Below are 144179 nucleotides of genomic sequence, written 5' to 3'. Positions count from 1 at the left end.
TACAGGCCACTTGAAAGAGTAAAACAGGGGTAATATTAATATTGAGTAAGTAAATTGCTAGAAAATGGAGGACCATTGTTGACCCAGACCCCTTACCTAGAATAGGAAATAAATGTAATTTATTCTTTCAAGATTGATGCAGGACATACCTGCATAAAAATTTTACCTGATAGCTGGGAAGCCCAAGAGGTGTCATAAATCCTGTAAAGATGTTATCTGATTCCTGAAATCTGCAGAGATGGGAATGTTAATCCCTCCCCACTATAACACCTCCAAAAATCTGTGACACATGATGGCTAAAAGAATTCCAGCCTTATTTTCCCTATCCTTCTTCTACCACCTATAAATACTTTCCCCACCTCCAAGACCTCCAAAATAGCAAGTTGAATGTAGTGTTAGTACATAGTATGGGAGGGGATTTTGGGAACACAAAAGAACATCTTTGTGCATTCCAGTAATAACAGTATCTGGTTACCTTCATTAGAATCTGAATATTAATCAGAGCTTATTTTGCCAAGTCTCAATAAAATCAATGAGGATGCAGAATGCTTGTTTTAGTGTAATATGCAGCTGTTGAACTGAAACAAAGTTCATTCCCCAACGCCAATCTTGTTTTTAACTACAAACAAGTATTTGCTTAACTGAAGTGGAAGGGCACTCACAATTTATTGACCTGTAAATGTCCTAAACTTCATCAAGGAATTTAGAGAATTTTTCTGTTTCTCCAAATGCCAGATCTGGATCATGAGAATATCATTAAATATGTGCTCAGTCATTTTAACTGCATTGATTCCTTATCTTTAGATGGTTAATTCATTACTCTGCAGTGGATTTTGCTCCTAGTCACTGAAAAATATCTGTATTGAGGATTGGCCATACAAATGTGTGATACTGTACATGATTTGTAAGCAAACCGTTACCAGGCAACATCAATTAATATTACAAGTAAGTTAAAACTCAATTTGTAATAAAGATTGTATTTCATATTTAAAAAAAAAAATCAAAAACCAATTAGGTGGAGTTGTTTGGATTTTGCAGTTTCTATTTCAGAAACAGGAATTTGAAATTCTTTTAGTCTCTGTACAATGTAATGTTTGCCAAAAATTGCTTTGCTAGTTGGGTTACTAAACTTTACAGAGGTCTATTACAGAAGAGTTTAATCAGCACTTCTGAGTATTTTGGCAGTACCAGCCCAGCTCATAGAATAAGACATTTTCTTAATGTATTGTTGAATACATTAGATATTATAGATTATAAATAAATTATATAGATAAATTATAGATAAATATATAGATAAATTATAGATAAATTATATAGATAAATTATAAAATACATACTTCTAAGATTTGCCCTCATTTATGCCTAAGAACTATTGACTACCACCAGGCTACTCTAATAGGTGACAAAAGAACAGCAATGGTGTTGGTGGAATGAGGATGGTGGGGCTGGACCTGCCTCCTACAGAGGTTCTCTGAGTGAACACGAGGGGCCTGGAATTTTTAGTCTACACCTACCATAATTATCTAAACTGGAATCTTTTCTCATACAGTTCATGAAACATTCAGGGCAAAGGAAAAATTTAAGCAGTAGAAGTGAACGATACAAATGTGCTGGCTGCAGAGTGAGTAAACCTGAACTCTGATGTATCTGTAATTGATCTAAGTCATGAACACTGGAGAATGAAAAACTACTCATAAAGAGAGTAACAGATATTTTTCTTTGTTTTCTCTTTTATGCACACCTCAAAGGGCAAATCTTCTAAAGGAAGTTGTTTTGTGAGCATTGCAACTCATGATTCTCTGTTTCTAAGGGTTTATATTGAATAGGTGCTTTTTTTCCTGGTCTCTTTCTTTTCTATTTTTTTCCTCTTTTCCTCTACTCCCTATATTTTTCCACTGTACCTTGACCTTCTCAGGTGTCCCAATCCTCAGATGGATAGAAAAGTACTTTGTGACTTCTTTCAGGCTGCTACTGAGCTAATTTATTGAAATGAATATGGCTGTTTGATTGACCAGCTGATGAATGAGAACTCAAACAATTGCTTGTTCTGCAGGGATAAAATATTTTTCCTACCCAGATGCCGATTTTCTCAGACTTCATGTGTCTGATGAAACCAGATTTACACAGTTGGATTTAGGTGATTTATTGAAAAGTTTTTTCACCAGGAAGGTAGGCAGCAAGCCTGTGAATAAGCTTTGTTTCTTAGGATATCCAGGTGCAATTTGAAAGAAGGATATTTATTCTGGGATAAATTTTAGACAACTTCTGCTTCCCGGAAAATCAAGGAAGATACAATAACACAGTAAGACTTACTTGAGCAATCTGTTTTTGTAACACTAAGTCTGATTACTGGATGCATTCCCAAGCTATGTAGTAATCTGAAAATTATATTTCCTGAACCAATTTATCCTCATCCTTTCAGGCTTTTTTCCCCCTGCCCCATAACCTCTATAGCATCTGGTTTCCTAAAATCTGTCTATCCATCCAGAGTTTAATTTTCTCCTGTACCCTTCCAAATTCTATATGTTGTTCTCATATTGATGGAATAGCACCATCCTTACCTGTCAGTCAAAACCATAGTACTACAACTTTCAATACTAATCTTGTTTATTTTTATTATTTCTTCAATAATATCTGCATTCTCAAATCCATCTTTTGGCTTCCAGTTCATAGCAATTTCAATTCAGATATTTTCCTTATTTTCTTTATTTTTAAGTCATTCACAGTTATGATACTCCCTGCTTATCTGACTTCTGCACCACTGTTTTCTATGTCTTTGTCCATCTCTATCATAGCTCTGTTCATGATGTTTCCTAAAGAGATGTAAATCTTAAAGATTTATGTTTTCTAAGTCAGTTTTTCAGGTGAATTTCTATTATGAGACCTGTAAGAAATTCAGAATTAACAGTAGCTAGAGAAAATGTTATTATTATTTAGAAGGAAAAAAGAAATAGTGCGCATAGTAATGAATACAAGCACATGTGTTTGTGCTTGTATATGTATATATGTGTATATATATATATATGTGTATATGTATATATATATATGTGTGTGTGTATATATATGTGTGTGTGTATATATATATACATATATATATGTGTGTATATATATGTATATATATATGTATAGATATAAAGTATTGGAGCCTGCTATCTATTTAGGACAAGGACAGCCTCCTGGTTGCAACAGCAATCCATTAAACCATAAAATTGATGCTCTTCTAATATTTTATACTTTCTAGATGATCTCCATTTTTTAACCTTGATTAAAGCTCATCTTCACTCATCATGCTTTAGCATTGTTTTCTCCATCTGTATATCTGATCATAACTACAGACATGGAAGAGCTGACAAAAAACCTTAAAATCTACATGTCCCATATATCTTGTCACTTTGCCAGACTTGTATCTTTTTCTTTCATCAAGGTCTGAAATGATAGGAGGGTCTGTGCTTTCCTTGGAGCATCATCATTCCACAGTTGTTCCCTGCTGTTTATGGAAAAGGTGGTGTTTTCCCTGGCCCTTTCATGTTCTCTTTTCTATGCTTGATCATACCAGAAAAAGCATGGCAGATTTTTTATCAGCTTTGGATTTATAGCAAAAATATTGGTGTTGTGTTTTTTCACTTCACAGGAATGGAAACTTTCAGCATTGACCTAATTTTATCTCATTAAGGATCGAGGGAGTTTTGTTTAGCATTACCTTTAGCAGGAACAGTGATGACAATCCTGATTCATTTTATTAATCCATGCTTTGAAAATCTGAATGCTTAGGAATTTTTGAAGTTATTACTTGTCTTGGTTTCTTAACATAAAATGCAAAACGTCAATGAGATGGAAATCAATTTACTCTTTATCTTTTTGAAATAAAAAAGCAAAATGCTCAGAAAAAGTAAAACTATTCATTCAGAGCCTTAAAAAATGCTTTGACTTCAATTTGAAAAATCAACTGTGTTTTTTATCAGATTGCAGAAGACACATGATCTTCTTTGTGTTCATCATGGAAAGTACTCCCAGGTACTTTGAAATGTGAGTGCCTGTTGCCTTTGGGCTGCGTGTGTCTCTATGTGGAGTTTGTTTTCTTTTTGGTTCAGGGGTTTTGCAGTCAGCAAGCCAGGAAAAGCCCCAAAATTTAATGGTTTAACTAGTGTGTGATAGAAACTAAAGATCAAGGAATTATAAAATAAAATGTTATTCAGGAGATTAGAAAATGCAAAGTTTTCATTTATTTCCCTATTTTCCAGGTGGAAAGGCAATGTAGACCTTCTGCTTATTGTTTATTTTGGACATGTATGCTTAAAACAGTGTGTACTATCTGCATGATGTACCAGGAGAATGAGGATGCTCAGCATTGTCCCATTTTCTTTTTAGCCTAGTCAGTATTTCATTCACACACACTTTTAATATTCTTGTTGCCTAAATCATATATTAATGTTCTTGGTCTCCATAGCTGAAAGGCATAATTCCAGTAATGAGGGGAAATAAGCAGAATGCTTGATGAAGTAGCTAAGCTACCAAACAACAAACAGAATGTTTCATCAACTCTGTTTTAACAACCTCTATGGGAAGCTGCCACAGCTTTGTCATTTCCTCACTGAGAAGTGCATCGCTTTTTATTGCAATGTGGTATGGTATCAAAAAGGTCAAATCAGCTCTAATGTTGTGAAAGCATAAAATGCAACAGCAACAAAAACAAGCTATGATGAAATTAGAGAAAAAAAATCACAAACCCCCAATGTTTTCAGAATTATTTTGTACAGTGATCCTGTTGTTTTTTTTTTTCCTTCTGTGAGACCTCCAGCACACTTCCTAAATCCCATGAGAACAGCCAGAATCAGCAGTTATGCCAAGGTAAGTGGTACAGTCTCCTGGCTAAATTAGCTATTTTGTTCCTTATCCTTCCAGGATTTCATATTAAAAAGGAAGTTTGATATTTCTAAGACAGAACTCTTTTAAATACTTCCTTTTTGGTCCATTTTCTTCTTAAATTCTGGGAGATTTGCAGAATAGAATTGTACAATTGAGAGGAAGAGGAGAAATCAGAGATGATGGAGTAAGCTTCTAAGTTACTGAGAGATGAGTTTCAAAGGTTGTGTGCTTTCATTATTTGTAATATATCTTTTCTAGCTGTAGAAATACAGTTGTATAATACTTAAAATAATTACTTTAAAATTAATTTCTTCAGTCATTTTTACCATCATTGCATGATAATTGCTATTTTAAAAAATCTAATAAAAGATTCTTAGGATTTTTTTTTTTGTTGAGCTGATACATTGAAGAGTACTTTAAGTACCATCTATTAAAACTTTTATTTTCCATTTTCCCTTATGGCTAGTGGATTATGATAGCCTTTCGAAGCAGTTTTAACTGCCTCTACAGAAGCATTCATATATATGGGAACATCTGTTAAGAGTTTTTGCTCAGAAGTATAAAACAATGTGGTGCAGATGTTGGAATGGATAACCTAAACATTCCTATTTACTGCGAATTTTATCAGCTCCCATAGTTTTAGGAGCTCTCTTCACCTTGTCAGGAGCACAGTAATTCTGAACCAATGAACTAAAAAACCAGCCCTAGAGAAAGTGGAGGGTAGATAAAAATAGCTACAGATTTTTTTAAGCTCACCACTGATATGTGAAGAGAGACAGGATCCCTTTGGAAACTGTCTTGATTCTGTTAATTGCTTGTTCATTATTACATGAGCAAGCTTACACATTATTTCCTGGATTCAGATAAAGCACAGCTGGAAATCTGCCTGATGCTATCGGCTCTTTTCAAGTGATGGGGCAACACCTGAATGATTAGAAAGAAAAGAAAGAGATTTTCAGTAAATATATTTTGTTCATTTGTGCAAACTGACGTGAAATACTGTTCCAGACATTTCTTGTGTATTTAATCAAATATATCTACTGCTGTCTTCTTTCTGAGTACATTAAATGTACAAAGAAGAAAACCTACACTCATGGAGGCTACAGTCAAATATTGCATTCAGTTTGGAAGTAGTGACTGGTCTCAGTGTTTTGTGAGTGACATGAGAGAGACCAAATCAGTTCAGACCATTCCTGACAGTCTTCTGTCTGACAAAGGCCAGCAGTGGATCTCCAGAATATGGCAAAAGTGTAATGGCATTCCCTGGAATGCTCTCCCAAAATCCCATGGCCTCTGGTCAGAGGCTTTCCTAGAGAGTAGTAGCAGTTTGCATTTTATCACCTTCAAAGGATTTTACTTTCCCTTTAGCTGTACACCAGTTTTTATGCACTGCAGCTCTTCCTGGGGTGAGAGCAAGGTCATTACTTGCTCTACATGTTCTGCTCATGGCTGTGTGCATTTGTGCCTTGTACCCCTCACCCTGACATGTCTTTTTCAGGATGAAGGGTTCTAGTCTGTTTTGTCACCTCTTGTACAAAAACATTTCTTACCTTGATAATCACGGCCATCCTCCTGTTGAACTTCTCGTTTTCAGTGTGCCCTTTTTGATGTGAGAACTTAGAGCATTTAACAGGAAGGTACAGCAGCATAGTTTTCTACATAGTCGTAATGAAATCTGACTTAGTTTCTCTTTCTTTCCTAATTAGTCACAAAGTTTGTGTTTTTTTTTTAAATTTCCATTGATAATTTTATTGATGTACTTGACTGGGAAGAGCTTTTAAATATATTTGTAGAGTCTTGGGGTTTTTTTTCCATACACAAATAACTTTTAATTAATCTATGATGAATTTTCTAAGTTTCTCTGTTCATTGAAAGTAGTCATTGTTTTTGCTACTGTGAATATGTCAGGATCATCAACACGCTACAGCCTTGATTGTTCATCCAGGCTTCTGTATCAATTTATGAATATAACTCATAACTCCCCACTAGACACTCCTGGCTCTGTAAAATCTAGTCACTTATCCTTAATCTTTTTTTTCCAACTGTGTGAGGAAATTTGCCATCATCCTATGCCTAGAAGTGTTCAGTTTTGAACATGTGAGACGCATTTTGGCATTCCAATGGGATGAGATGCAATTCTGATTTATCACTATACTTGATCATTTCTTCAAAAGACCCTATAATTGGGAAGGGACTATTTCTCTTTAGAAGAGCTGTATTGAGCCTCACAATGTGTTTTGTTCTAAACGTCACTAATTCAATTCTTTATTATGAGCAAAAGATCAGCTGTTTAACCCTTGATTTCCTTTTGAATTCTATGCCATCTGTTACTGAAAAGTCATTTTGTCAATTTAATAAATTCTTCTACCAGTATTTAGCTTGGCATGGATCACTGTTATTTACCTTGCAAAGGAAGGTTTTTCAGAATAGTTACCTAAGTGGATCCACAGATTAAAAAAAATAGCTTTAGTATTATCTACTTTGCATACTCCTGTTAGGCTTAAATGTTCTACTTTTTCTGTGGTCTTCTTGCAGGCATCTTTCTTCTTATGTGTTTGAAAATTTAAAAATATTTTAATCAGTATTATCTGGTTTTAATTCTCTGAAAGTTGTTTTTCAAGCTCATGTTTAGCCTGCTAAAACCTGCTAAAGATTAAGAAACTTTCTATTTTCTTCATTTGCACGCATCTTCACTATTTGAAAGCAGACTTATGGATTTTTACTGCCTTCTCCTACTTTGATATTTAACTAGACTTTTTCAACTTCATAATTTTATTTTAGAATCAGTGTACTTATTATTTATCCTCTAATAGGGTTTTAAACAATTTTGAGCTTACTGCTCAAAAGTTTTGCCTGTCCTTCACAGATTTTAACAACTTCCTTATTCTTTGTTATTCGGCTTTTCACATTTTGTAGTACCAATCAAAACTTTGCAAGTCTGTTTGATCCTATGTATGACCTACCTAGGCATGTTTTTGTCTTCTTGACTTATGCAGGGCAGCTCCTTAATCACAGCTCTTGAGCCACACCTTGTTACATGTCAGGACCTGGTTAGAAGTTTCTTCCTTTACTTCCTGGCTAGGGCCTCCATAAAGCAATCATTTAACATGCCTACAATTTGACTTTTAACTTAGATTTAAATGAAATATTCGTCAAATTCAAAGTACAGGTGGTCTTTCATATCTACTGCAGATACCACTCTTGCTGCCTCTCTGATTTTGTCAAATAACCTGAATATTAAACATTTTTCTCCACCATGCTGACTGGGCAACAGTATACTTTAAATTACATGTTATCTTCCTGGATGTGCAGAGGTGAGTAACTGAAATGTACAATTCAGTGAATAACATGTGTGTATTTTCCAGTATCTCCAGTGTGTTGAGACTTTACAGACTATTTGAATCTGTATGACATAAGCATATGTTGTTTGTCTGCAGTTGACTGTCTAAAAGATAAATTTCAAGGACATGTTGATTACTGGGTTTAATACTTCCTTTGAGCTTTGAAAAGACTTCTTGCATACAAATAATTAACTTTAATGGAAAAGAAATGATGTTGTCTCTGCAAATGCTAAGTGTTGGATTTGTGAATCTAGTTTTCATGTTCAGGCTTGACTTTTGATGAGTTTCTAAATTAAACCTCACAATGACTCCATTTTAAATGATTCCTTAATAAAGGATGTTATCTTGACAATGAGTTAGCTAAAAAATGAAATTAAAATTTAAAAATCACTTCTTTTAAAACTGGGATCAGCCTAAGCAGTCAATAGGGTTGAACACACTAGTTTATTCTGCTTCTGTACCTGCCAGTTCTGACATTGCATGAGGCCAGGACAAAGTTTTCCATAAGAAGCAAGTTACATAATGACACAATATTTTTTATGCTGTTAATTTTGTTTAGTACTGTATTTTTTGCTGTCATTCACTTGTTGCTCTTGACCATGAGCTTTATTAAAAAGCCATCATCTAGATAATTTACAGGCCTGGCATGTTCTGATGGCATGGAGAACACTGATTATAGGTCGTACATTCAATTGGTCCCTCTGAATGAGACTTGTGTAAAAGTCTAGTTCATACTGTTAACAGGCTAAGAGTGTTTAGTTTTGCCATTTCTACACACTGCTTGTAGGTCAGTGGCACGTGGCACCCTCCAGAGTGTTTAAAAGTGGCTAAAAAGTCAAAAGGATCTTACTGGAAACATGGTACAATATCTTCAGTTTCAGCACGGCATTTGTTTAATTTTGAGCTCAGCTGTCCCTGCTGGCTAAAGCTCAGTTCTTTGGGTGGGACTGGGATAATTATCTTTTGTGCCAATGACAAGGCAGTTCATTCAAAATTATGCTTGGAGCTGAAAACAACATTTCCAGGAAAGCAACAAATTAGGCTTTTAAACATGATTCTAATCCTTCCCTAAACAATTACTGAGAACTGACCTTTAACTTTTCTCTCAAACAAGTTTGGGTTTACAGTACATGGGTGGGTTTTCTCAAATGAGATTTGAATATCCCTCTCTTTAGAAAAAAGTAAATGTGCTACAGAAACTTTTGCAGAATAGCTGATTCAGTTTATTTTACTGGGAATAAAAAAAGCCTCATTTTGCAATACAAATAAGCATTGTTAAAAGCAATTCGACTTGATCTGCTCTTTGTGAAAAAGGCAAAATGGTAGTTTTGAAGCTGAAGATGTTTGTTTACACCAAAGCTATGATAAAAATAGCTCCAGGGTAAAAATTCATTCTTCATCATACCAGTACTGCTCTGTCCATTTTTTGAATGGGCAGTGAAAGACAGCAAGAGCTAGAGGATAGATTATTTTTATTAACATAATTTATCAAGCCATTATCCAGCATTGAGCTCTCAAATGCTTGTTCCTTTCTTATTTTAAACTCTAGCCAAGATGAATAAACATTTCACTACTTCAGAAACTGTTGCTCTAGAGTCAAAGTTTGGTTGTTTGTCTCTTAACTGCTAGGAAAAAGGAAAGGACTCATGGGCTCTTACAGGATATTTTACTCTAAGCCTCCTCCAACATGTTGCCCTGCTGTGGCAATATTTCCTAGTCATTACTCTCCCACCTGGCAGCAGTACTTCCTAATTTATGGTGGGCAACCTGCTCTTCTTGTCAGGTCATGTCTGACATTTTAACATGTGGTGGCTCAGGGGAAGCAGGTTTTCTGTGAGCCGTGGGATGAAAAATGCTAAGCTGTGGTTATCTGTAGAAACACCTTCCACACTGGGAAATTGGTCTACATGATGTGTAGACTTTGCCACTGCCTGCTACCACCCTCTAAACTCTGGTAGGACAAGCAGAAAATATCCACCGGACAAGCCTCTGTCAGTCTTACAAAAGGTGACCTGTGCACTGCCCACAGAGTGAAATAGCTAGTGCAGGATGGAAGCTGGCCATGGATTTGGGCACATGGGACAAGTCTGAGTGAAGAGAAACAGTTGGATGTTGGGACAAGTAAAAATATTTTTATAACAGTCTTCACATGGCTGTTAGCTCTAATCTAGTTTCACTAGATTTAAACCAGTCAGTTAGGTATGTGAAGTTCTGTAGCTTACTGCCATTCCTGAGCTATCCACTTTCTCCTCAGGTTAATAATTTTATATAGCTGACTTAATTTTGTAAAAAAATAATTACTATGTGCACCTCCAAAATTAGCTTTGAACAGTCATCAAGGTATTGCAAGTGGTTATACTTCCTACATTAGAATTGCAGAAACTGGTACATAATTAGCCCTTTGCATAGTGTTTCAGCAAGGAAGGAAATGATAGTAAGTAACAATGTACAAGCAGGTTTGGTGATGATTGTCTTTGGCAAAAAAGCTGAAGGACAAAAAAAAGAAAAAAAGAAAAGAGTCTGTGAGACAAGAGGCATGCCTGCACAGCGGAATAAGCTCCTTTCCCGAGTGTCTGACTGCAAGGATGTGAGGAAGCTTTGGTTCTGAATCTCTGCAGGCACAGTTGATACTGACTGAAATATTGATCCTTCTAACTCAAGTTCAGGATTCCCTGAATGTGGATACGTGTCCTCTGAAGCAGAACAGCTTTGAGCAGAGGAGCTTTTGTCAGTATCTACTTGTTCTCTCTGATCCAAGAGCAAGAGGTTCAGAAACAGGCTGCAATTAGAGTTGCTTAAGTGGTATATGAAAACTGTAAAATAATAAAATTAAACAAATCAAAGTTGTCCGAATAAAATAGCATGTTTGGGCACAGTGGTTTGGCTGTGTACTGCAGATACTCCCTGAAGATGTAATTCAGCTTTCATTTGTTGCATATTCAATGTATGTCTCATTTTGTTCTTGTAATGATTAGTTTTGTGCTAAAAACTAGCAATCATGCTAAACTGAACACAATTAGTTTTCTTTTCCTGCAGTATTGAAATCTTTCACAAAATAGAAAGAAATCAGTTCCAGAGTTATGCTAGGTGTTGAACAAAGGAGCTGTACACTCAAAACCTGAGAGAATGCTACTCGTTTCTTTATAGCAGAAGAATTAATTGATTTATCTGAAAAAGGGGTATGTTTGCATCCTCATCAAAGATAAAAAAGCCCAAAACAACCAAACAACCAACCCAAGAAGGTATGAAAGTCTTTTCTTTGTTGGGAAAGTACTTGTGCCTTAAAAGAAAAAAAAAAAAAGACAAGAGACAAGGCAGCAACTTTCTTCATGCATTAGATAAGTAATATTACTACAAATTGAATAAAAAGATGGAAACACTGGCCTCCCATATGGTGGGATCCAACTCAGAGGATTTTCAAAATGATGTGGAAAGTAAATAGAGGGAACAAAGACTTTCTTTGCAAGTTAAAGACAAAATTTAACATAAACAGGGAATGTATATCCTAAGGCATTTATTTCCAAGCAGCTGTGAAGGAGAGCTACCTAGCTGATCCTGTTGTTCACTGTCTCCATGGAGTAAAAAGGGTGAGGAGACAGCTGACTCAGGTGTCATAACTCCTCAGATGGGAGGGTGCTGTGTCCTCTGGGAAGGTGAAAGGAAAAGGAGGCGCTGTGGGCTTGGACACTTGGGGTCCAGCCTTTGGTTGTAGGAGCTGGCACCAGGCTGCTGGACTCTAAGACATATCCAACTGCCTGACATGGATGTAACACCTGGACTCAGGACCAGAATGAGCAGAGTCCTGGATGAAAGAGACCAAACTTCATGCACATGGTGAGTAAAGCAGCCTCAGTATTTTCACTGCAATATAGGAATCTTGTTGGGTCCATGTTATTGTGAATGGCTTCCATCATACATCTGGTGAATGGAATTCAGCCATCTACTTTCAGGTCAAAATACTTATCTTGTCCTCTGAGACTTGTTCAGTGTTGTTGGAGTCACGTTGGAAAGCTGGACATCTACTGTGAAACTTGAAAAATCTGTTTATTTTATTAATGTAAGGCACTTCAGGGTGATTAGGTGACAATGTAGATGATTGCTTGCTTGTGTTTATGTAAATAAAGCTGGCATTGGGTTTTGATCTACTTTGACTCCCAGATTTCTATGGAGCATTAGAATACTTGGATAGGAAAGTGAAGTTCCAGACTAGTGACATTTGTTGATACCTGTAAAGTGCTACAAATTCTTGCATGTTAACGTCTAAATAAAAAATTTAAATGACACAAGTAGGTATAATAAAAGTACAATTGAAGTGCACTTCTCACCAAAAGCCAGAGCAGACCTGAGCATATCTAGAAAGCAGGATGCTCTGTAGCAGAGTCAAAAGACATTCCTTCTGCCTCTCTCTTGCTTTTTTGGTTTTTTTTGACATCCATCTGTACCCATTTGTAATGTGCTTTCTCAGTCACTTAGATTTAGCATCTGAAGGCTGAGCTGCCCATCATTTCACTTCCCCTTAGTCTTGCTATGTGTTATAAATATTGAAATGTCTTGTTAATATTAATAAAGTAGTTGCTTGTTTAGACTGTTAAGACTACAGATTAGGTGGCAGTGGGATGCTCAGGAGGAAGAATACATTAAAGATGTCTGTTTAAGGGAAAAACAAAGGTAGGATAATAAATTTTCATCTGCATGAAGCCATCATTACCTCTTCATCAGAAAGCATGGGCTTCTCTCATTTGTCACACTTTTTAACAAGGGTGGAAGAGGGACGGAGTAGAAGGAACAATTGCAACTTCTATCAGCACTTCCCATTACAATAATCACAGATAATGCTGCATTTGGCTCCTGCTGTGCGCTCTGTAATTCTGCCATGGAAGGAAATTATCCTGTTGAAACATGCAATTCTTATGTTGCAGGGATCTCTCACAGTTTTGCCTTGTTGTGTGCTGCAAAGTAATATTTTCCAAATATTATGGTGTCATAGTATTTTAAAGATACCTTTTTTGGAGGAATTAAAGTTGGAACACAGTAGTCTTTATCACTTCTGCTTAATTTTTTCAAACCATCAGAATTTTGAACTTTTCCCACCGGCAAAAAAGATGTTTTGAACTATAAAGACATTCATCACCAGAGAGAAATTCCATTCCTAATAATTTTCACAAATAAAGTGCAATCATTAATTGACTTTATCAGTTTTGTGATATGTCAGTAGTAATGGAACATTTCCTAGCCTTTGATGATGGTTTGATACAGGACATTTTTAAATGTCAATGTTATTAGAGTATTTGTCTATATATTTATACCTTATAGAGATGATATAAATTTTTAAAAGTTTATCTGAAAGGGACACATCCAAATATTTGTGGAATCCATTGACAAGAAATAAAAAAATCAAGTTGAGAAACTTTTAAAATTAAAAATTATTCTTAATTTTAAAATTAAGAATAATGCTAATTTTATCATTTATCAATAAAAATTGTTGGAAATATACTTTATTAAAAAGAGTGTTTTTCAGTCTGTTACAGAAGAGTCCATGCAATTAGATGTACACAGAAGTCTGTAAGGTGCTGATAGAATTATTGTGTTGCACCTGATGATCTCATATTGGCATTGCTGCTAGTGGAAACAAAAGAGAAAAGGATGCTAAAATACTCCCTGAGATTGCCTTGTGGTTCATAAAACCTGCATATTTAACAACTGCAGGTTCCTGAACTCCATGATTTTTTTCTTCAGTCATTTTCTAAAAGGTTCATGACAGAGAAGGTGCTAAAAACTAGCTGTAATTAGCCACAAATTGGAGGCAAACATATAGAATTGTTTAATAGCAAATTCACAGTGCGCTTTAAGAAACTCCTCTGCAAAGTGTCACAGCTTATGTGAGATATTTGTGCTATTTAAAAAAACTTGTTCAGGTACGTTGTAAAACAAACCAAAGGTGTACTCAAAAATGTTTCCATCCATAAAACTGTGCACAAAGACTCTATAAAAGGAGAGCGCTGTGACCTTTTTGTTTGTATATAGCCTACAGACCCTAATAATCATATAAATTGAATATGTGAAAAGTGCTGTCCCACTCAAACAGGACTAGGTTTTATGTGTTGTGACTCTTATTCAAATGTTTGTCACTGTTGTTTAATTTTGAGTCAATACTAACATATACATAGATAACATAGGTGTGAGCTTGAAACATTTTGTGTTTCAAGGTGAACATCAGTGGTCTCTGGAAAGATGTGGCAGGAGATCATCTTTAATGTTATTAATGTTATACAGGTTCTTTTTTTGATTTTCACTGACTGAAAAGTCATTTCAGGTGAAACATATAATTACCTGAGTTTGAGGAGGACATTTTAAATAATAGTTTTAAATTAATACACAATGTACTGCTCAATTGCATAGACTCTTATAATTCATCAAGATTGCAAATGAAATGCTGGTTTCAAATGAGAAGTTTGGTTAGATGTACTTGTGTGAAAAATTAATGAATTTCCTACCTCTTAGACATTTAAAGATTTTCTATCACAACTCAACTGAATCCATGTTATCTGTCCATGATCATCTACACTTTAAAAGTGAGTGAAGATGCTTTTCCTGTTTTCATCAAGTTTTCTTCATTTCTGTGCAAAATACAAGGTTTTCCTGATGCCAAGGAAGAAAACAATGTAAAATCCTAAGAATGATCTCACCTCTATTTTTTTTCTCATACACACACACACACACACACACACACACAAAAGCCTTGAATGATTTCCAGTTCAGAGAAGTAGTTTAAAAATATGAATGCTAAATAAAATTAAATCCAAACACTGAATTCAAAGCTGAAGAGCTATCAGAATATTTTTAAGACTTTATAAAATTGTGACTATCTTTATAATTTCTTTGACCTTCACAATGAACATTGTTTGCAAAGCTTTTAGCTGGGTACTCCTAGTATATCAGAGCATAAAGTGCTACAGATCTGTCATATGGCATCAGGAAACAGGCATAAGCCTGGAAAAATCTGAAAAGCACTATGGCATGCTGATCTCGGGTGCTTGACTGTTCTAATGTGGATAACTCTCTCTGAAAACAAATAAACATGCAGAGAAGCCAGATTAATGACCAAAAGATAATTAGCTTCAGAGATATTTGTAAATAGTTTAATTGGAGGACATTGCATTTAACATTCTATAAAAAGTAATAGGTAACTATCAAACTATCATCAAGGAAATGACATGCTTGTTTGGTATATTGTCTGTGACATGATTATTCTAATGACTGATTTATTTATATCTCTGTCCTCTTACTCAGTAATGCTAACAACTGCCAAAACTTTTTTTTTTCATTTTGAAGAGATTTATTGCACGAGAAAAATTGCTGGAATAAGCTCTTTTGAAAAATAATTTGAGTGATTCACAGATCCAGCTTGAATTTGCCTAGAGGTTGAGGCATTTATCTAAGATCTATCCGGCCCTAAATTCAAGGCATTATTGTGAGGAATATTTGATGCATTTTCTGCATTAAAAAAAACCAAATACAAAACAACAAAACAATCCTGTCCTAATTTTATACTGAGAGATTGCATAACAACCAGCAGCTGGGTCTGTCACAGGAGTCAGTGCAAGGGCCACATTTTCAATGTTTGGTGTGATTCTCAGCAGTGACTCCAACCTCAGTATCCCATGAAGCTCTCATAAGCACAAGGTCCCTAGCTGCGTTTTGTTTTGTGAAGGTTCTGCCAAAAAAAGAAAGAAGCTTCAAATAAATTTTGATTAAATCAATAACAAGAAGAAAAAAGAATAAACAGCTTTAACAAACAATAACAGAAAACAAACAACAAAAAAAAAAAACCCCAGCATTTTTCAGGGGAAAAAAAAATTAATCCAGTTATTAAAAAAATTTCAGCTAATTAGTTTCAACAGATACGCTCTCTAGACACTCTTTAAAAATAGTTGCCTTTTTCAATAATGAAAGACTTCTTAAGATAAGGATTTCTGACTGAGCACAACTGCAATGTTTATTGCTTGTTTGATCGTTATTTTCTTCTTTTGCTTTGTTTTTCTTGGTTGGAGCTGGTTTTGCTTTTACTAAAGTTTGGTTTGTTTGAAACCATGGAACCTGACTGTAAGAAGGGGCTCCAGCAGTCTTCTTGTGTATGAAAAGTTCTGCCAGGTATGAAGATTCATTTTCAGCTGTCAGGCTCCTTCAACTACCACACACCATATTTTGCAGGTTTTGTAGTGGGTGTAGCACAGGCTCTGGCCCGTGTGATGTCTCTTTTAGCCTGTACTTTACAGCTGGTGCCATGATAAATCCCAGTTTCTGTTGGATGTCATGGTTGCTGCTCTTGTCATTGTCTCTGCTGCACAAGTGGTGATAGCCCCCTTTTCCAGTTCTCATCAATAATCCAAGGTTTCCTTGGGAGCTGTGCTTTGTGATGGTCCAACATGAACTAAGCTGGTGCTCCTGCATGGGCAGGTTTAAGTCTCTTTGTTCTGAATATTTGATGACAGTTGTCAGAGAAGGTACCTCTGAAATGATGGTGAACTCAGCTGCATATAGTGAGAGCCCTATGAGGATGAGGATTTCCTAAACTTGGAAATGTGGTTTTAATCTCAATTAACTGTTTACCTAAATATGTTCCTAATGTTAAACCATAAAGTATTACTAATGTATTAAGTAGGGCAAGATGTTAGCATGACCTGGGATTATTGCACACATCAGAAATTATGATTTACCTTTTTGCAGAGTATTTTGCATTTCTTTTGCTTCCTTTTTATCAGAACACTTTGGAGTCACAGTATGTTCTTTTTAGCCATTATTGGAATTCCTTTGTGACTTAAGTAACTGTATGATCTCCATGTTACAGATGGTTCTGTGAGGAACCACGGAGGAGGATGTAATTGGAATGTGTAGAGACATTAGGCACCTCTAAAAATGAGAAATAAAATCTAAATTTTTACATCATTTTTGTAACTTGGAACGGCCAAATTGTTTTTCCTTTATGTTCATTAATGAGTGTCCATTAATTAGAAATTTACTGTATCAAACCTAGGCACACCTGTCCAACGCATTTAAAACTGGAGAACTTGCATAAATGTTTGCTTTGATTTTGCAGCCCTAGTAGGAGTTGATAAGCTTTACAGCTTTTCTGCAAGTCACTATTCTAATACTCTGGGAATGGAAAAACAGTCAAAATGACAGGAATCTTGTTCCTACTCAGTGACTCTGGAATATTTATTGTGTTAGAGAAGCATATCATCCTCAAAGTCTCTAATGGCCTTGTCTGTGTGGAGTCAACACAAGTTATACCAATTCTTCAGCCCCTCTCCTTGACCTTCTCATTATCTTTACTTCTGTCTGGTCTGCAGGAGGATTGCACTAATTAGGGATATCAATGTTACAGGTCACCCAGACATTTGTGTTTTTGGTAGCAGGTTGGCTCAAGATCTCAGAGATGTAAGGATGTTTTAGACAAGATTAACACTATTGCTAATCTTACACCCTAAATACAAAACATTTAAATTCTTGAAAGATTTCATGATTTTTTTTCTTAATCTCATTATAAAGCAGTAGTTCATTCTTCTGTTAGATTCTTAAGTTTAATGAGAATAAAGAAATAGCTGCTGTCACTAAACAGAGTTTTTTCAAAGCTCAAAATTATAAAGAAAGCCATAAAAAATAGTAAGAGTGGCATATCATGAGTAAAAATCTGAATATAAAAACACCTCTGAAAGCTGTAGAGATTAAAAGTTTTTATTATTAAATATTATTAAATATTATTAATAATTTATTACCTTTAATTATTTTTATTATTATTTTACCTTTTTTTTTTTTTTGTCAATCATATCACTACATTTTAGTTTTGTCACCTTGCTGAAATGAAATTTATTCATTTTTGTTGTATCTTGACCTGTCTAAACACTTTCTGCCAGCTGGTAACAACTGAAGAGGCTTTTCTCAGCCATTCATTCTGCCAGTTTGCCAGGTTCAGAAACTGGCAGCAGGTAGGCAAGAGTTTGTGAGAGCTTATCATCAGTCTGCTTCTCCTTTGTTCATCTCACCATAATGGCATCTTCAGACCAAAAATCTCAAGTCTTATCATGCTCTGCTTTTTATTACCCGTGTTACTTGGTTTTGTTTAAGAAGAAGAGATGACTTGGGGAGTTCCAACCTCTCATAAAAGATTAAATATTGAGAGGGTTTTGCTTCTGGTCATAATGGTTTGGTTGAGGTTTTTAAAAGTCTCCGATTGACCTGCTGTAAATGCAATGTGCTAACTGTAGCTGCCTTTTCTTAAAATTGCTTTAACTGTGGGATGAATTATAGATGCTGTGTATTCCCTGACAGGATATTTGTTTGTGTTTCCTGTGTGGAGAAGCGTGGGCTTGTCAAACCTTTTCCCCAGTATCTCTTACACTGGGGTGGCAAGGGCAGACTGGCTCACTCGGAGCTGGCTGTCAGCTCTGAGCTACAGTGACAGCTCTGGCAAAAGTCCTTCCCTGTTACAGCAGCTGCCAATGTCATCTGTCATCCTCCAACATGCTGTCAGCACAGCTACTTAATATTTAGGTGGAATATTGGTCTCTACCTACAAACTTCGGGCTTGAGCTATATATAAATATATTTATAAATAGACTTTGCTTATTCATACTTGTCTTGGTTTGTTTTCCTACTGGTCCTCAAGGAAGCAAATCAATAGTGTGTGACACTTGGATGCAGAAATACAACAGCTCAGGTTTCTCTTCTTGCTTCCTCTTTCTTTATATTGTATAATACGTGGAGAGAAGCTGATAGCAGATATCTGTCATCTAATCCCAAATCTTTCTTTCATTGATTTCCAAATATAAGGTAGAACAGCTCTGGTAGATTTGGCAGTTCTGGGTTAATGGACTTGATGACCCTAGACAACTTTTTCCAACAAAAATGATTCAATGATTCTGTTATTTTATCTCAACTTACTGAACAAGTTAAGTATTACATTTGGGCTTTTCATGAGTTGTAGTAAAAAGAAGATTTTTTTATAAGTCTTGCTACTTTTTGTCACAGATTCATAGGATAAACTGAGTTTGAAATGTCCCCTTGAGGTCACCAAAGTCCAACTCCTGGCCCTGAACAGGACACCCCAAGAGTCACACCCTATTCCTGAGACCTTTGTCCAAATGCTTCTTGAGCTCTGTCAGGTTTGGGACTGTGGCCATTGTTCTGGGGAACTGTTCCAGTGCCCAACCACCTTCTGGGGGAAGAACCTTTTCCTGATTTCCAACCTAAACCTCCCCTGACACAGCTTCATGCCATTCCCTTGGGTCCTGTCACTGGTCACAGAGTGAAGAGATCAGCGTCTGCCCCTCCTCTTCCTCTCAAGAAGATGTTGAAGATCACAATGAGGTTCCCCCTCAGTCTCCTCTTCTCCAGACTGAAAAGACCAAGGGACCTCAGCCCCTCCTTTTAAGGCTTTTCCTCTGGTCCCTTCACCATCCTCATTTTTTCAATTTGGAATGAGTTGCTGAGGGAAAACTTAAAGGAGTTTTTCCATTTCTTCAAACTTTTTGAACTTGGATCCACTTCTGGAACAGCTAATAATAATAATTTTCTGTGAGATGGATTTCCTATTTGGTAATACAAATGGGAGCATGGCATTCTCACAGTAAGGCATATCCTCATAAGAAAATCTGAGCTAAGAAGATATTTCAAAAAGCTAAGACAAGCCAGAATTTTTCTATTTAAGGTTGAAATCTGTGCTCCCCAGGCATAACACAGTTCACACTTAGAATACATCACCACAGGGACTAGAAATTGATTTCTTGATTTTTTTTTTTCCCTAGCAGCTTTTCCAAGTTTGTAATATGTGACCTAACAAGCAGTTTTACAGAAGCACGATAAATTTCTTATTAAATAATCTAATCCCCAGCCAGCTATGAGTCAAGGAATATTTGAGTATTTTCTATGCCATCTCAAAATTTATTTTCCCTTTTAATGTACATTTTGTGTGCTTTAGGAGAGAGAGTCTAATGCTTAGCCCAACAATTGGGTGTCAGTTATTGAGGATTTCATTCTTTGTATCCATAGGATGGTCATCTATGTTTACTATACATCACAAAATTTAAACAGAGGTGCTGAGCTCTGCTTGGACCACAGAATCCTAGAAACATTTGTGTTGGAAAACTTCTTGTAAGTTAATAGAGTCCAACAGTTAACCCTGCACCGATAAGCCCACCACTAATCCATGTCCCAGAGCCACGTCTGGACACCTTTTAAATACCTCCAGGTTTGGTCCTTCCACCAGATCCCTGGCAGCCTGTTCCATCACTTGGTAACACTTTTAGTGAAGAAATTTTTATATTAACCTTCCCTGGCACAATCTGAGGCCCTTTCTTCTTGTCCTGTTGCTTGTAACCTGAGAGAGACGAGACTGACCCTCAACTCATCACAACATTTTTTCATGTAAGGTCCTCTCTGAGCTTCCTTTTCCCCAGGCTAAACACTCCCCGTTTCCACAGCCAGTCCTCATGAGTCTTGTGCTCTGGACCCTTCACCAGCTCTGTTTCCCTTTTCAGGACACAGTCCCTGTTCTTTCATGTCTATAAATTTTTTGCCAGATGGTCGATTTATATAATTGAGAGTATCTGTAACTTGACATGTGATTTTGTAGCTGGGGACTGTAACTTTTAACAGGTCTCTTTTCATCACAAGGGCACATCAGCACTTCTTCAGGTCCCCATGCATTGTGCAGAAGGTCAGTGGATGTCTTTGTGCACACCAAGAGCAGCTCTGCAGAGGCACTGCTCAGAAAGTGTCTGAAAGGAGCAGGTAGCAAACCTGGTTGGGTTGATTTTTCTGAAGAAAGTATTAGATATGACAAGTTTGGTGATAATATTAATTAGTTGTACTATGAGGTTTAATACATTAGTGGGTCTTATTCTTTAATGTAAGTGTAAATCTTGATTTTGGCTGGGAAATTTATATTTGCTCAAGTGATAGGGGGATTATATTGTGCAGCTACAAATCAAATAGCTAAGCAGAAAGTTGCAGACACAAACCCTTATAAAATTAATCTCGTAAAATCAGTAACAGTAAGAAAATACAGTCCTTTCTCTGCTTGGAAGACTAAAGATATCATGAACAGTTTGAACTCCAAATCTATGGCATTGCTTGGAAATAAAACATAATATAATCAGAATACTTTTTCTCTCAGATGGTTACTCTTGTGGGAGAGCACCGCCTGCTACTTTTTTTTAGGTAGATGGGGTTAGAAATGATTGTGAAATATAATCTGTGAAAAGGCTTATTAAAATGTGTTAAAAAGCTGTGTGACAAAAACTTCCTCCTCTCACTGAGGATGTAAGCTTTGGGACATCTTTCAGCTCATAAACATGCTTTCTTAGAAACCACAATCAATATGAAACCCAACATGCAGCATTTTCTTCCTAGCCAAAAATGTTTATTTGAAATAAAAATTTATCCTGAGATGCTTTTTCTTGTAATTCACAAAAGTATGATAGCCTTGCAAGTGATGTTCTGGTTAGTTTTATTGTCAGTCCAGCAGCACAGGAAGGATCAGTTACTGAATAAAAAGTGTGTTTGCAATTTTTCCTGGGAAACACCTCACCTTCCTCTCTGGAACCATATTTTTTCCAGTAGCTCTGAACTCAGTCTGTCACAGAAGATTCATCCTTCTGAAGATAATTTGATTAAATTGTCTTTGGCTCTATGGCCTGGGTGCCATTCCAAGGCCTTTCTTGGCATATCTGACTCCCATGGCACCTCAGCACTGTTCCCTGCAGCACCCATGGTGTGGCACCTGCTGAGTGACTGGCACCTCTGCCTTTCTCAGTCATTACATGTGAATATAAGAGTGCAAACACCCCAGTTTCTAGATGACTGATCTCTACTGCACCTGGTTGCTGTGTTAGTTTTAACCCTCTTTTTAAACCCACAGCCATCAACTGCTGAAATGTAGTCAATGGCACTTAACTTTTATTTCTTTCCTGTAGTTTTTGGTTTATTTTGCAGAGCAATGACCAAGCTTATCTTTAAAATAATGCCATGAAGCATTGTCCATTCTGTCTCAATTTTAAGCAAGGTTTTATGTGGTTTGCCTAATTAAAAGGGCTGTTGGTAGTGCAGATGGTCACAGCCCCACTGATAGGGAGGGTGCTGTCATGATTTGCTCTGAGGATTAAACTCATGTATTTGTATTATATGCAAAGGAGTAGCCTACAATTAATGCTTTGATATTTTATTTCTAGCTTTTTAAATTGACTGCCATTCGACAATATTAATAATAAATTGAGTTCTGAAGTTGAGGTCATGATTCAAAGTTCATTGAAATGAATTCACTGAGTTTTTAATTTATTTGGAAAAGCATTAAAATAAGTTTTAAGTTACTATGGCTTAAATACCTATTTTAAGTATTTTCCCAGGTGGGTGTTGAGCTGAGAGTTTGGTCTTCTGCCTTTTGCAAATAAAAAATAATCATGTTCATATATGTTAAAAATAAAGTTGATATTTTTGTGGTCTAATAATTTAAGTTAGTGTCTCAGGTAAAGACTCTTAAAATGTGATTTATTTTAATAGCATAACTTAACATGATTTGATCTCTGTAGGAGGAAGGCAGTTCATTACTGAGGTCTCTATTTCTCAGCTGGCTCCACCAGTTTGCAGCACAGCACTGTTTATTTTTTTTTACTAGGTCATTGGTTTCCACAGTAGGTCATACTTTCTGCTAAACAGCTTGGCCTCCTATGGAGACAGAATCTGTGACCTTCTAAGGCTTCCTTGCTTGGGAGGTGTCATTTCTGCTTTAAAGAATAACTGTTTAATCAGAAGAAAATTTTCACTGGTGAATTGTTAGGATGTAGAGATTATTTCAAGGAAATTTCGAACCTCAGCACTTCTCAGGAAAGTACAGCAAAATGTTGTTGAAAAAGGCGTTTTCCTGTAGAATGCTGACAAATAAAACAGATCCTTTCTGTAACTTCAATGCCATTTTTAAGTGCTTGAGGTTAATTGAAGTTTTGCATTTTTGTGGAACAGAAATGGAGCGAAAGAGATTTCTTTTTCCTTCTTCAAGCTTCATCATCTGTTCAAATATGTTTTCAGTATAAGCTTTCAAGTTTTACTCAATTTTTTTTTAATGAACAGGAGAACTGTTAAAACCCTTTTTCTTTCTCACCTCTACAGTGTTTGTTGGGCTTTGTTTTGTTATGTTTGGGCTTTGTGTGTGTGTGCAAACGTTTTGTTTGTTTTAATAGAAAATAGCTTTTAATTAATCAAAACAACGGGGAAAAGAGAATAAAATGAGATCCCTGATTAATTTCCTAAATTTTTTCTGCAGCGCTATTTGTCTTTTCATTTCTACTTTCATATAATCCTTTCTAAAATACTCTTTAATTAGAAAGGGTGAAATTTCATTTCTTTGCTAACATTGCATGCAGAAGTGATATGTATGCTACTGCAGATTTATCAAGAGGATACTCTTGTATTTACAAGAAATTATATATGGCAATGTAATCAATCCTCTATTTTCATGTGTTAGGTTTATCAGCCAATGCAAATAATTTGGAAGAGTTTTTAAACTTATCTCCTGGAAACTGACTGTATGAAATTGTGAAGTTAATCTTCTCTTCTAATCTCCTTTATGTCCTGGTTGCTTTTTATTTGCTGCTTTATATTACAAGCACATCTTTCTCAGATATTAGATGACTTCACAGCTAAGTGCTTGAAGAAGCAAGTACTTCTTACAAACCTTCTTAGAGAACCTTCTGCATCAGGACTCAAGAAGATGACAAACTCTACAAAACCAAATCCAATTCCCAAGGACAAATTCACCACCCACAAAATACTTTCTGTGTTTTCCTGGTTTATACTGTCATATGGCATTTGTCCACATAGAAGAAATTCAAAAGCAGTAAAATTAGATACTTTATTCTGGATTGTATACATGTTTCTCAAGGTGGAACACCGTAGAGAATCAGAGCAGTTTTATGCATCTACAGTGTTGGGGTTTTTTCCTTCAAAGAACAAAGAGTGTGTCAATAAGGCTTCTAGAAAATTTATTTTAGCACTTTTTACTACTATTTTTTCCAGAAAAAGTTCAGAGTGTGATCAGAAAATTTATTGATGTAGGGCTCAAGAGTACACTCCCTCTTTCATAGGTAGACCCATCTAGGTCCCTGGAACATGTGTTCAACTGCACACCTTCTCTGGGAATTTATTCTGGCAGCAATATATTTAGAGAAATGCTTTTTCCAGGTGGGGATTTCACTTAAGCAGAGCCTCTTCCACTCAGCATAGTACACTGAAATACTCCATCCTTTTGTGTCATTTTTCATAGCTGGGACTCTAGTGAAAGATTTAGCCCATGTTGCATTCCCACATTTCTTGAGGAGGGTTCAAACCCACCTTTCCTTCAGGAAAACATTAAGGGGTTTAAGAGTGAGATTAATTTTTTGCTTATGACAAACCTTTCCTTCCTTGTCCTTATCCTTTTCCTTCATCTGAAGGTTTCCATTCCCTTGTGTTCTGTCAGTAAGCATCTTTGGATGAATGTTTTCTGTTTCATTGCACCTTTTCTTTGCATGTTTATGCATGAGCAAATTGTTTTTCAGCCATATAAATTCTATAGTTAAAATTTGATCCATTTGAAAACTACCACAGGTTTTGGTTCTTTTTGTGGATTCTCTCTCCCTTTTGCAGCTTTTTTAAAGAAGCAATGTGCATTTTTGTAGCATGTAAGCACAGTACTAAATGGGTCCATTGCAAAATCATATTGAGAATTTTACCCATTTCTGCTGGAAAACCAAATATGGCTTCTTGAGATATATTAAAAAACAATTTTTCTAGGTTTTATACTAGGTGTTATTGCATTTTATAAAAATGGAAAACTGAGAATACAGTAATAATCTTAATAAAGATATGAGAAAATATTTTAAAGATGTTTGTAGAGAATTAACTGACATTTAGGAAATTACATAGAAAAAATCGTCTTATTAAATATTTAAAAGTTATTTGAAGAAGCACCCAATATAAAGCAATTACAAACAAAGGTGATTTAATTTCTGGAAATTGCTGCTCAGCCACTTAGGGAAAAGAGTGAACATTCTGCTAGACTGCCTGCTTAGCAAGTGCAGTATCTTCAGTAGCTGTTTAAGTTATTTAGGTTCAGTGAAGCACTGTACAGGAATCCAGTAATATCCATACTTAGATGCATGCTTTTATGGAAGTGATAGCCATGGGATGAGCATTATAAATATTTACAACCATAAATAGTTATTAGTGCTGCCATATGCTTGGGTTTCCCCACACATGCTCTCCTTTTATCTTCCCTGAAAGTTTCTCTCTAAGCAGAAGAAGCACACCTTGGCCACCTGCTTGTCAGTCTGGATGGAAAAATGGTGTTGAATGAGCTGCTGGGAATCCTAGGATCAGAAACAAAAGCAGTGAGTCTAGAATCAGGATTCCTACATGTCCACATCCACAAAGGGCCTGCACAGCATGTTGGAGGTACCTCTTGCACGTCCTTAGAAGCATCTTGTTTACTGTGCATGTCCAGGGGGCTTTGTCTGTTCATGAATAGTCATAGCAGATGATTTTGTCATTTCTCTGCAGAAAATACTTGGTAGAAATTTGAGTGTCTTCTTAGGTCTTAATGTCCACTCTACCTATCAAGTTATAACTCAGAAAAGTTCTTCGGTAAGCCAAATCTCAGCTCATATACCTTTAATTAAATGAGATTTCTTATTGTCTTTAAATAATCTGGTTAAAGACTGATTAAAATCTGTTAATAATCTGGTTAAAAACTGGTTAATTCTGTGCTCTCTATCCAAAAATCGTGTCTTGTCCTGAAATTGTATCTGTAAAAGCTGCAATTTCTTGGCTAGTACAGATATTGTTTACATAGAAAGACCGCAGATATAAAGTGCAATGTCTTTCTGCTAGCATGAAATCTCGTAGCATGGTATGGTATTATATGAAAAAGGTATGTTGGGATTTTAAACTTTTTTAATGTCTTTAGGGATTATATGATAATGGAAATTGCATCCATGAGTGTTAACAGTTTTTTATTCACAAAGGCTTGAGTATGTCTTCTCTGAATCTTTCATCAAGATTTGGCAGGCTGAGAGATGAATGATAAATTCTGTCCTGTCATCACTATTTCAAGGCTTAAAGACCATCTTGCTAACCCAACTAAGATAAGTAATTTTATTACAATTTTCAAGAAAATGATGTTTGACTAGAACAATATTTGAAAATCTTTAGGAATTATCAAAAATCAAATCGTTTAAAAAAAGTCATAAAGTGTATCAAATGGTGCAAGATACTGGCTCCCTGTCTCGAGTCATAATTAGGGAGGGATTGTATGTGCATTATAGTAAGCATTGTTTACTTGCTAAAATAGATTATTTAGAAAAATATTTTTAAATATGGTTAAAATGAACATTTTTGAAAATTATTACATGTCACATTATGATGATTAATAAGAGCAAAGGATATTGAATGTTCTCATTAAGAATCACAGAAGACACAATGAACAAAACCATTCATAATTAGTTTCATTAGCTGGATGCATTTTTGTACATTTCTACTGTGTGCTTTTGAATAATTTGAAAATACGTCAGATGTTATTAGAAATCTTGGTGTTTTGCCTCAAAATAACTTTCCCCAAATTGCAAGGAATACCTATTTTTTGAGGTGCTTTATCTCCAGTATTAGTGAGAATATTAACGAGGAAATGTTTATCTGTCTTTTTTTTCTCTCTTGTGTTTATATTTCATGTTAATTTCATGTTTTCTCTCTTGTGTTAATATTTCATGTTAATCTTTGTGGTGTAGTCTAGTTGTTGGAGCACAAGAGACACTCTTTACTGAATTTTAACCCTTTTTTGCTCAGTCCGAACTGTATGTCCTTAAGCAAGGCACTTAACTCAGTTTTACGGACAAGAAAGGTTTTTGCCTGTCTACCCAACAAGGGATGTAAAGAGTATTAATTTGTTAAAAGCATGAAAATTCCAGCAAAAGTAAAGCATTTGTATTAATGCATTAAACTCCAGTTTGAGTACAGGATCCCAAAGAAAACAAAGTTTTGAAAACTCAAGATGCTGTGCAGCATTGCAGACATGATCACAAAAAACTCTTGTGGTTGATCTTAAGAGGTTTAAGAATTCAACACTTGGATTTTGTTGCCACCTTTGGACTTTGTTGCTTTTACTGGTCACTTAGTCCACTTCAGTCCACGAAAGAATTGGTGGTTTTAAGCTTCTTTGGAAAGCCTTTTAAGCTATTTTACTGTATCCCCCGACGATGAATGTTCATATATTCACTCCCTCATTCGTTCCTTTATTCAATTATTTACCTTCAGCCAAAGAGTTGGAGTAGGCAGAAGACAACTTCTTGAGGTATTTCAATGATAGTGTAGCAGTCAGTCTGACTGCTTTCTGCAGTAATTTGTTTTGTTTAAAAGAGTTCATCCAAGGTTTGACAAGGGAATGTTAAAGGTGCCACCTCACAATGGTGTCAGCAGTGGTGCCCCTTCTTGCCACAGCTATTTGAGATTATGGGCTCTGGCCATCTGAAGGGAATTGCTCCTGTCTCAAAGAACAGCTTTTTCTTTCTCTTCCCACTCTACTGTGGGTGACTAGCAGAGAAAGAGTTTTTAATTATTAACTCTTATTTTATTTAGTATGCAGCTTTTGTTGTGGCAAGCCTTAATGCTTTTGTTTATATGAACTCAGGTTTGTGGCTCAGGTTTTCTTTACCACCCTTCCCAAGTGTGCCATACTAATAGTTTCCTCAGGTTTTTCTTGTGCCTAGGAAATTATCTGTGATTTTACTCTGCCCTCCCAGACAAAGCTTTTATTCCCTTGCCAGTTCCAGTCAGCACACCGGAGTCAGGCACACACACATCTGTTTTAAACCACTCTCAGGTTGGACTGGCACAGCTCTGTCGACCAGAGCTGTCAAGAGGGGTGACCCAAAATAACCTACGGGGCTGTGAAGGGTTGAGGCTGAGAACAGCAGTTCAGAATCATGTAAATAAAGTTTATTGAGTGTGGGAACTTCCTCTGTGGGCAGGCATCCTCCTCTGTGATACTGATGGAAAGCCAAGATAAAGGCATTTATGCATTTTCCTCGAAAACAAACAAACAAGAGGGGTTTTATTGCATCAAGATTAGTAGTAATATAGACAGACTTGAAAACCAGATTGAGCTACTAGATAAATTTTTGTCAAGGAAAAAGAGAAGCCACCAAGACCCCCAAAATAATGTATACCTAATTCTTTTGCTTTACCCTTAATGTATCTATAAAATAGTCATGTACTTGAGTTGCAGTGATTAATTACCTCTGGTCTATCGAAACCCAAAGAAAGAGCAAATCTTCATTCTTGGTTAGGGTTGATTAGACTCAAGTGACCTTGCTTTGAGCTGTGATTTTTTTACTACACGAAATTCAAGATATTGAAGAACTTAGAATTCCTGTGGGAGAGTGAAAGAAAGCAGACACAATTTTTAATATTTTTATTAGCAAAAAATTTTGCTCATGCACAAAAAAAGATCTCAGTATCATTTTGACAGTCCCAAAAGATTTTTAGTGGGAAACTAATATGGCTTTAAACACTCAAGAAGAGGTGGCTTTGATGTACCACTTGAGTATCTTCCCTTAACCTTCTAAGATCACTAGTGCAAAGTGAACATTTTTCACTTATGTACATGCAAGCCACTGTTCCTGTGGATTTGCAGCCTGAAAAATGTGTCTTTGGCCAGCCTGTGGTCTCTTTTTGTGACTGATCTCAAGGTCTATGCAGATAAACAGACAAGAAGGTGGTGCCTATGCAATGTTTAAAAGCACATGTATAACATAGAGCCTTAATATAATTTTTCATACTGAATCAATTCCTATACTGAGTGAATTTGGAAAGAACCAAGAACAATATTTATTTAATTTGAGTGAAGTGAGTTTAGGCTGACTATTAGTTAAATTTCCAGAGGGATTTTGCAACAATGTTTTTATTTGGGCATGGTTCAGAAAAAAACTCACACCATAATAAGCTAAGAAATATTAGACATCCTCTCCATGGCTGAATGCAACAAAGTGTAATTAAATAATCAAAGTTCTGAAAAAAATTGATCAAAAGTGTAAAACCTGAGGTTGTAACTCAGAGATGGTTTTCTTTTACTGTTCCCTTTAAAAATTTGGGAAACCTGTTTTAAATGAACTTTTCTGCTATTCCTTCTATGCACTTGCAGAGTATTTCCTCCTTCCATTGAATTGGAGCAGTTTCAATAGGAGTGATATCACCCCTCTGGGCCTGATACTGTTCCTCATTTTCTGTGTTTATGTGACTGCCCAATCTATACCAAAGAGACTGATGGAGTCCTGCTGGTCATAAGTGCTGCTAGCTAAGGGAGGAATGATATCCAACCCCTTTCAGCAAAGAGGTGATTAATCCCTCTCTAAGTGTGGTTCATATTTCTCTCTTGCTAGGGATTTTTTTGAGTGGGGCTTGCTGTCCACAGCTTTTTTGTGTTTCACCCTTGCATTCTCTTTATGTCAGGAAAGACTAAGCACCTGCATTTTTTCCCTGATGGGGATGTAGTAGAGTTTTATATTTCTCAAAAAGAATGGCTTTGGGTAACCATAAGGTGCATGAAAACCTTTGTCTCAGTGTGTATATGTGCTAAAATCAGGCTGAGAGCTGCAGACAAAGGTGGAGTGGTAAAAGTGAGTCTCACTCTCTGCCCATTGCTGGTAGGGAAACCAAACTTGTCCCAGGTTTGGTTTTCAGCACTCCCAGCTTGAAAACCAGGTGAGACTGGACTAGAATTTCCCAAGTACAGGATGTAGCTTTCCATTAGATGTGTTGCCTTTAGAATATCTTCTCCAAATTCGGTCAGTGAAAGGAGTTTTACTTTTTTATTTTTTAGAATAAACTGTAGTGAGTTTGTCCTAATGATACTTAGGATGTAGAGGTGCTCTGTATCCAGGGCAGGAATTGTGTTATTAGTTAAGTGAATATATTCATTTGTGAACTCTAGAACTCCAGATTCTTGCAACACAGTGCAGGTTAAATCTTGTTGGTCTGAAGTATTTTCTTACTCTATTTTAATATTCAGTTTTAATCTATTACTGTTCCAAATTTATTATAATTAATGCTGTTTTTTTCATTAAGCAGACATGATGCTATTTTCTGAAGATAACAATCTGTTAGTAATGCATTATTTAAATGTGAATAACAATAAAATAATAGAGTTTTATTGTACCTTTATTATTTATTTGCATATTAATTGTTATTTTTGCTTTCAATTGCTTGTGATTTAAAAAATACTCTGGGAAGTGAATGTAATTTCAGAATAGTTATCATAATGTAGTGAACATTTGCTACTGATTAAATAATTTTGACGATTGAAAGGAAGAAAACAATTAATTTTTATTATTTAATAACTGGTGAACAACTATTGTTTAATAAAATATTTGCAAATTTAAATGTTTAAAATGCCTCTAGTAAAATATGTCATTTTTTTTAAACTTAATATTGTTACAAAGTGTCATTCTTCCTATGTCTACAACTATGTTAGCATAAGATAAGGTAATCACTGCTTTCAGGTTCTCTCAAAATATTTAGAAGTAAATTACCTCTTTTTTTTTTTTTAATGAAAAAGGTTAGTAGATGCCTAAACAAATATAGAAACACACCTCAGTAAAATATTCCAATTTTACATCTGTTTTATAGCATTACCTGCTTTCCCATTTCTAAGAATTTGCTAGGCTAAAAAAGCTGTTTCTTTCTATTATTGCACAGATGTTTTTCAAGTGGCTTCTTAGCATGAATGCTTCCATATATATATGTGTATGTGTGTGTATATATATATATATATATATACAAAATGTACACACACCTTTCATTTGCTAATTTTATTTTGTGTATGTAAGCAGCAGACTGCATTGTTGGTGCCATTGATGAAAAGACAGTGAGCTCCTCAAGAAACGAAGCAGGTTCTCAAGTGAGGCTTTTCCATTTGTTCTTTCTGATCCTTTGTTTTCCCACTCAAGGGATGATTGTTACCAGTGTAAGTTATGGACTGGATCTGACCCTCTCTGGTGTCTTCCATTTTCTGTAGCACAAGCAGAGTGAACAATGCCAGGGTAAAAAACAGCTCAACTCTTGAGCATGCATTTTGGCTAACAGGTTTTTGAGAACAACAGAAAGGAGTAAATCTAAACTCGAATCACATTAGACACATAGTTAAAAACTGTGGAAAAATGCTTTCCCTTCACTGTCAGATTGCCCTGCTCTCCCCATGGTGTCTGTGAATTACCTCTCTTTGTCCAGTCCCTCACCTCACAAGGTTTTTCACTGGTGTCATGCCTGCCAGATAATGGGCTCAGGTGAAGTGTTTGTATTTCTGTGAGATCCAACTGGAAATCTAAAATACTGTGTCTCTCTTCTCCCACTATATTAAGAAAATGGCTGTATGGAGAGAACACCTACAAATTTGCTTCATACACATAAATGCATATTTTTCCATATGTCAAGGTGACTAATAGCTCATCTGGTACACTGGGAGTCACTGGAGAAGAGGCTGAGCTTTGCAGTATAAATCTACAGCATGTAGCTCATATCCAGCTTGCTTGGACTGCAGCAAAATAAATGCACAACTGTCTGCACCAGTCCATGGAGAAAGAAGTGTAAGTTTTTGGAGATGTACAATGGAACTTGCTTGCCAGATTATTCTTTAAGTAAGTGCCTGCACCATTACAAACTTCATCTTACTGAATATAAACTTTAGATTGATTCATGTGTTTCTTTGTATTATTCCTTTTTTCTGTACGCAAACAAGGGAAGTTTAAGGTTTGAGATGCTATGCCTTCATCAGAAATCAATATAAATATGAAGTTCAAATGTTTATTTTAATGCACCTTACACCTATATTTAAAAATAAAATTAGGTGGAGCCATATCTTGCCTACCTTGGTGTTTGTACACTAGACAGGACTGTATTAGACTGATAAAGTGCTGCAGAGCATATTATAATAGTGATATTTATATTTCCCTTGCATCCATATCTAAAAAGGAAATAAATCAATGAACTATTTTAAGCACTTTTTCATGTTTTCTCTAGTGTCTAAGCTCTATGATGAAAATTATTTTCTCAATCACTGCTACTACAGCTTCATGTATTTCAGTAGCACTTGCTCTTCACCTTTGATAAAACTGCAGAATATATCTCAAGTACAAAATAATTTCAGTATAAGGTAGAACATTTTTAACCTGTAAATTCAGTAGTAATTTCATGGTAGATGTGAAATTTTTTTTTATCTGTCAGCCCCTTGTCACCCCCTCCACTCAATATCTTCTGTTTTTAACTCTTTAAAGGCCAGATTTTTCTCTTCTCTCAGGCTTTTAAAAAGGAATACCATTAATGAGCTATTAAAACTATGAGCATTAACAGTAATAAGATTTTGAAGGTGCATTCATAGCGACCAGAGTTGGAAGACAAATTCAAAAATGCCTTCTGAAGTTAGAAAATGTGACACAAATAATTCCCTAGTGGACACATGTAATATATTTGAAAGAATTTAATCACTTTAAATCAAACATATACATAGTAAAGAATATGGCACATTTTTGCACAAATATGTACTGCCATGCAGAATTTCATAGTGAATACATTGTCCATAATACTGTATGGCTGTGCTGTCTTGTTAGATTCATTACAACTTGTAAAGCTGAATATGACCTAATATGACCTAATAGTCCCTAGATTCTATTATGGTAGGGTTACCAGGCAACTGCTGGGGAATCTGTTACTTTATAAGTAATAAAATAACAATTTCTGAAGATCCTGATTACTTTTAGGTGTTTCCAGATTTGTTTTAGATTTCCAGATCTATTTTGCTCATAAAAAAAGTATTGCATATATATGTGCATTTGTTGGGTCTAAATTTGCAACGTCTGTGAATTTCCACCCATGAGTTAGGCCCTTCACTTCAAGAATCTGTTCAAAAGTATTGGATGAAGAAGGGGACAATATTGGTAAGCTTGATCCATGTCTTTTTGTATGCCCTCATCTGCAAATCAGCTAAGTTATGTGATTTCCCTTCGTTTCTTAGAATTTTGATTTAGTTCCTAAATCTTACATAGTAAGAGTCTTCGTATCATGTCTGGATGATAACATTGTTCCTTTATTGAAGGCAGTTAAACAATCTTTTTTCCACTTTTTCTCTTGAACCACTTTTAAGTACTCAATACCTTGTTTTATGAAAAAAAAAAAAAATCCTTTCTTGAGCTTCAAATGAGTAAAGAATCAGTTACCTGTAGTTGCCCAACTGTAACTCCACTAGTTAAAAATGTTGGCCATGTTTTTTTTCATATTTAGAAATAATTATTTGAAGTATTTATCCATATCTATTGTTGGTGAAGCTGAGATCAGATTCTGTGCTCTTTTTGCATCATCACTGTTAAGTCTCTAACTCTTAAAGGTAAATATTATTGGAGTTGGAATTCTGGCCTCTCCTTCCAACTTTTCAAACTGCATCCATGTCATCCTAGTCAAAGCTGCTGGGTTATTGGTAGACAAATATTCCAGCTACCTACTTTTTTCCCAGTAGCCTCTTACATATATTCCAGAGCTTATTCTGCTCTGGAGAGAGGCAAGAAGGGAGGGATGACAGAGCCATTCTGTTTTCCAGCAGACAGCAGAAATAGACAAATCAGGCCAAGATTATAATTTTAGCAGCTCTTCATCATGAGGTATGTATGTTTCTCCTTTAACTGCTTAAACCTTGCTGGCACTGTCAGCTAGGTTCTTGCTCTTAATTCTCTGATAACTGAAGGATGAGAAGAGCTGGAAAGATAGAAGGTCTCAACAGTAAGTCAAGAAAAAGAAAAGGTGAGAAACTTGTTCTGTTTTTCAGAAAATACTGACTGCCCAGGCTCCAAAATATGTGACATTTGTTTTAACATCACTGATTGATATTGACTAAAAAGATTTCATGAGGCATACCCAGTCAATTCCTCTGATTTCCTGGAAGAGGGCATGCAATACATTTTGTACAATCTGGTTCAGCAGATTGGCTTATATCAGTGCAAAAGCTGTGCTCAGATCAGCAATTGTTCATTATCAATGTGCTGAGATGACAGCAAAGATTAGAGTTTGGTGAGTTTATTGTCTAGGAAATAAGTTACCTGAGTATCAGAAAGGCATGTGAGTACACTGGCTCTGTATTTTTTTCTCACAGGAAGCAGAGTCCAGCTTTCTCTGAAGTGACTACAGGAATTATTTTATTGTCTTCCTATAGGACCAATGATGAGGATCCTGAAAGGTCATTAGTAGTGAAATCTGTTTTCTCAGCATTATAGGAAGTTATAGAGATTTCAGATGATTGGTTCAGTGCCAAGACATGCCTCTCAGTTTTGTTGTTGACATTGGGACTTAGTAGAGAAGCAAATATTTATTCTTTGAAGAATCCATTCCTTCTCTTGCATTCAAATATCACTTTGAGTAGCTAAAGAAAAAAACTGTCATTTACTCTAGCTGACTGGAAGTTTGATTTCCCTTTCCTGTTCTTCCCCCATAACATTTCTTCCCGTCATAAGCTTAATTCAGCAAAAAAAAAAAAAAAAAAAAAAAATTAAAAAAAAAGCCAAATTAAAACCAAAAACCAAAATCCAGCAAAAACCAAAATGAAACACCTTTCTGAAGAGCTATACCCAAAGATAGCAGAGCTGTTCTACGAACTCCTAACTGCCCCCTCAGCTCCCACTGGTGTCGTGTCTGCACATTCTGTACGTTTCTTCTCTGTAAATATCTCTGCTCAGAGAGGAAACCAAAGAAACTCTTAACTATGTTTATCCTCTCTGTTGAGTCCTGTTGGTAAGAACTGAGGTGCTCAGTGGGTTCTGGTGTCAGGTGAAGCTCACACTAATAGGGAAGAGAAAAGATGTAGGTAACCAGGCAAGCTCAAAGACTCAGAAGTCTGTGAAATTCTCCAGGACTGCTCACAGGGTAAACAAAAGCAGAATTCAGGTAAGCACGAGGTAGCAGAACTGTTCTCAGGCGTTATCCCACCTTTACACCTGCAAAAATTTTTTGATGTGGTTTCAGTTCTGAAACTGAAGTTCTCCTTGCTGTTGCTTCAATGCTTTTATAATTATTTTAGACACATGTCACAATTCAGTTATAATTATAGCTTCCTTTGATTCTCTTGCACTAATGTAAAGAGAATCATAGAATTGTCTGAGCTGGAAGGGACCCAGAAGGATCATCAAGTCCAACTCTTAAATAAATGGTCCATACAAGGATCAAACCCAAAACCCTGGCATTATTAGTACCATGCTCCAACCAACTGAGCTCATCTCACGGTCATGTTATAAAAATACAGAGAGAGAATAGACCATTAGAAATACCTGCTGTTTCTATGTAAAAATAGTGTTTCCTTTTACAGGAGCTGTCTAGTTAATGCCTTCCATTAAAAGGCGTGTCAAAATTTGCTTGATAGGCCTGTTCCTTTATAAATTATTATTATTTTTGTTTATTATTATTATTATTATTATTATTATTATTATTATTATTATTATTATTATTATTATTATTATTATTATTATTATTATTATTACTGCTGCAGAATCTTTCAAAAGCAAAATCTCTTCTTCATGTGGACTGGCATGGTGGTGTGGCAGAGCTCCTTAGCAGTGTCTCATGCAGCTGGGAGCTTGTTTCCTCAGCTGTCAGTCACAGGCTGAGCTGCAGTGTGTTATTACTTGATGGCTGGGGTAACAAGTTAGAAAATGCTGCCTTTGCTGCTTCACAGGCCTGGCTCGTGTATTTGCACTGTCAGACTGCCACAGCCACTGCCTCTGCTTGTTTTACCTCTCTGTTTACCTTCTTCCCTGCAGGACCTGTAAATTTGATATGAAACTAGGAAGAAACAGAGCCCAAACTCTGCTGGAGAGAAATCCTGTCGAGTTGCTTTATTTTAGCCTAAATCCTTGTGGGGATGGGAGACGAAGGAGGAAGTTGCTGAAACAGTTCATGCTGTTCCATTTTCACATAGATTCCTGGCAGTCTGTTCTGCAGGCCTGGAGGTTCAAAGGGGTAACAGAAAAATCTGGAGAAATGCCAAGAAGACAGAGCAAGGGAAATCCTCACCACAGTATATCAATGAAAATAAAAATATTTCTATAATTTCCAGAGAATCCAGTTTCTATGTAGTACTGAGAGGCTTCTTATGCGATCAAAGACCCTTTTCCATTCATGAAGATGCAACAGTACAGGTGGGCTCTATTCTTTAATTTATTTCATTTAAATAAAATATATTTGGAAGTAAAATAGTCATCTAATGATAATAGATATGCAGATATCTATTCAGAATAGAGAATTCAGTTTTAATTAGTATATTGCTCAAGGTCTCCTGGGCGTAAGAGTGAAAAGGATGTAAACTTCAGGTTAATGAGAATCCAAGGGCTCACCAAAATACTGTTATTTATTTCCCATGAACTGAGAAGAGTTTCTAAAGAAAAATAATTCCTTTCACCCAACTCTATCCATTCTCAAACTTGAGTAAAATTAATTTACAACATGCACTGTTCCTGTTTTTATCATACGAACACCACAGTATGGTGGTGACATCACAAAAGAAGGACTTGGTATTACAACTAAACTTTATTTTTTAATATCTGAGAGTTAGGTTCAGACTGATTCCCTATATGATCTTCCATCTCTCTGCTGTGCCATAAGGCCATTATATTCCTGCAAATGTGGCTACATGGGCAGCAGAAAAAAAGATGCTTAAGATGCTCATCCCCTACATAAGGAATATAGAGCTCTGAGATGTTTTACTCCATATTAAATGTTATTTCCAATAAACAGGAACAAAACTCCCAATTTTAATAATGTTTGCATATTCAGTGAGAATCTCTACGTAATGAAGCCAAAGAGTAGATCTCCATGGATTTAGTGTGCTTTAATTAGGCATTTCCTGAGCATCTCATAATGTTTCAGTACTGTGAGCCCAAGGAGGTTAGAGTGTGAAAAGAGGCAACAAACTTGACAATGATTTTACTGGTTGGGGATACCCTTGTAGAAGTCAGACCAACTCAACGTTCTGAAGCAACTTGGAAATTCAATCCCTGCTTTAAAAGGATCATTTTGTTTTGCACACATGCATGGTACTGTGCTGAATGAAAAATGGATGCATACTTTGCATGCTTTTTATGCACTTTGACCTGTTACTTTCATCTTTTTTTTTCCTTTTTAAAAAAATTATTTTAAGGTGGTTGTTGTTGGGTGTGGGGTTTCTTTTTGGTTGTTTTTTTTTTTTGTTTTGGGTTTTTTTCTTGTTTGTGTTTGGATTTTTTAGTTTTCTTTGTTCTATCTCTTTAATTACAACAAATCTTGATGTACAGGCAGTAGGCAGGAGATTATTGCATCCTGTACAGTACCACTTGAAATGAATTAGACCTCAACTCTCAATTAACTCTGCTTAAATTGGCCAATTCATGTTCTCTGTAAAGGAACCAAAACGTTTTGTGTATGTTTCATGTAGGTCATTGTTTTCTTCTGCTTTGGCTGCAGAATCAGCTAATGCAAGCTCTCTCTGATCTCAAACTTCATTCAGTCTTAGCATAATTTAGCAATTTGTTGTCTAAGAGACTGTAACTAGAATACTTCTCTTCCTACAAAGAGTTTTAAAGTACTTCACTGATCATTTTCTGTTCCTCATGCTAATCTCTGAGTTCCACTGAATTACTGCTGTTTGTACAGGGAAAAAAAAAAAAAGAAAAGGAAAATGATGTTCCCACTGCACTATATACAAACAGAAATTGAAAAAGGAAACAATGGGTAGAAAAACTAGCATCAACACAAGTAAAGGCTGACTAGTAGAGGGTGTAGTGAAAAAAAGAAATTAAAAAAGAAAACATCATACATAATCTCATTCCTTTAGAACTCTCTATTTTCAATTAACTTCCTGTAACAAGTTCCCTTTGCTCCTGAAGCACAAACTGATATCATGACATGTACTCCATTTCAGGATAAAGAAAAAGCAGAGGAAGAGCTATGAAATGCAAGATTAAATTGTGGCTGTTACCTGCATAAATTAACATGCATCATAATATGTAATTAATATGTATCCCCAAAGCAGAGAATGTTTGCAGCAACCTGTGGTCTGGTTTGTAATTGCTGTTCAAGAAACAGATGAGATTGTACTAAGGGTCTGGTGGCTGATTCATGGAGATTTCTCACATACTCAGTTATCACCCGGCCACCAACAAAGAGAGAAACATCTTTCTATCTGTCTTTAAAAATAGAAATTTGTCCCAATTCTGTTTCAATACACCTTTTCTCCATTAAGAAATCAGAATTAGTATCTTGAAAGACTTTTGTCTTTTGATCAACTGTAATCAAAACAGAATATGTAACAAGAATTTTCTTGGTGTTGCAGTTGTCAGCTTCTCCCTTCACGTTTTTACCCAAGTTATTTCTCTGGAAATAATGCAGGAGCTGATAGGAAACTTTGCAATTAACCAGATTTTTAATACACATCTCATGTGTGTTATAGTCAAAAAGATATTCCTGATTTTCTTTCATGAAAACCTTTTTATAGATATTTTTTAGGACTTTAAACCATTCTTTATTGTTTTGTTATTCCCAAAGAAAGAACTTATTTTCTCTAACTTCTGTAGAGAGGAACTTTGAGTCAGCCTATTTTACTTAAAATCTATTTCTAATTCCAATTCCGAAGCAGTATAAATTATACTTTAGTATTCTTCATCTTCTGCCCACAAATTTTACAGCTCTTTCTCCATGTATTTAATTTCAATAATACAAGATTTCCTTACAAGCTACTGGGAAGGGTTGTTTCATTATTCTAGCTTCTTCTTTGTAAAGTAGAACCTTTTCATTTGACGAAGGAAAATAATTGTCCATCTGACTTAAAGAAAATTCCTTGCCTGTGAACAGGTCAGTGATTCATATTCCACAGGAGCCAGGGTGGAACCTATTAATGAACACGATGTCTCACTTCTGAGCCTGCTTGATGATGCTCTTCAGAAAGAGATGCCTCATGAAAAGAGAGATACTGTTCTTAACAGGATCTGGGAAGCTCACTGTGACATTATTAAAATGCTCTATTTTTACATGAGGGTCAAGTTGGAACAGCTCCAGTGGTAAGGCTGTGGCAGTCATCCTACAATGAGCACAGTTGGGTAGGAAATGTCTCCTTGACTTCAATCCCATTAATAACCTCCCACATGAGGGAGGTTTGCCAAAGTGTCTGTAATAGATTCCTTTCAGTGTTATTTTCTGTTGCTCCTGTCATTAGCTTGTGAGACTTCAGATCACAAGGTCTTTTGAACACATCTCAGGTAACTGGCACGTAATTCCTTTTTACTTTGTATCTTGTTTGCTCTACTAATAGCAGTGTCTTTAAAAACATAGCCATTTGTTCCTGCTCAAAAGAAATATTAGCCTGCTTGAAGTACTTGGTTCAAGAATTGTCATCTCTTGCAGATTCATGGGTTTTTGGCATCAAATGCTAAGTCTTTAAAACCTTCAATTATCACTGTTAAATGTTCATAACATTTAGCTTGGTGGTTCAGCAAAAGTGCAAATATGGATGTCACAGAAGTTGTTAATAATTAATGCCTTTTAATACAAAAATGTTAGAAATTGGCTTGAATTTATTAAAGTCCGCCCCAACTTTAAAACTCCTTTTATGCAGCAATCTGATCCAATATGACCAAGAACACTCAGGATTTTAACAGACCTAATTTCAAGATAAAAAGCCCCAGTTAATAATAATGTTCACCCTTTAAATTGCCAAATAAGAAATACTGCTAGGATGTTAAAATTTTTTAACACTTACTGATGTCACGCTCACATGCTTTTAGGACTTCAGTTATTACAACTCATTTTTATTTAACCTCTTCAGTAAGATTCTGCTGTCTCAGGAGATGGCAAAATGCTTGTATTAGGATATTAATCCATGGATTATCTCTCTTCATCACTCTTCCTTTGTATTTCATTCCCTTCAATTAATCATTGTACCTATTATCAAGTGTTTATTTTATGTATTTGTAGGTACCCTTTTATATCCAGACTGATTACATAATCTCTATTTCTGGAATAATTTTATTTATGTTTGTGTGCCTTTAACCACATCATTTTGAATGCCCAGCTTTGAATCACTTTACATCTTCTCATAACACCCAAGGCTCCTCTGCTCCTTTGAATCTCTTCTATAGTCTCTGCTCTCTCACCTTTCAGGTTGTCTTTTCCTTCTCCCCAGAAGTGACCATGTCCTCCTTTTCTGCCTCTTTCCGGTCTGTTCTGATCCCTCCATCCACTCCAGTGTTCATATCCTCCCATCAATTCAAATATCATTCCTCTCTTGCGCTCACCTCCTTCCATGTGCCATCCTTCTTCCAGTCTGGTCACCTCACACACCTTGGGTCCTCCTCTCCAAGCCAAAGCTTCTTGGTCTGTGTAATTCCTAGGCCCTTTCTCCTGCTTGTTGCTGATTTCTCCCTCCCTTTTTAAGTTCTTATGGATGCTGCTGCCACCCATACTCCAGTACTGATGTCTTGCTTCCTTTGCTGGCCACATCTACTTTCACACCCACAAAGCTTAAGCTCTATAACAGGCTTCAAAATAAAAAGTCTCAGTCTCCTGCCCAAATCCTCACAGAGGAGTAGGACACATTTCCTAAATGGATTATAGATTACCATCTCTATTGCTTTTTGACCCTTCAAAGTGAAGGTGAGAGGCAAGGGAAGAAGAGAGATTCCCTGTCATAAAATGACTTTTTAAATGACTTCTGCACTTATTGAGTTACTACTTAAAAGAATAATTCACATGAAAACCAAACAAGAGCTTTGCCTCACATACACTCCATTGTTTAGAATTGTAAGTCTGATAAGAATACCTAATAGACAGTCAGAGTTCCTGATGTAAATACCATTCTAAGAATACAGAAAGAAGAAGGATTATAACAATGTGAGACTGACAACTATTTGTGGAGGTTGTGCCACACGGGAAACCTGCTGCCTGTACCTTCAGCAGCATTTGCTCACCATCTCCTTGCTGATCTCCCCTCCATTTCTGGAGTGCAGGCAGACTTTTTCCCTCTAGAGGTACCAACAGAGCATGCTGATGATTTCTGTAAGTATTGTAGGACTGATTAGCAACTGCAGATCATTCATACCCTTTCCCATTATATGTAAGATATGTAAAAAGGAATATCTTTCCTTTATACTGTTGTCTATTGAAACTTGTTGACTGACTGCAGCTTTTTTTTTCCCCCCAAGCTTTTAGAAATATAACTTTTTTCCTGATATTCCTGCTCACCCTGTGCAAAATGACAGTTTACTAACTAATTTATTTGTCAACTAAGTTCTTCTATCATTTTGTGCCTTTTTTTTTTTTTTTCATTTTTTAAATTTACTGGAACCTGGGGCTGCTGCTGGGTGTCATCTTTGGTGTAGGTACATTTCTCCCACTGTACCCATTCTCCATTCTTAATTCATCTCAAATGTCCGGTTTGTTCACACCATCACCAGGTTCACAACATCCTAAAGTGACAATATCTGGAAATTGGTGATTTTTGCGCCATGAAGAAGGAAGAAGAAAATGTCCAACTTTGGAAAGACCTTTCTATTTATCCTCTTGTAACCTTTCTCAGACAGGCTTTTGAATTGCCTAAATTCAACTAAATTCTCTAAATTCAACTGAATAGTGTCAACCAAAAGCATTTTCTTCTGTTTCAACAGCAGAACAGTTAGCAGCATAGTACTTTTCATCTAGTATTTGTATAAAGGGAGTTTCCAAAAACTTCATTTCTTTTTGAAATAACAGATTAACAGGATTATTTCATAGCCTGAAATTCTTTTCGTATAACAGCACTTCCTGCTATGTTCATGTGTGTCATGGTATTTAAAAAAAAAATCTATCTAGACTTAAATACTTACTACCAAATATCCCTGAAGACAGCGTGACAATTATGTAAATATTTGTATTTTGGCATTTCTTTAAGGACTTATTTAATGCATTTCTCTTAATTTGTTTGCCCAAGTCATCTCAGAGTAAAATAAGAGGGAATATGGTTTCTGGACTTGGTTTTGATGATTTTCTTTGTTGTGGTCTCACTTGCTTTTCAAAGAAAGGTGACTCTTCTAAATTGTAGGTGTTTGTGATTTGAGTGACCAGAGCCAAAGCCAACAAAATCCTTCTGGATTCATCAGAACAGCTTTTCAGCAGAAATATTTCTCATAAATCCCATTCTTGTAAATATGTAGAGAAGTTATTTCTTCCTATTCTCTCTGTCCTCAATTCTGTTATTAATTTTGCTCAAGAGTAGATAGTTACCTCCATAGACAAGCATGCAAGTAAGAGAGGTTTATGGCCTTGAAATCTGCTTCAAAACTATGATTATAGGAGTTTTAAAATCAATTATCATTTATATTTGGAGGATGACATTACTAGCTAAAAGCTGTTAGATTTTAGTCGGTAATCATCATCCCCATAATGTTTTCCTTTATTTCTTGGGGAACACCAGTTGTATCAGCAAGTTACTGGTTTAGACACTGCTTTTACCATCCTACAACTTTTGTAGGGGCTCATCAGTGGTGGGATTTGACCTTTTTGTATCCAATGACTGATGGACATAATGCAGGAATAGGTTACAAGGGACTTCAAAAATGAAAACAAGGGCTTATGTTTGTAAGGTAAAAGGAATGGAAATCAGTGAGTAGATGACAAAGACAAAGCAAAGGACTTACAGAGACGATCCCTTGAGCAGTGTTTTCTGGAGAAATATTGTTTATGTGAGATTGCCTTTGTCAAGACCAAAGGCAAAGGATTGCAGATATTGATACATGGTGAAATTTTAGACAAGAACTTTCTGTGAAGGCAAGACAGGAAAGTAGGTTCTAAAGTGTCCAACAGTACATGAGAATCTAGGGCAGTCACACATGGCTGAGTGACAGACAGGGTATTGTCCACAGAAAAGTGGAAAGGCTAGTAGAAGAGTTTTGAGTTACTGTGGGATTGTGGTCTGAGACTTGGAAGACCTGAGATGTAAAGCAGAGTAATAATAACAGTAATAATAATATGCAGCACCAAATGTTGGTGTATCTGGATAGCAATTGTTTGGTTTGCAGCTCTGCCACAGGCCCCCTCTGGGCTCTTTGATAAGGCATTGAACCTTTCTGTGTCTTTGTTTCCCCATCTGCCAATGAGTGATAAAAATCTACTTCACAGGTGTATTGTGTGGCTTGGTTAATGAATGTTGTGAAGGATTTTTTTTGAGTCATCAGATGGCACAACTAAAGGAATGCTAAAGCTATTAGTTAGCAATCACCACTGGAACCACCTTCAGAAAAGGCCCTGGTTTCTGAAGCTCCATGTACTTAATGTAAATTACTTTGTGATATATATATCAAAATTGTTGCATAACACAAAAAAAAAAAAAAAAAACTGGAACCAGAAAAAAAAAAAGATTGAACTAAAAAAAAAAAACTCCAAAAAAGATAGTCTGATTTTCAGTTCATTATTCACACTGTGTTGACAGCAAATCTAGAGTAAAGAGAATGCTTAAAAAAAAATACCTAGAAGAATTAGACATGCAAAATCTGTGTCATTTATTAACAGAAAAACCTCCTGACAAAACAAACTCTGAAATCCACGTATATAGAACCTAATGTCATGTTTGAGCTGAAGGAGAATGCTGACTGCAGCAGGAATTAGGCACAACTAATAACATGGAATTTAAAATGAATATTCGCGGTATGCAAAAATACATTAGACTGCATTTCTAAAAAAATGAATGAGAATGGAGGGAAAACCACCACAAAGCTGATGTCACATGGGTCCTTCTCACATTCTGGGTTGACTGAATTATTATGAATTTTAAGTATTTTAGGTGTTGATAGAATGTCCATCCCCATCAATAATTTTGAAGTGTTTATTGCAAAGTGCACAGATACAGAGAAATGCATTTTAACCCTGAGTTTCTGTATTTTTTCATGCTTTTTTTCCTTACCATCCTTGATCTATTTCCTCTAGCATCTTTTCTCCCAATTCTAAATCCTTATTTCCAGTAATTTATAGTGCAATATAATTATGAAAAGAATTTTTAAGATTGATGTTATGTATTATTGGTTGTGGCTGTTTAACAAATCAGCCTGTTCTATTTGGATTTATTGTTGTGTACCCAGTTTGTTGAGGAGTAAATTTTTTCCATCATGTTCCCTGCTTGTAGCCTGTATTTCATGTATGCTCCCATATGACTTACTCCAGACTTTAAAAAGTACAAAGCAAGTTTTTTGTTAGCTCATTACTGAGATAGATCATGTTCCATTCCTTTGACAACAAAATATTTGGAGAAGACAGAACTGGAATAGGGTGAAACTGAAGGCTGTGATACCAGAGCAAGAGCAGAAGGTGGCAGAACCAGGGTTTCTTAAGTAGCATGACCAGGAGCATCTCAAACAGCAGCCTAAGGGGAATGATTCACTTCCAGAGAGTGGGTTACAAGGAGAGGCCTGTAATTTGACAGATTCATTTGACACCCATTAATTAAACACTTTTTAAAATGGAAAGCAGATTCCTTTCTTTCTATTGCCATCCATGCAATTTAATCCTTCCCTAAATTCAAGTACAGTTGTCACATAGTTCTTTTTTCCTCCCCTCTTATTGAATCAGACATTCAATGTTTTCCCTAACTTTTCTTTACAGGTTCTGCCAGTGTCCAAAAAACTAAAAACATTGTTCCAGAAAATTAGTGTAAAATTTTAAAATAATTGTCTTTGTTTAACAGATTTCCTATATTCGCCAGAAAATCAAGCCTAACTTTGTGTTGTGGGAGACACACTGGAATCTCTGTGTACCATTTGCCAGCCCTCAGATGAGCAACTGGAAATAAAAGCATGGCTCTACATCAGCATGCTGGCACCTTGTTTTAGCTAATGAAACAACAGCAAAACTCAAGGTAAACTATGTCTGCCAAAGCTACCTGAAGTTCATAAGAGTAATTAAGTTATAAACCCAGAAGAATAATTAAAATATGTAAAACATCTATTGATCTTGAGCATCTGGTGACTCATCAGTAACCACAGACACTAAACCAGTCTGCTTTAACATGCTGTTAATTTGCAGTCTTTGATTAAATAGACTTTTTTGGTATGTATCCATGAAACTACAAGGATCATCCCTGCCATTCATTATATTCCTTTTAATAAATGACCTTGGTTTCGTATGCCAGCAGGGAGGTTTGCAACACTGAATGTTCCTGTCAATTGAAAATTGATCTTTTCCACAGGATGTTCCAAAAGATTAAGCAGGTAACTTTAGGCATGAGACCCAGGTCACCTCCATCCTGTAAGTGGCATGTGTAGTTTTATTTTTGGTTTGGTATTTTTTTTTTTTTTTTTAAGGTCTGCAACTTCAGCCAAGAGCGGTGTCTTTGAGATGACAGGATTTTACCTCTTCTGCGCAGAGAGGTTTTAAAACAAAAATGTAACTCATCAAGTAGATAGATACTTGAAAAAATAGATAGTCTCAGTAGAATATGACTCAGTGGAATAGTCTCAGATGGATAATGACTACACTTGCATCAAGTGGAAAAGAGAAATACCTTTCTCTATAGAGATGTTTCATAGTATATTGATCTTTGTGAGATTATTTTTTTCTCTGCCTCAAAACCTACTGCCAAACAACCAACCTTTTTGTTTCACATAACATCTATAGTTTGTGTTTTGATGGACTAGAACCATAGGGCCAGGTCATGCTCTGTTAAATGCCTTCAATGGCAGCAGAGTAGAACTTGAAATAATGTCAGCCAAAACATCTTGCTGTCAAATTACCATTTCCAAGTATGAATAAACTCTGCAGTAAAAAACCCCACCGAATCCTACAAGGCATTCTGGGGAAGGAAAACAACAACAACAAAAACAACCAAAAAAACCAAACAAAAAAGCCCCCTCTCACCAAACAAAAACCAACAAAAAAAGCCCAAATAAACAAATCAACCAGCCAACCAAAAAAAAAAAAGGTAACAGAAAATCTTATATGCAGTGTGGTTATCTGGAAATTGTTGTAGTTGCAGATTGCATTACAATTTGCATGTGGATGCAGATTCATAGAAAGGTACCTGAACTCAGGATACCTCAAAACCATTTTAGGCCATTTTAAGATATTTTGCTCATGAAACACCACAGTACTTCTAAATGTCTCTCTTTAGTGAGCAATCCAGAGGAGATCTCTCTTTTCAGCTGAGTTGCTTTGCAAGCAGAGCACATTCACTTGGTGCAGACTGAAATTCTGGGTCCTGCCAATGGTTGCACTTAGCCCTGGAGGGGAAAACCACTGGGCTTTGCAAATTCCAAAGTCAGCACTGTGTCAGGAGAGTCTGAAGGGCAGCACCTGCCCAGGCACAGGCAGAAGGCACCATCAGTCGCATCCACAATCCTCCTTGCAAATGTCCATGCAAATCCGACTGCTGCATCCCACTCTGTGTGTGTAATGTGTGTGTAATCTATCATTTAACACTCTAAAAAAAATCCTGGCAATGACTGTGCCCATTATATTGGATTTGCTTCTGAGAGGTGTAGCTTGAAATGCAGGATCTAGTCCTGGAACTGCTGCAAGGTAGCAGGTAAAGAAGTGATGGAAGCCACTGCTTCAGTCTTCTCTGGACTCATTCCATTTTACTAGTTTAATATTGCTGTATATCAAATGAGTTGCTCATTACATCAGGTGAAGTGCTGCAGTTTGTTTCCTCCTATGGAGGGACTAATTTTTTTAAACCTTTGCAATACCACATGGTGTACTCCTTGACCATTTTTAATTCAAAGCAGCTGTATTAATTCCTTCACAGCAGTTCTCAGCTCTGCAATTACAGCATTAACATTGAGCTTTTCAGACTTGATAACAGATTCTAATTTTATCCCATTTGGTTTATTGTGAGGATTTTTTTTGTGCCTGGAGGTGACTTTTCCTTAATCATTTCTTCTGTACAAAATTGCTAGTAGGAGCTTAAAAGGCTTTCTTTGCTGCAAAGACCAACTGCTGGTTTCTTCTCCACCAGGACAATGTACCAGCAGTTCTCTGGATAAATTGTCTAGAAGGCAATCATTTTGGAAGCTCTTGCCAAGCTAGAGAGTTTATCAGCTTTTGATCTCTTTTCTTAAATAATATCACTGTAAAGTTGCCCCAGTGTATTGGCATTAGATCTCTACTGGGTTTTCTTCCTGAGAGGAAAAGCTACAGAAAGCTCCTTTTTTCATTTACCAAAATAAAAATTCTTCAAAACTCAGGTCTCAGATATTCACATGAACCTCCCACTGCAGATACTAGGATTGGGGTGTACAAGTGAAGGAACAAATGGGTCCAGCTGCCAAGTGGGAGTGAACAGGAAAGGAAGGAATATTAAGGAGGAAAAAAAAAACAAAAACAAAAAAAAACAAACAAAAAAACACACACAAAACAAACAAACAAAAGTAAACAGAAACCCAAAAAAGCAAACATAATTTGCCTTCATCAGAAATATTTAAAATTCTTTTGAGACTTACATTTTATGTTTGCACTTATGTTGGCAATGACATTTCAAACAGCGCCATAATGAGATATTCAAAAACAATGGAGTGGTTTAGCTCAGGTTAAGGCTCCTGATGTCCCCAGGCAGCCACCTAAACAATGATAAAACAATGATAAAAGATGGGAATTTTATTATTTTTTTTTTAATAGAACATTTTCTTAGTGTTTTTGTTCCACTTGTGCTTACTCTGAATGTAGAGTTTCTGGGGGCTACCACAGAGTCTTCAGGTATCTCTGTGAACTTGTAGGATTTATGAACTTTGTAGGATGTTACCCATCCATTGCACTAGATGATACCTTAGGGACACTATGCCAAGGGAATGAAGTCTAGTCTGTAGCTGCATATATATTCCTTATATTATATATAACTGCAGATAGATTTCCAGCCATTTTATTTTCAATAGTAATGAATTGGCAAATAGCTTTATGGCTGGATAATCAAGGAATATGCATATTCTTTAGTTGTGTTGAATTTTAGGCATGCTAATAAACATACCAGGTAAAAGAAGCCATAAGTCCTTGTGAATTTATTGAAAACAGGTTCAGTATTTCTATCTTAGCCATGCAACTGAATATATTATAGTGTATGTGACATATATAAGCTGGTATTTTATCAGTTTTGACATCACTAGAGTTGGTGATTGCTAGATCTTTAACTAAGTATAGTTTGGGTCATGACTGTATTTTTTATGTATAATTCAGGTTTGTCTCATTGAAAGACAGTCAGTGAAATTGACACCATGTCCAGAAACTGTCTTCAAAATATGGGGGAATAGATCACTGTTTGGTTCAGACTTGATCACTCAGTCAAAGCAAATTTCTTTTTCATCTAAGAAAGTCTGATATTTTGGATGAGACTTCTTCATTTCAGTTAGTTGGTATTGTAAAAGTACTTTAGATTGTTATTCAACGTTACGCGCTCTTTGGGAGTTGGAAATAAACTACAGAAGTTATTGCAGTTTGTTCTCTATATTTCCTGTGGATTCTTAAATGCTCTGAGTTTCTTCCTGGTTCTCCCTAGTTGAACTGTAGCTACCAATATTGCAATATTCCTTACCTGTTGGATTGAGTCCCAGCATAACTATAATAACTCCACTGGCTTTTGTGCTTTCTCTGTACAAATCTGTTCAGAGGAGAAATTTCTTAGAGAAAAGCTTTTAATGCCTTTTTTGATTTTTTTGACAAGGGACTATGTCTCATTGCAAATGATGTAATTTCTGCTTTTCATGATATATCTTTCTGACCATAATTTTTTGAATAGTTTTATCGAGTCCTAATAATTCTTTTCGATGAGGTTTATAATGTCTAAGGTCCCTCAAATGGGTACTCAGTCCTCATCCTCCCCTCCTCTCTCCCTGTTGGGCTTTGGTAACCTTAACTTTCTTCAGAAATTAAAGAATATTTTTTCCCCACATCTAACTGCCAGTATTCCAATTCTATACCTATTCTCCCAGCTCATGTTTAGGTGAAATTGTTCTATCCATGCTATAACCTAGAAAACTGCATTTAATGTTATCATTCACTTAACAATCTCATGCATGTTTTTTAAAAGAAATTTTAGCTTTCTTTCAACCATATGTTTAGAGTCACCTTCTTGTCATGCTTCCCAACAATATTGTTGCAATGCAATACCTTTCAGAACTGCAGACCAAACTCTTTATTTTTTCTTATATCTGTCAATGTGTGAAAGCAAATGCCAAAGCCTGTAGTACCCCCAAATAACTCTGTCCTCCACCTAAATCCTCAAGGCATTCTCATTTATCATTGCACATCTTAGAACAATTCTGACAGATTTTAATTAATGTGAAAACACTTTTTTTTCTGAGTGAATATTGAATTAATTTCTCACAAAAATATTTTTGTGGGGCACCATATCAAATGTTCAGCAACATCCAGAAAAATTAAATTTACCGTCTTCTCTTTGCCACTCACTATTTTACTGTCTCTCTTCACATTATCCTCCTCTTCCAAGTTTGCCTCTAATATGGCATATCTTCTGCATGATAGATAATGAGCCTGTTTCTTTACTGGGACACCTCAATTTTGAGAACAGGTGGTCAAGCATCTATTCCACTGACACAAGGAAAAAGCCGTCTTGACTAGAAAATAAGTCTGTGGTATGTAAAATACAGTACCTGCCACCTCAAATTGAATGGAAAATGTTCTGTGTCACTTTAGCTGTGGCTCTAAACCCAAATTGTATCATGAGCATTGCTGTTTTGTTTAGACTTTTCCCTTTATATTGGCAGCTGCTAAATAAAAGTTGCTTCAGTTTCCTTTTTTCTGCTGATTGAGTGGCTAGCTCTAAGTCCAGTTTCTGAGCAGCATCTGGCACTTTTTATGCAGCCATAAAATATTTAAAAATAAGGTGAACCACTTTTGGCAAGCCTGTTACTTGAAACCCGAAGGGAATTCCAGAATCTATAGCAAGCTTTATTATCTCTCTGCCAATGCAGCACATCTAGAAATGTGAGACTGTCTCCTGTGCTAATTCTAAGGAGGCAGAGAGAAGCAGATGACCCTTGTCACAGCATCCTGCCCTGACTTTGGCCTGAGAATCTGAAAAATTCTGGGGATCTCCTGATTCAGCAAAGTTCTGAGCAATTACAGCTGAGATGTAGAGGGACAGCTTGTAGTGCTGTCATGCTTTTTGTGATGGATCAAAGTATGACTGATTGTATACGGGCTGAAAACTAAACTTCAGGAGGAGGTTGGCCACCCTGAAAGCTGAAACGCATCAGCTCGGTGATTTCTTGGCAGGCTGCTACTCAAAAGGTGGAAATAGGAATGAATTTAATTTTCACAGCATTAATTTTAATGCTATTAAAAAGGTCCATGCTCTTTGATTGTTTACTGTTAGAAAGACAGGTAAGGCCTACACCAGTGATGGAGGTAACACAAATAATACACGAGGAAGCAGAGAAATAGAAAGCATGAGGTGCTTGTTGCAGTGGCACCAGGTGCTTAGAGTGATGAGAGACCGGGGAGAGAAGACTCTCCTCTCAGGCAAAAACTACCCAGGAAATGTGTCTCTAAAATGCTTTATGCAGCATTAGCAGGGTGTTGCCTGCTGGGAAAAGTTCTTAGATGTAAAAGCACAGCAAGGAGGAGGTTTGATTTAATAAAATGTTTATTTCTGTTTGTGAAGAGTACAGGCCTGATGCTCAGCTGGAGTACATTGGCACAGCTCCACTGAACTACAGCTGCCAGCTTCAGGAAGTTATCTATGCTTTCAATACTTTTGCGCTTTTATAAGACATCTATGTACTTTTTTTTTTTTCCCTGCTATTCCAGCTTTTTGGAATAGCAGAAAATGGTCCTTGCAATTTTGTTTGTCTCGGAAGAAGTCGCCGTGTGCCTTTTATCTGTGATGGGAAAGTGAGGCTAGCCCTCACAAAGATGGCAATTCTTAAAGCTTAAATATAGTTATCTGTCCCCTCTGTGATTCTTTCAGAGTCCCTGAACTGAGATAACTGTGGCACTGGCAGAGAAAGGAGGTTTCAGCAATCCATATATGTTAGTGCCTGTGACACTCTCGAGGGGATGAGAGGATTTCAGATTAGTCAGATACATAGCTAGCCCGAAGCTGAAAGGAAAGGGTCCAGGGACAAGTAGTCTGATGTCTATCACCTTCTCTATTGTATCCTCCATGTTAAAGCTTTTGAAAGCTTTGGGCATAGGTATTGCCCTTGGAAACTGCTATCTACCACTGTGCTATAGACTTTATCTGCTGGCTGATAGGAATATGGTAAATTAGGTTTTAAGCTTTGCATGTAAAATGTAATTTAAGCTCCTCAAGACTCAGTTTTGAAGTCCACAGAGACGAGGGGGGAAAAAATCATTTTAAGTCAGTAAATTGAAGATTCATCTTTATTTTCCTAATATGCTCTCAGGTACACTGTAAGTGCTGGTTAGGGGCTTAGGGCATGTATTCATTTCTCTCCAGTGTGTTTTCTAATGTCCCTCTTTACAGGAAAAAAAAAAATGCAGCAGTGAAGTCGTTATGCCACTTCACTGTAGACAAGGCAAGTAATTCTGAAGCTTATTAATCCCTCGAGTGACCTAATGGCATATTCCATGTCCTGTAAAAATGGGCATTTTGAAAAAGTGTTGGTTTGCCCACAAGAAGTGCTACTTCACTACCATGCTGGCATGAAAAAGTTCAAGACCAGGGTAACTGTAAAAAATGCATCCTCATGGGGATAGCACTCAGCAATTCATTTAGCACAGCTTTTAATTCGGAGTTAAAAATAATGGAAAACAAATCTTTTGCAGGTCTGCCATTCCTTTGTGTACGGCTGCACACGTATCAGAGGGATCCAAAAAGAGAAGACAACACAGGCTGCTATCTAAGAGACTATCATATCTCCTATTGAGGTGAGAAAATGAGACACAGGGTGAGTAATGAATGAGCACCCAAGTGCATTTGTGTGTGCTATTTATATGGATGCTTTGGGGTTTTTGTGTTTATGTTTAGACGAAAAGAAAGAAAGGAGAGAAAAGAAGGAAAGGCACAAGGAAATGTCAAGTTATGCTGTTATAGCTGTAGTTTTAGAAATGTTTTTCATGCAGATACCTGATTTTACATTCTTAAGACCATATATGAGCAAAGAAAAATGCCTCTTTTGTACACTGCTAGAATCAGAAGTCAAAAAATGATAGGACCAGAATCTACCCCAACTCAACAACTGCTTTTTCTGTCACCCTTCCTGGTACCTCCATCTGTGTCTTTCCCCATGACTGGTGCTCAGACACAAGTGCCTTCCTGCCCTCTCCTGCCTCCAGGTGACCCAGATACTTTAAAAAGAAATGACTTTAAAAGAAAAAAATCAAATCTACTTCCATTCCTAATAAATGTTTCAAATCATTAAATGTCAGCTTTGGTCCCGTCTTAGTGCAATCTATAGCAGCCTGCATTCTACTTGAACTGATCATCTGCCCAGAAACAATTTTAGAACTGACTTCCAGTCCAGATTGAAGACACAAGTCCTGATCCAGTGGCCTTTGAGGAGACTATTTTCTGCACTGAAATAACGTAGCAAAATTAAAAAGCTTTTGCCTCTCTCTACCGAAGACAAAGAATATGTCTTTGCAATATGCCTGTGTCTGCATATAAAACATACTTCCACATGCTTTATGAAATAGTTCTAAATGTTTATAAATATTCTAAATATATGTCTGTAAAGTATCATGTATACTTATCTTTCTTTTGAGTTATAAATGCTGAAAGTAAAAAACTCATGGCTAACGTGATTTTAAACACTTCTGAGATTAAGTTCTTCATTTGATTGTGTATGTTCAATATTTGAAAAAACTTTTTGCTCTCTTGCAGGACAGACTGCTGTTGTCATACAGCAGTGAAATTGGCCCTTTTTGTAAGTGATTTTGAAATGGGTGAAGGTAGATTACATCTGGTTTACAGGTATTAAATCTTGCCCTGCTCAAAATCCTTAACAACTTGTTAAGAAACTATTCTTGTTGAACAGTGTATCAAGGAATATACATGTTGGAAAGGATCTTCAGTTTACTGAGGGAATTTCATGGACTATAGACTCTTGATATGCTATTGTAGGATTCTCTAACAGGGTTATCTGATAAAACTGTGTCAGTAAATATTGTAGTTCGCACATTTTTATGTTTGAGATTAAAAAAAGTGAAGTCTTATATGTTTTCTGCAAGTGTTTCAGACAATTCTTTAATATTTCTTTCTGAGAGCCATCTGGGAGATGTATGCAGCTTATTCAAGTCTTTGAAATTATTCACAGAAGTAATTTGTTATTTCTTTTGCAGAGGGATACAAGAAATCTCCCCCTTTCTCATTTTGATTGCTTCTTTTCCTTTATTATTATTCCCTTGTTGCACACTTTTTTGAACCGCTACAAAATATAAAACTATTTTTATCACAAAAGAATATGCATAATGATATAAAACATATTTCAATTTATTTAGCCTTTTCTGGATAAAGTCCAATTACAATCTTTAAAGTATACCCCAGCTGATATTATTTTTCCATAGAAGTTTCAAGATACGTCCTTTGATAAAGACTAATTTAAATAATGTATCTTGGCTTTTTGCTGATTTAAATGTTCTGTAAAATAGATGCAGCATTGTCAGTGACTGCTGTGTAGTTACCATACGTATTTAGGCTCAAGCTGTCTTTTCCATTTTTAATCATCTTATCTATGCACTGAGCATTTACATTTTCATGGAACTGAACTCTCTACAGAATATCATATATATTTGTTTTTCATTCATGCTGTGTTTTTAATGACTTCAAATACTTACAGTAAACACAAAGCTTGAACCTCGTAAAGTACTTAGCCAGGTGATTAATTTTCAGCACTCAAAGCTGAGATATTTTGGTGGAACAGTTTGCAGGAGCATTTTTTCCAGGCCCAGGCAAAACTGAATACTGTGAAACCCTGAGGCAAATGTAGGTGCCTTCTAAAGCTTGTAATATTTAAAAGATCCCCAGAGTGAGAGAGACAGAGGTTGTTTTTTCTTTTAGTGAAATAGATTTTACCAGATGATGTGTCCTAGGAGAGATAGGGTTTAGCATGACTCAGGCAGACACCTATGACTAAGTATCAGGAGCATAATCTTCACTTACCAAAACACATCCAAATTATTCTGTGTTTAGGCTGACCCTAAATACAGAATTTCCATCAAGTTCATACTGTGTGGGCTAATTTATTTGCCCTCCTCCAAAGATGAATATTTCTCTCCTGTTCATAAATTTCTTTTTTCTTGTTCATTTGTATGAAAAGACTGTAGGTTCCCAACTGTTCTTTTGTCAAGCTGGAGTGCTTGATTTACTGTACACATTTCTTGCTACATATTAAGAGTGCTCTGAGCAAGTTCTATTCGCTGTCACTGCAATAACTAAGCCTGCCAATGTTAAATTTGGGATGTAACAGGTGTAAAATCAATCAGTTTCCTTACAGAAATGTAGCAAAATCTTCCTGATTCATTTCTCATACAAAATAAGGCCTGGTAGGTCAGACCTATTCTCTTTCAAATTCATGGCTGTACATTGGAAAAATTATTGACATCATAACCTGCAGTATTTGCAGCTGTCCCTCAGATCCTCTTCTGACCTGAGACTGAGGCACATTTGCAGTAAACTGAAGGAGACCCCTAGGTAGAGAGTGGGTTTCAATTATTTAATAATATGAGTTTATTAAATTATGTCTGTCTATTGTTTTCATATTGCCTTGTGTTTTTTTCTGCCACCCTCATAAAATTCCTTTCTTCCTTGCTTGCCAGATGCATGGCTTAGTCTCTAAACCACAGTAAAGATGACTCATAGCAGTCACTTTGCTTTTCTCTGTCCTCCTGTTTCCTGCCCAAATAACAGGAAGCACTTTGGATCAAATTTAATTTCTCAGGTTTTCTCATCAAATTTTTCAAGCTATTGTTCTTTATTACTTATTAGTGAAGTCCTTCATTTATGATTTGGGGCTTATTTAAAGTGTAAAACTATTTTTCTAATTTCATTGAATCTGCAGAAATTCATATACATGCATAAAAAGACTTATTACTGGAACCAGCTTTTCAGAACAGTCCTTAATTAAAAATATAGAGGTTCTTAATCATACCTGTGCTTGAAATAGCAGGGTTTGACATAAAACTGTTTTCTTGATCCAGAATAAATTCCAGCAGCAGTAGTAGTGTGTCTGGAATTGCAAATGTAAACTGGATATGAATATGCAGCATCTGTGGTGTTTTTTGCTTCTATAGCTAAGGCTTCAAGCTATTTTTTTAGGGTTGCTGGTGGTTTCCAGGGGTTTCATGCGCTAGTTTATTTGGTTGATTTTTTTTTTTTCTTAAGGAATGTAAAAGCAATATGAGAAGTTCTATGACATGGATGAGAATGTCTTTATTTCTATGAATAAATAGAATTGATTTAACATTCCAGACACACATATTTTAAAAATGTTAGGAGAAAAGGTTAAGGCAAAAAGAGAGGAAGGACAAGCTGGTCTATTAATCTTTGTTTTCTTGCTTAGCCTGATAGATTGTTTCTGTGTTTCAGTCTGTTAATTGCAGCTAATCATGGAAAAGAAAGTCTATTAAAAAGGCAAAAAAATCTACAGTGCTTTGCTTTGTGGTGGGCTACTGACTTGTACTTGAAAACAGCTAAGGTGACAGCTGCCATTTCATTCTGTAGCTCTTTGCCATTTCCTACAGTTGGCTGAAAACGTTCTAGATGTTTTTCCTTTGCTCATATATAATTTGAAGTTGACCTCAATTGGTTTGTGGAGTTTCCTGCTAGGAAAAGAATCTTCTTTAACTATGTTCTAAGGGTATCTTTTTGCAAACTTACAAAACTTCTCCACCCCTCCTCCTCCTGTAGCTTTTCCTGTTTGGAAGTGTTTAGCTTCTGCTGCTTTGGGTTGTCTTAAGTTCCTGTGGAGCATGTTCATAAAAGATGCATCCACTGCTCTTTCAGTGCTGTTTCCCCTTCTGTCCCTTTCCTCCCCCCACCCCAATAATGCTTTTAAACTCAGCTGTTAAAATGATCCAAAGCTTGGTCTCTGAGGTCAAAAACCAGAAAGCTTCTCTGAGTTTGTGAGCCTGGGTCAATTATAGAGCTAAATAATTTTGTTAATATAAATATCCAATGAGTTGAGAATATTTGAATGCTCAGGATTCACTCTGCTAGGAAGCAGAAATAATCCCAAGTGACAGGCTGGGATTAGTCACGGCAATTACAAACAGTGCTGGGGATTAGCAAAGGTGAAGCATTTTAAAGCATTCAATTAGCTCCTGGATATATATTGATGCCTTGCATAACATTATTCTTAAAGACAAACATATCTTTTTCCCTGAAAGCAACAAAAAGATCACAGACCAATGCAAAACCAAAACAAGCTTCTGGTTATCCAGTTCTAAAAATCAGGCAGTTTAGTAATTCACAGTTTTGTGTACACCACCAGTACAAAACAGGCTCATTTGCTGTCTGTGCTATTTAACATTTTCATGAAATGTGAATGGTGATGTTTATGAAAATCACAGAAATATTCATCCAAAGAGAGGTAAATTCACTTAGAGTCTTTCAAAAGCTAAAATACTTTCAGGTCACAGTGGTGCTAATAATAGCTTTACTGTAAATTGTTCTGAATAATTCATAAGCAGGGGGATGACATTCTGACATTTATGTAATCTAGCCTAAAATATTAGGAGCCAACAGGAAGCCTGATAATATGCATGACATAATGTGTTAGTAACAGGACAGGCTTTCAGACCCTTCCCAGGGACACAGGGCTCCTCTCCAGACATTCTGCTCTCAGGTGCTTGAACTCTGCATGCAGATGTGAGGTAATTATCACTGAGCACAGAGCAAGGCGCTGATGTTCACCCACTGAGGTTATGAAAAGGAACTGGAAACTCCTGTGACTGAAAGGAGGTTTTTGAAGTCAAGATTGTATAAGCACAGCTATGAGGTGATCCAAGTCTGGGAAAGAAGCTCAGAGTTTCCATTTAACAACCTCAAAGGCTGCTTAAAATTCTAACCATGACCTTCAGGTGATGCAATATAAATGTGAGAGCTTGTACCCATGATGGCCTGGGGAGAAATGTCCCCACAATTTGCAATATGTGAGAAATATGAGATCTTTTTTCCTCTACAGTCCAGAAGCTCCAAAAAAAGGTACATATGAATTGTGTATTTTGTTTGATGAATTCACTCATTTTGGTGTTTCTGTAATTATGGAAGATGATGAGTTTTATGGGATGTTTACAGAGTACTTTTGGTTTTGCTAGTAAATGATAAACTTCCCATATCCTAAAAATGTGTCTTTTGAATAAAGCTACACAGAGAACATGTTGGATACTACTGCCAAAAATAATGGTCTATATTTCCCCCTCATTTTGCTACTTTGGAGTTGTGTGGGATGTTTTTCCTACTACCTTTGTCTTTATCACAGTGATCTTTACTGGCAGGTCACATAGTGTATCCTTGTTCAGCATATCTTAAGTGGTGTATGATTTAATTTCTTTTATGTTCCTTCCTCCATCATTAATTAAACTAAAACTAGCACCTCAGGTTCACAACATCTTTCCTGTTTTAATATCCAACTTTTCTTCTGCTGTGTCCCTAATCAGAACAACTGAATGCCCCAAGGAAAAATAAACAATCACAGCCTTTATAGGACTGATTTTTATTTGAAAATTGTCAGAGCAAAAAATATTGCCTGTGCTGTTATAATAAGCCATGCACAAGGAGGCAGATCTTGGCTCCAGGGAAGACCAAGCCATTTAATAGAAAGATTGGCTAGCCCAAGGAAGCCATTTTTTAAGCAGATTGAGGTCGCTGTGATCTGCAGGGATGTGTGTGTTAGGACTATTAAGTTATTGCTGTACCCATGACGCTTTCCTCCTGATTGTTTTGTTTTAATTTCAGCAAAAGCCACAGAAAGTCCCCCAGCAGTTTCTGTTGCTGACCTGCTGGGTTTATGGCCCCAGGTAGCCAAACACTTCAAGCTATTCATTTTATAGTATATCACTGACAGCTTGGAAGCGAGGACAAAACTTAAAACTTGTGAAGCTTGAGAGATGAAAAGAGAGTGGCGAAGATGAAATGTGAGTTGGAATTATTATTTTTTCTCTCCTCCACTAAGAGTAACTGAGTAGTTGCAACCCAGCCAAATCTATTCAATGAAAATAATTTGTCTCTACAGCAGACAGCTGCTGTCTTCATGCTCCTATGGTGGGACCATTTGTGTTACACATGTCCACTCCTGACATTCTTGGACTCCGCCGAATTTGCCGTGCGTATCACTGGCTACACTATTCTCCTTTCTTCCATGCTACTTGACCTAGCCTATATTTCATTCCCTGCCTTTTAAATCAGCAGGAACTTTAAGAGCTCTAAACAAAACCGTGGATGTGGCCACCTGGTATTGAAGCAAACAATGGATAATGAAGCTCATTCCCTCGGGCAACAGCCTGGAATCACGTTCATTATTTCTGCTTCCTAGTTGAGAGGTACAGCGTTACCATGATGAGTCCTAAATTATTTCATTAAGATTTCTTCATTCTCTGTTCAATCTTTAAAAAATTAATTACCAATTCCTCATTCCGTCAATTAGTGAAAACCTACATAAATTATAAGAAAGAGCTACTTGAGTCATGACTATTTTTTCAAAGAGTTCTATTACTATATTAAACTACTCTACAAAAATTGCAATGTTTAAGTCAGTAATATGAATTTTTCCCATGAAGTATGTAAAATAAAATTATTAAAAAGGACTTGTGTAAAAACAACTAAGGGCCTATCTACTTAATTTACTCGAGTGCTAGGCAATTATATTGGTTATAACACAGTGTTATGTGAATCACAGAAAACAATGAATTTTCTGTACCAACACAGGACTGTCACTTAAAACTATTTTGGTTAGGTGTTTTTTGTTTGTTTGTTTTGTTTGTTTGTTGTTTTGGTTTTTTTGTTGATTGGTTGGTTGGTTGGTTTGTTTTGTTGGGTTTGTTTTGTTTTTTTTCCCCCTTTACTTTCATGTTAAAATGGAGTTCACATTTGAATAAAATTAGAAAGAGAGGGATATAGAAAGAGAGGGATTGTGTCATTTCTGAGCAAGGAAATCTTAGTGTATGTGACCATATGGAACATTGACTAATAAAATAGGGAGTATGCTTCCTTATTTTGGTATGGGCTTCCCTTTCCTCCCCCAGAGCTTGTCCAAACTGCATGGGTTTTGTTGTTGTAGCAAAAGAAAAATGGGATAGTCTCTAGTACAGTGTTGAATACCAGATATTGGGGGTTTGAATCAATGTTATCTCAGCCATGTAAATTCCCCATGGATTAGATTTAACACAGTATTGATAATGGTAAAAAAAATGTAGTTAAGAAAAGGCAATGCTTAACTGTGGTCATCAACAAGCCACTAAGGAATTTCAGCTTGCCAGTTTTCTTGTTTGTTGTAGCCATTTCCAGTCTATTAACATTTATCATTTGCTTAAAACTTGTCCTTGCATGGTGAGGGCTAAAAGGTTCAGCTAAAAATTCTGATACAAAAATTGCAGAAAAAAGAATATTAGATGATGTACTAACAAACCTAGTATGCAGTCTTTGGCTTTCCCATCCCCATAGGATTGTTTTTTATAAAATTCCTAATTTTGGTGCATTAAAGTCAAAGAAAATTAAACAGGAGTTCTATGTGTTGCATCTCTGAGGGTTATTCTACATCTTAGAGACAACTCAGATAACCTAAATCTACCTCACCAGTAGTTCAGCTTTGTCCTATTAGAAATTTTAGGGGTTTTGTTCTTGTTAATTGTTTTTTAAATGTAGCTGAAGGATCACAACAACCCCAATTCTTATTGTGGCTGTCTCAGCTTCATTTCTCTGACTTTTTCTTTAGGGCACAAATATTCCTGCAGTTTGTGTTTGATGAAGAGCCACCTTGGTGTTTGTAGGCCTGCAGTACCTTTACCCAAAATGTCTTTCCTGTAGTACATAAAATATTATACCAGTGATCTGGCTTTAAGAGAATTGTGCATAGTTTGTGCATAATCTTTGTGATTTAAGTTCCTTGGCACTCCAGCATTTCTATTATTTTGGAATTTTTTATAAAATAAAATCTGTGTTTTCAGAAGAAGCAAAATTCTGTTTAAGTGATGGAGTTTCTCTGGCTGAATGAATGTTTTTTGAGGGGTGGGGGAAAGTAGGCCAAGTTAAATTTCTGTCTGCTGGTATACAAAGTTGTCTGCTTTTCCTATAAAGCAGGCAAGTAGCTAATTTCCACTTATTACTGCCATAAGAGATTTTTAAGTCCCTGTTGCCTGATTCCTTTTAAGCCTTTTTAGTGGTTTGGAATGGATCTATAATTGCTGACAGCTTTCAGGACTCCCCCTGAATTAGCAGAACCATGTTTGTTTCTGTTGGATATGGATCTGCACTGCATGTAAAAATAGAACTGCACATGTACATCTCCAGCCTGCCTGCAGGCTTTGCTCATGACTGTGGCATCTTCTCAGTGGTATTTATGTAAAACCTCAAGGGGTTTTACAAATGAGGGCAAATTAAATAAAAAATAAGTTAAACAATCTTATTTAATCAGAATTTTATCAGGGAGCCCTGAGTCTAGACCTGAGAGGAGTAGAATGGAATGGAACTATGAAAACATTGGCCTTTTTTTGATCTTCATTTCTTTCTTTTAGATGAATGAAAAATCACAGGGTAGTGAAAGACTGCTCTTGTAGGAATGGTGTGTTCTCACGCTGCAGAAAAGGAGTGGATTTCATTCAGACTGTATGAGATTTAATACTTATCCTTTTTTTCATAGCAACAGAAAGTGTCCATTAAAGGACAACAATTCCATCATTTATTTCTGTCTGCTTGGGAAAATTTTAAAAAAGTTTAATGGGGATTAGGTGGAGAGTTTATGTGTTGTAAGGTATGGTTTTAATTGTATGCATGTAAATAATATGGGGCATCATAGGTATGTGCCATCAAAGTATGTGGTGTCCAAGTATGCAAAAATACCAAATTCTCAACAATTTACCTGGAATCTGGTTATCTGTGGTGAGATATCTATCTATCATCTGTTTGTCTGTCTATCTATCTATCATCTCCATGAAAACAGCATTGTTGCAGTCATGTAAACTTGGACTGCATGAATCTGAGAAATAAAGACCACTGTAACCACATGGTGTTCTATAATCATAAAGATTTCTGTATCAAAAAGTCTGTGACATTGGAGTATGACTATATCTTAAGTTCCCTTTTCCATGAGAGCAAAAGGTCTTAATAAGCCTAAACTTTATTTTCTCTGTCATTCTAATTCAACTGAACTACATAAAAAGGTGCATAGGAAGAGAATGAATTTATGGGGCTGAACAGTCAGTCTAGGAATGAGAGTTATTGAAAAATTGTACTCATCTTTCAAAACCTTTTACTGGTAAAAGGTGCTCAAAAAGAAAGCACACTGCTGTATGAAATGCTTATCTTACTGAATTTATGTTATCAAACTGTATGTTTGATAAACAAAAAAAAAAAAAAAAACACAAGCAAACAGACCCCAGCAAAAAAAAAAACAATGGAACTACAAAAAAAACCAAATCAAACCAAAAAACCCACCAAAAAACAACAAAATGAAACCACGAGCAAATAGACAGCAGCAACAACAACACCAAAAAATAAAAAGGAAGTTCCAAGGCATACTTAAAAAAACCCGTAACTTTTACGTAATTGCGTCTTAAGGATTTTCCACTTCTAGTATTAATTTTTAAAAAGGTATATTAAAAGCATCTAAAACAGTCATTTACTTATAAATTTTAAATGGTAATTCATTGTCTGCACTGCTGTGTCTTTTTGTGTTAAGAGAAGTAAAAATATTATATAACTGCTTAATTATTTTTTTTACTGTGACATATCTTACAGGAACATTAGTGTATCATACACTAAGAAAAATTCTCTTTCTTACATTCATGCATCTTTATTCTATATTAGAGCTTCTTTTTTCTTCTGGTAAAAATAGAGTCTATTTTTCAAGGTAGGGGGAGAGGATATTAGTCCAGAGTTATATCTCTGAATCTGCTATGAGGTAAAAAACAGAGATGTATCACTTGGTTTCAAAATAAGGGTTGTGTTTTGTAGGGGGTCTTTTGGGTCAAAACTGAGGCTTGAAATTTCATGCCAGATGTAGTTATGTGTTCAGACATAGGCTCTTTGTGTCCCACATCCAGCATTTGTTTCCTTCCTCTGGCTAACCCTCTGCCATGTGTCTCTTCATTTGTAGTCCCAGACTTGCCTTTTCCAATGGATATTCTGGGTGCTCACAGAGGAATGGAGACTGCTCTGGGCTCCTGCTGACAGAAGGAAGAAGGGGAGGGCTAATAAGCTTGTGATCATGACCAAAATCGCTATACTTTTTCATGCTCTGTGTAATGTTTGAGGGTTCTGAATTGTTTTGGGATGCTGTGAGCATACTGGACAGAGGTTAAAGGGTGAATCAGGTGAAAAGAGCTTTGCAAGGGTTCCTCAAAGCACTTTAACTGGCTTAGAAAAGAGATCCCACTAAACATCATGCCAGGAGGAACTGTTACCATTTGTTTAGTGCTTCTCTGTTTTGTGGTATTTTTGGAAAAAAAAATTCTGATGTCATTGTCCCGTGGAGGTTTTAAAGGATAAAGTTAACTATGGTTCCAGTACAAGCATATCTGGGATCATGTCAGAAATTTAAATGGATCATTGAGCTTATTTATATTTGCTTTCTTAATAAGCAAAAATAAAAATAGTACAGAAGGGGTTACTTGTAAGAGTCAACAGCGATGCAGGAAAAAAGGTGTCTGTGAGGGAGGTGGGACCATGCTAATCAGGTCAGAAATACACAAATCAGGCAACAAAATCAAAGCTGGGAAGCATTCAAGACTTGGTAAATCCGATAGATGTTATGTCCTGGGCTTTAAAGTAATCTTTGAACTATATTCACTATTTCTGTTATTGTGATCACAGCAAGAGTTTTCTTCTTATCAGGTGAACTGATATGTTGCATAAACAGTTTGCCCAAACCTGTGCAGGTAGTCAGTAGAAGTATGAGCCTTTCTCTGAGACAGTGTTTAGTTTGGATGTTGTATTATGACAAAATCCCTGCATTTTTTGGATGGAACTTGATTTGCATTTTGGTAATCACTCTTCTGCTATGTTTTCTCTAAGCTAATTTAAAAATGAGTCAAGGTTCTGTGTTTCAGTAAACTTTTAATGAATACAATGTGGTAATACTTTGCTGAGGGACTAATCAGGGAAAGCAGGAAAACAAAATAGAAACATCTCTCTAGTGCAATCTAAAAATTTAAATAAAACTAAGCAGACCACATAACTCTTGAAGCAATCTATATATTATACCGATAATGAATATTTTTAAAGTCCAAGTGTTTAAACTAAACAAACTGTAAAACACATTAAAAATGCACAATAGTTCCCACTTTCTTAAATGTGTGTGTTCCAAGCCTCAAACTAGAGGTTAAAAGTGAAGCAGTTGTGCTTCCCAGAGCTACTGTTGAACGTTAGAAGGAAAAAAAACTGGGGGAGGAATCCATTATGTTGGCAGAAAACACAAATTCTTGATGAATGCTGATGAATAAATTAACAAAAATGAGTGAAAGTCATGAGAATTGCTTTAGGGGATGCTGGGAAGTAAACCAGCTTCTCAGTGTTACCTGTCTGGGACACTGTGAGCTTTTTATTTTTTATGGAGTCTGCTGTGGTTGTGAAGCTGGGAATTGAGATACTGCCCTTGGGGTTGGTGTTGGGGAGGTGATGAAGGAGTTTTCTCTGATGATTTCAAGATGTCTCTGTGGCAGAGCTTGTTCTCAGTTCCATATCCTTGCTGCTATGAGTGCGCTTCAGTTCTCCAGGCAGAGGCAAGAGGATGTCCTAGAGATAATAAATTTCTAAATTGGGATAAAAAACCAGGAAGTTTAATGGGAATCACAATTAAACAAAAAAAAAAAAAAAAAAAAACAAAAAAAAAAACTCACTGAGAACAAGCCTCATTTAAAAAAGAAGGAATAAATTAAAAAAAAATCAGAATACCATCACACTTTCATTTTAGTATCTCCAGGACAGTCTTGTTTAGGTAATTCCCTTCTTGTTGAATCCAACTATTTCACTGTGCAGTAGGACCCTGCAATTTTACTGCAGAATAGAGCAGAATATTTGAAAAGGTCCAGAAACCTGGCTAAAACCAAACTGCTAATTCCTTGTTGCAGTTTGGAATAAAGCTAGTACAAAATAAAAAGAAAAAAAAAATTGTTACAACAAATAAAGGTAGATTAGCTGGTGCAGCTTCTAAATGCAGGCAAAATTTCATGTGTTTTTAGCTGTTTCTGTGCTTTTTGAGGATGAGGATGACCCATGGAGATTCTTCAAAGCAAACCACATAATTCTAAAATTGCTCTTTAAAGAAAACAATTATTCATTAGTTCAATCATTTTATGAATAACTAATCAGTCTTGCATTTTTTAATAACTGAGCATTTTTCATCTACTGGAAAATCACACTAGAATGTATCAGATAAGTGAGTGTCTCTTTTAACTCTTCATTGACAGAATAAAAATATTTGCAGAATATTGCAAATATTGCAAAATATTTGCAGAATACAGCATTGTAGTTGGCTATGAAGCAATTAGAACCCAATAGTTTTTCTTGAAATGGTGTTTTTTTTTTTTAGGAAGGGCAAGAAGATCAGTTTGTCTTTGCAGTAGAAATAATGAAGTCTTTTCTCTGAAATATTTTTCTGAAGTGATGTTTCAGGAACTTTGCTGGAAAGCTGCTGCTAGTAGATAATATTGAAGAAATATTTTCCCAACTAGGTTGTACAAATTAATGTGTCCTTTGTTTTCCAAGAAAAGCCATGTACTCCATTTTTTAAAAAAATACTTTCCTTATGAGTATCTTAATGAGGCTCTTTAGACATTTCATTTTTTTAACAGAAATTTAAGTTTCCTTTTGTTTTTGTTCTGTAAGCTTTCATACTGTAACTCTCCCACTGGGATGGAGCTTCCCTAAAAATATTTTTGAGGATGGGTGTATTTGATACATGCCTACAACAAAACAAGATGTCAGAAACTTGTTCTGGGGTAAAAAGAAATGGAGGCAAAGTTTGGAGCATCTTTAAATTGTCAAAATATAATTCCCATGGAGTTATCTATCCATAAGCTTTCTTTTTATTTTTTTTTTTTTCTTTTCTTAATTGCAAATATGAGCTACCTTCAGCAGGGGCAAGCATATGGATTTCTTTTGACTGCAAAAATTTCAGCACTGCTCCCTGGCACTTCAGTTGTCTCAAAGATTTTCAGGAACCCATTTGTCACTACACTGGGTGATGACAGACCAAACCTATTTGTCACTGTGAGTGACAAATAATGTGCACCACAAGGGACTCCTTGGCAGGATTTCATTTGTAAATCACAAATGCAATAAGGCATATTTGAAATTCCCCACAAAGAGGGAACGAGGGACTTTCTACACATTTTATTTGTATGCTGTAGTATGCTAATTCTGTATAATATGTAAGAATAATTGCAAAGAAAAGAGGCTTGTGACTTTTTTTTCCCCCTCAGAGTTTGTGAGCTATGCTCATAAACTTTCTGAGGAAAATGTAGGCTTGAGGTTTCTCACTCTGAATTAAGACACCAGAAAAAGAGAAAAATCTTTATTTTGCAGCCATTGGCATGAAATTCACAGAAGGTTACTCCTGTTACTTATTGGCATGGGAAATCTGTCCCTGGGAACTAATATTATAGTATCCATAGTATACAAATATTTGAAAAACAGAAAGTTTATGGTAGGGCCAACATTAGCCTTAAAGCAGGGAGGACTGCTTTGGTTATATCACACAACTAATTTGGCTGTTTTGTGAAGTTTGAGGCACTGCCACAAATCAGAGACATTGGTGGTTTATTTTTTATTTTTAAAATCATCTCACCCTCTACACAAAGCCCTTTAGTGTCATGAAACTGAATTTAGCTCTGAATGTGTTTTGTTCACGTGACGCATTTTTTATATATATATTTGAAATATTTCTGTGTATAAAGACAAGCCTGAAATGAATCTGAAGAGTTGGTACTAAATCCTTTAGAACCTTCTATTCAACATATTTTGAATGCATGACACTCTTGCACAGTATGGTTTAGTGATATTATGAAACTCTCACTACTTTAAGTACCAATGCTCTTGTGCTGATAGAGTTGCTTGCCCATTCTTGCTTAGACATTGTCTGCCATATTGTTTTAATTACATGTTGTCTTATTGGCCTTAAACACCTTCCACTCAAAAATATGGACATAAATATGTATGTTGGTTTAGATGCAAAAATCCAGCTTGCAAGTGCTGCATGGTAGTAATATTACCTTGGGGAAAAGGAGGAAAGACTGCTTAAACAGCTTTCCTGCAAAGCTTGATAAATATTTCTCTCCTGATGAATATCATTCTGAAGTTCAAGTTCTTCAGCTCAAATAACGGGGATGATCTCTTACTGAAATATATGGTCAACTTTATGATGATAATATCAGTTAATTGGTTTTGCTACAAGATCATCATTTTACCAGTAGCATATCCTTCTATCTAAAGCATATTTATTGTTGCACATGTAAGCATTTAGGCAAATTCTTAGTTAGGTCAAAGAAGCAGCTTTCTACTGAAGTGCTGTTATACTCTTTTCAAAACTCAGTCTTTACTTGAAGTTTTTTGTGTGATTTTTCCATGTCTGTTTGAAGGCATGATCTCCTTGTCTGGGCTAAATGTAGAAAGAAAACAAAACTGCATTTCTGCAGACAGGAACTTTTATCTTGGCTAATAATACATCTTCAAATCTCATATTTAGCAGAGGGCTTGTTTTATTTGCTTGTAGAATTTAATTCATTTGATCCTGAGTTACACTCACAGTAATTCTACTAGCACAATCAAACTGATATACTCTCCTTTCATCTTTTTTCCTGGAATGTGTTAAAATGCCACCTAAGGATGATAAAATGCTTTTCCCATTCCAGTACAACAGTGTATATGTCAATAGAATTGAATAAAATAGAATTTCCACACAGGGATTTCATTACTCTTGGTGTTTAAAATTTTAGATACTGATATTAATGTTGTTAAATACAGTTATTCTTTTTCAGAATGTACATCAGTACAAGTAGGGAGAGTCTTATTTTGCTAACTTTAAATGTATTCCCAATTTACTTACAGCGCACTGTGGGAACCAGCTCCTGGCTAAAAATAGTGTGTTTGCATAACAGGGTACCTTTCTGTGAACACATGCTGTGTAGGAGCACTTATCTGCTTTTGGCATTCTGCACTCCTTGCAGCCTGGGCCTCACAGCTTTTGGAAGTCACAGGTAAGGGGAAAATGAGAAGAAAGCTGAGCCTTGATTACTGCAGCAATAGTGGAATCAGAGCTGTGGGGAGCCAGTGCTGAGGCCCATAATAGTTGACTTATTCAAAAGGAGGTGTGACTGAGCAAGGGTTCCACAGAAAATCTGAGGATGGCATATAATCTCTAGTAAAAAATTAATTTTTAATTATGTTACAGCAATATATTGCTCATCATTTCAATAATATTTTTTTTCCTTGATATTTAGAGAATCAAAAGAACAATAAATTATGAGAAAGATGAAATACTTGTGTTTGGAGCTGGGAGTTTGAACCCATGTAAGAAATACTGGAACAGTATGAAGATTAGGCTGTAAATGCACAATATAAGAAAAAGGAATTGATCCCTAAAACTCAAGTTTTCTTTTTTTATATCAGTTTGAACAGAGGTGGATAGTTATTGCCTGAAATTCATCTGTAGCTTAAGCACTAACACTGCTTATTTTGGGCTCAGAACCCAAGCATTAATGCCATTAATGTCTCTGGCCAGAGACAAAGAAAATAACTACTACTTTCCTCAGAAATGCCCTAAAATTAAATGGCAAAAAATAAGAAGGAAAAATGTTGAAGACCAACACTGTGAGAGATAATCCAAAAATTGTTTGCACTGTTTAAAATCATTTCTCTCTCTGTACAAAGCTCTTCAATGTCTTGGCATTGAATTTGGCTCCAAATGTGTTTTGTTCATTTGATGGATTTCTTTTTTTTTCCCCAGCACCCTTCTACAGCATTCGCTAGTGTTTAAGCCATCACTAAAAAAAACAAACAAAACAAAAAAAAAAAAAAAAAACCAAAAAAAAACCCAACAACAACAGCAAAAAAAACCAAACCAAAAAAAAAAAAATGGAAACAAACAGAAAACAAAAAAAAGAAATTTAGTGTCTGGGTTTTTTTGTTGTTGTTTTTTGTGGGTTTTTAGGTTGCTGTTTTTGTGGTTTTTGGTTTTTTTTTCTCTTTGAGAGAGTTACATGTTGCAGCATATAAAGCTAATGGAAAATCAAATAACCTGCAGTAAAAACAAAGCACATCTTCTAGGTCCACATAAAATGAAGGGTACATCTGTCTTAGGGTGATGTATTGCTTCATTTCTTCGTGAAATTTGTGTATTGCATTTAAATACGTCTATTAAATACTTTTTAAACAGTCTTTCATCAAACTGTAACTGCTCAAGTGATACTGAAAGTAAAAGTACTGAACAAGTTGTAAGAAAAAAACAGAAATCTGAAATATAAGCTGTCAATAATGTTTCCATTCATCAAAAGTGACAAAGTCATGGTTGAACATTCTATGTGCCAGAACTTAGAAGCTTCATAAGAGTTTCCCCATTGTTCCCTGCATTTAATAGGGAGGTTGTGAGAAAAACACTAATTAAAGGAATCGATGGCTTTTCTCCAGCGCTGAATCATGAGGTCATTACTACTTGTTAAAATCCTTATCCCACTCAAATATTCATAATTATCTATTAGGTCTCTTGCAGACAGGGAGATTATGGTAATACATCTAGCTCTTGTTATTAGTGGGTAGTTTTCATCAGTATTCCAGATTAGTCCACTACTCTGAGCCATAGCCACATCAACATAAATCACCAATGCAAATGCTAAACAAAAGTAACTTCTCCACGGGAAGGACACTGCTGGTTGCTTTACTTTCCATAGTTTTCTCTTCTGGATTACTTGCAGCACTTTGAAACCTGAAAATGCAATTTCTCTTGCTATTGATTTTTGTTCTTTCCCATTTAGTAAGCACTGAGGTAGATGAAGATCTATGCATGTACCTTCCCATGGGGTGAGCCTGGAATATGTTTCATTGTTTCAGTATGTTGGTTCTGCAGCTTGGGAGCCTGGTCTCAGTGTGTGTGGAGCATTTCACCTGCAAAATCAGAAGTATTATTTGCTCACAGAAAGTTCTGATGAGCTCCCTTATTTTAGTGGATGTGCAATGAAGCACTGTAATAACCTTCATCTGATTAAGTCCATATTCTTCACCCATCTTTTAGCTCTCTAATTCTGAAAGCCTCTCTGCATATTTCATTGCTTGAAGGAGTTTTAAGGTGCAAAAGTTTGTAACTTCATAACTTCAGGTTTATGGTAAACTGCAACTTTAATATTTTTTCCTTATAAGCAAAATTTAATTCTATTTATTTAGAAGTTTCTGTTAAAGATATCTATCATTTACAGAGTTTCCTATTAAAACAGCATCTATTAAAGCAGATCAAACAGTGGAACTGGAGGAAATATCATTGTGCTTACTCTTTCATCCATTTAAACAATGTGGTAGTTAAAGAATTTTTCCCAATGCAGGACAAGGTTACCAACACAGCTGTAGTGTTTTCGTCTTGTTCAAGTTTTGGTCAAATGGATGTATGATTTCTAGATTGAAATTAAAATGAAATGAGAATAGAACTATAAAATAAGTACTTTAATATCTCTGTTTCAAGATAGAATAGTGTACCTAATATAATACTTACACTTTTTTCACTTTTCAGAGAGAGGCCAAGGGGTCAGCGGTATCTGGAGTCCACCTTAACTTTTTTTCCTTTTTTCAGTCTACTGGCTTCATCAATCTCACCTTTTCTTAAGAAAAGCAGAAGTTACTTGTGCCACATGATATGAACAGGAAAGAAATGGTCTGTTAAGGACAAGGAATTGGAAAGTGGTTGGAAGCTGATAATCTGGTATCAGGGTAATGGCAGTGTAATCTGGCATTGCCCCGGGGATTTCCTGTGAGAAAAATAGCAAATTGTCTAGCAGGGTTATCACAACAACAACCACAGCAAATATCATGGGAAAAGGAGAAAGGGGACTATCATGGCTGCTGCTCTATAGCCCTGACTGAAAACTGCAAAGCACTGTAGGTATTTTCACTAAAACTAGAAGTCCAGGGTGAATATTCCTTGCAGTTGCAGATCACAAATGTGATAGTGCTAGAGAGAAACTGCAGGTCTTCAATGAAATTTCATCTTGCAATAGACATTCCACAGAAGAGATATAAACCAGTCTGGGAATGTAGTTGCTGTGGGTGGATGTCTGGGCATCTCGTTCTGGGTTGTTGTGGTTCTTTTTGAGTTTGATGAGGCAGAGTATTAAATCTTTCCTACTTCAGTCTATTCAAGTGCAGTCAGAGAGAAAAAAGTTCTGCTAGAATGAAAGTTGGCCATCTGTAGGGAAGATGAGCTTCACTGACAATCCCTGTTTAGTCTCAACAAGAGGAAAAACTGTTTTAAGTGGAATGGTATGAATGTACTGTTTAAAAAAACCAAAAATCTGAGATTTTTCACCATCAGGGCTACTGTTTCCAGATAACAAACTATTAAAATGCTGCTGAACCTTTGTCAGCTGGGTTAACTCCCCCTCATGAAGAACAGTTTCTGATTATCATCAGACCAGCACAGTGTTGTGTGTTCAGTAAAGGGAAAAAAAGATTGCACTCTACGTCCTTCATTTCTTAAATGGCAAATTTGTTTGTATTTCTCAGGGTTCATTGTGGAGTTTAATAAATAGCACACACATTCAGAAAAATATATTATACAATAAGAATTGGAGATTAAACAATCCTCTCCTTTCTGGGCTAAACAGTGGTATAACAAGCTCAAGTGATGTGACCTTATGACGTAAGTTACGTAGAGTCAAAATAAATATTTAGTGAGCTAATTCTGTGTGATTTGTAATGAATCAACAGTCTAACCCCTCCCAAATTCTAAGATATATATGTCTAAAAATTTGACTATATTATGATATGAGGATTCATATTTGGTTTGTTGGTTGATTTTAAAGGATTGTTCTTTTTATTGTTGTTTTCTCTGAAAGAAAGGAAATTGCCAATGATTGCTAGTGTCATTTCTTGCTTTTGGTATAAATAATTTGAGGAGTAATCTGAGAGGAGAATAAAGAACCAATTTGTTATTCTGGTTTAAAGTGACCAGTATAAGATAGTCACTTTTATGAAGTAACTTACAAAAGTAACTTAAAGTAACTTTATGAAGGAAAAGGGTTTAGACAAACTTTAGGGGAAAAAATAAAGGCTGTATCCTAGGATCACAATTTATGTGCATTACAGCATTGTTAGTCTTGGGTTTTTAAAGCCAGGTTAGAAAACTTCAAAATGCATTAAGGATTCAAACTAGTTTCTTCACTGTATTGTTGAAGCATTGTTCTTTGACTTTTCACAGCCTGGTGTTAACTAAATTATTTCTTTTTTTGTTTTCCATACCATGTGACATAAGAGGAAAAAAAAAAAAAAAGAATGTTGATGTCATATAAGTGAGTATTTTTAACCATCAGATTAGGTGGACAGATTTTTGCTGTTTCATGCCCAAAAGTAGAGACATGAAGGAACCAAGTATAAATAGGACATCAGTATGGTCTTTACTGAACTTGTAGTTTTACATTTTTCCAAGAGCTGATTCTAAACATTGTTGGATAGTGCTGCATGGTGTTTCTAAAAAAAACCACATTAAAGCAAGTGGGTTTGTCTTTACTTGCAACAAAATTGTTTTATATGCAGATACAAAGACAATACATTCAAAGTATAATTTATATTATTTATAATAACACTTTTATTTATATTATTTATAATAACACTTTTCAATCATTAGCTGCAACATGATCAACTGTCCTCTTTCCATGAGTAATCTAACAATATAAATACCTAAAAATAGTATTGTTTTATTCATGTAACTTGGTCATTGAGCAGAGGAGAAACTGAACTGCAATTGTACTTGCAATCAAAAGCAAATGTGGATAATTTTTGTGATTCAGATGCAACTATGTGTAGTTTTTGCTTTTAACTTCTCTCTAATTCATTGCTTACCACAAAACCTTTCAGAGGATTATAAAAACTTAAAATGAGTCAGGAAATTATAGTACATGTGATTAGATTGTAGACTCTTTCTAATTCCTAATTATCACAGATCATAATGCAGAGATTTTTGACTTAAAGAAGCGTGGTGGGTCAGGAATAGAGAACAAGGCTATGGCTGACTAAATCTGCTGCACAGCAGTGAGAGAACTACTAAAAAGTATTCTGAGAATTTTCCCTAGGTTCTTGGAAAGCTTGTGGAGTGTGATTTCTGGTGGGTGGTATTCATAGTTATGAAAGCAGTTATGAAAGCTATTAGACTGTTTGCATCTGATAAGCACTGTGGTTTCTGTGAAAATCCCCCTCTGGAGCAATAGATCTTTTCTGGCTCACCTCTCTCCTATAATGCACATCTTCTGTTGCTGTAACTTGCATTGTATCCCTCAGACCAGCTGAAGGTCTGCCCTTAGGATATCCAGGTTGTGCAGGTTTTATGTATTGAAATTTAAGGTTTGTGACTTGATCATGTGTAAGTTTGGGATCTTTTTCAGTTATGCTGCAAGCTACAATAACTCTAATTGTCATTGTGGAGAAATGCATCAAATAGCTCAGCTACTTGGACAGCACACAGTTTAGAATTTATTAGCTGCTGCTCTGCTCCTAATTTAGTGGCACAGTCTCATCTCATTGAAAGTTTAATTGCCATTATTGAGTAATCATTTTGATAGGTTATTCCATTTTCTGCCCTGTTTATCTTCTGTTCTTAAGTGTCTTGCTTTCCTCTTTCAACATTGCCATCTCAATCTGAGCTCCTTCTGACTAATTCTCAATATTTTCCAGCCTTTTTTAATGGCACAATCAGTGCTTGATAGCATCTCTGTCTCCTGCAATTCTGTCCCATTGGCTGGGATGAAGAGACTTGAGTACTATAGTTTCCCTTCTGAGTTTCTGCTGTTGCACTATTTTGACACGTGATTTTTCATCTTCCACCCTTTTTATTAGTTTTTTCCTATTCAATAAGATTTTTTAAAGGTTTAAATCAATTACCCATTTAAAAAGATAGATTTCTGAAAAAAATCTCTGAAATATGCACAGAGTACCTCCGAAGTCTTCTAGGGTGCATACATGAAATAAGGAATTTTCTAACTTGCAACTGTGGTCCATAGTAGTATTTAGCAGGCAAAGACATTCTTTTATACTCGTTATTTTTTCTATCATAATCAACTTGAAAGTGCTTCTGCACTGTTATTATGAATCTCACATTTTGTTTTTTACATAGACATTTATGAAAGAAAATGAATATAACCTATGACCTCCAAAATAATCTGATTTTTATTTCAAAATACACACTATTTTTATCACTACAGTATCTTTTGTGCCCTTTTATGCATCCTCTGGTGTGTGCACATAGATGCAAAAAACCCTACTCATAATGACAACAAGATCCCTGCAAGGAAGGTGAGATGTGATACACAATGGAGAGAATGCTAAAGATGAATAGTAATAAAAACTTATTTGCCTTATTTAAAGCTTCTTACTTATTCTCCTTGCCCAGTATTTAATATTAGTGCAAGTGACCTCAGGCTCTATTTATTTCATAGCTTTAATTACTGATATTTTTGAAGTGCCAAGCAACATCCAAGGCCTTTTTCTTTCCTGATGGATATTTTAATGGCCGTGATTTGTTGAAGGTTGCTGGGCATTTAATGGATGCTTTAACTCTGCTGAAAATCTGTATACAATAAAAGTGCTTTGCATGACTTGTCTTGACTCCTGGCAGGGATCCTACAGACTTGTAGAGAAAGAAGCCCCTGCTGGAACAGGTTTCTGGCAGGACTTGTGACTCCATGGGGAACTACAGAGATGTAGGAGAAGTCAATGGAGAATTATCTCCCATGGTAGGGAGCTCAAACTGGAGCAGGGGATGGTGTGAGGAGTCCTGCCCCTGATGAGAAAGGAGCATCACAGACAAGGTCTGATGAACAGACTTTGGTTCTCACTCCTCATCCCCCTGCACCACTGTGGGGGTGCAAAAATCAGGAGTGATGTTGAGCCTGGAAAGAAGGGAGGGGTGGGATGAAGGTGTTTTAAGATTTGGTTTTGTTTATCATTACCCTGCTCTGATTCTGGTGTGTAATAAATTCAACTAATTTCCCCAATTCAAATCTGCTTTGCCCGTGACAGGAACTGGTGAGGGATCTCTCCCTGCCTTGCTCAACCCACCAGCCTTTTGTCATGTTTCCTCTCCCCTGGCCAGCTGAGGGGAGTGACAGAGTGGCTTTGGGAGGCACTTGCCTCCAGACAAGATCAACCCACAACAGGATGGAAACTCAAGAGAGAAGGCACCAGAATGGACCTGGTAAGAATTTCGGGATTATGAGTTTTAAAAAGCCAAAATTAAATATGAAAGAGAATGTTTCTCTCAACAGGCCATTATTCAATGATCCAGAATAGTTAAGAATTATACATATGACTAGAGAGAAGTATTTCTTTTCATGTAGTATAGCTTGCTCTAAAGTTTCTTTTTCCAGGGGATTCTGTCTAGCTGCTTTGCTTCTCCTACCTCTAGTTCTTCAAGAAATGGTGAGTTGAAATGAAAGCATTGAATGGCTGATTAAAGAGTGTTTGATCCAGAAGGAATTAATTAAACAAGATTGTTACTTTAATTCCAATGTTTTTATTACTGTAGTAAAAATGTATTTTTATATGGTTTAAAACTCATGTCCATCGCTCCTTCATAGCAGCTGTAAGAAATTGCAGACACATCTCTTCACTTCTATGATGCCACTTTTTCCCCTCCTGGTTTGCTTATTTGAGAATTTGTTTCCTCTGAGTCACAGTTCTCTCGTGGAGATAAATAACAACTTATAGCCAGTCAAAGCTCCTTTCTATTTGGCTTCAATATCTTTGTTTTCAAGCTTACTCAAGGTATGTATGTAGTGTAAATCTCTATTTTAGTAAAAAACACAAAATTTTAGTGCCCTATTTTGAATCTGAATTGTCCATTCTGTGAAGAAAAGGGAAAGCCTCAAAAATAGATCAAAGAGAAAACCTAATTATTTGCATGAATGGCAAAAGAGATTTTAAAAGCACTTTTTAAGTTGTCAGCACTGCATCTCTCATTATGTATGTGCTAAGGATGACTATACAGAACTGTAGGTTTTATTTTAAATGTATTCTGTGTGTGTGTGTATGCACAGATGCTTTAACCCTGCACATTGTGCTACTTAGAGGCTCTGCAGTAAAGGCATGTTCAGCTACTCTGGAGAGTGAAAAGACCCACTGAAAAATTCTAGTCCTGTATCTGCTGTAAAGTTTCCATTTGCCCTTCCAGCATTAGGGACTGCAAAGGTTTGAAAGTGTGGGAAGTCTCCTGGCTGTTAATATCTTTTTCATCCTGCCAGCCTGGAACTTAACCAGACACAGTTTTATTGTGCATATTTAAGTCGGAATAATTTCTCACAGATGCTCGTGTGTCTCAATTCCCATTTATGTATCATTTTTACTACCATCTGATTTTGTGACCTGCAGTTTGTATTTATTGTCATTACCCAAGCCATCCAGTCTTCTTTAATAATACTAAACAAAAAGTGTGAACAATTATATAGGTTCTTAGAGAAAATGCACACAATCTGAACTGGCTATGCACAGCTGTTAACATTTAAATCCCATCTGTAAGTGGAAATAATTATCTTTAACTTCTACATGTAATAAAGCCCACAGAATGCTTCTGGCCTTTTCTGAAATTTGTCTTTGGAAATTAATACTGAAAATGGGTGTTTTCTTCATTAGTGTTTTCTTGATACAAACTGTGGGGTGGAATGCGCTGTTAGTGTAGGAGTGAGAGCTGAGGCCTGGATCCCTGTTATTCAGAAAGACAGACTTTATCCTGAATTTGAATCAAATGAAAAATCAGATTTGTGGGAAGAGACTCCTGATCTAATTCTTAGTACATCCCCTACAGGATGTCACAGCTTTGGGATGGCCACTTTTAATGAGCTTGGATGTGCCCAGACAGGTTCTCCATGGGGGCTGTTTTGTGACTGCAATCAATAGATCTGTGCTGCACATTCAACATGCCATAAGTTCTGCAACTGAAGTTTTAGTTTTCTATTCTAACTTGTCTTTTCAAAAACCTTTTCCCTTTTACCTCCCTTTCTGCTGCTAATGGTGGATGGCAGCTGTCTCGAGACCTCGGCGCTCCATGCTTCTCTTGTCAATGAAAGTGTTTTCCTGTTGGCATTGACAGACAGAAATATTTTCCTGCCATCCTTATGAAGTCTCCTCTGATGGACTGGATGAATGCATCTCTCTTAACTGATTCCACTCTTATTTTTAATTTGTGGCTATACAGATCAAGAATAAATTTTCGCATTTATTGGACAGCTTATAATTAGCTTTCATTAGAGGATGTCCAGCAAGAGGATGCATTGTGGTCGCACTAAATCAGCATGACATCCTTCAAAAACCTTGCATCTGACATGTTATCATAAGGGCAAGCAAAGACAGACATAACATCCTGGATAAATAGAGAGCAAGGAGCCTAAAGATCAGCAGCTCAATCACTTAAAGCAGGAGCAGGTTCATATATCTGAGACTAGATGGGGGTTTTTTAATGCTTACAAGAAAAATGCATTTGTTTTCTGTGTGCATTGGTTGAGTCCAGGTTGAAATCTAGTCACAACTCTATTGTTCTTGCCCTGGAGAAGTGGCATTAAAATGTGTATAACAGACTTCAAGAGTGCAGGAATATGTTTGTATTCCCTGAAAGCATCTGAACAGAAATGAAAAAAAAACCAAACCAAAAACAACCCCACAAAATTTAATACTGCAGGAATCTTAGACTGAGATTGATACTGGTGTTTTGAGGTACAGAGTGCTGAGTTCCAACAGTAATTAGTAATCTTATGCACAATACAGACACCTGAGTGTGCAGTCAATGAAGGTCATAGAATCATAGATCTATGTTTGGTTTGAAAGAGATCTTTACAGACTACCTTGTCCAATTCCAAGATGCTTCTTTCAAGAGAAGAGGCTTCTCTTGACTGCTTTCCTTGCAGTTAGGAAGTGAGAGATATTCCAACAATATAATAATTGGAGCTTTCTGCATCTATTCTAGTCCCTTACTTAAAGGGGAAAAAATAGGAAATGGGAAATTGGAGAAAAAATAAAGATAAAATTCTTAGATAAAATTCTTGTTCTTTGAAGTGTACTGGAAATAACATAATGCTTCAAAGAGAATCAATAAATACATCGTCTGCAAACTAAATATGCCTATTTCAATATTTGCAATATTTCAATGCCTTTTCATTTTGAATGAGTCTTTAGATGCACTGGCATCACAGTGAAGATATATCAAAATATGATGCAGTAAGCTCAGAGTTTTGAGATCCTCATAAGAAGAAAATATGAAAGTACCCTCTGAATCTTTTATTGATGCCTACATATCTGAAAAAAGAAGCATTGGGAAACAAGGGCAAAGAGAAGGGAGTTATGTGCTGGGAGAGAACATGCGAGAGACTCCCAAGAATCCATCAGCTCTGGAGAATAGTGGTCTTATTGGATCCACAAGAATTGTTAAACTTAAGACGAAAGTGATCTGAAAATGTGCAAGACCATTGGCACTTACTGGTGTCAAAGGCAGGTGTATAATTCAGACCACAGCCAGGAGTACAGTGGCTGACAGGATTTGTTACGGAAGCCTTGAAGCAAAAAAAAAAAAAAAAAAAAAAAAAAAAATTCTTTGAAGGACTTTCTGTCTTAAAAGTCAAAAGTCAGTGGTGCATCCCTGACTTGTTCCACTTCTGAATAAATAGCTGGGGTTGGCCTCCCAGCTGTCTCTCCAACACTGAGAAGGGTTTGTTTATTCATGTGTAAGGGATCAGGCAAAATAATGTACTCTGTGAAGTTAGCTGCTGTTAAAACCAACTTATTTATTATAACAACCTAACTTATTGACAGTGATCTCTCTTAACTGAGGCATCTTTGTTTTCTCTCGATGAGAGAAAAAGGATATTTATGACAAAGGAGCAAAATGAATTTGTTCATACCTATTTATTTTTAAAAACATCCTTTCATGGAGATATATGTAAATTATATTTAATTTACTGGCAAGGACAGCCTTCAGAATCAAGTTTAAACTATGAGTTTGAAAGACCAGACTGAAGTACAACATGTATCCACCAAGGAAAGAATCAACATTTTGAAATTTTAATAAGGTGGTCTTAAACAGCAACTAGTCCTGAACATCCAAAGAGCATCTAGTATGGGGGAGAAGCTTTAGGTAATGAAGTTAAAGACTGAATTTAAGTTTTGACTGGCTTGAAATAAAAGCAAAAAAAGGATGGAAGAAAGGCTATAATTATTGGAAGAACATAATGTGATGCTTAGACAGGATGTGAAATTCGCTGAGGAACATATTGCGGCTATAATTAGAGATAGTGTTTCAGTCACTTTAAAAATGACTCATTAGAGAATGCATTAAAAAGAAAAATTCTACATCTGTTGGGTCTCCCAGTTGGGACAAAAACATGAGACCTAAAAGGGAAATGCAAATTCTTTCTTCTAAGGAGCTCTGAGGTTAAATTCCAGAAGTGAAGCACAAATAAAGCTCTGAAGTTGGAAACAAATAAAACAAGAATATAGATGGCTTGAAATACTTTCCATACATACTTCTAGAACATACATAAGAACACTGATGCTTATCCTGCAAGGAGTTGACATTGATTGCTTAGGAGTTTTACAGGGTATTCCTCTCATCTTTCATCATTCCTTCCAATCATAGACAGGGGAAAATAGTTCCACTCTATGTTTTTGTAATGTACACTAAATGAGTTGCATGACTTGTCTCATTTCTTCTGCCCATCTTCAATGTTGAATGAGCTAGATGGAGAAGAGATTTTGCTATTCATTGCTCATCTATAAGAAACAGTTTTCAATTAATTTCATTTCTAATTGTGCTAGGACTAGAGGTGAGAAGCACAGATGTCAATTTTTGATTGCATTGGCTTTTGCAAAGAGCTGAATTTTCTGGGGGAGGAGAAGTTTGTAGGAAGGAGGTCAATGCCTGTATCTGGCACCACATTGCTTTCAGGCTGTCTGCATGAGGAAATGTTCTACAATAAAATAAATTGCCTGAAAATTTTAATCAAATCAGCAAGTTAAAGGAAAATGAGCTACACAGTAAAAAAAGACAATGCTAGAGTTTGTTCCAACAGTTGCTTCTTTTTTTGGGCCTCTAATACAGATTACGCTATGGATCTCTTTATTTCAGATTACCATGATCTGTTTTGAAAAGTGTTTTTCTGTGGTTTTTCCACAGACTAAACTTGTGTAGACTTGAAATAAAATAAGATCATTCAGTGTCAGTGGTCTACCTGGACTAAACAAACCAGAAAACCCCCAGAACAAACCTGGAAGATTTGGGGTCTCTGTTAGTTCACAAGCAATGTGGTTGTGAACTGCCGTGGGACTCAGGGGTGTAACACTTTTCTGAGTCCAGTTAAGATTTAAAAAAAAAGTATCCCCTGTACTTTGAATTATTTGTGTAGTTTATAACACTTGATGAGTGCAAATTGTAAAGACCAACAAGTAGTTTTATAACAGTTAATTATTTCAGCGTATAAAAGGTGAGATGACATGACTTTGCAGCTATTTCTTTTGGTCTTCATCATATTGTCTGAAGGGGGATATTGTTATAATTTTCAATGGAATAATGGTGTTTCTGCTCAACTTAAGTAGCCTACAAGAGGTGAGTTCTCCTGATCTGATTGCCAGTTAAGCCTTAGCTCTGAGGAAATGCACAAGAAATGTTATTCTAGAGATGGTTTAATACCAAACCACTGTATTTGTCTGACAAACTGCCTTGTGGAGGCTGAGCCTTTTCCTCTCCAGCCTTTCAAAATTCTCTTTATAGCATTCAAGACAAAGCAGCTTCTGGACTTTAAAAAGAAAATGAAAACACCTTAGAATTAACTCACTTCTCATAACAACCGCTATATTTTTTATTTAGCTTTATTAAATAGTGGTTGGAAGAGAAGTTATTGACAGCTTTCATAAAACTCAAAGATGTTTATTTAATCTATTAATCCTGTCTCTGCTAAGCTCTCACAAAGATGATCTCTTGGATAAGGACAACCTGTTCTCTGAGAAACTAATAGAAAAGTTTTTTGTGCAGTTGTATAGGTTAGCAAATATAATGAACTGTTTATCCCTCTTGAAATGGATAAAATCAAGGTTTAATTTTAAATTAAAATTATTTTACCTTTGCATGTAATCTCCAGGCAGTTCTGGTCTGTGAAAATTGATATCAGCCTAAGTGTTGTCTAAAGCACCCAAATATTTTTGGCACACTTTGCTTTTCCTCGAAAAGAGGGGGGCAAAGGCAGCAGGCACAGAGGATGCTGGATCAGCTGTCTGCAGCCTAATGTTGGCTGTGACACCGTGGGCCTGGTCCTCCAGCTGGAGACCCAGAGATAAACACAGAGTGGAATAATCATATTACAACTGTTTGGATATGCTTAGAACTAAAAGGTTTTCTCGGGGAGAGAAATTGTGATGCGCGGTATCTGTAAAGCTGATTTAGAACAAATTGTTTGTGCACACTGGAACAGGAGCAGCCTCACTAATACATCTGATGGTGCTCCTGTGTCAGCATTCCTGGTGAATGGGAAGGGGGAGTCATGTCTCCTGCAAGATTTTAATACTTTAAAGAAGAGTGGAAGTACAAGAAATGCAAAATATGAAGGAGGGAGAGAGAATGAATTCAGGTTTTTTATTTCTGGCTTTTGGTTTGTTTTTTTTTGGTTTTTTTTATTAAGAAACTATTGCATTTTGACTGGATGCCTTAGTAAGAGAGGAATGAAAATAAAGCCGTGCTTTACATTTTTACCTTCTGGTGAACCTGAGTGAGACATTCAAGTCACACTTAGGATGCTATTAAAAGCTTTGCTCTGCTTTTATGTAAATTAAAATATTAATTATCATACTTGACTTCTGAAAGTGCAAATATTACAATACCATCTCAATAACAACTGTAAGTTGAGGGGTGGTTTATGACTAGTGTATTTTAAGGCACTCACAAGTTCTATAATTATACTGAAGATGTAAAAACAATGATACTGCAAAGTAAGGATGACTTTCTTAGTTCTTAGACAAAGCATAGTTTGAACACCAGGGCTGAAATCTGAAAGAAAGTTAGCCAACTCTTTTTTAGTAGCTGCAGAGTAAATTCTCATAAAACTACACTCAGTTTTGAAAGAGAGTGAATGAAAATATCGATAAAGTTCAGTGATAAACTTGCATTTTCCTTCTCTAACTAAAAAATGTGTTTATTTTTTTCCCCATTCAGAATAGCCTTTGCCAGTTAAAAGTTTGTTTTTGGTGTTGAGTACATTTATGAGGGAATTTTATAAAATGATATTTAGAGTATCCCCACTAATGCTGCTAATTATTTTTCCTATTGTCCTTTTTTTGGTGTGTGTGTGAAATAATTGTCTAGATAATAAGGACATTGTGATAAGCGAACATCAAAAGGAAAATAGGCAACTCTTCCTTGTTCTGGGTTTTTCTTTTACAGTGATTTAGAGATATTTCAGGACTTTAGCAGTTTTGGTAAACAATAGATATAAACTGACCCATAATACCACTTGCATCAATGCTCCAAATCTGATATAATATTTCTAAAATTGACTTGTGTGGGTGATTCTGTTCCTCTGGAAACTATTGGTGTGTCACACTGAGTTGCATGGCATTTCCTGGTCCTTCTTCTAGCAGGTAAATTATGTTGACAGACTGCTGAGAGTAACTTATTTTGCTGCATTTTTTTCCTGTGTGTTTTCTGTGTTGCAAGTGTGTCATAGGAAGGTAAATGAGCTGGAAAGACTGCAGCTACTTTGCTTAATAAATGGCTGCTGAGTAGATTCACAGAACAAGTTCTGGGGTAGCATTTCTTTCAAAGCACAGACCGGAAGATTAGCAATTATTTCATTTACATATTTAACTATTTATAACAAAATATAACTGAAGAAGGTCTGAAAGGAAAAAGTGATCTTGAGCACTTTCTTTTACTGTGTTGCTTTTGGATCTGAAGCATTCTTCCATCTTTAAACAAACAAATGCAGAAGGCAGCAAACGACGTCTTTGCAAAAAGGACTGCAAGGCTTCATAGATTTTTTTCTGATGTTTTTTACTCATTGCTTACACACCATAATCAACTATCTCAGTAGTCAGAAAGTCATGTTGAGCTTGCAGTTTTTCTTAGATCAAATCTTTGATGCACCGTGCTGTGCAAATAGCTGTGCAAATAGCTTTCCATTGAAATCTCCAGAGCTGTCAAATATAGTGGGCCAACTTCTGCTCTGAGATGTGCCCTAACAAGCCTCCCATATTCTTCCTCATGTCCTTCACCCTCAATACACACCCCTTTTTTTCAAAACCCCACAAATACAAAAACCTCCATCCCCCCCCAAAATCATCTCTCCCCACTTCAGGGGTAGTTGAAAGCAGAGTGGGTAAAGAAAGTAGACTAAACCAACTGAAGAACTTAAAAGAGTTACTTTAATTCAAGTTACAAACCTTTTCTCATGTGTTCTTCCAAAAGAATTTGGGAATGAGAACAGTGTAAGGGTTCTGAAAGATGACTATAACTAGCTAATGACAGAAGTCTCATTCACTATTCTGTGCATTAATTTGATATTTATTTTCCTCTCTTTTTGTGTGATCCTTCATGAAATGTCTAGGGAAATAAAATAATTATAAATCTATTTTCTAACTTTTTTGGTGGCAAGGCAGTTGAATTATGCTATAAGTAATTTATGGGGAGCCGTTAACACAAATAATTTTTCCCCTGCATTTTTGTCCCGTGCTTTCATTTAAAGCGGTATACTAATTAATCAAATTCTAAAGCATTCAAAATTAGCATTTCTATTTTTGTTTTATGATGCAGTTATTAAAATTAAAGAAATAGTTTTGAATAAATGAAGTTATATTACTGAATTACATAATTGGGTTTCTGAACTATCTGTTAAATAACTACAGTGGCTTTCATTATTTGACAAATTTGTGAAGAATGATGAGAGTAAAATCATAGTCTCTAACTAGATTTCAGTGATGGTACTGGGATTTGATGGGATCAGCTGACCAGGGCCTGGAAACATTATAGAATAACTTTATTATCCAGGATAAACTGAATGTGGGAATGCTTTTAGTCACAGACAGAGAAAATATCAGCATGTGGAGTATGCATAGATCCATTCACTCACCTGGATCAAATGGTAGTTAACAGTATGTGGTTTATAGTGGTATGGTACATGCTTTGTGTCCCCTAAATCTGTGCCCTCAAGTAAAATAAAAAAGAAATCTCATAGATTTGCCAGGGGTTTTGGGTCAACCCTAATCTGGAGGGGAAGATGTAGTTAAAAAAACTGTCTTAACAAGGATTTTGCTTGGCCTTACTGAAGAAAATGGGAAACCATTTTAAATGCTGTTTGGCTTTTATCCATCCAAATTGGCCTGTTCATTCTTGTGTCTTTATATTTTTGCATGTCTGCTGTGAAGAGGGAAAATAGAACTTACAAAAATAGTAAAAAGTCAGTCTGATATTGAGAAAAATGAGATTTATTGGCAGGAGGGAGATGTTATGAGCGAAGCAGTTGAAATAAAGCCATATGTAGGGAAGGTAAAATAAGGTAATAAAGCATGGAAAGAATGGCAATAAAAAGACCAAAGATTCCAAATTTGAACAATAGAAGCAGAAGTCAAGCAGTCAGCATGTAACGGATGGAAAGAATTAGTTTAATATGCTGGCAAGAAGGAGGCTATAAATTCTGTGAAAAGAAATGGAAGTGAGCCACCATGCTGAACTGGACTACAAAACCATAGAAACAGGAGGCTTTGATGTAGATTTGATGGGGGTACCCTGTGGGGCGGAGGTGGGGGAGAAGAGCTGGACGCAGGGATTTCAGAAGATGGAAATGCTGCAGAGGACTGTGCTCCCCTGATGGAATCAGCAACGAGAGCTGTATTGGATGTGGTCATGTTGCAATCTTAATAAGCACCTCGCTGCCCTGAGAACAATGCTTTGGTTCCCTTTTTACTTTTTATTCTGAGAGAAACTGGAGAAAATCTCAGGCGCATAATTGCCGGCGCCCCTTCCCAGTTTCTGGATTCAGTCTCCGTGGCTCCAGTCATTAAATCTCCCTTCCCACAGTTCCATCTGTCCCATGAGCTGTGGGTGCATCCCAGTTTCCTTTGTGAGGAGTTTAGTCACAGCTGTTTTTCCATTGAGGTTTGAGTTTGGGGGTGTGTCTGTTGCTTGGATAAGGCTTTTGCTGGTTGGGAAGAGTTTAACAAACGCAAGAACAGTTCTATTGCCCTTCCCAAAAGGCAATATATGGATGTACAAACACGTGTACAGATCAATGGTGTCCCTCAACAAAATCCTATATGCCATTTTTCTCTCTGTCAGGATGCATTTTAAACAATTCCACAGCAAGGCTTTCAGTGCTGTGGAAGGCGCAGCTGCTCAAGTCCTGCATGCATTTCTTTCATGGTGTTATCAGCATTGTTTCCTGTGGTCTACAGGCTTGTAGCTAATATTTGAAAAGACAGTGTAGGTTAAATGACAGCTATTTGACAGTGACCAGAAATCCTGGTATGTTTGTCACTGGAGACCTAGAAAGACACAGAAAGGGATGTGTTATGCAAAGACCTGTGTGTGGTAGTACGTGGAATAAAAAGTCACTTTTTGTTTAATATTTTATTTTTCAATACACACTGAAGATACAATTTTTAAAAGTAATTCAGAATGTAAGTTCAAAGGCTGAATTTTCTGTATTTCTAGCTTTGGTTGCAAGATCTTGTGTTCATTACTGCCTGATTAGACCTTGACTGAGACCTTTGAAGTTTTGGGGGAGTATTCATCCCAAACAAAACAAAACCAAAAAAACAAACAAACAAAAAATTCAGCAGGTTTCTACAGCTACATTCCACATGTTTTGAAAATTCCACCCTTAATGTTTTGTGTTCCTCTGAACATTTACAAGTATATTTAACCTTTATGAATAAGGAATAAATAAGTGCTTGTTGTAAAGTGTTTATCAAGGAACAGGGACAATACATAGATTTTTGTATATAAAATAAGCTTGAATTAGTCTGATTTAACCTTGCTGCAATTACCTTAAAGTAAAATCAAGACTTCAAAGAAAAGATTTGATTTGAATTTTGATGGTGCTTCTAAACAGATGATTAATCTTTCTTGGCTCTTTATTGTCACTATTTTATAGGTTTTTTTAACACCTGTGCTTAAACATGATTTCTTTTTGCACCTGCAATTATTTATGCAGCTGTTTTTCACCTTTAGTTAGTTGTAGAAACCCTTATGTCAGAAGGAGTCTGTGTAAACACCTAAACTGAATGCATACCACGTTTTCATATACACTAATGGTAAAATTCAGGGAAACATAATTATTTTCCAAAAAAAAAAAAGGGCCCATGAAGAGTTACTCACACAATATGAGGTAAAAGACAATTTCTGCCATTATTTTGCACTCCAAATTATAAGCTGAAAAAAATCTAGGAGAAAAAAATTCTTCAAAGTGACATTGTAATTAAAGTGACAGCTGTATCTTGGTCCATATGGAATGAAAGAAATTAAAAAACTCCTGGAAGAAATACATATGAATGTTCATGAAAAGGTGTTACTAAGGAATTCTAGTAGATTACAGAGAATAAACTTCATGTATGGGTGAAATTATCACTGTAATCATGTTTGAGAAAAGCAGTTTAATTCTATTTCTTGTATTGTTTTTATGGATACACAAGTAAAGATTAGCCATGTGTGTATTTCTCTTAAATGAATCCCTTCTTTTAAGCTTGTTGTAGCAAAAGTGAGTAACACTGTATTGTAAAGAAAGGATTTAGCTCTCACATTTTCCATACGTCCTTCTCAGTGTCTTCTGTGAGAGAACCTTGCTCCTTCCTTCTTCAAGCTTGCTATTTTTTTATTTCTGTTGTAAACAAGTCAAGTCTTTCCTATTATAGATCACTTTGAGCAGCTTCTAGATAACTGTTTTACAATGTTTCTTTTTTTTTTTTTAACATTATCACATAGAAAATTACTTTTCTAGTTATTGTAAGTTACTTTTCTCAGCTTAACCAGAAAGTAACAAGAAAAAATGCTAACTGCAATATGGAAGAATAACTTGTAGGCCAAGTGAAATTTTAAATAGCTAGTGTTATTTTAAAACTTGACAATCATTTGCAGTGACTTGCAGCACTAATAACTTGCTGTTCTGAATTTGGTATGTCAGAGTGAAGTCTGATGTTTGCAACGAGTCTGTCTGAACTCAGTGTCCCTTTTAATTTTATTTTTATTATGTAGTGCTTAGGGGGTGCTATTTAGTTATTAAATATATGCAGAATTCTCAATGTAGCCTTTCATATCTAACATAAAACTGCCACCTCCCTATACCTAACCATAACTAGCATAAGTGATTTTCCTACTTATCCACTAAGTTTAATTTAAAACTACTTACTTTCATACAATTAAAACTCTAGAGGAAGAGAGTGTGTTCTAAGAGCCACAGTTAGACCAACATAGATATCTTGGGAGGGGAAAAAAAGCCAAACCTCTGCAGTATTTACTGGACTAACATGCCTGACTTGTGCAAATCAGTGTATTTCTCAGCAGTGTATTTTTTTTTCATGTAAAGAGATTTCTTTCAGCCCAGCCAAAAACCCACATTTGAAAGCTCACCTTTTCAAATTTTCTCATATCTATCAATTTGCTTTATTAAAAATCTTCTCTTTCTTTAATATGTGTAAGCCTTCACAGCTTACAAGTGTTCTGAACTGGTTTCTTGCTGACTACCAGAGTAGATTGAGATGAGTTACCTGTTCCCAACTCTTCTGGCAGTCACACTAAGAAAAGAAAGTCAAACGGGTTTGCCAGAGCAAGAAATGAATTAGACTTGCTGTTTGTTCTTATTGAAGCAAACATAGATATCTGCTTCTTTTCATCCAAATTAAAGGAAGTGTCCTGTTTGCTTTGGGAAAAACAGCAGACTCATTCACTTCTGGTATTTTCTATTGTAGTCTTCAGACATTTTTTTCTGGAGTACCTGTTTAACCTGTTCATGTCTGAAAGTATTAGTTCACTCTGGCTGCACAGTAGACTTTTGGTATAGTTGTAGCAAGATTTTTTTTTTTCTTGTAGTCTCTATATTTTAACCTCATATTTCCTTTTTCAATGAAAAGAATCTATGATGAAAATGACAACACAGAAAAGGAGTGGCCCTTCCAGGTCTAGCCAAGGAGCGATCTGTTCTGTCTCTCCAGCCCTGCTGATTCCAATCCACAGAGTACTTCTTGACCTTCTCTTCTCTGTATTTAGAAATACATGGGATTTCTCATTAAGATGTTCAATATCTCCTTGAATGCACATAAATCTATAGGACTCATGGCATCTGCAGGAAGGAATTCTGGAGCCTGAGTGACTTGAACATAAAGTACCTTTATGTTAAACAGCTTCTCTGTTTACATTTTCCTTGGATGTGCAACTAGCTCATTTCAGCAGAGCCCTCCCAGGCCTGGGGAGTTGGTATTTTAACTCAGACAAACCTTACCCACCTCTGTCTCTCACGTGCCTGCTTGCACAGGTCAGCCATGCACTCTTTAAAGCAGTTCCCCCTTGCTGTCCCGTGCTGTCCTGTGGCTCCTTTCCCATTTCAGTGCAGCAGGTGATGAGCTCCAGGCGTGCACAGACAGCAGCTCCAGCTGCTGTTGAGTGCCCTGGCAATAACACCTGGCAAGAGGCACTTGGAAATAAACCTCCCTTGAAGCCTCTTCCCTGGGAGTGAAAGCACCAGCTGTTTCACTCCACAAACCTGCTAGTGAAAAAGGAAAACAAACCACATCTGTCTATCAGCGCATCTACACTTCCATTCCTCTGGATCAAGAACATTTCTTAGCTCTCCATATCTGCTGCTGCATCCTTGAAATAACTCAGTAAAAGCAGCATCTTGCTGATTCCTTGTGACTGTTGGCAAACATCACTTATCTCAGATTAGGTGACAAAAATATATAGAAAACCCAGGACTTAAAAGCATAGTATCTTTCCCACAATGTTTTGGCATCTTTCTATGTATCTATAAAATAGGTGATCTCTTCAAGGGCGATTTAGCTTCAAACTGAATTAAATTGTTGTGTGCTCTCCATGCTTTTATTTTCTTATCTGAAATGGCTGGATGTGGTTCTCCCAGAAATATCAAATCTACCTTGTTAAGCTTTTCATTATCTAAATTGCCAAGTGACATAACCAGGAGTATCTGAGACTTGTTTCCAATTTCTAATAGATCAGTTTTTAATAAATATTTCTGTGTTAAATCTTGCACCTTTAAGAGCAGTCTCCTATTTTCCAATATTTGTAAATACTTCAGAATAACCTGATGCAGTTGAGAAGTTGTAGAACAAAAGTGTGGTCACCTATACCATTCCTAAACAAAATAATAGATCCTGATTTAAGGGCTTATTTTAATTTAAAACTTCTAAACTTGATTTTTTTTTTAATGCAATTGATTTGGAATACTTTTATAAGGCTTTGAAAATAACTTGATTTCTTGATTGAGTTGATGAACAGAAAAAAATCCCAGACAAATCAACAAAAAACAATAACAAAAATAATCAAGCCATTCCTCAAACAGATCCAAAATATTTTTACAAGGAAAGAAAATAAAATATATATTTAATTTGACCCCCCCTGCCTTACAAAACTCTTGTTCCCTAGCACATCTGATAGAAAAGGGCAATGATTGTGAATAACAATTCAAAGTATAACTACTCTGTCTGAGAAGTTAAGGGACCCATTTCACTCCTGCCTTTTTTTTAAGGTCTATTTTTTCTGTCAGAACTGCCAACTACTCTGCTTTAGACAAGACTGGATTTATTTTGCAGACTATTTAAATACCTGTTTGACCAAGAATATATCTTTTATCATGTCTAGAAGGTGCTAGACTGCTCAAAAAAGCAGACTGAACAAGTTGAAGCAACAAAACTATGCAGTTTAAGAGAATCAGTATTAAACCAGTTTAAAGCATGAGAGCCATAGATTGTGGCACATCATCTGCACTCTTTTCTGACAATTCTTAGTAGAGGTAGTGAAAGGGGTTTTTTTTCTGAGTCTTGCCAAAATATAATGTGTGGAAGAAGCTTAGGCTTATGCTGACCTTGTAGCTTTCCAGCAGAACATGTAGTATTCTGGAGCAATTGATAAGTCTGATTTCAACAAAATGGGAAGTAAAACATGGGGAATCTTAATGTAATTCAAAGACAGGAAAAAAGGAAATGCAGTATTTAAGGCTGAGCAGAGCACATATTCCCAATGGCAAGTCACTTGGAACCCTGGTGTACCTTGGAATACCACAGGCTTTTGGGGAGTTTGTGTTTTGTTTTGGTTTATTTTTTTGAGCAGATTGTCGCTGGTTTCCTTTCTCAGCATGGGACTGTCTGTTTGTCTGTCACTGTGTTCCTTGGCTTCCCACTCCTTGGGCCATACTGACTGAAATGCAAGATAATTGTCCAATTCTATGTTCTAAAAGCTGAAAAAAGCCCAAAAAAAAACAAACCCAGAAGTTTAAGGCATTATTATATCACTATTTTGTAACATATACAGCAGTAAATTTTTCTGTTGGTTGGTTGCTTACTAAATACAGAAAATGTGTGGGAAATAGGTAATACAAATTTTTTAAATAATGTTAAAAGAATCACTGAATACAATATTGAAATTGTCTATGTCACATTATAGCTTTTCTTTTCTCTGTCAATATAAGAATAATTCTCACGATAAATACAAGTAGTCTATAGCTCTGTTTCTTAAAAAAATTAACAAAACCAAATATATCTCTATTTTAAAATAGATATTTTTGTGGTTGTGGAAGTTGAATGTTTCCACAGCCTGCTGCTACACTCCAATACATTTGCTCCTGAGGAGGAAATAAACATATTGTATTAGAGAAAGAAGAGTCTGTGAAGGATACAGGCAGCAGATTAAACACAAGGAAGATGGGATGTTATATAAAACAATGCTGAATTATTGCATCAATTGGTGAATACGATTTTAAGTATGAATGAGAGAATTTTTAAAAATAATAAAATAGAAATGTCTGGTTTCTCAGCTTAAAACAAGACATCAGGGTTTCAAAATAAATTAATTCTGTACTTTTACAGTACGAGGAAAACAGCTCTGTATTACTCTGAGACAGTAGCCTTTGAAGTATGTGCTGAAATACTGAGGTTCTAACATACTTCATCTCTACAGCAGATTACAGTTGCTTTTTTCCTTTCACTTTTCAGACCTTTTAGGCACCTGTAGCTCCACTTGCAATTTTGTATCATCTATTAGTTTTCTTTTGCATGGACTGGATCTTGTCAGTGGAGCAACTTCATTTGAAGATGCTAAATTGAAATTCCTGCCAAAATAAATAGGTCACCCAATATAAATAATTCACAGGTTAAAATTCAATAAAAGCTATGTGAACAATAAAAATAATGGTAAATGCACATCTATTTGGTAACAACAATGCCAACTTCTTCTCCAACCCTAGCAAAAATTAGGTTCCTATTTGAAATCAGTTACTATGCTAAGCTGAAAATTCTGAAGGATTCCGGAGGCAATAGACTTACATATTTTACCTTCAAAATACATAAAATATTGTTTTGATATTGTCACTCACTCTTGGATAGAGGAGCTTATTTTAGTTGAACTTCTCCAGCAAAGAAAATTCTAACACATCCACCAAAACAGATGGATTAAATAGTTTGTTTGGTAGAATAAAAAATTGCCTAAAAAATAGGGTGGGAAAGGTTTTATTTAATTGTAGCCACACTTAATAAACTTTTACATTTACATTACCATGCTGTTAGATATAGGGGATGGACAATATTAAACCAGAATTACTTGTTCTGGCTGTAGTGCTACAAAGATATTTTGATTTGGACTGAAGACTAATCTAGACTAAAACAGGACTTCAGAGACAGAATGCCTAATACTTATTTATGGAAAAATAACATAAGGAAAGAAAAAAGCATAATTAAAAAAACATTACTAAGTAATGAACTTTATCCAATGTGCAGCATCAAATATCCCTTGATACCTTGAGCAGAACTGAAGAAATTCAGGCACACAACCAAAAATCAGTTAACAATTATCTCTATTAACATTATCACAGAGGAATTATCTTTTAGCTCACCATCCTTTCTATCTTAAATACCAAAAGGAGCCAATTTGAAAGCACATTGTGTGGTTTTATAAGCAACTAATCTTACCAACTAAAGGCACATCCCTTACCTGTGTTCCCTACTTGCTCTCTGGCAAGGAAATTCAGGTTATAAGGTAAGCTTAAGCAGTACCTGGCAGTTCTTCAAGGCAAATAAATATGCTGGTTGAATTTGACTGTTGATCTGTGCATGAAAGTAATATTATTTTTAAGGTATTAAAAACTGCTGGCTACTAAAATGATGAAGCAGGTGGTTACAGGTAGCAAAATGTCAGAGTGGGAAAAAAATGGGAGAAGATTAATTGGAAGAAGGGTTAGCTTGGCAGAAATAAGTAATCCTATTTAAGACTTCTGCATCTGCAGGGCTGCAAAACCCCTTTTGTTGCAGTAGGTGCACCAGGAGGGCACAGAAGGATTGTAATAATCACCTTGACTGACTAAATAGATTTGGTGAATCTTCCAGAGGATGGAGTGATTTAAGAGTCTCACAGGTCTTCTCTCTAAGCACTTTATCCTGAGTACTGTAGGAGGTGGGGAGTAATCAAAAAGGTTGAGAACAAAAACAGGAAGAGGTTTCCCTTTATGGTTCATTTGCATAGGTGTAGGGATTTTGTTTATTGTTTATAGGGTTTTTAACATATAAATATTGTACAAATGGGCTGAAATTCTGCCCTACAAATTAAAACTTAAAATGGGATCTAAAGACCTTTACAAAAGTTACCTGATACAAATAAAATCTTGACATTAATTCACTTTGATTTCTAATTGGAGTTATAATTACTTTAAATGGAGCCTCACTCTACCAGCACTGCTGCATAATTAATTTCACTTGTGGCTGAAATGTTCTCCTTGATAAGGCTTCTTGATGAGTAACTTCTACTTTTAGGCTTAACAACAATGAAAAAACAAACCAAAACAATCCCTAAACATCTCCTCCCCCTTAAAAAAAACCAAAACCCAAAGAAGCTATTAAATGTTCATCTTACAGAGTTTTTGTCCATTAGCAATGAAAAATTATTATTATTATTCTTGAAATCTCCTTACAGTTGAAATTTTGGCATTAAACTTCATATCCCAAGTTTCCTCCAACTAAGAATGAAACTTTCAAAGTTGATGTCTGAACTTCTGCTTCTTTTAAGGTTAGTGATAAAAATTAAGGAGCTAAAAGCTATGTGATCTTAAGTGATGAAGTAAGGATGAGTTTAAAGGAGGAAGCAAACCATTGCTGACTTCTGGGTCATCTGCTTTCTGTTTTCTTATTGCAAGTGTCAAAAATGTCAACAAAAGTATTTCAAAAGTATTTTATTCCAGGCTTAGATGATTATAAGACAAAATTTATATCTAGGACAATTCAAATCTGTATTTTAAAGAAGCTTTCATTTTTACCAGACTCTTATGTATGTGCCATGTCTCCCCACTATTTTGTTGGTTGTTTTTTTATATTCTTTTTATTTTGATTTAAATGGGAACTCATTTTGGTTGAGAACAAGGACTTGGAGAATAATACAAATTTAGAAAGGTCTGCCACTGATCTGAAATCTGGTCACTCTTTTAAAGAGTTTTTTCTTCTATTTGGTATTATTTATGTATACAAAACTAAAAGACACTAGATTGAACCTGTGTGAGAATTACATTGATAACAGAGTCTCTCTTTGGGTCTTGGAGTCACTTGGGACGTAATTCTCTTTTGCTCTTATTTGTTGCTCTCCACATTAGACATCCATTATTTTGAATTTTATTTGAATTCCTTCAATCTACCAGCACTAGGATTCCAGGGTTTCTTATCCAGTTGCTCCATTTGTTCTACCATTAGATTCTCAGCGCACAGGTAATTTGGACTGGTGATTAACAAGTTCTTTTTCTTGGTGATAAATACTAAGTAACTTGTTTTCCTCTACATAACTTTGATAACAAGAAATCTGTCTTTATCCTGATTTTATTTTCCTTAGGTGAATCTGTTTTGACATAAATGTAGGTAAGGTGGGAAGGAAAGATGGTAATAGAAGGCGAAGGTAGAGAAAAATTCTATAGAAATTGTCTTTTATAAATGGATTACCAGAACACTTTGGGAATTCATCGGGACTAAATTTCATTTGAATGTAAATAGGGCTAGGGATAAAATTTCAAAGTTCTCAGAAGAACACAGGTGGGCCTTAGAAAACAGGGAAAATTAAATGCTACTAAAAAAATCTAGGAAAACAGCGGCGTCTAACCTTCTCAGTTCCAGAAGAGCCTGTGTTAGATCAATACATAACACTTTTGTCCTGCTAGTGAAACATGCAAGTTGTGTCCAAAGATGCCTGTGTAAAGAGCGGTGACACGTCCCTGGTGCCCTGCTGGCTGTGCAGCCCCTGGGCTCATGGCTGTTGTCACACTCCAGAGCAGGCAGCACGAGTGTGGTGTGTGTTGTAGGCTGTCTCTAACACCAGTGGGGCTGGGATCACACAGCCTGCCCGTCCACTATTCACACTCATGTTCGCCTCGCCGGCTCCACTGCCGCTTGAGGGAAAAGGGAATTGTGTGTTTTAGTTACAGTTGTGGTGTTTCTGCTGGGGCTGACTGGATGTTTGCTGTTTTCTGCTCCACTTGCTTGCATGGGGCACCCACCTTTGAGTGCTGCCTCCCACTGCAGCTGCTGCAGGGCTTGCACAGCTCTCTGAGGCATGGTCCACATTTGTTCAGTGTGAATCTTTTCATCCTAGCAAGAATTTCTCCATGGAAAAGAGGACAAAATAAGCCTCACGTCAGCTTCAATGACATTTTAAAAATAAGCATCACAGGTAGATTTCTGTATTATATTAAATATGCATGTATGTCAAAATGAAAAGTTTATGTAAAAAAAACGTTTTTTGATCGTCTGCTGTTCTCCCTCTTCCTTAAAATTCACTTCACAGGGAGTGTCGGGGGAAGGGCTCTTTTGGTGTTCTGCTTTTGAAACAGGCTGTTCTCAATGTTCGTCTGTTCCCACAGAACTAAAAATCAATTTCTTGATTATCACTGAACTGTGTCAATTTTAAGGCTGTTAGGTTATGCAAACAAAATATTCTGTTTGCTAGCTTGATAACTTTCACCATTGTCCAAATGTAAGTGCATATTCTTTCTGATCAGGCTCTTGCTTTTCACAGAATACTCATAAATAGAGCATCTAAGTTGTTTTGTTTTGTTTGTTTATAAGTTTCTTGTCACATATTTGTTGTATCAGAGAACAACTCAGTTTTGAACCTGAGAGATCTTCAGGTTTGAGATCTTGAGATCAAATTCGTGCTCAAAACGAGGAGAGCTGCAAAGTCTGACAAGGTTTTGCCTTTTCTGGCTGAGTTTTAAACCTCTGAGCACTCAGATTGCACAGTCTCTCTGGGCAGCCTGGGCCCACCCGTCCTGCTTGGAGGAAAAGCTTCTCTTTCCCTTGTTTGAATCCTCTTGTTTCAGTATCTGCTCCTTTTGTCTCCTGCTCCCACCTTGCACAGCTCAGTCTCCCCAGGAACCACCCCACAAGCATTTAGGAGGCTGATGTGAGGTCTGAATCTTGAATAGTCCTCTTCTTTTCCCTTTCCATTTCCTTCAGCATAAGCTTGGGGTTTTTTCTCCTCTTAATCACTTTCTAAGAACTTAATCTTTGAGGTTTTCATGTGGCCACATATGGAAGAAAGACCAGAGGTGTTCTGTGCATGCCTAATTGACATCTTCCAAGAACTCACACATTAATATACTAGTACATTTAGAAAAACCTCTTTAATTCCACTTCTGAAAATCCCCATAAAAACCACCATTATGGGTTTTTGTTGTGTTTTTTTTTTTTTTTTTTGGTTGGTTTTTGGGTTTTTTTTATTTCAAACAAATTGGTTTTGCAAACTTTTCAGGTATCTCTAACTTCTGTTTTTGTGTAAAAACTTTATAAAATAAACAAAAAAGTTGAAGAGAATACTCAGATGAGATATGATCAAATACACAAGAACTCTTTAGCTTGGGGAGTTGAAAGAAAAATCAGTAATATTGTGTTTGGGGTTTTTTTTCACTTGTAACTGATAGAAAGATAACAGGAAGACTACAATTGGGCTTTTTAAGGAGATTTATCAGGGTATGAATGTTAAAATTTTTCAGTAATTACAATATAACTTTTCAGATTCCTCTCAGTCTTTACATCATTTGAGAAATGTTTTGGTTTAGACATCCCCCCAACCCCAAGTAATTTGCAAAAAATATTTAGAAGAGTGTACAAATCCATGGATTATCCATTCTTTGTTGGTTATGTATGAAGCCTCAATGTTTACCTGTTTTTAATCTACCTAGCTTGTGAAATAGAGTTCCAATATTCTGTTGTCCTACTGAAGATATGAAGCAACAAGTTGAATGTCTCAGAATCTGACAGCATTGCATCAATATTCCATAAAACAAAAAAAAAAAGCCCAACCAACCAACAAATCTTGTAAACTCACCTAAAATTACCCCATTTTCCTTTCCTAAGCCCTACGTTCCACTAGTTCCTGCTGATTGGCATTAATTATAATATCACTCCTTAAAAGTGTGTCAATTTTTTATATCTTTATTCCTCCCATGTTGGATTTATCTGTGGTTTATGTCAGGCTGCCAAGTTTTTTGGCTATCTGGAATATTCTGTTTACCACAAAAGTAATAACAGAACACTGGCTGGGTGCCAAGAGATTCAGGTCCAGGGATTTGAAATTTTTTGACCTTAACTTTTCCCTAATAAGTCATGTAGCTGTCTTCTAAACAAGTTTTTTTTTACTCATATGAGACAGACATCTTTATTTTCTTCAAATAGTTCTACTAGTTCCTTCTCATGATATACTGTGGCTTTATTTTTTTTTTGGGGGGGGGGGGGGGAATGTCATTAATCTCTCCTGGTTTAAGTAAGATTTCTCTAGGATATACCTAATATCTGCTTTTTCCTGATGTCATCTATCTTTGTGAAAAGCTTTTATCTACTTTCTTTTTTTTTTTAAACCTCGTGTAGCCATCTGTCATTCACAAGAATGGGAGGTATCTAGAACTCCATGATGAGGTTTTATTGCACATTTGCTAACTATTATACAGATCTGGTTTTATTGTTTTTTTTTTTTAATTTAATTTAAATCATAATAACATTTACTTCTGAGAAAAATTCCTCTCTCAAGCATGAAAATATATTGCATTTATAGCAATAGATGTAATTGTTTCATGAACTATTGCAGTACTAACTCTTCATCTGGGGCTCAGTTACTTGTTTTCTTCCAAAGTTGTCTTATGTTAAATAGAAAACGAGAGTAGAAGAAAATTCAGCAGAAATTCCTAAATCATGCTGGTTTCTCTATTGAGAGGAATCCCAGAAGAGAAGAGAAAAGGCTCCACAATAAGGTGAAAGAAACAAATCAGTATGTAGCCTTCTACAGAAGGAATAGAAAATGAGAAAGTCTAAAAGGAGCAAAATACTGAGAACCTACAAAACAGTGTGACTGTCTCAATGACATTTAAAACAGATTTCTAAAGCCTCCCAAATAGGGAATTGAAATGTTACCTTGAATTTTAAGCAGTGCATATTTATGTTGAGGAAACAATGGTCACAATAAAACTAGTTTAATAATGGATTTGTTCCTCAAACTGCTTGAGATAAGCAGTGGCACAATGCTATGATACTGTTGTGTATTAGCTGTAACCATACTGTTATAGAGATGTTGCTCTTCCTCCCAATTTACTAGAGGTGCTATGTTTGAGTGACAGGGAAAATAGAAGAGAATTGCTGGTTAAAAGAATGCTAAAATGTGGCTTCTCACTCTGTTCCCCCAAAATTTTAGTGAGTTAGTGATGCTCTTGTAGTTTAATACTGTGAAAAAGAGCAGTTTTCTGACCTTAACACTTTAATTTTAAGAGCTTATGTTTTAAGCCGTAAACTAAGCCTTTTAAATATAGACATCACTTGGAAGTAGCAAACTAGAACAAGGTCTTGCTGCTCGGACTTTAAAATTTATTTTTTTTAAGAACACCCTAATCAGTGACATAAATTTTCTGCACACTTCCCTACAGCTCATTTGCTTTGCATCAGTGAAGAATTTGGTCAGGTCCTCCGAGGATGCAAGGCATGTGCCTTTGTTGGTGCGTAGTCAGCCTTCACCACCCTCCAGGTGTGCCCAGCATTACACATAACAAACCATATGCTCTTTGTAACTGTTGTTCCAGCAGGGGAAAAGTCCCTGGATTTGAAGAAGGCTGATAAGTTCAGAGAAATCTTGACATTAAAATCAGCAAAAATACAAAAAAATATATGAAGTTCTTCAGGGATTATACAAGGTGGTTTTCTATGTCTCTTTTTTTTTTTTCCCCTGCTTTAATTTAAACTGATTTTTTCTGCAAATCTGCTGTGCTTTAACTGAGATATACTTGTGAGCCTTGCTCCATAAAGTGTCAGGCTGTAATACTGGTTCAAAAATAAATCTGCCAGTAATGGAAATGTCCATACCATAACCATACACAAGGAGACACAAGGATAATCATCTCAGCTCATCCAGAAGTAGATTTTCAAGTTTATTCATTTTCTCTGGTAACAAATTTGAAAGTAGAACTACTTGGAGTGTCATTCACATATCACCAGTCCTAGAGCCTAACTTGGCATCAGAATGTCTTCAAAGAAGGAGAGTACATGGTTCATTACTGCACCCGAATTCATCATTCCTAACACCGCGCAGCTTGGGGCATGTCGGACTCCACAAATTAAACAGGTAGTCTTGATCTGTTCCAGGCTGGTACACCTGCAGCAAAAGCACCTGGTGCACAGAAAAGTGGCACTGGGGATTCATTAGGTGGCATTTTCCTTCTGAAGCAGCCTTGATTAACTCCATGTTATGCTAATGAACTGCTGGAAGCGCTATCAGTCAGCAGGATGGGGAATGGGCAGGTATAGGAGCTGTAAGAATAGTATGAGCTTTCAGGTTTTGATCAAGTTCTTCTTAATGAAAGGTTTACTGATGCAGATTTTGCTTTTGGTGTTTGTTTGTGGTTTTTCTTTTTTTTCCCTCTGTGGCTCTTTAGTATTGTGCTCAACTGTTTTATATTTTATAGTAAGTTATGTCACAAAAAAACAAAAACAAAGCAGCTCGTACTGAAATACACTAAACAATATTGTAATGTTTTGCTCTGCTTTAGCCACTGATTTAGCTTTACTTTGCTACAGGGCATGTCAGCTATTGTATATATTTCAGATTTGCTGGGAGGGGAATTTTAGAAGGCAAGTCGTCCTTAACCTCAAACCATAATTATGGGTGCATGTTGTATAGACAGAGTCTTCCTCCCCAAGTCTTCTGCTCAGCCAAAGCCCCATGGACCCTGGGAGGATTGTGCATTATTGATGTCTATGTTGATCAGTGTGTTGTACCAGAACTACTGGAGGGTTTACTCTTAGTTTTGCTATAAACACAGAGCAGTGCTTTCCAAGCCCAGTGAGATTGTCTAACAGAATCAGGCTCTCCTTTCCCACAGCTCTGTTTAGCTCCAGTAAAATTTCCAATCTCTCCTGGTGTTCCTGGCTAATTACACATTAACAAGAAAGTTGCCTGTATCTTCTGCTTCTCTTCTATGTACAGACAGTGTTGTATAGTGAATACTACAGCCAAGTAGAAGTCTGAAGGTCAGACTTTATAATTAGCTCATATAAATAGCATTGGCTTATGTTAATCATAGAATCACAGAATCACAGAATCCTTAATGTTGGAAAAGACCTTTAAGATCATCAAGTGCAATCTTTTTTTTAAGGAAAAGCCAGCTTCACTTTGAGGATGGCATCAGATTCCTATTGTATGAAGGAAAAACTCCCCCAAAACTCCCAAATGGTGGCATATCTATTTAAGTCAGGTTATATTTTAAAATCTGTGTTTTAAACTGGTGAAGAAGTTAATATAATTGTTTGTTGACTTTAATGAATGACAAATTGGATTAATTTTCATCAAACATGGGGGGCTTTTGCTTTATTTCAAAACCAGAAAATTGAATGACATTACAAAAAGACAACAAAAAAAACAGAATGGGAGGTGTTTTGGTCAATGCTTCATGCTGATATAAATTTCAAACCTCAATGCAGTCTTCGATTCTTTATCTCTTCTTGCCATCTTGTTCATAATGAAGGATTGATGATATTTGGGATTTACTGAGGAGACTAAAGGAAGAATAAAATGTTTGGACCTTGAGGGGAATGGCTATTGTGGAGAAATCTGCTTTGAGCCCTGAACTGAAAGAGCATATTTTCTGAATTTTATATGTAGGGGAGAGATGAAGGGGTCTATTTCTCGCATATCTGGGGTAAACTCTGGTTTAATGTGTACTGTTTACTGTTTTGTTTGTTCATTTGTTTGATTTAAAGATGAGGAGAGAAAATGTAGAGAACAAGCCCAAAAGATAATAAAATACACATGACAATCTGCATTATTATCCAAGTTGAAGAAACGAGTTAGTTCGGAATGAAAATAATTTCTTTTCCTATTAACACTGCTAATGATAAACACTAAAAACCCACTAAAACTAAGAAAAAAAAAAAAAAAACAAAAAAAAGGCAAAGTTAAAAAAACATACAAGCACTCTTAAAAAGAGTACCTGTACAATTTAGGGCTTTTTTTTTTGTTTTCCATATGAATTTGGAAGGTAGATTGGCATATCAGATAAAAATGGATGGCAAACATCTGTAAAAAGCTATTCTATAATAGAAACAAAAATGGAAGATATTAATGCCTTTACATTGAAAGCACCTCAAAAGAAGAGGAAGACCATTACAAGTTTACCTCACAAAATGAGGTTGTGATTTCTAATTTCAGACAAATTTTAATGCATTTTCTTTTTGGGCAGTAGGAGCATTTATTTAACAATTGAAATCAGTGTAGTCTTGGCTATTAGCTCAGAATAGAGCAGAAGTTCTTTCTCTGAGTTTTTGGGTACATGGATATTGCAGCACACGGCTCAGGGATGAGAGATTTCTGAAAAATAGAATTAATAGAATGAAAACAGTGAAGCTGTAACATTTTTCAGGGACTCAAACTTTGTATTCTGTGGTAACACAAGTTCAAGCATGGTATTTTCTTTTAAAGTTGCTGCTTGCAATGCATGTGTATCTGAAAATATATTCCTGATAGGAATGGTAAGTAGAAATGGTTGAGTGAGGCTCTACCTCTAGGGGAACCTATTTCTGCTGATCTCATTCTGTTGAGTTTATTCTAAGTAGCGGATCTGTCACTTAGCTTTTTAAAAAGTGGAAGAGGTTGTTTCACTTTGACTGCCTTGTTCAAAGTATTTGTTCTTGCATAGAAACACATGATACAGACTTGCCTGGATTATTTTTCCTGAATGCCTCTTGGAAACTGCAGTTTTCATTAGCAAATTTTTCATTAGGTGATTTTTCATGAGCTCCAAGCTCATCAATGAGAAACAGCAACATGGGAAAACATTGCTTTGCAGGGTACAAAGGGAATCTGGTCAAACTTGGCCCAATGTCACTGAAATGGCAGCCCTGAAATGCCAGAGAACGATATTTCTACTTTGTTGTCCTGTGATCACAGCTCCACGTGTACAATTACAGGGGAGTTGGACATCCAGAAGAACGATTGGAAGTGAAGTTTCCAGCCTGTATTTGGTATTGAATGCTCTTTTTGTTCACGTAGGGGAATACATTGAGAAAGCTGTGGAATTATGGAACCTTCCCAGTTGTTGAGAACAACTTCCCAGCAGAGGTCCAGTGGGTAGTAGTTTGAATAGTCTGCTTGAAATAGATATAAAGCAAACTATACTCATTATTCATCACACAAATGTTTAAGTTGGTTTTGAGCATTCATTCCTGGGAAAGGAGGGAATTGTTTTATGTGGAGATGAGATGCAAACATGGAAAGATCACTTTGTTTTGCTTTGAAGGTTTTTCTATGCCTCCTTTTCACACACATTTCTCCAGTGCTTGCCCCCTCAGGTTTGAGTGTTCCCCTGTCCAGTGAGATCAGTCTCAGAACACTGAATGCACTATTTTTTACTGATGTGAGCCTGCTGTCAAAATACCTGCATGCAAATGTCTCTTAACTGACTTATTTTCTTCTGTTTAGGTGTGAGATTTGGAGTTCTTTGTGGTTTTGTTCTTTGCCAAAAATGGTTGCACAATTCTGTTCTGTTGGTGACATGAAGATCACTGGTCAAAAATGGGTCAGCCCAGTCAAGTGAACAGAGACACTTGGTGCTCTTCCCTGCCTGTGTACTTGTGTTGAGCTTAATTTTTGCTTAATTTTTCTTTATTTTAATTGTTCTCTGGCAGCTGCAGTGAATTTTTTCTTGCATTGGTTGGAGGATATTTCCAGTTCTGTTTTTATAAGCTCTCTAATAATCTGCCACTAGTCTCTGTTGCAGGTGAGTTACAAAGCTCTTAAATTCCTTTTGCTTTTTTTGCAAGGTGCTGACAATCAAATATTTGCCCATGATCTATTAGACATTGCAACAAAAAAGGTGTCACAAAACACCTTTACCATGGTGTCAGTGTGCCATTCCAGTTTTACTGCCATTCTTTTCTGTTCTGGAGAATAGAAGAGGAGCTGCTTTGGAGTTACTTATAGATCAGTTATCTATTAAACAAGTTTTAAGATCTTGGTATCTGTATGCCCTTTCTCTAAGAGGGGGGTTGAAAGAGAAAGCTGCAATTTAAAATTATGACTGTCACTATTGATATTCAAAGAAACATAAACAGAAGTTTTTCTTTAAAAAAAAGAAAACCCCTGTGGGAAGTCCCAAGTATTTAAGCACTCACTTATGGTCTTATTTGCAGTATAAATGTCATAAGATGTACATAGGTCTTTGCTGCAGATCACTGAATTGATGTTTGGGGTTCTTTAAGAGAAAAAGAATAGTGATAGCAATTTGATAATAGAGGCACTACAGTTTCTCTTGCTATACAGCAACCATAGAAGAGTCAAGGCAGATATCTACAGGAATTATTTCAGCTGTAATGCTGATAAACTGTTGGACAGTTTAGTAGGTTTCAGATGGAAACTCAGGATATTTTATACATGTCATCATACAAGTTGTGTGAGGTGAATACAAATGTTAGCCTCTTACCAGGAAAGGTACAAAAATCTTAAACACCTTGGGAAAAAAAAACCCAACATATTTCATCTGCTTATTGCAAACTCTTATCACTTCAGCTAATGTGAGGCTGTTCAATAATTTATGCAGCTGACCTAATTTGTCATACAAAGATTGCATTAATAAACAAGCTCAGTTGTGTAGGGCTCCAGGCAGGGCTCCTTTAGGAGTGGATATGTTTGGAAAGAAGGCAGTAGTTTTATTTATCAGTCATTCTTCCCCCTTCTGGGAAGTTTCAAATTTTTGGCAGTGCATAATGTCTCCGTGTAGAAAACACCTACTTTGTCTAAACTCATCAGTTTTTCTTCTCTCACCTTGCAATGTCTATTCTCTGTGCTCAAAAATTGCTTCTTCAGATTTCTCGCAGTAGTTTTAATGAAAAATGAAATTTTAAATAGGTGGGTGAGGCAATGGCCGAGTTCATTCCAGATATCAACTCCAGATATTCACTTTAGAGTAAACCTAGATGCTAATTTTACACAAATCAGGAAGAATATTTTCAAAAAAGGGACCTTAGTAAGAATGTTCCTAAACAAAGATTTGTCTGAGGGGGGTTTTATTTGTGTGTGTGTATGTGTGTTTTGCTTTGTTTTACTTTTGTTTGGCTTGGGGGACTTTTTCTGGGGTTTTTTTGGTTTGTTAGGTTGGTTTGTTTTGTTTTTTTGGGTTTTTTTTGTTGTTTCTGTGTTTTTCAGTAGTGGTGGTGGTTGTGTGGTTTTTTGTTTTTGTTTTTGTGATAGTTTTTTGGTTTTGTTTTTTTGGGGTTTTTTTTGGTTTTTTATTTTAGTAATGACCAAATTTGGGTAATCCTTAAGTACTTATGCAGCTAGAGGCGGAATTTTGTATTCTTCTGCTTAGGTACTTTCTGTCCATTGTTTTGGTTCATATTTTCATCCTGAATACTTATCACAGACCTACTTGCAAAGGACAGTAAATCTCTCAATAAATCCTAAAAATAAATCTTTCCCGGTTTAAGAAGTTTCTAAGCCTGAGTGACTCCTTACTGTTGGATCCTTTGTCTGAAATGAAATGTTTTAATGGATTTTGAGTACATATCTAAACAAACAAATTATTATTGCAGGTTGCAGAGATGTGAAATCTTATTAGGAACAAATTCTAAAGGGGTTGTGCATCACAAAATGAAAAATTAAAACAGAGAAAATTCACTGCAGTTAATGGAAAAGTGGCTGCGCTACATGCAGTATTTCCTACTCCTCCACATCTACCATATTAAATATATCCATTTCAGGTATTTCTAAGAGCTCCACCACCAAAATATTAAAATGTCAAATTTTCCCACATACATGCCACAGAATATATGAGATTAGAATATTATTTCACATTAAAGTTGTTATTACAAAAGAAATATTATTTTAGGATTTTAAGTTTTCCAGTTCTGGGTCCATACGTAAATTTACTATTCCAGTGTTCAGAAAGTTCTTAGTGAAGATGCAAAATAAAACTTTTAAAAGTCTTCAAATTATTGGGGCTTTTTAGTAAATTTAAGAGGTTTTTATGAGTGGCATTTATGTGCACAGCAAATAGGCCAATGCACCTGATATTCAGTACAGATGTGTAGCAACATGCAATATTTAGCACATTGGAAATTGGCAGGGGATTTCTATGCCGAATTTAGACCTAGAAAACTCATCCAAACTGGAGCAGCTTAAGTTGTTAAGCATTAATCAAGTGCCTCTATTGTGACAGGTGTGTACTGAAGGTATTAATTCATGGAGGAAAATTAGTTATTGTTTCATGGGAGTAAAAAGACATAGTGGAAGCAAGGTAGACAAAACCCCTTTGCATCAGAAACCTTTTCCTTGGGGAGAGGAAAAGAGAAAAACTGAGGACCATTGGATCATGGAAGTGATTTATAGTATTTAAGTGGTTGGCTGGTAACTGTAATGGAAGAACTTCATAAGTTAATCAGTAATTACAGGAAACTGTCCTGGCAATTTTGCTGCCCTTGGAGGGTTCAGAAGAACAAATGTGGGCAAGCCATGACACTCACTTCACAGACTGCAAAGTCCTTGAATGGTCATCCTCTTAGCCGTCTGAAAGTGATGTTCCTTTCTCCAAACCTTTAGATAATCTCAAAAAGAATAACCTAGAACACCACATGAATGTCTAGAAATAAAATCAGTCTGTTGTGGGTGTCATTAAGGTTGGTGTACATACCATAACCAGTTGTTTTTCCTGCAGAGTTCATGATCCATTAGTTGTCTTCTCCAGGGTTCTTCTACCAGCAGATGTCTGGAGAAGGAAGGCCTTGTGTTGCTTTCTCTCTGCTGGTCTTGGACTTCATTTTTCCAAAGTTTTCTGTTTGGTCTGATTTGCTGCTAACAACAGGTCAGTTTGTGCCAATGTCTGTAATTGAATAAGAATAAGTAAATGAATAAGAATACAAGTGAATAAGTCTGTAAGAGAATAAGAATACAAATTTGGGTGTTAATGTGTTATGACTCAATATATATATATATCTGATTTTAGTTCACCACATTGATGTGTTTCCTCTTCATATATTTCTAGGTTTATAAAACCTAAAATTGCTCAAAAAAAAAAAAAGTCTCATGATCTACTACCAGCTGATTAATAATCCTCCTATCTTTAAGGAGAAAATGATCCATTTTAGACCAAATGTATTATTTAATGGGGAAAAAAAAAAGGCAAGGGAAATAGGATGGATTTATCTGCTTGATGAAGTCTTCTCTTGGGTCATAGATGGATGCTTTTGATAGATGAATCTGGAGTGACAAGAGTCATCTGAAGAGTTTGCTTTGAGATTGTTGCTTGATAGAAAAGACTTTTTAAAAGGAAATATTCTTCCTTTTGTCACGTTATTCAGTTTTATTTTAATGTACACTTGCATTTGGTAATTTTCTGGTGTTTCATTGTCTTATTCCCTCCATAAATTCTGAGCAAAGTTATAGATCTGTCTGGTGTTAACAGCAGCTCAGCTGGCAGGGATATATAGCGTACAAGTTTGCAGATGAATGTCTAAAATCAAATGACTGGAAACAAAACAGATATTCAAATTTTTAAATGTATGAACAAAGAAGTGAGGTAACCTGCACAGTGAAGAAGGTGTTAGATTTGCTGTTCCTGGAGAGGAGATTTGGGAGTACCTCTTCATGGTACTTAAAAGGCAAATGCAAAGCTGATGGAGTCTTCATGGAGAAAACAAGGAGTGATGTGTACAAGTTTCACCAAGTTGAGGGTTTTTTTCTCAACACAAGAAATAAAATTTGTGCAGTAAGAACTCATCCCCTGGAACAACCACTTCAGGGACATGGAGGAGTCCTCGCTGCTGGAGATTTCCAAGCTGCAGATGAGCAGATAGTCTCATTTACATTCCTTTTCCCATGAGGTTGGACCAGATGACTTTTTGAGGTCACTGTCAACCTAGACTCTTTTATGGTATATAAGACTCAGAAAAGAGGAGTTAAGAAAGCTGATTCCCAAACTAGACCTTTTTTTAACTGTGCACATGGAGGCAGTTTTCTTATTAAAAAAAAAATAGTTGAAGTTAAGACAGCTTATTTCTTCTTCAGATGTTCTTCAGGGATATTCATTACAATTTGTGTAGTGAGCTCAAAAATTTGGATTCAGAGAGGACTTGCACCAATCAAAAATATCCCCCCCCCAAAAAAAAAAAACCCAAACCTCTTAAATTTTATGAAAATGTTCTATAAATTGGACTATCAAATACGAGAATGAGAAGAAAATCAGCAATATTTAATTTAAGTAAGAAAACGAATGCAATTATTTTTGGTTTTTAACTTGTGTTCCTTGTCTTTACTTCTAAACCAAAGAACAATAAGCAAAGTGGGAATTGATGTAAAAGAGTGAATTTTATATTAATGTACATAACTCATTATCAAAGAAATTTCAGTCATAAAGTACTGTGATCTTGTTAAATAATTTCTATATAAGATATCCTAAAGTAGACGATTTTAAAGTTTTTTGCTGGAAACATTTGGTAACACCACATCTTATATGGGTGTTCCCACAGGGCTCTGAAAAAAGCTAATGGGAAGAAGTGTAAAAAGTAGTAACCCTGTCAGCACAATTGATGGGCCATCTACTTTTCTGATCAACACATGCACAGGGAGTTTTATTGCAGAGGGGGAGAAAAAAACCTAAACCAAATCAAACAAAAAGCTTGTGTTTCTTAAAAAAACCCAAATATTGTGTATTTTATGGCACACAAAAGCAGTAGGTACTCACCCAGGTCTCTGCTTTCACATACCTCAAATGTAATATTTTTCTCACAGTCTGCTTGCACTCTTATGTGGTATTAACCCATGCCCCTGGTCTGTTTTATCCACTGGGCTTTCCCATCCAACTGAAACACATTGAGAGTCCATAAATTACAGAAGAAGGGCTGGTGTATGCTCTTTACACAAACTTCATTTCTGGGCCCAGTGGGGATATCTAAGAAAAAAAATATAGCTATTAAATACTTTTATTCAATACATGGTTATGCCATCTTAAAGTTTTCTCTAAAGGAAAAAAAAGAACAAAAACACTTAAAGGTAATTTACTGACTGAAGAGTGCACAATGGTAAGTACCACCCTTAAAGCATAATTTTTCTTCTTAAGCTCAACCAAGTTCTTGGTAATTTTCTCTCTCTGCTGTGTAAACCTGAATACAGTACAAGTATACTACAAATATGTACATTAATCCAAAATATGTGTATGCCCTTTGATCTTGTTCTTAGTGCTAGGCCAAATATTTCAAATAATTGATTTAGTACTTACATGTGAAGTCCTAGAACAGGAACCTTCATGTTTTGAAGTCAAATATTAAAGTTAGAAAGAAGCCATAATTAAAGTCACCATTCATTTCTCTTGCGGTGTCATTTTTGTTAGTCATTGCTGTGGCCATTAATTACATAATAATTTACTGTAAACCTCTCTATGAAACCTTAGCACTCACCACTGCTCAGGGGAGAGAGCATTTACTAAATGGGGAACTACTAAATGATTCTTCATTATGCTCCTCATTAAGTAGCGGTGCTGTATTTTTTTTACACACCATCGAATTGCTGCACTTTATACAGAATTATTAATTTCCCTCATGGGGTTTCTTTGGTGTTTATCATCATGATCAAGGATTCACAGTGGTTTATGAAATTTGCTAAACAATAGCATGTCAGGTTGAGCAACCACTCTGCCTTTTGTCTTACAGAAGTGAATTTAAGCACAGAGAGCTTATGGCTCAAGTAAGCTACCTTTTATTTTATGTTGTAGATTGAGGTGCCAAATATTTCCTTTTAAGGTGCCGTTGCACCACTTCACTCTTCAGGTAACCAGTGAGACAAATCTCTTCAGATGCACAGCACAATATGCACTGCCTGATATAGCACACAAGAATTTATGACTGAGGGCATCAGCTGTCAGAATTTATTTGCTATGTGACCTCAGAGGTGTTTGCTGGTCATCGGGGGGGGTTCTCTACAAAGACTTCCAGCTCCTCATTTTCCAGCTCTTTTCTTTTTTTCTCATGGGCCACTTTAGCCTCTACAGTCCTTTCCACTGTGGACTCTGTCTCTTTTTACTTCCTTCCATGTTTATCACATTGTTTTAGAAACTCACAGCTTCCCCTTGTACAGCAATAGCAAGGAGAACTGGTGAGACTGACCTCCTCCCTCTGACCCAGTAAGAAATTTTGCTTCTGGTAAATATGGCTGTGAAACTAATTCTTGCTTATGTCCACCTCTGGGACCTCTAAAGGCAAAGGCTGCTGGAAGAACATCACTGCCCAGCTGTAAAGGGTTTTGTAGTGCCTTTTTGACTTAGAGTGAATTGGAAAAGCCTTTAACAGAGTCTAAGGGTCTGCAATGATTGTGGTACTGATGCAGGGAAAATCTTTGTACTAGTTTTCAAAGTACCTACTACACAAAAACATGCCCCTGAGAAAAATTTGCTTCCTAATTATGAAATAATAATGATCTAAGGAGAAATGAAATTCATAATGACTGTCATGCCATATGGGCACAACACAGGCACATATTGTTACAGAATCACTGGAGGGGCAAGGTTGTAAGGGACCACAATGGGTCATCAGGTGCAACTATCTCCTCAGGCAGGATCATCCCACAGCACACGGCACTGTATTGTGTCCAGACTGCTCTTGAACATTTCCAGGAAGGGAGATTCCCCCACCCTCTTTGGGAAACCTCTTCCAGTGCATCAGTAAAGAATTTCTTTCTCATGTTCAGGTGGAATTCTTGGGCATCTGCTCCTGGTCCTGCCCTTTTGCTCGGTGCCACTGAGCAGAGCCTTGTTCCAGCCTCCTGACATCTCCCTTCAGATACTGACAGACATAGATCTCCTCTCAGTCATCTCTTCTTGAGGCTGACCAGGCCCAGGTCCCTCAGCCTTTCCTCCTAAGAGAGATGCTCCAGTCCCTTCATCACCTCTGGAGCCCAACCTCTGGATCTGCTCCAGGAGCTCCATGTCTCTCTTGTGCTGAGAAGCCCAGAACTGGACACAGCACTCAAAGCTCACTAGGGCTGAGCAGTGGGTCAGGATCATCTCCCTTGACCTGCTGGCAATGCTTTATCCTTTTCCTGATGCTTTTTTAGCAGCTGCCTGGTGTAAAATACAAGAAAGGAGAGTTTTCTAGCATGCCCTCCCTGATTCCAGCAATGCTGTAGATGTTGAATTGAATTTAGAAATATGGTTGTGGTTGTGGCAGCTTTTGGCAAAGTATTTTCATGAGTTTGTTTTAAACAGTGTATATTTATCCCCAACCCATACCAATCACTTCTAAAATTTCAGTACAAATTCTGTTACAAATACTTTGATTTAGAAAGCACTGCCATGGAAAAAGCCAGCTTGTTTCACCTGAGAAGCCATGTTTACAAAGCTAATAGGCTTGCATTATTTTTTGACATGTATTTTATTCAGAGCAGACCATTATAAGGTTTCTATTTGTTGCACTTATCTGAAATTGAGTTTGCTACACATTATATATAATCAACATTTTTATTATTTCTATGCTGGGCAGCCTTATTATTTTGGAAAATTTTTAATAAGTAAATGAGAAGGTATTCAAATGATTATTAGTAAATCTTGCACTGCTGAGAACTGACAGAGGTCTGTTCTGGCATTTAATGTTTCTTTTACTTACATCAATAAATTATTGGGGAAAAAATAAAAAGTACAGCATATTTCCAGTGACCCTTGTAATCTTTGTAGTTATTGATGTTGTTTCTTCTGTTTCTCATAAAATTTGTAAAATCTCATTGATTGGTACTTGTTTCCTAAAAATGAAGATTTGGAATATATTTTACTGTAACTGGTTTTGACTTTCATCCAACTTAATGAAGTACTGCTAAACCAAACACGTCTATGTCTGGGTTTCTTTAGGATGACTGAATAAACTCAGAGGAACGCTTGGTTGTCACAACATAAAGAGAGACATAGATCTAACTGTTGTGAATAAGCTGGTGATATTTTATGATCTTTCATCACTGTTTTCTTTCCTTAAAAGGTCAATTTTATTGAAATAAGGAGACTTAATGGGTAATGACTTACAAATCTGCTTCTCTAGCCACTGTTACATCCAGCAGGATAGACCAGCATAATTGTTGCTGGTTGCTTTGTCTCACAGCGGTGTAATCCTACTGATGCTCAAGTTTCAGCAGCCCAGCCAGGTCTTGGTCACCTCATTTTGGCTTCCCTGCCCTGTAGCTCACAGTGCCTTCTTCATGAATCATTGTCCTCCTCCTTACAGCTTGATTTCATAGCTTCTAGTACATTTGCATCTCTTCTTACTAAAGGGCTTCTGTACGCAGTGTGCTCTTCTAATGATGCTCTTAACTAGAATTTTTTTTCCCTTTTCCATTTTCCCACCTCTCCAGGATGGTTGGTTGTGTGATTGCCTGTTATTTACAGCTTGCATGCACCAAATACCAGCAGTAAGGACAAACCTCATTTTCTCATTCCTCGCTGTACACTAGTGAGCAAGTAAATGTGCTTAATTGTGTTTTTATCTGAGCTAATAAAGCTGTGCCAGGTTGTTAGACATGGAAGACTGCTTAAAGCCAACTTTGTCCCCACCAAGGGTCTCTGCAGACCCTGTTGCCTGGATACGCTGAGGCCAGGGTACCTCAGCAGGCACCAGCAGGGGCTGAATATTTGCAGGGGAGCTCTCACGATCCGCAATTGCTCAGAGAAGTTGGTGATGCTCTGAGCTTTCTTTATCATCAGTACCTTAGGAAATAAGGAGAAAGGTGGCTTTTTGTTTTTCTTTTATTTTTTTCTTTTGTTCTTTGTTTTCTTTTAAAGTTCCTTCTCTTTCCTTTCTCTCTTATTCTTTTATATCCGTACTGCACTTGTCACAGTTCTGGCATTTTGTGAATGCTCTTTCAGGACTGATTAATTTATTTCTTTTGTCTGTTAATGTATGCAGTGTATAAATTTAACATGCATCCTATTAAAATCCCTTAAACTGAAATTCTTTAACTGTATCTTTGAACTCGATTTGATATGCCAAATACATTTAAAAAAATGCATGAATCTAAATGAATTCTTCCCGCTTGACCAAGTATGATTTCCTGCTGAAATTTGAATACTGTATACTGGAGCTATCCACAGATTCTTTTGACAGCTTGAGTACATTTCCAGATGGTGTGCAATCACCATTCCTTTTTAAATCTGTTTTTATAATGGTGATAATTAAGAATTATTTTCTAGGACTGAATAGTCAGTACACCAAAACTGAAAATGGTCAAGGAAGTAGTTAGCCACAAAGGGCTGAGCTAATTTTTTTTTTTCAGGACCATGATTTAAAATAGGACCATGATTATACCTTAAATGGAATGGTGTTTTGCTAATTGCACAGGGGGAAAAAAAGTTTGCCTTTGTATATTTTCTGAGAAAGGGGGAAAATGTAATATTATTCTGTTCAGTAGGTTCTTGATCAGATGAAGCTCACTGCCTTTAAAATACTAATTTCAAAAGTAAAACCTCTCTATATATACACTTCTATACACACAAAAGCATGTAAAACAACTAAGATTAATAGTCAGATCTTCAGAAAATAAAATCCAGGACTATGGGCTCAACCCATATGCAATATGAGCGAACTGAACTTTGTTTCTCTCATGTTGTCTAAGTATTTACGCCAAACATCATATTTATCCAGAACCACAGTTATTAGTTATATAGCTGTAATTAGGCATTGTATTTAATTGCACACCATTATTTCCATGTACTTACCTAATTAAAGTTGTTAGCTTGTATGCATAAAACTGTAATGAGAAATTATTATACTGTGAGAGGGATGTCTGAAATCACTGCCATAGCTGGGTTCCAGCAGCAAGCCTCACGCACAATAACTTATACCTTTGTTGTTGAGGAAGAAACTTCACTAATCTAAAATGTTTCACTTTAGTTCTAGGAAGTCCTGGGGTTGTGGCAGGAAGAGGAAGATGACTGAAAAGCATCTGATTTTTACTCTAGATAGTTTAGCTGGTTTAATCCAAGAACTACTAATTTAACAGGTAGACTTCTGCCTTTGGGTATAGTATATTCCCAGTGATCCTTGTGATCTTTGTAGTTATTGATTGTTTTTCTTCTGATTTTCATAAAATTTATAAAAACTCATTGATGGATACTTGCTTGCTAGGTATGCAGTTTCAGAATTATCCACCTGAAACAGGGCTGGTTGTACTGCAATATATCACACTGTTTCCCTTCTGAGATGAAACAAACATACAGGCAATACTGATGGTAATCTCCTGATCAAACCGTAGCTGCTGCTGCTGCAGTGTTCAAACATCCTGATAAACCCAGGGAAAAGCCAGTAAAATTCAGTCATGCAAAACCAAACATGATTGATATGTAGCTCAGGTGAAGCAAGCACTTGGAAGGAAAAAGTAATGGTTTTTTTGGCCCTTTTGGTACTGCTAATTTAGCTCTGGTGTCATAGAAATATCTTGGTCATTTGTAAATCCACTTTTAAAGGCTTAGTTAACAAATATATGTATTAGTAATATGTATAGCCCATTTCCTGGAAAAGTCAGTGAGTTGCCACAGGACTACTTTTCTAGTCTTGCAAAAGAAATATATCTGACAATTTTACTGGGAAATGGCTTATACATTGATCTGATATACACACACTATTGATCTTTGAGACACCTTAATGGGATTAAATGGAAAATACATTTATTAGTTATAGGACTGAAAATTTTCACACAGAGAGGAGGACCAGTCTTGTTTTAAAAGAAAAAAGGTCTAAATGTGGCTTGAGGGAAAGCGTTAATTAAGAGTCTGGAGGGCAAGGGATGAGCACAGAAGCTTTGGGTGGAAAGGTTTTAGAATCGTTTTATTTCTTGTATCCTCTGCACAGTTGGAAAATTAGTGGGAGCCAATAGAGAGGGCAAAGTTAAAAAAGTGTTTGAGGCAGTAATGATCACTATGTGCACTCATATTTTCTCTCACTAAATTAGAGTTGTATGCTTTGCCAATATATGTTCACAGTTATGGCAGTTTCTCCAGTAGGATCACAAATGGAATTGATGGGTTGCTCTTGCCTACAAAAATGTGTCTTCCAGGCTGAAATGTGGGAAAGTGTGAGAGGAGGAGGAAGGAAGAAACCAAATAACAAGGGATAGAAAGGGTATTTTCTTCAGCACGGGGTTTCTGGAAATGTTTTGTCTACTGGTTTTGTCTACTGTAAGCACTCAATATCTGCTACAGTTTAAACAGCTATTAAGGTGGTAAATCTTAATAATGTGAACAAGCTAAGAAAACTAATTTTGAACCAAACAGTGCTTTTAACATAATATATATATAAATTTATTACAGAGTCACTTTTCAGATATTTTTGTCTTTTTGGAGTTAACCTGTTGAAAGTTATTTTGCCCACTTTCTGTGAAGTCTCAAACATTGAAATTACTTGAACAAGCACAATTTATTCTGCTGATGGCTGTGTATACAGAATAATATAATCTGTAGATTACAGTATTACCCAGTCTCTTTTCCCTTTTTCTGAATCAGTATAATACTCTATGCTGCATCTATAGGTACTTGTGTTCACAAAGTGTTTTGTTTTCCCAGAAGCTGGTGTGAGTTCAGAAACAGTGACCTGAGCCTAGTGCATGAGTGAGTTGTACTGATAAAGCTCAAAGTATTCTTGAACTCTGAAGAATTCTGCAACCAGAACTATCATGAGAAGGTTTCTCTCCTGACATTCAGTTCCATTTTTTAATCACCTTGACCTTGGGCTTTTTACCTTAAGCATTCCTGGTGAATGGCACAAACCCTCATTTAGTCATTTCCCCAGGAAGAAAAGCATTTATTTATTAGGTTTTTTATTATGTGGGCACATTTTCATTGTCATGCTTGGTGTGTATTTCAGTGCTTCCAATCCACCAGTGACATTTTTCTCCCATTAATAAGTCAATATTAATGACTGGATGGTTTTAATTAGGGCAAATGGTGTTTATTTCTCTTTTCAGAGCTGTGAGTAGAAGGTATACGTTGAAATTACATTAATTATGTATTGCACATAGACATGGAGTGTTTTGTATAATCAATTAAGGCATGGGAAAAATTATGTCATTTATGATTACATCTGAGGTGGAAGATATGTGTAAATAATGAATGTTATAGGAATGTTGTCAGTGATTTGCTCTATTTCTGAGTATTAACACTCAAATGATTAATTTTCAAGTATTACTCCTTTACAGGACATAAGAGGAAATGCTTCCAAAATATGCTATCAAACATAAGAAACAAAACTGCAAACAAACCTTCGCACTGAAATATTGAGAAATGTATAAATTTGTTTGCAGTGATTATCTGATAATCTATAGTGTTTCACAGTACAAATAGCTTACTTAGAGTGCAAAATCAAATAGCATTTCAATCCTTTATTAAAAACAAAATGCCTACTACATCATCAAGTCTTCCAGATTCATATAAAAGCCCCCACAATTCTGCAGATTTCGTGTTAAAATTGAATTGGCAAAATGGAGCCCTGAATAAATTTATCTGCCTAACCTTGTCTCTGCCTTAGCTGTGTGTATGATCTATGACTGCTGTGTTAAAAAGAAAAAAAAAAATCACATTGTCATCTAAGTAGTCAGGCTCTGATCCTGAAAAGACCTATAACTCTGCTTAATTTTAGCAACATAAGGGTCCCAATGGCCCTTTAGTTGCCTAATGAAGGGCTCAAAAATAAGCAAGCATGCGTAATAATCTTTGCTAGGAACTGGGCGTAAGGAAGTCATAAAAAAGGCAGTCGTGTCCAAGAGAATTAAACATCTTTTCAAATTGCTATAACAGAAAGGGTAAATTTAGCAGAAAACAAATTACAGCCATGATTAGGGAATGGCTGCAGACTTAATTGGCTGGGTTTTAGAGTGTATATATATATCAGAAAACAACATCAATGTCATATTACAAAAGAAAATATGAATATAGGATGAAATTAGCTAGAGAATGTGCTCTTTTAAAGAGTTTTTTAGGGTATTAAATCAAGGAAGGACACATTCCATAAATTTTAGGCATTTCTGCAAACACTGGTGTAACAAAAAATGTCACAAAATACTTGGTAAATTTATACAGGATGCATGATGAATTTTTTGTGATTCGTGAGTAAATCTCTTAGTTATTTTGTGTAGAAATTATTCTAAAAATACAATGTTTATGAAAATCTAGCTATCAGTTTATCCTTTGTCCTGTATGATTTTCCTAATGGATTAATAGACTCTGCACTTCCTATGTGAATGTAGTTAAAATCTTGTGAACAGGCTACAATGGAGAATATAAATTTCTAATCAAGGTGATTTATTTGCAATTGTACTTAATTGTAGAAGATTTATATAAGCTATGGAAAGGGTGAAAACAGTATCTTTATTGCTTTTAAAGCGGCTCCTTTGTGACTTACTCTGCCACGTTTGTGTTTGTACGCTGAATTTACATGCCTCGGCTGTGGTGGTGGCAGTGAGCAGCCAGGGTGTAGCTGTGTGCCTGGGAGCTATGGCAGGAAACTGCACAGCCTGCCCTTTCCTCATGTTTGCATGGATGCTCTTGGCAAAAGGGATGGAAAAAGCATTTCTGTGGTGGCCCTGCTGAACGCTGAAGCAGAGTGGCCAAGATCTTCAAGTGTCCTCCTGGAGGTTTCCTTGTCTTGTATTTCTCTCCCTGCTCAAAACAACCCAAAACCAACAAGCCATGTCTTGTTATGCTGTGAGCCCGTTGCAAATGAAGGGGCAGATGTAAATAGCACAATGCCTGGTTTGACTTCTAGGTACCTGTGAGAAGCTGAAGGATGTCCCAGTTGAGCAGGGACAAAACCAAAGGATGGGATTATCTCCTTTGCAGTCTGTGAGGGCAGCATCCTGAGCCTGTTTAAGAATGAACCATCTGTCTGGAAATGTCACCTTCTGGGAGAGCCCTGCTCATAGATGTTTTTAACTTCTACCCAGCTAATTAAGTGGCCAAACCCAAACTGCCTAAATTGGATTATTTTTAGCACTTAAATACCACGATGATACAGCTATGCCACAAACAATCATTAGAACTAATCTGATATTTAAAGTAATTTTTAGAAAAAATTCAACTTCTCTTATTTGTAGGAGAGAATATTATAGAAATATGAATTAAAGGAGAAAGTATTTTAAACACAAATTCATGTAGGACAGGCTGAAAAACATTCCAACCAGTAGGCTGTGTTTATTTGTCTCTAGCATGCAATAACTATAGGGAAAATGTGGGTCAGAAAGGGCGGGAGAGAGAGAGGGAGAGGTCCCAGGTATCCACAGGGTGTGTATGAACAGTTTTTTCCTTTCCCACTGCTTGCCACAGTGGGAATGTTTGTCCAGGTGTGTTAACCAGGATGCACTAACCAAACTTCTGCTCTGCCAGGCCTGGAATTAGTGCCTTCCTGACACAAATACCTCCCTTTTGTACTTTTCTCAAGTTCCCACTGTGGTGGCTGATCTTATGGCAAGTTCCTTCTGTGGCCTTGGCAGTGTTTGAGATGGTCAGCCCTGGTTTTTTATCTTTTTTTATACCTTAACTTAAATTTTCCCTTAGTATTGTCCAAGGTTTGAATTTCTTAAGACCTTCTCCCATGAAAAAGGTTAGAACAATTGAACCGCTATTCTCTAGTAAATTTCAGAGATGTCTTCTATTCAGAGCCAAACCCATCTGATGGTTATTTAAAGCACCATCAATACACAGCGCTTCATTTACTGTTCTAATTCAAAATTGTTTTCAGCGCTGAGTCTGTCTGATGAATGGAGGCAGGCAACTGTTTCTACCCTCACAATATTCTTACAATGTAAATGTAAACCAAATGCAGCCTATATATACATCACCTAATGTTTCAGTTGATCTAGGAGTAAAACAGTAAATAATTTAATTTCTGTATGCATTTACATATTCTTGTTTTCTTTAATTTTGTTCTTGTGTTCTTGTCTTCTACTTTGTAATTATCTATTCTGTGCAGATGCTCTGCAAGTCATGAACATGCTTGCCATCTGCATAGGCCTTCATTTCCAAGAGCAAACTGCTCCCAAGACTAGTTCTGATCAATTGATGGATTGATAATTGGTTTGCTGATCTGTGCCTTCTGAAACTTGTGTTGCCAGGGCTCTTTTTGCAGTAGCTGTTTTCTCTAATAAAGGGAAAGGTTATAGCCTAGACCATACACAAATATGGCTCTATTTTTCTCTAACATTCTTGCTACTGCTGCAGCTGTTCACCTTCCTGCTTGAACTTTAAAACAGCCTTAATAGTACCAATAAATCAGCCTTCATCACTTTGGAGTCACTAACTTAGGAAAAGGAGTGATAGTGACTTATTTGGATGACTTATCACAAATGTCAGGTGATAGGACTAAGAAAGTGTCACTGGAGAATTATAGGAATGTAGACAACATTGTGCAATTTTACCTGTAAACTGGGAGTGGCTGCAAGGTTTTGTTGGGCTCCATTCTCATCCCTTCTGACTCCAATCACAGCAGTATCCCAGCCTGGATGGGAGTGTTTACCACAATGCAGATAGTGATGCTATTGATTCAAAGTTCACAGAACTTTAAAATAGGAGTCCCCTCAACACAGCTGACTATAATAGCTAATTCTGAAAAGGAAAATGCTACAAAGTGAGAAACGTGGCCCTTTCTTTTGCTAACTACAAAGCAATAGAGGGAAATTGTGCTTTAATTTCCTAACACTGTTTTATTGGGGTGGGGAGAATATACACACAGAAACACGTGTATTTTTAGTAAGGTTAGGGAAAAGATTTGTCTGCATACATATTAATCATTTGATTAAGGTTCTCTTAAACACGAAATAAAAATGTTTCTAGCATAAGGATTTTGCAAATTTTCCATATGGAATTTTTCAGACAGCCTCTGATTAATTCTGTTGGCACCTGGGCTTTTGTATGTTTTTGTGCCCTTTACATGTTTTTGTTTGTTTACCTTAACACTTTATAATTATTTTTTCTTTGCATTTTGTGTATTTGTATCACATTTATAACGTCTAGTGACTAAAGCTAGAGAGTCAAAGAGGAAAAAACTGCTGTGGGTCTCTAGTGAGTTTCACAAAAAAAATTACCTTGAAATATTTTTTTTTGGTGGTAGAGTGATCTCTTTTGCCATTCTTGTAAAAACTTGCATGAACTTCACATTTTAGTGCAATGTTTGTATCTTGAGTAATTACTATAGCTGCTTTTTTGTTGTTTTGTTGGGTTTTTTTCCCCTCCTCTTTTTGCTACAGTCAGCAGACATTTTAAATTTTCATATAGCATGTTAACTGCTTGGGCTGATTAGTGTGAAATTTTGCTGCATTCATGAGCAAGATGCAAGAGGAATGCAAAGTGAGTTTTATTTCTTATTTTGAAGTTATAATCCTTTCGTACTGTAGACGTTCTGGTGCTCTTTCTCTTGAAAGAAATCAATAACCATTGGAATATGAATTTAAGAGAGGAAAATTCCATTTAATGGCAATCTTGTTTTGAATTAACGTTTTTGTTTTGAATAAAAACAAGAACAGTTGGTAGACATAGACTTGATATATGATGTTTTGAGTCAAAACCTAGGTTTCTGTACGTCCACTGAAAATTAGGACATTAGTCTGAAATGTAGGAAGTAAAGATCTGAGTCTTGCTGAACTGATCCAAAATAGTGCGGTGGATACAGATTCCTCTGAATTATTCATAGAAACTGGATCTGAATCTCTTGCAGGCCAAGCCAGTCCTTTAACCTATGGGTTACACAAATCTGTCTTTTCTTCTGATTCTCAGACCTTACAAGAAAGCATATTGGTCTTAGTAAAGGCCAATAGCTGGAATATTTTGGACCAGGTAGAATGGCTGGTTTCAAAATAGCACAAGTAGACGTTTTCATAGGTTTCACAGTGCTTAAATGAGTGAGGACACCCCCTGAGCTTACAGCAACCATTTGAGCTGATTAAGAGCCTCTGAGGGAAACACACAGCTTTACTAGAACTGGCTCATGCGCAGGTCAACCTGCAATTTTTGTCCCAAAGGGACAGGCAGTGTGGTTTTCTTTGCTAGATACCCAAATCAGAGGAGAGGTTTTTTAGTTGTTGGACTGAGATTGTATGTCATAGGCTTTATAAATTTTTATACACCCTCCTTCATTCTTACAGTTACCTAAGGGATGCTGCGCAACTGAAATATCTTTAATGGACTGGGCTGTAATTCATGTGGTATCTACTGGACAAAAACCCAGCAGCCCTTGTAAAACAGGTACTAGTTTTGATGTTAACTGAAGTACCCACTGATGAGTTAGATGGCTTTAATCTGAGGGACAGGGTAAGGAATGCATTGAATGGCAAGGAGCTGTGTAACACCAGTCAGTAAAATGACATTTTTCATTCCAGAAAACGAACAAAGGTGGAATTTTATTGTCCTGTCTTTTAATGAGTGAAATGGCCTCAGAGAAATACCTCTGTTTTCTTGATATCCAGGCAGTCAGACCGTGTTTGTTTAAGAGCCCCACATCCCATATTAGTGATTAATATTTATGCACGTGTGCACCATTCACTGCAGGAAGCAGTGCAATTCAGCAACTTCCATTTAATTAAATACTGAAGACCTTCCTAGAAATGCTGTAAATAATTTTGAGCTTGGTGTTGCACCAGTATGGACTGTACAGTTAGCAGTGCTGCTGATCTGTATTCAGCTGCTGTTATTTAGGAGCTTTTGTTCACAAAAGATGGATGTCAAGGGACAAAACCTCAGAGACAAAGATCACAGAGATGTTCAGAGAGGGACAGCTTCTGGTAGTCATTCAGTGGGTACCAGGGAGAAGACAGATCATTTTCCATTGGATTTGGGATCATTGTTTGCTTTGCATCCAGGTGCTGGTGGGTCCCGAAGCAGCATGGTAGCCAGCATAATTAGCCTCTGGATAATAAGGGAGGGGAAGCAGTGAGGAACATGGAAAAACTATTAATCCTGCTGCAATATGCAGCAGTTCTAATGTGCATCTAAGTTCTTCATTGTGGAACAGAGAGAAATCAGTGGTTCAGTTAATGTTAAAAATTGAACAATTTGTAAAGGAAAAAGAAAATCTATTTACAAGTGTTACCAGCAGTATAAGCAACTACAAAATTAAAACAGTAGTCATAATGGAGATTCAAGTCTTTCTTAATATAGCAAAAGCAATACATTTTCCTATGAACTTGTGTGTGAACACTTTCCAGCCTGAGAATTGTTCACTGGAGAAACCTGCAGGTAATTTTCCAATGTAGAAGACAGCAGAATTTTAGGACCTTTTCCTAGCTGAAGGCCTTGAGCAGATGTTGTCCATTCCATATCATGCCTATTTCCTGTCCTCCTTCATCCTCTCCCCTGATGATAGCAGTACTGGGTTAATCAATTAGGAATAAAACCCCAAAATGTGCATTCAATGATAAATTTCAGATTATTCACTCAGCTTTAATAAAAAGTCAACCAGCTTCTGCTTATAGATAAATGTCTCTCAGTGTGAATAAGCAATGCATGACTGTGAACCAGACGGTCAGCAAATTCAAATGCTAGGGAGATGACCCTTTTGTAATGATTCCACCTACACTGAAAAACAAATTGATTTATGTAGGGGAATAAATTTGCTTAACAGTGGACATGACACAAACTGGCATTATTTTCCATTATTGGTTTGAAACTACTGATGTAATTAAATATCACTCACTTTTCCATCCCCTGCCAGAAAACACTGTGTAAGAAATAGAAATAAGTATAATCATAGTCTGGCAAACGAGCTGAAAGTTCTTTTCCTCATTATGCTCTCAGCATTATTTGGATCACAATGCATGTTTGCCATTTAACCACAGGTCAATTTCATATGCCTGCTGATTAATGCTAGATACTTATGTACACACACCCACCACTCGTCCACATCACGTCTTTTATTTAAAATATAAAATGAGCCTTAATTTTAGAAAGACCTTATTGTATGAAATCTATGTAACCTTGTCCACCTAACAGGAACATGTGATTTTTTTTCTCTTAGATGAGACTCTCCTTTGTACCATTTATCAGTTCCAAGAAAAAGATAAACCAAATTGGAATAATTTTTCCCACAGAGACATCTAGAGTGCTCAAAATAGCAGGAGCAGTTGGCCTATAAAGCAAACTGGAGTTCAACTACTGCTATGCTCTGTCCCAATGTTTTAATTTCATCTCACTGAAGACAATTTTATTTCAGAGAACATGTTATATGGCAAGCACTTTCCTCATTACCCATGTGATTTTTAATATGACAGAATACTCCAAGTTAAAACTACCCAACATTTATATAGTCAGCCAACTCCTGACTAAATTGATCCTTAAAGGAAAACTGTCATGGTGTGTATCAGAAAATTGAGTCATTTAAACTTTACGCATCTACAGAAAAGAAGAATCAGTATTACTTCACTCTTAACAATTGCAGGCTTGCTTATTTAAGTTTTTTTAAATTTATTTATGAGTTAAACATACTAAACCTTTTTTTAATCTCTTCTCTTCATCAGCATTTCTCTAAAAGAATATGCAAGCAAGAAATCTTAACTGAATTTATGTTCTATTTTATTACTCTAATGAATGTATGAAGGCCATACTCATGCAAAGATACAGCTCTGATGACTGAGGATGTTCCTTCTAGTCAAATGCTAGTTCACTTACAGTACATTTTCATGACTGGAATTTTTAGAAAATAATTTTTATCTTTGGAGAAGATTTCTTTAGGAAAATTGGGAAAGTAAAGTGTCTTTCTTGAAAATTCTGCATATCTGATGGAGAAATTTATGCAATCATTGAATTCTTATAGAGATGTTATCCTTTTGCACAGTGCTGTTTGTAAAAAGCTTTTATCAATGTTTGTGATTTTTTAAGATACTTTCGTTGACCTATTCTGTTAATCTTTGTAGGAGATGTAGGAGGAGAGTACTTGTAACTCCCCTCTCATGAAGCTTGTCTAGCTGCCTACTGACTGTAATTTGCTATATTTTATGTTTTAAAATAGATGGGAATGAAAAATAAATTAATACCTTTGCCTCAAAGTTATTTTTATTTGTTATCACAGTTGTTTTGGATGCCAAATCTGATAAGAATCCAAGCATGGTCAAGACCAATATAGAGTATACTTGTGGATGCAGATCCATGACATAGAATAATGAGTACAGTGGTTATGGTTAATATTTTATATCAAGAGACTGTGATTGTCTCTTGCCTAGTATTCTTGCCACAGCAACCCTGCACTGGGAGATGGAGGAGAGAGCAGGAGACTGCTTCATTCATATTCATGTTGGAAATTCATAGAGGTTATGGTTTTATTCCTTTCCAAGTGGTTATGCTTTCATTAAAAAGAAGAAGACACTCTAAGGGATCTGGAGATCAAAATAATCTAATTTAGCAACTGCAGGAGCCAACAGTAGGTTTTATGATTTGTCCTTTCTTCAGCTAAATGGTTTGTGTCAGGTAGGTCATTTTCATTTTGCACATTTTGAAGACAGCGTATGAATACTTCATTGAAATTTTGGGACAAGAATTTCATTAAGCAATTAAAAAAATTGAATTATCATGCTGATTTGGGTAACATGCCAGTCTGTGGCCCTTTGAACTAACACAGCTTACTTTCAGACTCTGACACTGTTTTGCTTTGAGCTAATTTAAATATTTAGTACACTTAATAGAAGCCAGCAACAGAAGCTTGACAAGGCTTATAAGACTTATAAAACATGTAAGATCCTTCCAGAGAAGGTTTCAAATTCATCTACATCCATGCCTGGTAGATTTGGGTTGCAAAAATAACTTGGATCTCTCTTTTGTCCTTTCTAATTCTGGTCGTATTTGTTGTTCTTACTGATCATCTTAACCTGAGTTAGAGTAACTGCTATTTTTTTATTTTGCCTCTGTTATTTCTCTTGACTCTGAGTCCCGTGATTGCCTCCAAAACCCGAACTTTTCTAACAGAAAGCTTTGTCTAGGCATAGTATATTCCTAAAATGCAATATAATTTGCTCAAGGGAGGAACTCTAATTCCAAACTCAACTCAGTAAAATTTGCCAACACTCCTGTGGTTAATTTAGAACACCCTCAGTAAAAATAAAAAACCACATTAGGTTCTAAATTACATAGTATTTAATATTAAGAAAACTGAGAAAAGCCTAATAAAAGCTAAGAATTTCCTCTCAAGGAGGAGTTTTAAAATGCTTTATATTAACTTACTCTTGCCACAACTCTTACAACTCTTCTGCCTTAGAACTATCCTTCTCTTTAATGTAGCCTGAGGATTATAAAGCTCCCAGATGCCAACCCCTTGATTACAAGGAAGCAATTAGTAATAGAATCTAAATTTATATTTCTCAAGATGAAGAAATAAAACCCCTATGAGAATAATTTCTCTGGGCTGCATTTCAGAACAAAGTACACTTTGAACAACAAAAACCTCTACTGTGAAAAAGCAGTGTAATATCATTAAAGTTGTGGCAGACAGTGTTTCTATACTTTAAAATAAATAAATTAGTGAAGCTGTGTTTTCATTGTAAAAAGCACTTCTAAATAAGAACAGGCTTTGGTAATTTCAATCATGAAATTTGAAATGAAAGTATATTAAACTTGTAGCTGTTTAGAAATGTAAAATGAAACATGTAAGATAACCTGGTCAATATGTCTTTAGAAATTCTTTCAACTTCATTTCCAGCTTACATATGTACAAAGGTTAAAACTGGATGACCAGTCCTTCCTATGAAACATCTGTATTGCCAAAATTAATTCAATTTATTGTTTCAGAAAATGTCCTTAATGTTTTTGGTTTGCAATTAAATATGCTATCATTACCAGGAAAACTAAACAAAAACAATGCCTTTGGCACTGCTGATATTAAAATTTTTATCAAGAATGTAGGAAAAGTGTGAATTATCAGCAGTTATAAGTGTGTTATGGAAATGAACTATTTTATGGAGAGCTTTATGTTCTTTTTTAATAAGATGCTGCTTGATCTACTAAACTGCATAACTAAGATTTAAAGTTCACCCTTTTTATTAAAGGGTTAGCATTTCCTTAACCTCTTATAAACTCCATATGAATTACTTTAAAGTCTTCTCTATTCAGTGATAGTCTCAGACAAAGAGCTGTGCAAGGAACTATAATTTGGATTGTGTTTCCCTGAGTTTTAGTTCGGATCCTAACTGCAATATCTTCCAGTGATTTTAAGAAGATTTCTATTAGATGCAATGTCTTCAGTGCAATTCACAGAAAAACTGTATGTGAGAAATAGCATTTAGTAACCCATTTCTAAAGCCAAAGATAAGAAAACTAAAAAATATATTATTTTAGAATCTCTAAAATAGAGGGGAAGAGGATAAGAAAGACTTAAATCTTTAATCTTAAATCTTTCTTAAAAGTTTAATTAGAAAACAAGTTAGGTTTGGGTTTTTTGTTTTTGTTTTTTTTTTTACCATTACTACTAAAATGGAAAAGAACAGTTCATAGCAATAAGGAAGAAACCTGCAAGGAAAGACTTATGTTCAGTTAATTTTCTCATTGTGAGTAAAGCTTCAGCTTATTGAGATTTTGTCCAAGAGAATGTCTTGTTGGTGCACTCTTGCCCCTCCCCATCCCACTCAAAATTCCCAAGGCTTCTACCTGTAAAATTTTAAATTAATTTTTAATCATATATAATAGCAACTATCACAGTACTTACAATTATTAGCATTTACATATGGTTTTGTGTTGCTGGCGTCAGCTTTCAACCTAACACAAATTGCAAATTTCTTTCATGCTTACAGAGTATCTTTTGCATAAATGTTATGTTCACTGGATCTTTAGGATCCATTACCTAATTATTTCCTTCTCTCTGTTGTGTTTAGTATTACCCAGATCAGCATCCATGTGGTTTGTTGAGGATTCCTTTCTGGTAGTTTAAAGGTAATAATTCAAGCCTTGGACTTCTTACTTGTCCACATAGATGTGTAGACAGATTGTGCACCAGTGGTGGTGATGATAAATACTTAGTGAGTGACTTCCTGGCTTTTTAATTTCCTTCAACTTTTTATCTACTGTGTGACATTTTACTAGCTCTTTCTTTAGATGATTACTCTATCTCAAAGTCATATACTTTGAACTGAATGAAAAACAGTCGGAGTTGAGATAGCAGCAAGCGGAGACAAACCTGAGGTAACGCTGCTCTGAGTAGCTTAGGCAGGATTTGCTCCTGTGAAATAATGAAAGTGTCACTGCCAGCCTGTAATTTGCCTCTTCTGTTCTTATTGGTGTTCAAGTTGAGCCACAGAGGATTTAAGGTGTAATGTGTTATCCTAAGAAGAGGCTCAAGCAGCACCCTTCTCATGAAGCCAAAGAGAAATTCACTCCAAGCTAAGTGGCGCTCTCAGGTCAGGTGTGCAGAGCTGAGGGGAGAAGAACAATCTTTACTTCTATCAGCAGTCCTGGCTGACTGAGGCAATTTCTCAGAGCTGCAAAACAAAAGTGCAAAGAGGAGGGTTAAAGTATAGTTTCCAAAAGGAGAGATGAAAAATAGAGCCTGGAGCACACTGGCTACCGGAAAATCTTTTAAACTCCTTTACAGCTTAATCTAGCTGAATTACACCTACATGTAATTAGTCACACTTCCAGACACATTATAACACATCCACTTTGGTTTTATTTTTTTCTGAATGATGGTTTGCTCAATAGTGGTTGCTCACCAGCATGGCTCTTTGAGCTGGACTTGCACAGAGCACTCAGCTCTTGCTTTATACCTTTCTCTTCACGTGCGAAGTGACAAATGGTTGAGCCAAGAGATCAAGCCTAAGGGCACAGAAGAGGCTGAAAAAAGCAAGTTTATGGCTTTGCACTTTAGGAGAGGAGAGTTTGTCCTCTTAAACGATAGTCTTAGGAGAGTCACCTGGGGATAAGGCCCTGTAGGGAGGCAGGATGCAAGAAATCTCATTAGTGTTTAGTGACCACCCCCTCTCAGCTCAGGGGTTTCTCTTGCAAAGAATGAGAAGTCATGCAAAAATGCCAGAAGGCCTCTTTGGATAAAAAAGCTGTTTCTGGCCAAACTGAAAGACAAAAAAGGAAGAATAGAGAGGGTGGAAGTAAGGATAGGTAATGTAGGAAAAATACAGAAACCTTGTCCAAACATCCATGGAGGGGGGAAGTTAGGAAAGCTAAAGCCCAAATAGAAATAAATCTAGCTGGGGACATCAAGGATGATAAGAAAGGCTTCTGTAAGTACTCAGGTGATGAAAAGAAGACCAGGGAAAATGTGGGTACATTAACAAGACCAGGGATCTGGTTAAACAAGATATGAAGAAGGCAGAAGTACTGAGTGCCTCCTTTTTCTTATTCATTGCTGGCAACACTTCTCTTTGGGAATTCCAGGACCTGAGAGGAAACCTTCTCAACAGTAATTCTCGCTTGACTTTCTTGAGAAACTTCTAAATTAAGTGACAGACTTGGTAGATGACCTCCAGAGGCCCCTTCCAGGGTCAGCCATTCTGTGAGGCCATTGCAAAGCTTTGTCTGTAACCATAGATTAACATTATTCTTAATGTAGAACTCTACCTGAAGAAACTTGTTCATAATGAAAGCAACAGTGCACAAGAAGAGAAGCAAGGACAGCTCCTTTTGGTAGGAATTCCCCTAGAAAAGGGCTTCCAGACATGAAGTTGTTCTCTGTAAGGATGACTAGGTGTGTTTATAGAAGTGTGTGATGAAAGCTGCAGAAGAAATTATTTCCCTTTAAGGTAAGGATTAAAATTTTGATGGGAACTGGAATAAAAATGCCTGATGCTCAGGTTCTAAGATGGAGGAACTTGGTCAAATCACATCAAAGAGCTGGATGTAGCAGAGATAAGTTGATGATACTGATTCCTATAAATAAGAGAAACTGAATCTGAGTTATTTTTGTTGATGCTTGTCTTGCACCATCAAGATTTGAAGTTCCCCAGATCAAATGTATTTAATGTATATGGAGGAATTAGAAACTTAGGAATTTTTTTTGTTTGTTATAGAGACTTGGATTTTGATGATGCATTATCAGGTAGGACAGAAAAGGTTGATATTTACATCAGAAATTACCAATTTTTCTAAAAATAAATATTGAATAAAAAAGGGTATTTCCTTGGTACAACCTGTCCACTGCTACATTGCAAAATTGAACAAAGTGGGCTGCGCACAGCTAAAGTGAGACCTTGAAAACTTAGTAAGATCAGCTTTCTATTAATTTTAAAGCTTTGTCAAAAAAGAATGACTTAGAGAAGATGCTTCATTTAATAATTTTAAATACATGGAAATACACAAGTATACTTCTCTATGATCACAAAATGTCCCCAAAGTATAAGAAAGGTGCTTTATGTCTAAGGTAAAATTCCATTTTTTGTGCAAAGCTGGAGATGAAATGTTAAAGACAGACTGGCAACAACTGTATATTCTTCCATGTTTCTTTCTTGCCTATTTATTGAAAATTAATGAAATTAAAATTAGAGGAAGCAAATTCTACATGTGACTGTCTCAACTTAATCTGTATAAAATAAGTCATCATTGAAAATTTTGTTTAGCTTTACCCTCAGTTTCCTTATTTCATTGCATGGTATCAAGTATGTGATTATTGCATTATGCTTCTAGTTCCAAAAGTGAAAAAAAGATCTTATGCACTCATAATCCACAAGAAATAGAAATTCATAAGTTTCCTTATCCTCTTGGAAAACAGCACAAAAGGTCTGTCACAAGTCAGTTCTGGTTAACAAATATTTTTTCCTCCTCTTTTCAAACTGAATGTAGGTTAATCTCTTGTTATTTATCTGTACTGAAGGTATCACATAAAATTTCTAGAACTGCTGTCATAGTGAATATTGACAAGCTGAAATAGTGTAATGATGGAAAAGATAACTTCAAAAGGAGATATTTTTCCTCCTAAAAGCGACAGGCAGTTTATTGCTGCTGGTAGTCTGTGCCTTGCCCAGAATATATTTAGCTGGACTCTTTTCTTGCAAGGAGAGCTGCCTTTTATATTTGTTCTTGGAACTTCCCTAATTTTGTCAAATATTTTCCTCAGCAAAGGTACCATTAAATAAAAAAGTCAAAAATTATATATTGTCAGTATCAAATCAGATTTCTGAACCAAAGATAATTACAAGGGATAATGATGCATCACATATAAGAGCATCAAGGATTTCCTGTTTAAAATACTGTCTTTGCCACTCTTCAACCCTTTGGGGCTGATGCAATATCATATTTCTGCTTTATTCCAATTTTTAAGGAACTTTTTAATCACAAAGGGCTCAGCTATACTTTACTATGACGGCAAACCCATACATTATTTTTGACATGGTAAAACTTTTTGAGGTTGCTGAAAGATTTTGATATAAGCTTGATCAAGTTCTCAAAAATTCATAAAACCTAGAATTAAAATTGCCATATGGCTTCAGTTGAGTACTCCTGAACAAACCACTTGGGGTGTAATTTTCAGGGTTACAGGTGGTGGGGTTTTGCAGAAGGAGAACCCCTCCTGCACTTTATGCCCTGGAGATTAATTTGGTCAGTGTGGGAGGGTGGCAGTTTTCTCTGTGTGTAATGGCTGATTTGATGAATTTGGAGGATCACACAGAGTAAAACAGGGCTTGCTAGAAGGAACTGAAAAGTTGAGACCAAAGAAAGAAGTCCATGAAGGCACTGCTTACCATTACACAGTATTAGGGTATGCACAGGGAGCCTAGGACCTCACAGGCAAAACCTGAAGATTTTATTACTTTTTAAAGTTGTAATTCAAAATGATCATGAGTCAATTTGATTTGATGAAGTTAGGATTGCACTAATAACAAAAGAAAACCCTGAATGACAACCGGGTGAGTAACAAGAACAGCAACGTTTGCATAACAGAAGATAACAACATTATTTGTATAATGTACACTGAAATTTTGTCTTTCTGAAAAACCAAAGTACAGTGGTGACAGGCTGAGCAGAAGTAAGCAGGCTGGGTAAAAAATGCAAGTTGTATAATTATCTCTTGACATGTGGGATTCTGGTCATCTTAGGCAGACGAGACAGCAGGAAGAAATTGCACAGAAATGCACGTGGGGCAGTGACAAAAGTACTGGGCAAAGTGGAGCTGGCAGAGCAGTCACCGTCTGCCAACATTTGTTCCTTTTAAAATGTGATAACACAACACTTACCCACTGACTGTGAGTACTCAACTCATGTTCTTTGTGGGACTGCAGTGGAACTCTACAATGCACGAGCACGTCCTCAAGCCTTCATTAAAATTTCATTTGGACAGCAGGGCCCCCCTATGTCAAAAATGAGGTGGCAGACAATGGCTAAATAATTGCAGCTGGGGGAGGCAATGTGATACAGATACGTGTTTAATGAAGGAAATGTGGATGCAGTGGTGTTTAAAAGGCATTTCCTAACACACAGAAAGCTAACAAGAGAACTGGCAGCCACAACATGCTTCAGAACACAAGATGCCAGGTGTGTATGTCAGTAAATACTGTTAGAGAGATCAGAGACATCCATGCATGCACAATAAAGCCCTTTTGGCCATATTCCTTTATCTAGTGTGGTGTTTGCTAAGTTTGACCAGTGGAGTGGTGGATAAGCAAAGGATAGGGGCACGGTTTGAAAACAACTTCTTTTCCATCAAGACTAAATTACATATATACTGTTAAAGAGGGCTGTGGAGCTTTTATTTACTTTCTTTAGGTTTTTTTTTTTAGAGAGCACTTGGGCACTTGATTTCCAGCTTTGCTTCAGTGAGCGCATTTAGAGGTCTGTGAGCTGCTTCTATCACTGATGAAGGATGTGCTGATCTTTGGATAGTAGTTCTTCCTGCCAGACTATAACACAGTCCAGTTCACTCATAGAGTCTGTAGAGACATATCTGGTAAGCTCAGAGAAGAAAAACACTTTTAGTGCCCAGTAAGTATTTCACTGCTGGTGGATTAGTTTTTCATTCAGTGTCCGTGTTTCCCCTCTGTTACTTCTTTTTATGTGTGCTGGGTTTGGCTGAGGTAGAGTTAGATTTCTTCACTAGCTGGTATGGGGCTGTGTTTTGGATTTGTGCTGAGCACAGAGTTGATAATATAAAGATGTCTTTGTTGTTGCTGAACAGAGCTTGCACAGAGCCAAGGCTTTTCAGCTTTTCATACTGCCACACTAGCAGGGAGGCTGGGGGTATGTGGGATTTTGGGAGGAGACACGGCCAGGACCGGTGACCTAAACTTCCCAAAGGGATATTCCAGACCACATGACATCCTGCTCACTGTATGAAGTGGGGGACATTGGGAGTGATGCCATTTGTCTTCCCAAGCCATCGTTGTGTGTGATGGGGCCTTGATCTGGAGATGGCTGAACACCTGCCTAACCATGGGAAGTGGTGAGTGAATTCCTTTTTTTCTTGCTCCTGTGCATGGCTTTTGCTTTGCCTATTAAACTTTCTTTATCTCAAAACTCAGGTTTTCTGTTTTTTACCCTCCTGATGCTCTCCCTGATCCCACTAGTGAGGAGTTAGCAAGTGGCTGCCTGGTACTTGTTTACAGGCAATCCTTTTGATACCATAGTATAAATTACATATCTAGATCAAAATTTCAGGACAGCTAAACTGGAGGAGGCATGAAAAAGTCAGAAAGGACAGGGACAGCTAAACTGGAGGAGGCATGAAAAAGTCAGAAAGGACAGGATCAAACAGCAAAATTCCACCAATGGATGGAATCACTAACAATTGAAGGCCGTAAGCAAGCATTTGAAAACGCAGATAGAAATTGATTTAACCAAGCACTGCAGGAAAGCTCCATTCCATTTCTAGTTCTGCTCTTATAACAAGCTGCAGTTATGAACATGCAAGAGGCAGAGTGATCAATTAGAAAGTCAGATAGGTCCATGAGCAGATGTCAGTAGTCCTAACAAAGCAGGCAGGGCTATGAGGAACACCTGAGAACAGCAGTGCTTGCAGGTGAGCTTGCTCATGCCAGCCTCTGCTTTGGGCTCTACTGCTAGAAGCTGAAAGTAAGTTTCCTTGGCACTGGGAACATTAAGAGATCTGACACAATAGTCTCTCATTCTCCCTCAGAGTCTTCAGAATGGGAAACACATTACTTGGGCAGCTGAAATGATCTCCATAGCAGCTCACCATTGCATTAGGTTGGTAGGGAGCCTAAATTACGTCTCCTTTCACACCATCTCCTCGTTAAAAAAACAGGACATACTTTTGAATCCATAGTACTTCTATCTGCAGCATAAAATCACTGATGCTGTTTTAAATGTGACAAGGGGATAATGTTTTTCTATTTAGTAGAGACGCTGCATAGGTAGATGCCATAAATTATTACAAGAGATTTCAGATTTATATCAATCAGGAATAAAAAAACATATAGAGTAGGAAGTGGTTGTTAAAAATTTAATTTGAAAATAGATTGCTCATTAAATTAGGACCAGGTTCATTTTTACTGTTTTCAACATGAGTTAGGTGTTTCCTCTAAGGAGGACTATTGGCAAAACAAAGGAACGTGATTATTTAATTTGGTAATTTGATTTATACAGATTCCAAAAGAACAGTGTGATACCCTCAATTCTGATCACAAAAGGACAAGCAAGCAATACCCAATCCCTACCATTAATATTTTTTAGGTGAATTTAGGTTTTTCAGGTGAATTTCAGGTTACAGAATATACAGAATACAGAATATTTAGCAAATTGCGCTTATTTATTTTTTAATATTTACATGATTTCTTTATTTTCTTTTTATTAAATTACTTTTAAGGATGCTTTATGATTTTACACTAAGAAGTAAAAACAAAAGATGATGAAAAAAAGAAAGGAGAAGGAAAGAATAATACTCAGAGGAATTCTATACTTTTATATAATGACACTTGAAAAGTATTGATTGTATATAACTTCTTTTCCTCAGAAAAATTTAAAATTGAGATTTTGATTAAATGCCAAAAATATTTGCACTGTAGTAACATCCATTTTTCATAGTATAATAGCCATCACCTGTTCCCTAAAACTTAGATTAGATGATTTGAAAATACAGTTATTCAATACAAATTGGAGAATTATCTTTAAAAAAAGCCCAAACTTAATACTGCCTATGAAATTGTATTGAATTTAAGAAAAATATTGTTCTTTAAAAAGAAAAAATTACTTGATAAGGAAAGAGATAAAACTTTTCTAGTTGTAAAAGCAGTTTGCTTTCTTAACTTTATAAATTAGAGTTGCTCTTTGAGAAAACATCCCTGCAACTTGGGCTGAATGTATTTGGATCTGCTGATCTATAGTCAATTTTGTGCAGCAGATGTTGTTCCACAAAAAAGGTTGGAGTGTGAATTGGCATTTGTGAAGGAGAAAAACAATGGGCTTGATTTTCAGGGAAGAAAAGCTTAGCTGAATTTAAGCTATGCAGGCTGAAGCTCAGTGTTCAATTTATGACCTATTTTTAGGAACAATCTATCACTTTCTGTAACAGTGACAGATACACACACATATATATAATTTTACAGGAAGGAAACAAATACTCTAATTTTTCTTTGCATTGTAGCAGCTTAAGGAACAAAACACAATAATATCTTCCTTTCATCTCTGTTTGAAAGTTGCTGGGTTTTGGCAGGAGAAGGCATCTCCTAGGCTGTAGATAAGGGCTTAGCACAGCACATATCATCACAGCAAAGGGACTGGTGTAATACATATTGTGAATGTGTATTATTTTTGAAACTGTCTGTCTGATGTGCTGAGCAAATACCTGGATGATACTCAGTAGTGGATTGCAGCAGGCAGAATTCATTCCTCAGCCTGCTGCATGGGAATATTAACTTTTACTATGTCATAGAGGAGGAAGGCTGGATCCATCCATTGATTAACCCATCATGACGCTGTTTGAACTCACGTGTCTTGTGTCTTCTTTACCCTCTGTCCAATTCAATCTTTTCAGCAACTGAATTCTAAAATATTAAACTGATTTTAAAGCATTAGAAAAGGACAAGGTGACAAAATCAGTAATAAGTATTTGTGGGAATATACTATTGCTTCATTTGAGAAGAAAAAGGAAAAAAAATAAATTAAAGTTAGTTTAATGCAGTCATGAGTCATAGAGTTGATTTCTACCCAAACTGCAATTTGGAGACTGCTCAAAATATCTGAGCCACTGTAAAAATTATTTTGAAAATTAATTTTCTTAGTAGATTACCAGCTAATTAAAACCACACCAGTTTTCACCCAGCCTAATGGGGATGTGAAGAGGGGGGAAAAAAGTATGCAAAATCAATATGGATCTACTTTTTATACTCAGAAAAGAGGCCTAATTATTTTCTGAAAGGGAGAAAGTGGACTTAAAAGGAGTCCCAAAGCTATGCTAGCAATGGTGAAGTTTAGGTCTGGAGTTTTTGTCCCTTACTCTTTGCAGGCAGGATTATGTTCCTAAGAAACACAATTTTTTATAAACATTTCCCCTTTTAAATGAAGGAAAAAAAAAAAAAAGTCACAATAACAAGTGTTTATTTCTGCTCAGCGTATTTCCCATGCTCTGATAGTATTGTTTTATAGCAATGTGTTGGAACAGGATACCCAAACTGAAAGAATGTTTGCTTGTCTAAAAGCCCTTAGTGCTGATTTTTTTTTTGTATGAATGTAGGTATATGAAGATAAATTAGACAAAAATCCTTCTGGTCAACTCAATTATGGTACTACAGCTGGTCCTGTGGCATGGTGAAGGTTAAGGAATGCTAAATATATGTTTCATTTATCTATTCCAATTTATTTAAACTTAAGCACCTCAGGTCTGAAGGTTATGCAGATGACAAGGACAAGGTTATGCAGATATACACCTTTGTCTCCAAGAAACCTGGAGGCTGCCTAAAATAGCAATTGTCTTCGACCTTGCCTCTGTACAATGGCAATAAATGGTTTTTAATTCAAACTTGCTGGGTTCATTGTGTTTTCTAGCTAATGGGCCCTTGCTGTCTGTGCAAGTTTGAGAGTATATATAAAATTCACCAACAGCTCATGTCAAATATTGAGAATTTCTTAACCTGACTTACAAGGGAAACATTTCTATTTCTGAAATATTAACAATAGAAATCGATGTGATTTTATATCTTTGGGGAAATGTCCTCTATTTCAGCTAAACACAGTTGAATTCATGATAGTTAACATATCATTATATTGGTATGTTAAAATTAAGGTTCTAAGCCAGGGTGACATAGGTAAGGAAGTGCTGGTCTTTACCTGGTCATGTCTAAGCCATAGTGACCAAATCAAAAGCTCTGAATTTTTTAGGGATTGGATTATTTTAATCTGTCAGTTTCTTTGCCCAGAAAGTGTTATTCATGATGATGCTTCCTTGATTCAAAAGAGAAACATAATGAAGCAAAACTGATATTTGGAGAAGTGCCTTGAGATGCCCAGGTGGAATACTGTAGAATTGCAGAATTCTATAATAACAAAGTCAAAATTCAGTTTATTGCTACCATCCATTTATGTCATCAAAATTCTATTGCACCTCACAATGCACCCATTCATGCCTTACTAGAAGAGGATTCAATTTATTAACTGAAAATATACAGATTTTACAACCTGTATAACAATCTGCACAACCTGTAGAAAATCAGGTGTACTCAAATTACTCTTCCTAAGATCCAGCTCAAAGCCATAGTGAGGACTTCTTTTGGAAATGCAACAACAAAAACCTGCAGCTTTTAAGAGAGCGTTGTTGGAAAAAAATATGTGGGGCCTGGGGGCTATTTTATGTAAGAAAAATATGGGTATGTAGGAAAAGCAAGTATGGATACTGTGGATATACTGCATTTTGTACAGAATTATGTTTCAGATATATCTCTTACTGTAAAATTATTGCCAATACTGGTAAAACAAAATAGGATAAACACAACAGTGGGAAATGATCCTTTTTTCTTCAGTGAGCAAGATTGTAAGTACTGTCATAGATTTTGCCTTGTGACCATAAAAGACAGGCTTTTATAGTCTACTTTTAGAGATCAACATGTTTGGATTGTATTAGTTGAAAGAGAAGAACTATATCCCAAATCAAATAAAACTCCACAGAGAAAGTTCTGCTTGCTTTCTTTGCTCTTTTTTTTTTTTTTTTTTATGTGTTAGCTGCAAACCTGTCTTTCATTTGAAAAAGTCAGTGTGAGTCTGAGGTATTTCTATAGGTAGTACACACAGCAGTGTTAGAATTAAAAAAAAAAAAAAAAGAGAGAAAAAAGCAATCCATATGTTACCTTATTACTTTTCTTTGTTCATTTTCTTAAATAAGTATAGCTGAATCCTAGTGAACAATTTATGAAGGAACAGAGATTGAAGTTTCTCCATGTTTGGCTCATTAATGCAAGTGACCCTCACATCATCCGAGATCTCTTAACATAAAGAAAGTGTCATATCAAATGAACTCCATGCATTTTGGAGAGCTGCTGCTTACAGAAGAATTATAGATAAAGTATCTTCTCCATTTACTGCCTTGCCTTCTTGATTTATGTCTTGTACCAGTCACATGTCAGTGTTCTTATATTCTTCAAAGATATTGAGGAGAAACTGTATGACTCTATAGTAATTCAGTTATTGATAAGTACCAGATTGTATTTTCCATTTTTATTAAGTAGGTGTTCCTCTATTGGCTTTTACTCCTTCAGAATACTTTAATTATCACATATTTATCAAGACTGCTAAGCAAATATTGAAATAGATCCTCCTCCAAAATATTTTTATGATATAATGTATGTCTTGTAATTTATATAGCTCTCAAAAAAAAAAAAAGTAGCTAAACTATTTTACAGGAAGCAATATATACAACTTCCAAGAACTGGAACATTAAAACACACAAATAATGATGAGTATTTAAGTGAAACAAAGAACACAATTTTAAGATTAATCCAGCTATTGCAGATATGCAAAATCTAATAGGGTTTTTCTCATTCCTGCAGTTTAATCTGTTATTCTCTAAATAGCACCATTCTGTAATCCTCAGTCTTCTGTTGGACCTTTAATATTTTGAGATAAACTTTTCCAAATGAGCCTGATAGGCCTAAACCATATTTAATATAATGTCTAATAACTTTAGGTAGCCTATTCTAAGATGATTTTTTGTGTGCATATGTTTTTAACAAACACAGGTGATTTCTGTGAGAAGATACCCAGAAAGTAAAGATGTCACAGATCTTTAAAATACAAGAGATGATTGTGAGAGCGATGGGAAACCACAAAACTAGACACAGGAGGGCAGCATGATTAGGCTCTGGCAAACAATAATAGTGATCAAGAGAGTTGCTAAGACCAAGAATTTAACAAGAATCAGGCTGGATCAAGAAAAAATGGGCTGGAAAGACTCAAATGTCATTTTCATTTTCATAGCTTGAGAATACAGACTGGGAACAAAAGTAGCAGGGACTTGTTGCAAGTTGTGGAGTCGGATCCTGCTGGATCATTGGGAGAGTAGGATGGGGCATTTGTTATAAGTGGTTAATGGAGAATGTCTGTAGCTGTGGGCAGATGAATATTGCAAAATATCTCCTAAAGTCTTCAGCAAACTCCTCAGGCCCTCCTAGTTCGTTTATTTCCAAGTCCCTGAAATAGTCTGGTTCTGTTATAGAAATTTTGTCTGAATTTCCAGCCATGACTTTGATAGAGTCAGGAAAAGTTCATCTCACACAGTCTTTGTAGAAGTGGCCAACTCCAAAGCAAATGATGTATTTGAAAGAAATAATAAAGATTTCAGCACTGGATTTTGAATATGATTCAAACTCTTTCAGATGAGCAAATTAGAGAATGGAACAAGTTCAAATTGGTGTATTCATCATAACTTTAATACTTTGGTTAGGAAAGGAATTAGCCATTAAACATCTATTTAAGTATTTTGTGTGCATGTGCATGATGGCCAAGTTATTAAGACTGTATAAAAACACAAAGAAAAAATACAATTCTTTATATGGTGAGAAGGATTAATCCATACTCTACATCAGTTTGGGGCCTATTATATATAGAAATGGAAGTGCTCTATTCAGCTTGGGTTGAGTTGCTCATAATTCTTTTAAGACACTAATTAAATGTCTTATATCCAGTAAGTAATAGAGCCTGCTGCCTCTGACAAATGGAGTTTTGGCCAAAACCTATCGAGTTCTTTAAAAATATCTGAAGAATGAGAACACTACAATACATTGTATAGAAACCTTAAATCTAGTTTCAGGGAGAAAAAAAAAAAAAAGAAAAAGAAAATATTCTTTGATGAACTTATGAAAGGAAAGATCTATTGCAGGATGAAAGTCTGACCTTCTGAATTCTACTTTGCAGGATCTGTGATGTGGGTATCGTGGTTTAACCCCCCAGCTGAAACCAGATCAGTGGTGAAGGTAAATTTCCTTGCTTAGAACATTAATTCTGTTTTAAACAATATATTTAAGTAAAAGACCTACGACCCTTACAAAACTTCAGAAATACTCCCTTTAAAAAAAAAAAAAAACAAACTAGTTTCTAAGGAAGAGTTTGATTCCTCCTTTTCCTCAGAAACCTCAGGATCAAATTATGGTAGACCACTGTGCAGAAACCCCTTCATGTGCACGGTAAAATTGCGGCTAATTGCATTCCAGTGGTGCGATTAACAATTTGGAAGGAAAAGTGTCAGGCATTCAGTCTCAAAATGTGAGCTGGAGTTCACAATCTGGAGAAATTGTCTTGTCTATTTAGACATGCATTTCATATTGTTTCAGCCTCAAGTTAATTAACACTGCTTGTAGAACCTTTCTTACTACCTGTTACATGTGGTACTTTTCAGAAAACAAACTAGATGATTTCTGCCTCAAGCTCTGACAGATCTTGCAGGATAAAACAGGGCCTGTTGTGTATTAAGGGATGCCTCTAAACCTACTAAATTTTGCACCATTTACTAGAGCTGTAGAGATGAGAATCATTCCCAAAACTGTTGAGAGGAGAGTGCTTAAACCTTGTGTTCATTGCAGCCATTATTCTCTTGTCCCTAGGTTTTTGCCTAGAAGGGGCAAAATCTGACTTTTTAAGATCATACAGGGAAGTACAAAGTTTGTCTCTTAAACCTAAAACAATAATCTGCAATGCTGAAACCATTTATTTCTTTGGTTCCCATGCAATTTATCAGAGCTGACGAGAACAGTGACTGTGGTAGGACCAAGCAAATGAATGTTCCATCCAGTGATGTCAACCAAACAACAGGAACCAAGGTAGAAGGAAAAAAAGTCTTCCTCTGACATACAGGGTCAGCTGCCTCATGCATAACAACTTTCCCCTTTTTCCCCCTTCCCTTCCCTTCCCTTCCCTTCCCTTCCCTTCCCTTCCCTTCCCTTCCCTTCCCTTCCCTTCCCTTCCCTTCCCTTCCCTTCCCTTCCCTTCCCTTCCCTTCCCTTCCCTTCCCTTCCCTTCCCTTCCCTTCCCTTCCCTTCCCTTCCCTTCCCTTCCCTTCCCTTCCCTTCCCTTCCCTTCCCTTCCCTTCCCTTCCCTTCCCTTCCCTTCCCTTCCCTTCCCTTCCCTTCCCTTCCCTTCCCTTCCCTTCCCACACATTTTTTGTGTGGTGTTCTGAAGCTATTCCAGCCCACAGCCATGTTACATTTGTGCAGCACAAAGAAGCAAAACCTGTTTCTCAGAGGTGCAGCATGATTCCTTTCACAGTCTAAAGGAATGGGAATTTGAACAGTCCAAAACCATGCTCTGAACCCTGTCCTGGTATCCCATTATTGTTCATGAAGTCTAGGATTAGGTGTGTAGGTGAATCAGACAGCAGTGAATACAGCAGCAACAGGCAGCACCAGTTTAAAAAGCAAATTAATTTTGTTTTATTTTTAAAAGATTTTTCAATTTTAAATTTTTAGAGATTAAAGATTTGATTGAAGATTTCACAATTCCTAGTTGCTTGTAGATGTAAAGAATAGCAAAATTAAAAAGAGGAAACACAAAATGGAATTGTTTATAGGAGCATACATGGTACATCATGCATAGGTCATTGATTGTGGACCTGATTTAGTCAGAATTACTTCAGACATTCTCAGGCAGTAGTAGTGAAATATACCCCAAAATTTTATGGGACTACTTTTGACAATAGTCAGCATGTATTGAGTGAAATTCACCCTTCTAAAAGTGACAGCTTTTCTGTGTAACCTACCTGCTGCAGTTAAATCATGCTCTGAATATGTGATGATCATTTAAGCTATTAATGTCTGTGCTTTGTTCTGTTCAAAGAACTAAGTCAGGAAATGTTTGCATTGTGCTGTGGCTGTGACTCAGCTCAGAAGGGGTCAGGTGTACCTTGCGTTGTCTTCCTGAGCAAACATGCAGCCAAACTTTTTCATCTCAAATTTCAATTACACCTCAGTCCTTCTCCTCCCCCTCCAGCTCCTTTAATGAGAAAAGAAGAATCAATGCACATTAATGCTTTTCCAGACCAAGCAATTTATTTTTCTATGTGGCTTGCTTACACTGGCTTGGTCATTGGAGGAATGGAATCCTTGTTCCTTCAGGACTGCTTCAGCTTCTGTGCAGGGACTTGCAGCCTGTTGAGCTCTAAAACAAGAACAGATCTCTCTCTCTCTCCCCCTCTCTCCCTCCCTAATTGCCTTAATAGAAGATAAAAGGAATTGCTGGGTAATTCATGGTGGATCCCATTATTATAATGTCTCTGGGATTTCTTGAGTAATATAATAATTTGCAATCTTCCAGATAGAAGTGCCACTTTTTTTGCTCTCACTTGTGCTAATTTTACATCAGTGTGACTTCTTTGAAGCCAAATGCATCCTATCTAGAGGGAAAAGACTTGAGAAATGAAGTTATTACTCCTCCCTGCTCCATTCTGGAGAATCAACTATTTCTGTTCAGGAAGTGCTGTTACCCTGCTGACCCTGGCTTCAAAAATAAGTCTCCAACCAGCATCTGTTGAATGAGAAAAAGGCCCTAATTACACCTTTTTATATGCAAAACCTCAAAGTTAATTCACATTACTTAAATGTTAATATTGTTAATAATAGGATTTTTTGCTTTTTTCTTTTTTTTTTCTTTCTTTCCTTGCCCCCCACCCCCCTTCCCCCAGGTTAAAAGGGAAAAACTACAGTAACAGCACATTGCTGGTACTGAGAGAAAATCATGAACCCAGAGTAGTGTGGCAGAAGTTTCAGCAATTGCTTTTCCATAACCATGAATATTTTCTCTTCTTTTTTTGGCTATAAAGTGTGTTCAGAATTGTAGAACATGTAACAGAAAATATCTGATAAGCAGAGAAGTTGGGGTTGATGCTGGACCCCTTGGATTTTTTGTGGGGTTTTTTTCCCACTTCCTGGCCTTGGTTATGACATAACCATCCTGATACTGTTATTGCACAAACATGCTTTTCTGCATTAAATATTTAATGATCGTTGAAGTCCACATAGTCACAGTTTCTGAGTGTATTTTTGTAAGCTGGAGCAGCTTCATCACCACTTAAGGATGTTCTCACCTAGAGAAGTAGTGCCTAAGCATTCTACTCCAACCTGGCAGAAACATCACTCCAAGTGATAACAGTGACTTTGGGAAGGTTTTCTTGGGAGTCCTGAGCTGATGTGATTTTGCACTTCAGTATCCACTATCATATTCCCCTACTTCAGAGCCCTAGCACAGTGTGCACCGATTGGAAGGGGCACACGCACACTTCAGAAGTGCTTTTGTGTCCAAAGAGCAGAACCAGCCCCTGGCTGGCAATCCCTGAGCTGGCAGAGCAGCCCTCAGAAGTCACTCAGGTTATTTTTTGCTGCCAGATAAGGCTGTGCATGCTGGGCATGTGTTACAGCTGCATGGTCAGCTTGGCCACACCTGAAAATCATATCTGCTGACTTCCTGGGGCATGGTGAAATGCCAAAGGAAGATAAAGCTGTGCCTGGACCCTGCCTTTCCCCCCACTACAGGCACTTTGCCTTTGCAATTTCCAGCTGTGAAGTGGCTTTCTCTTATGTACCCCTTATGCCTCATCTGGCTCCTGTCCAGACTCTTTTGTTTGCTTGCTTCTTAACTTCATTCCTTGCAGCCATCAGAACTGCCTGCTTGCATGGCAGGCTGCCAAGGAATTTGTAGTAGGATTCTGGTATATTTGCTCTCACTTATTGATGCTCTCAACAAGGTGTTTGTAGCACAATCCCCTTCTTACCGTGGCTCTCTTCAAGAGAAATACTCATAATTTTGCATTTCCTTAGCTGTAGCTCACAAACAAGTCAATAATAGCCCCTTCATTGCTTGCATTCAATCTATTAGCAAGCAAATACCTGAGAAAATGGATAAGTGACCTTTGCCTTCCTCTCTCAAATGCTGTGGACGTGAGGCTTGTTTCTCATGGAGTGTATGGGGGGCTATATATTAAAAGACAGACACAATGGCCCAAAAAAATAAAATTTAAAACATTGTACTTAAGATGTTATAAATTGTATGAGTAGTTTTATTTTTATTACTAGTTTTATAATTGGTGAGTAGTTTTATTGTGAATCTCTGCCTTTCATCTGCTTTTACCTGCCACTAGGAAACTCTTACTCTTTAGGACTTTGAAAAAAACGCCTCTGAACAATTTTATATGCAGGTAATGTTCTAAAATCTGTCTGAAAGAGAAATATCATGTCCAATTCTGCCCAGTTGCTTTTCCATAAAGTGCTAGTGCCTCAGGCCTGGAATGGACCTCACTGTGTAAAGCCAATCAATTTGCTGATGATTTATGGTAGGAAAATAACAGCTTCAATTAATCCAAACAATGCATCTGTGGAAAATGGTTCCAACAAATTTTACAGTTCATGGGTATTTTTAATAAATATAAGAAACTATTATATGATTAACTGCCTTTGTAAGGGTATAATACGTGGTTACAAACACTTTTTTTTTAACCTTAGTCCAAAATAAAAAGTAAAAATCTATGCTGATATGAGTATTAAGCAAACAGCTGTTTGAAACTTAGAATTCTATTCAGATAATTGTGGGATGGGGAAGATAAGTTCTACACTTTAAACTTTAAACTTTTCTCTTCATGGTAAAGTTTTCAATGTTAATATTAATTTTCCTGTTACTAGAAAGGCTAGATATAAGAAAGTTTGTTCACACAGCACGGAGTGAGATATTTAATTTCCTAATAAGAGGTATTGGCTTTTTAGAAATTTCTGAAATATTGGAAAGCAAATAATCATTTTTAGAGTTGAAGGATTAGTGCTGTTACTAGGAGAGAGGTTTTTAGTGAGGATGAGGGGGAGACTCAGGTGTTAGCACAGCTGTTGGCTTTGCACATCTCAGAGCACGAATGTTTGTAGTGCACACATAACCACACAGCTTCAGATGTCCTGTGAAGATCAGTAAAGTGTCTTACTCCTAAACCAAATGCATTCAATTAAATAAAAAATAAGTTTGGAAGCTAAATTTGGAAATTGTTTTAAATCAAATTGTTTTAAATCATGGTGATTTGTCATTAGCATGTCCTGCAAATGCTGTGTCTGTGCACGCATTTCAGTGGCCGCGGACATTTTGTTAATCAGAAATTGCATAGTTTAAAATTTACTGGTTTATGAGAGGACAGATCGTTCTGTGAACTGCTTGTGAATGAAAAAGACACTAGAGCAGAATCTCTGTTTGACTAGAACTTTGTAAACAGTTGGGATGAATAATTCATGCAACCAATTTATTTTATTTTACCCTTAATGCGTTATCTATGAACAGCAGAAAACTGTCTTGATTTCGAACATTTTGCAAAATCATTTAATAAGGAATTTTGCTGATAAATTCTTAGCCTCCAGTTGATTTATTAAGAACACTGGTAAATTATCTTTACTAAGAGTATTAATTATGTCTATTTTTTTTTTAATATTAGATTTCATCACAAACAAATTTTACACTTTTGGCCATTTTTTTTTATTCAAAACAGATTATTGGCCCTTAAGTGAAATTCTTGAATGTTGTAAGCTCAAAATTAACTTGCAGAACTCATTCTCTATTATTTACCTTGAAATGGCTAACTTGTTGAGGGGTGGGGAAGGAAAGTGAATTAATATTTCACTGAGTCAGGCTAACCCATTTGTTGGTCTCTTATAGCACTAGAGTGTTCAAATCCCGAATTCATAGCATTCAAATCTTGAATTCAAGTATTTCTAGGGAGCTACTCCAGGTATTCCAGGTGTCCTCAGCTTCCCAATTGATGTGCCATTGCTACACTACATACAAGTGTAGCAGCCTGGGTGTATTGGAACAGGTGGGTACCTTGTTTTATGAAATGTGATATTCTCACCTGCCAGTGTTCTTCAGTTAAAGATCATTAAAAAAACAGATCTTGAAGGGACCTTGTTTTTCAGGGCTTATTAATGCTGTTTTGGAACACTGCCTCAAAGAAGAAATTTACTTGAAATATTTTTCTTTTATCAACCCTTTCTTTAAAGATGTGAAGTACTTGACAGAGATTAGTGTTGAGGGAGACAATTTGGTTAAGGAAAATGACATAAATGAGGTACTCCTGCTGTTGCCACTTTGTCAGTACTCTGAATTGCCAAGTACGGATGCGGTGCTTTCTCTGTAATACCTCCTGTAGTGCTCCACAGCCCTGTTGTGAGGAATTTAAATAAACTGTTTCTAAAGAGTGCTTTTTATAGAAATTTAAATAAAAGCTTATCATCACCCCTTCTTCCATTTGCTGGTAAATCTTGATGAACCGTTTGCTAGAAGCAATATCACAAACTAGCCTGTCCAAATAGAGACAGTACAAGGTCAATGACTAATTTTTTGCTGGTGTTCTCCACACCATTGGGCCTGTACTCCATATCAGAAAGATGTTTTTAATTCTGGAAGTGATGTCTAACTTGGCACTTTGGAGAATGATACCAGTTTCCTGTACAGTGAAACATAAATGTGTGTGTGTATAGACAACAT

The sequence above is a fragment of the Fringilla coelebs genome (genome assembly GCF_963513975.1).
Source record: "Fringilla coelebs genome assembly, chromosome: 2".
Lineage (NCBI taxonomy): Eukaryota > Metazoa > Chordata > Aves > Passeriformes > Fringillidae > Fringilla > Fringilla coelebs.
Note: the sequence above shows the minus strand (reverse complement) of the source record.